Source organism: Malaya genurostris, chromosome 3, assembly GCF_030247185.1.
Source record: "Malaya genurostris strain Urasoe2022 chromosome 3, Malgen_1.1, whole genome shotgun sequence".
Taxonomy (NCBI): Eukaryota; Metazoa; Arthropoda; class Insecta; order Diptera; family Culicidae; genus Malaya; species Malaya genurostris.
The window spans coordinates 106,028,752-106,137,197 of record NC_080572.1 but is presented as its reverse complement, the minus strand read 5'-3'; the positions used below and the strand labels follow the sequence as shown (position 1 = coordinate 106,137,197).

At 35.8% G+C, this 108,446-nt stretch overlaps 5 protein-coding genes and 1 long non-coding RNA gene across 9 annotated transcripts; 2 read left to right on the top strand and 4 right to left on the bottom strand.

The window, feature by feature from the left end:
* The first annotated feature begins 7,381 nt into the window (after nucleotides 1-7,381).
* LOC131436074 (uncharacterized) lies at nucleotides 7,382-7,971 on the top strand. The gene is made up of 2 exons (XM_058604540.1): nucleotides 7,382-7,594; nucleotides 7,661-7,971. Exons 1-2 carry the CDS (start codon nucleotides 7,475-7,477, stop codon nucleotides 7,871-7,873), a joined length of 333 nt encoding a protein of 110 aa, XP_058460523.1. The 5' UTR covers nucleotides 7,382-7,474; the 3' UTR covers nucleotides 7,874-7,971.
* Nucleotides 7,949-9,463, bottom strand: LOC131436073 (trafficking protein particle complex subunit 5). Its single transcript, XM_058604539.1, has 4 exons — nucleotides 9,199-9,463; nucleotides 9,008-9,134; nucleotides 8,547-8,729; nucleotides 7,949-8,067 (listed from the first exon to the last, which is right to left on the bottom strand). The coding sequence occupies exons 1-4, from the start codon at nucleotides 9,366-9,368 to the stop codon at nucleotides 7,969-7,971; spliced, it is 579 nt and encodes a 192-aa protein (XP_058460522.1). The 5' UTR covers nucleotides 9,369-9,463; the 3' UTR covers nucleotides 7,949-7,968.
* LOC131436075 (uncharacterized) lies at nucleotides 9,437-10,117 on the top strand. Its single transcript, XR_009230575.1, has 3 exons — nucleotides 9,437-9,518; nucleotides 9,579-9,779; nucleotides 9,862-10,117. It is a non-coding gene; the product is annotated as an uncharacterized LOC131436075 (long non-coding RNA).
* Nucleotides 10,118-34,884: 24,767 nt separating this feature from the next.
* LOC131434785 (sprouty-related, EVH1 domain-containing protein 2) lies at nucleotides 34,885-61,303 on the bottom strand. Of its 4 annotated transcripts, none has more exons than XM_058601929.1 (10): nucleotides 61,111-61,303; nucleotides 50,370-50,547; nucleotides 50,139-50,307; nucleotides 43,325-43,395; nucleotides 43,199-43,262; nucleotides 42,987-43,132; nucleotides 42,602-42,753; nucleotides 42,042-42,242; nucleotides 41,810-41,983; nucleotides 34,885-37,281 (listed from the first exon to the last, which is right to left on the bottom strand). In XM_058601929.1, the coding sequence occupies exons 1-9, from the start codon at nucleotides 61,128-61,130 to the stop codon at nucleotides 41,857-41,859; spliced, it is 1,128 nt and encodes a 375-aa protein (XP_058457912.1). In that variant the 5' UTR covers nucleotides 61,131-61,303; the 3' UTR covers nucleotides 34,885-37,281; nucleotides 41,810-41,856. The 4 variants fall into 4 exon arrangements, with proteins under 4 accessions (XP_058457912.1, XP_058457911.1, XP_058457913.1 ...); XM_058601928.1 differs by having other exon boundaries at nucleotides 42,602-42,795; nucleotides 61,111-61,302; XM_058601930.1 differs by having other exon boundaries at nucleotides 42,602-42,795; nucleotides 43,325-43,347; nucleotides 61,111-61,302.
* Nucleotides 61,304-75,033: 13,730 nt separating this feature from the next.
* Nucleotides 75,034-87,551, bottom strand: LOC131436335 (7SK snRNA methylphosphate capping enzyme bin3). Its single transcript, XM_058605002.1, has 5 exons — nucleotides 87,159-87,551; nucleotides 76,596-78,748; nucleotides 76,312-76,530; nucleotides 76,100-76,246; nucleotides 75,034-76,043 (listed from the first exon to the last, which is right to left on the bottom strand). Exons 2-5 carry the CDS (start codon nucleotides 78,558-78,560, stop codon nucleotides 75,429-75,431), a joined length of 2,946 nt encoding a protein of 981 aa, XP_058460985.1. The 5' UTR covers nucleotides 78,561-78,748; nucleotides 87,159-87,551; the 3' UTR covers nucleotides 75,034-75,428.
* Nucleotides 87,552-105,005: 17,454 nt separating this feature from the next.
* Nucleotides 105,006-107,822, bottom strand: LOC131436230 (H/ACA ribonucleoprotein complex subunit 4). The gene is made up of 4 exons (XM_058604850.1): nucleotides 107,602-107,822; nucleotides 106,211-107,523; nucleotides 105,585-105,752; nucleotides 105,006-105,528 (listed from the first exon to the last, which is right to left on the bottom strand). Exons 1-4 carry the CDS (start codon nucleotides 107,612-107,614, stop codon nucleotides 105,460-105,462), a joined length of 1,563 nt encoding a protein of 520 aa, XP_058460833.1. The 5' UTR covers nucleotides 107,615-107,822; the 3' UTR covers nucleotides 105,006-105,459.
* Between the last annotated feature and the right edge of the window lie 624 nt (nucleotides 107,823-108,446).

Here is a 108,446-nt window from a genome sequence, read left to right as displayed (position 1 = left end):
ATGTACATGTCATCGCTTTAATTTTCGAGTTATATACAAACATGTGAAAAAAAATGAAAAATTCATATATATTTATAAATTCATCGATTGTTTAATGTTTTCTTTTGATTGTGCAGGAATGGTAGTTGAGCAAAAATTGTACCTGGTATCACTAGCAATCGAATGATGTATAAAAATATGTAGGTCACCGCTTTGAATTTCGAGATATTTACGATCATTGTAAAAAGTCTCATCTTTTCTTAGGACATCTATCTACAGTTTTCATTATAACTTTGGGTAGACAACCATATTTTTAGTTTTTTTCAGTGCATTTTATTTTTGGAAGTAGTACCTTTCCAATGGTGAACCAATTTTGAAGATCGGTTGACTAACAACAAAGTTATGACTCGGTAAAGTTGAAGTATTCAATATGTTCTATGCGACGTTTTAGCCAAAGGAACGAAAATTGTGAAGCAGATAGGGCATATTGGGCGCGTGAAAAAAACTTGGAACGGGAAAAATCAAATTTTCATTGGTTTTCCTTTACCAATCGTCTGCTACAAAGTTTTGGAATCAATCTACGAACTTCACAAAATTCGAGGGTGTAAAATTTATTGAGATTCGTTGAAAAACAGCTGAGCTATAACAGCTCAAAGTTACCGTTCCAACTTTTTTTGAGGCTTGGTATTTGGAGTGTTAAATAGACCAGGCAAACGAATGGATTACAGGATTGTGTGCGGGGGCCACCGCTTCCGACGACGGTTCGATGGCCGACTCAGCCAGCGTCGCCTCGGTAGCTTAGTGCTACCGAGCCTCCCTCTAGCTTGTGAGGAATTCTGGCAACCGTCAGAAGGCTGGCTGCATTCCGGCTGCTGTCAAAATTGTCCAGGTGAAATTGCGTCATTATCTCGCCGTACGTGTCTTATTTATTTCCCTTCTCTTTCTTTTTCTTTTTTTTATTCGACTTCATTTGAGATTCGTCAATCCCGCATGTAGGTACAAAAAACGAATCTTGAGACGAGGTAAATGAGATTGAAATATTGGTATGTTTGGTAGTGAGAAAGAAATGTTATTGGCAATAACATTTTCCATGATTAGTATATATGAAGGACAATAACTTATTGTCTGGGGGACGGGTATAGCGTGATGGGTAAGTCGATGCCTTTCATGCAGCCCGCCTGGGTTCGATTCCCAACCCCGCACATAGGGTCAGAAAGTTTTTCTGGCCCGAAGAGGCGAATGACATTAATGTTAAAGCCTCTATAATCGAAACAAAAAAAAAAAAAAAAAAAACTTATTGTCTTTCATATGTATCTTTCATTGAAAAAATAAAACTTAGACGCTTAAAATGTAGAACCGATTCAAAACGGTTCTGCCAATCTTGTATGGCAAGAATCCGACAGAAAAGAACCGTTAATAACCGCTAGGTGAAATTCTCTGCCGGAAACGGTTGTTGCATTGTTGCCAGACTTTAGACGATTACGAACCGATCCGTGTCGGAATCGGTTGCACTTTCGTTGGGGCTCTGAACGTGTAAGCACGTTGATTCGCGGATTCAGAAATTCAAGTAATTCGCGAGGAGGTAAGAATGTTTTTTCGTGCTGATGTGACTCGGTGGTGCAACGCCGCGAGATACTATCGGTAGTCAAAAACAGTAAAGTCCATGTGACTATAAACGAAACCGCTAGATGTATGGTCATTGTAATCTTTCCAACCAAACAAAGAAATAAGAAGAGGAATCTGTTGTTGCATCTGATTTGGAAATCATACTCGTTTAAAAATAAATATCAAGTTACAGTATGAACGATATTAAGTAATTTTGCTTTATATCCAGTTATTCTTACAATAAGAAAGTTAAAACTACTTAGAACCATTGCGTAGAATTTATTTAGTTTGTTATTGCCTTATCCCATGAATTTAATGCTTCAGTTGTGGCAAGACAAATCATTATCATTATGTGCTGAATGTAAACATACATTTGCATCCTTTCTAACTTGTATTGTTTCCATGGCATTTTGTCGGAACTAGTCGACGCTTATTAACGGAGGATCAATAAAATTACATTATTAGTGAACCAACTGGTTCACGATTACTGACCCTACATATTTCAATGGATCGTACGGGACATTGTAATCTTGAGTTTATCTTTGGTACTAGCAAATACAAATAATAATACTCCTCCCAAGTAACAATTCGAATGCCTTATGGTTTTGATTATAATTTATAGGAGTTTTGTAATTGATTTTTCAATCACTACCTGTTTTATGACAACTATAATAAGTGTCTCTTTTAACCAGTAATATCATAGTTTTCAAAGCTTCTATAAAACCCTTTACCTACACTAAAAATAAAATTAAAATAAAACAATTTGCACTAGAATAAAACCATGCAAACACTCTTAATATTGATTTCAAATATTTTCTTTAAGACATTATTGCCAGTTAAATTCTTTCATAAATCTAGTTTTGTGTGTGTGCGTATTCATTCTATGACAATTTCACTCAGAGTAAATTTGAGGGTTCTAAAGTACATTTATGACAACTAATGTGTAGGCTATTTGATTTATTGCTTCTTAGGTTAAGTGTAATTTGCATTAAAAGAAATTTCATGGCCGCCATTATGATGTTCTATACCGTAGCATTTATTGACATCAAATAAACTTCGAAATGCAAAAACGAGGAAATATGTTGGACTTTCATGATCCGTTTTCAGATCGTATGCACAAGTTTCATCGCCACAGAATAGTTTTATACAAAAATGACGATGAATCACAAAAAATAATTTTCATTAATCATGGAGACTTTCGCAAAAACCGCATTTATTTCAAGGCGATTAGTTATAATTCTTATTTTTATCCTTACATTCACGATAAAAATAAAAGCGCATAAAGTTTTTACATTCGGAAAAGGTCTCAAACTCGTAATTAAAATATAATATATTCTTACTGATTGCATTCAAAGTAGACATGACACTCATAGTCAAGAAAAATATCAACAAAACGACAGTTCATTCATAGCGGAATTCATTCCATCCAAAGAAATTTAATGTTGATCGTAAAGCTGGTTTCAAAATTTTCTTGAATTTGGAGTTTTAAAGCAGGTTTATGCTGATTCTTCATTTTGATTTATAAACCTTATGAAGAATGGTCCACTTTGCAGGAACATGCTCTTATAGATGTTTTCGGTAGGCTTTCGTGGAGTTTAAAGTTTTATTGCAAGATTTATTATGTAGCATTGAAGACAGCTACAAGTATTTATTAATATTAAAATTGTTACTTGGGCTAGGCCCCATATTAACCGATCAAAGACCATTCCATAGTTTCGAGCTGACAGATTAGAATGGTAGAAAACAAACATATCTGGCAACGCAGCATCGAAGTTTCTACGATATCCAGCGCTGTCAACTAAGCCGAATTTTGTACTCGATACAGGAATACCGATAAGTGGCCCTTACACGAGCATTATTTTTGTCATTTTTAATGATGGCTAAGGAATTATGTATTTCAAATTTGATAGAAATCTCGTCATTACTGCACCATTACACGTTCATTAAAATGATATTATTTTTTAGTAATGACATTTTTAATGACTCGTGTAAGGGCCGCTATTGCTTAGTAATCATTTAAAATGGCATTGTTAATTCTCGTATAAGGCCACTGTTTGTTTGTTGCTTTTCTTGTGGCAGTGGGAACTCAGGAAGCGCGTATACCCACACAGCAAGCGATCATATTTTGTAGGTCGTTGAGCGTTTGTTGAACGGCCTACTGCACGAAATAATCGTTCAGTTTGCTGGAACGGTTTATTGTTGTTTTTTCCCTGCAAATATAGTATGAAATCTAGGCACAGACTAACAGACATGACAGTATGAGTAAATTCTTATAAAAATAATTTTTCGTGATGCACTAGTTCCACCTATATTGTACTGCGCGAACTATTTACTATCTGTACACCCCTTGTGTTACGTAAAAGTTTTTTTTACTAGTTGGTTTCCCCTCGTTTGTCAACACCGATCAGCTGCTTGCAGGGATGCCTGATTTCATCAAAATATTTGAAAATGAATCGTCACAATAAATTATTGGATTACGTTGATAATATATTTAACTTTTTCGCGATGTTAGAAGGTAACCATTTATTTTTCTCAACGTTGCTCATCTAGATTATTTTTTATTGTGTTGGTAATTTTCACCCGAAATTAAGTGGCGGCAGACAAGAAGCAAGTAAATATTGTAACAAAACGGGTTCGATTTTGTATTGCGTTGGAGGATGAGAAGTAGGCATAGTTTTGGCAATATGTATTAAATCTGTATCCTGCATGAAATTCGCATGGACGTATACAAATCAATACATTACTGGTAATTCTGTATGAATGGCAACTCTGTTGATAAATGAAAAAAATAAACACAGTCTAGATGACAGATAGGATGTTTTTGATAGGGTAACGTGGCGCCATCATGACACATGTGAGTACTGTCCCAAATAAAGGAATATTCGAAATGACCGTTAAAAAGATTGAAGAATCTAATTTGAGTGTCCTGTCTGTTAGTCTGTGATCTAGGTACAGGTATGTAGCGTTAATTTTAAAAAATAAGTGGGAAAAACTTCGGAAATTCTCCAGTAAAACTAATCCAACGGGGCTCCAACTCCTCATCTTAAAAAAATATACATATAACCTCATGTTAGTCATTCATAATTACTCATGATTCATAGCTCTAGTGTAAGAGTAACAATAACGATTTAATTAGCATATTTTCAAAGTGTGAAGGATTCAAAAATCCATTACGTCCAGTCTTTTTTACAAGCCAACATAACGAGAGGTAAGTCAACTGCGCTCAATCACTGAAAAAAGTTCTGGTTTGTATGTGTCGGTTTTTCTTGTTATTGAGCAGTTTGACGTCTCTTTGATGTTCCCAAATCAGTTAATGTAAATATCAATGTCATTTCAAACAATACTGCCATAGGAATTTGTTATATATGCAGCCGAGAAATTAAGATAAAAATTAGAATGTTTAACAAGCATATATGGTAGGGAAATATGTCAGTCATATTGAAATACATTCATCACAGCATTTGACAGCGAACTAGATCCAAAGAACCAAAATTTTCGACTTCAAGCCAATTCTCGGTTAATTTTTCAAAAGGGCGTATAAGCAAGTGACAGTTTCTCTTCAATCACTCTCTCTTTCGATTATTGAGGTTTCTATGCCCGGTGAAAAATGAACGGTGGCCCTACTGAAAAATGGGTGGCCAACACGTTTCCTGATGAAAACAAAACAATATGTAAAAGCGATTCACACGCAGCATCAAGCGGCTATCACCTTAATGGAACGATTACGGAGCAACAACATTAATTGTAAGCAATTCATATGAAAGGACACTACGTCAAGTTCACGGAACTTTTTAACGTCGGATACGTGAGCAATATTCGGCTAAATAAAATTAATAAACCAATCTGGACGTCGACCGAAGTTGATTGATCGTCTGAACTGTGTTTAATGCATTCGTTTCCTGATGAAAACAAACCAATCTCATTTGCATTTGTGGTTGTAAGTGAGCTGTCAGAGAGCCTAATTGTGACGTGATTAAAAAGATTTTCTTTGATATCACTATTCTGTTTGAAAGTCGAAAGTTTCGGGTATCATTTCATGCAAAGAGTTGAGTGATAAACGTGGAAACCGCTTGGTAATTAATAGAAGAGAAAGTAAACAAAGAGAAACTGTCACTTGCTTATACGCCCTTTTGAAAAATTAACCGAGAATTGTATGCAGATGACAATCGTGCCACCGGGGTGGAGAATATACGATAGTTTCTAAATAGGATTTGAAACCAAAGTCGAAACATTCAATAACATTCACATCGACGTTTTTCTTCATTTGCTGTCAATGTTACCCGCTTGTGAGGAATTCTGGCAACCGTCAGAAGGCTGGCTGCATTCCGGCTGCTGTCAAAATTGTCCAGGCGAAATTGCGTCATTATCTCGCCGTACGTGTCTTGTTTATTTCCCTCCTCTTTTTTTATTCGACTTCATTTGATATTCGTCAAACCCGCATGTACGTACAAAAAACTAATCTTGAGACGAGGTAAATGAGATTGAAATATGAGTATGTTTTTCGGGGACGGGTATAGCGTGATGGGATAGTCGATGCCTTTCACGCAGCCCGCCTGGGTTCGATTCCCAACCCCGCACATAGGGTCAGAAAGAATTTCTGGTCCGAAGAGGCGAATGACCTAAGATGTTAAAGCCTCTATAATTGAAACTAAAAAAAAAATGGGTATGTTTGGTAGTGAGAAAGCAATGTTATTGGCAATAACATTTTCCATGATTAGTATATATGAAGGACAATAACTTATTGTCTTTCATATGTATCTTCCATTGAAAAAATAAAACTTAGACGCTTAAAATGTAGAACCGATTCAAAACGGTTCTGCCAATCTTGTATGGCAAGAATCCGACAGAAAAGAACCGTTAATAACCGCTAGGCGAAATTCTCTGCCGGAAACGGTTGTTGCATTGTTGCCAGACTTTTGCCGGAACTCTGGCAGAATTCCGGCAAAAATGGCTGGCAGACATAGCCAGCCGTCTGGGGGGAAATCTGCCCGCCGCGTACAAGTGGGTAGATTCGCCCTTCTTTGAAAAAAGCTAATATTTAATGAGCGTGTACAGCAGAGATGCCATTTATACAGATTTATCTGTATTACACAGATTTTTACATACGCATACAGATTTAATACAGAGTACAGATTTTATACAGATTTTCTAAATTTTATACAGATTTATACAGATGTCACAAAAAGTAAGAAAGAACAAATTTAACTTTTCTGTCTGAGTTATCTTTTAGTATTTGATTCCAGTGACGATATAAAAGTCTATCAATCAACGGACAAATCACAAATTAATATGAAAATCTGTGAAATCCATTTATATTATAATTTGAAACCAATTTGAACTTATATTCAATTTTTTTCAATGACTGAGTGAAAACATATATTGTAGAAGCCAAATGAATGAAAAACTAACAGAAAAGATGATTTTTTGGATACGCTCAGAGGCAGTACTTTATTTAAGGTAGTAATTGCATCATGAAACTTTACTGTCGAACTGAGAGTTGTATGAACCGACTTGACGTTGCATATTGGGCGTTAAAATTCCATGTCAAATTATAAAGTCATCAATTTCAAACTAGAAAAATGGAATTGCAATTCAATCGTGGTTAAAAAAAACTATGAAACTTCGTCGTTGAATTGACTGATTGAATCTACCATCCTACAACCACAATCTATTGGAATAACATCTTTTATCATCATTTTGTTGTAAGAATTTCATTTTATTCCAGAATACAGATTAATACAGATTTTTTATACATTGAATACAGATTTTCTATGAAAATATCTGGCATCTCTGGTGTACAGTTTCAGCAACTGTCACTTTTTGTTTCATTCGTTGATTTTGTGCTATTCCTATTTATAACAAAATTTTATCTTAAATCGTCGATACTTTCATGGCCTCTCCGGGTCAAATAGAACAGGAAAAGGCAGCCCGCCGGGCAGCAATTCGAAATGAGTATTGGAGGACTGCTACCAACCCTCATCTACATCTTCGGGGTGAAAGTGTAGGAGCGGTTCGTATTCCATGCAAAGCTGTTATGTCATCGAGATATAATTTCATTTCGGAATTTCTATTTTAGTTCGATACCGGACTGGCACGCTTCCAGGCCATGACGGTCAATCACTATGAACATTTCAAACCAACCGGACGCACCTTCCGAATCGGCATGTTCACTGTGGTGATTCCAATTGTTGGTTACGCATGGCTGCTGAAGAAAGAGCGCGATGAACGGGAACATCAATATCGTACTGGTCAAGTAGCCTACAAAGACCGTAACTTCAAGTTTATCTAATTATTAATACAATAATAGTGATCATTGTCAGAATCATTGAAGACAGATTCGGATAATAGATTATGCAAATGGCAATAAAGATATATCAATTACTTTTATTTTTCTTCTAGCTGTTTATCGCGGTTGATTACGTGTTCTTCGAATTTAACCATATAAGTCGTTCCTTTATGCCAGTGGGCTGATACTTGGCATACCTGTTTGAAGAAAGGAGAATATGATTAGAATAACATTTTCCCACGTAATGAAGTCTTAAATGTCCCTAAACCGGAGACCCTATTTTTGCCGTGCATTGTGCAACTTCTTGTCAATGAAGTGGGCTACATATGAGGCAAACGAAATTAAATCGGTTATAGAGCCCAAAATTACCTTGAATCTACAAAACTACTTTTAAGATGAAACTAGTTTATGCTATGTAAACATGTTTAATTCGTACCTTGACAATCACCCCGATTCTGCATTTCGTTCGAGTTGAATTGTTTCGATCCAACACGAAATTTTGCATTCTGTATCTCGATCGAGCTCGAGTTTTTCATACAAAAGCAACACTCGATCGAATTACAGAATGCAAATTTTTCGTTTGTTCGAAAAAAAATCCGATTCGATCGAAATACAAAATAGGGGTGAATATTTAGACTTGTTCTACCAAATGTTGCTAAATAAAAATCAAACTTACGAAACCGCAGTTCGATAGTACCGCTTGGATGATACCGGCCACAAACACGGCGCAATTTAAAGAACCCTTATCCTTCGGTACGCTGATAAATTTATTGACCAATGGCTCCTTCTCTATGATATAGTATGTGCACTCATCATCGGTTGCATGTTCCAGTTTGTCTGCCTCTTTACCGAACAGTGTCTAAAAATCGTCAATGAAACATGTTACTAGGAAGTGGAAAAACAAACTGTATCTAAAATCAGCTTGTACATCTGTTTGTGAAAATAATAAATTGAAAACAGTTTAACAATTCATAGAGCTCTGGTCAAATCGAATTCTCAAGTAATGTTTTAATAAAATGTGGATTTATGAAAAATTTCGATCACTATCACGATCACGATCACTATCATTCTAATTTTAGGTATTCATACTTTTGTTTTGAAAGGTAAAGAATTCATAATGTGCTGACATATTCTTACCTTCCAAAGAGTAGTTTTTATGAATAATAGCATATTGATCAGTTTAGTTTCGCGCTTAGAGTTCCGTTCTCTTACGAAATAGAGATCAATGATTCTACATCCCACATCTTTCCCTAGATCATGAAGCCTATAATAGAAGAAATACAAGATTATAAAAAAATAGTTGCTAAATGAATTGCGAATCGAGTTACTTATTTTGCAAATCAGGGATGGTATTGACACGACTCTGAGAATATTGAATCACTTCCGAAAAAAGCAACGCATAGCAACTAAGTGAAACTTCGCCCTTTCCACGACTTAATGGTTTGTCCAAAATGTTTAATTTCGGTCGATTTGAAAGATTCAAATTTATTTTTTCCATTGATAATAAATTAATAAATTACTAATGCAATGAAATATTTTTTTTTTTTTTCCTTTGTGTTGTCTGAAGTAATCAGACTGGCTAAGATCATGGTTGATCCATCTCGCCTCTGTCGTCTTTTGTTCGGTTTTGTACCGTTATTATTTGTTTGTATGTCAAATTATCATTTGTTTTTATACTTGTAGTTTGATGTCCTTTATGAAATTGCAGATTTGTTTCATGCTCTCTTCGCAATTTTCTAGAAAGACTGTTTCTAGTGGTTTCATGTGCTCTAATACTGTGTATTTGGCTCTAGTGTTGTTGTATTTTGGGCAGATGTAGAGTGCATGTTTTAGGTCTTCTCGTTCTAAGCAGATTTCGCAGCAATCATCATCCTCGAGGCGCCACAACGCCCTTCTTTCTTTCGTGAAGGTATGTCCAGAGCGAATTCTGTTTAAAATTTTTATTTGATTTTTCCTTAGTGTCAGATCCTTGAACCATATTTTCCTTTCAGGTGTTTTGAGTATTTCGTAGTGCCATCGTCCTTTAGAATTGGATAGTGCCTTGTACACTTCCGACCAATCATACCAGATCTCCTTCTGGCTTAGAGCGAGTGCATCACCGAGTGTTATACCAATATGTTCCGTTTGTTTGTCATACGTTTTAGAGACTGCCGCTTGATCAGCTATTTCGTTTCCTTGAATGCCGGTGTGGCTGGGGATCCATTGGATTTTTAACGCCCCTCTTCGCATATCTTTTATATCCTTGTAAATTTTTTTTTTTTTCATAAATACGTTTATTTCATAGGCAATATACATAAGTTTTTCTTCGCCGTGGCATCCACAATACATAGTAGTTTAAACCTAATACATTTCGAATATCATATTAGTATGTTGGTACTCATTAGTTAATCTAAACACTGTTTTTATCAAGCGAGTTGCTATTTTAAATTACATTAAATAAAATACATTTATTTTGTACATGATCTTATAACTATTTCAGGATTGTTTGTATCAGTTCACCACTTATATTCAATATCCTATAGTTGGCTATTGGTTGAACTCATGGAAGAGAAAACAGTTTAACATAAAATAAAATTTAAATTGGAACTCCAATGGATTTAATGAAATGATAAAGAAGTTTCATGTATGGAAGGTCACGACAAGCAAGAATGTCGCGAACTGGGACATTGGATAGTCTACCTTGGGTACGCAAGGAATTTATTAGTTGAGATCTGACATCACGAAACTCCACGCATGTCCAAACAACATGGTCAATATCGCGGTAACCTTCGCCGCAAGCACAATGATTAGTCTCGGAAAGTCCAATTCGAAGGAGATGTGCATCTAACGTGTAGTGATTGGACATGAGTCTGGACATCACACGAATGAAATCTCTACTCACATCCAGTCCCCTGAACCATGCCTTTGTCGATATTTTAGGAATAATTGAGTGCATCCACCGACCCAGATCATCTTTATCCCAAGAAGCTTGCCAGCTGGCAAGTGTTCTTTGGCGAGACGCGCTATAGAATTCGTTGAAAGCAATCGGTCTCTCATAAATTTCACCCTCAATAGCACCACGTTTGGCTAAAATATCGGCTCTTTCATTGCCTGGAATGGAGCAATGAGCCGGAACCCAAACTATTGTGATTAGATAATTATTATTCAATATGTCGTTCAGACACTGTTTTATTTTACCCAAGAAAAACGGTTCATTTTTGCCAGCAGCGTTTGAGCGAATGGCTTCAATTGCACTCAGACTATCTGTGAAGAGGAAATAATGGTTTGGAGATAATGTGACGATTACATTCAAGCTATAATGAACTGCTGCTAACTCTGCTATATAAACAGATGCAGGTTCTTGAAGCTTGAATGAGGCCGAAACATTATTGTTGAACATACCAAACCCTGTCGCTTCTTCCATTCGCGATCCGTCCGTGTAAAACATTTTCTCAGAGTTAATATGCCTGAACTTACTTGAAAATATTTTTGGGATTTCCATAGAGCGTAGGTGGTCCGGGATTCCACGCACTTCGCGCTGCATGGATGTGTCGAAAAATAAAGTTGAGTCAGGTACATTTAGGAGGCTGACACGGATAGGAATATATCTTGAAGGGTTGATTTCCTGTGACATATGGTTAAAATATACTGTCATGAATTTTGTTTGAGATCGAAGCTCGACTAGTCGTTCGAAATTATTAATTACCATGGGATTCAGCACATCACATCTTATTAGCAGGCGTGATGAAAGCTCCCAAAATCGATCTTTTAATGGAAGAACTCCCGCCAGAACTTCAAGACTCATTGTATGTGTCGAATGCATGCAGCCTAAAGCAATTCGCAAACAACGGTACTGAATTCGCTCAAGTTTGATAATATGAGAATTTGCAGCGGAACGAAAACAAACGCATCCATATTCCATCACTGAAAGTATCGTTGTCTGATACAATTTTATTAGATCTTGCGGATGAGCACCCCACCAAGACCCTGTTATTGTTCGAAGAAAATTTACTCTTTGTTGGCATTTCGTTATCAGATACCTAATGTGTCCTCCCCACGTGCATTTGGAATCAAACCACACCCCGAGGTATTTGAAAGTCAAAACCTGTTCGATTATTCTTCCCATCATATGAAGCTGAAGTTGCGCGGGATCATGCTTTTTTGAAAAGACGACCAGCTCTGTTTTCTCCGCAGAGAATTCGATACCAAGATGAACAGCCCAAACGGACAATTTATCTAAGGTATCTTGCAATGGTTTTTGCAGATCAATAGCTTTGGATCCAGTAACTGAAACCACGCCATCATCTGCCAATTGTCTTAGTGTACATGGGGTTACTAGACAGCTGTCAATGTCATTCACGTAAAAATTATAGAGGAGCGGACTGAGGCATGAGCCTTGCGGGAGACCCATGTAGCTAATTCTGATTGTTGCCAAATCGCCATGTGAAAAATGCATGCGTTTCTCTGACAAAAGGTTGTGCAAATAATTATTTATAACCGCTGGGAGTCCATGTTGGTGGAGCTTGTCTGAAAGAACATCAATGGAAACTGAATCAAATGCTCCTTTAATGTCTAAAAATACAGATGCCATTTGTTGCTTTTGAGCGAAGGCAATTTGGATGTCAGACGAAAGTAATGCAAGGCAATCATTCGTCCCTTTATTTCTACGGAAGCCAAACTGAGTATCTGACAACAAACCGTTCGTCTCGACCCAAGTGTCGAGACGTCGTAGAATAATTTTTTCGAACAATTTTCTGATGCAGGACAACATCGCAATGGGTCTATATGAGTTGTGATTGGAAGCTGGTTTCCCCGGCTTTTGAATGGCGATAACTTTCACTTGTCTCCAGTCAGGTGGAACAATATTTTGCTCAAGAAACTTGTTGAACAATTCCAACAAACGTCTTTTTGCGAGGTCGGGCAGATTCTTCACCAAGTTGAATTTAATTCTGTCCAATCCAGGAGCGTTATTGTTACAAGACATGAGTGCTATGGAAAATTCCATCATTGAAAAGGGGCTATCAATGGAATCATCATTTGAAGAAGACTCCCTAACAATGCTATGCGTAGGAACGGAATCTGGACAAACTTTCCTCGCAAAATCAAATATCCATCGATTCGAGTACTCCTCACTCTCATTTCCTACGTTACGATTCCTCATTCGTCTGGCCGTATTCCAAAGAGTGCTCATTGAGGTTTCTCTTGACAAACCTTCCACAAAATGTCTCCAATAGCTGCATTTCTTAACCCGAAGTATGTTCTTGTACTTGGTTTCTAAAACCAAGAATTTTTCAAAATTCTGAGGAGTTCCTCCTCCTCGTTTTAAAAACGTCTTGAAAGCATTTTGTTTCGCGTGTTTAGCATCTGAGCACTCTTTGTCCCACCAAGGATTTGGAGGTCTTCTGTTAGACGATGGACCAAGAAATCGTTTGGTTTGGGCTTGTTCTGCGGCCTCCAGAATCGAACAAACGAGGAAGTCATATTCTTCAAGTGGGGGAAGCTCTTCCATTGAAGTTAAGACACTTGAAATATTACTTTGGTATTTAATCCAGTCAATATTTTTTGTCAAATCATATGGAATATTAACTGAATTAGCAATGCCTTTGTTACTGCTAATTGAGATGATGATTGGTAAATGATCGCTACCATGTAAATCAGGAAATACTTTCCAGGTGCAATCTAGTCGAATTGAAGTCGAACAAAGAGATAAATCTAATGCACTTGGACGTGCAGGAGGTCTTGGGATCCGTGTCATGCTACCCATATTTAGTACCGTCATGCTAAAATTGTCGCAAATATTATATATTAGAGATGATCTGCTATCATTGTAAACGGAACCCCACATCATTCCGTGCGAATTGAAATCTCCTAAAATCAAACGTGGAGCAGGAAGGGCTTCGACAATTTCATTAAGCTGTCGTTGTCCAACTTGAGCTCTTGGAGGAATATATACCGAAGCAATGCAAATGTCCTTTCCTTTAATGTTTATTTGACAAGCAACAACTTCTATACTAGAAGTCGAAGGAATGTTTAATCTATAAAAGGAATAACATTTCTTAATTCCTAAAAGCACTCCACCATACGGGGAGTCTCTGTCGAGACGTATAATGTTAAAGTCATTAAAATTTAAGGCTATGTTTGATGTAAGCCATGTTTCGCACAAAGCAAATACATCACATTTTTGACTATGCAACAAAACTTTAAATGAATCAAGTTTTGGCATGATGCTTCGACAATTCCACTGCAGGACAGTGATTGAATCATTTGCGGCGGATGATAAATTATCCATCAAATGATACAAAACCTGTAAGAGCTGGCCATTGAGCTGATAACTGTTTCAAAAAAGTTCTAGCTATTGGAAGGAATGCTGTTATGATGGTCTTTAGAGGTTCAGAAATATTGAATGCAGCGAAAATCCATTCTACAATTTCCGAAAATTTCAGTAATCCTGTTGGTGAATGTGAAATGGAGCCCACTGGATTATTGTCTTTTCTTGAGCTAGTTCCTGGATTGGTTTGTGAATTTGACAAACCAGGAGGCACAGTTTTTGGTTTTAAATTTGGCTTTTTAGCTTTAACACGGGGATCTTTTTTTGAAGGTATAATTTTAGGTGTCTTTTTTGGTATTTTGTGGTTTGTTAATCTCCTCTTAACAGACCCTTGAGGAGTGACAAACGAGGTATCTTCACTATTTCCGTCAGAGTCAGATTCCTCTGGCTCCGCAAGATTTGAAAAACCGTTTTCGGTTTCCAAAGGGGAGACATGTATGACCGTTTTGAGCATTTCTGCATATGTGCGCTTAGACCGTGCTTTTAAAGAAAGCTTCATTTTGTCTTTACGCAGCTTAAATGCAGCGCACACTGAAAGATCATCATGAGGGCTTTCCCCACAATAAACACATTTTTCAACATCTTTATCGCAAAGATTATCCTTATGAGGCCCTTGACATTTGATACATTTGGACTTATTACTACAGTAAGTAGCTGTATGTCCGAATTTTTTACAGTTCGTGCAATTCATAACATGCGGTACGAAAAGCCGAACAGGAAGACGAATTTTATCGATATAGACATGGCTAGGCAATGCAGATCCGGCAAATGTTACGCGAAACGAATCTGAGGGACGATAAGACTTTTTTCCATCGACAATAGATGCTGAGTACAATTGTTTGCACTCGAGTATCTTAACTCCCTCAAGCATGGAGTTTTTAAAACGGCCAACTCCATTTTTAAGTAAATCATCTGCTGTCAGACTTGCTTCAGTCACAACACCGTCAATTTCTACCTCCTTCGATGGAATGTAAACTCGATATTCAATAGCAAATAATTTACAGGTTACAATATCGTTTGCCTGTTTCAAGTCGTTAACTACAACTCGAATTTTATCTCTATTAACCTTACAGATTTCTTTAACTTCAGAGAAATGTGATGTCAAATCCTTTGTAATTTGCATCAAGTTTAAAATCTTTTCTTTTTTTCGAAGATAGACTATCCATGGCCCAGTGGTACCCTGTGGATAATGTTTAGCCCTCGGAGTATTTAAACTTTTACTAGTATCCGGAATCGGATTCGGATGATCTTCCATGAGATCATCCATTACATTAAATTTTTTTTGTAAATTAATAATACCAAAATAAAAACTTATGTTTAGTAAAATTTCAGATATAAGAAATAAAAAATAAATTAAATTAAATCTACCTTGTAGCTGATGTCTCTGTTCCTTTATCGTGAAGAACGACGTGAAGCTCTTCCAACGATTTCCAATTGGCAGTCTTTTGCTGTTTCCAATTGGCAGTCTTCTGTCGTTTACTGCTATCTCAGTTGCTCTGCCGTCGTTGTGAACACCACTGCACTTGCTGTACCTGACCCCAGGTACAGTGCTTTTGCTCTTGGTGGCGATCAAATGCGATGCTTGCAGTGTAGCACCTCGCGATATATGCCGTCTCTTTTGATCCTACGCAGCGTACAAATTCTGGTACCTGGTAGATCAGCACTGGGTTGCTTTAGCACCTCTGTGCCTTTGCACCCCTTCGTCTTCGCACCTTTATGCGATGGCACCTCTGTGACTCGTCACTTCTATGCTCTCGCACCTCTGTGTCTCAAAAATAACTCGTATATCCTTGTAAATGTTATATACAATAAAATTCTCAAAGAGTGACGTGTTGTTCATTAGCGATTTACATGCACTTCTTGAATCAGTGAAAACGACTGTCTTTCCATAGTTTTTCATTTTTGCGTGTTCAATTGCTTTGGCTATAGCTTGCAATTCTGCATTCATAATAGAATAGTTGTTGTTGATGTTCTCCGCGATTACTGAACGATCTCCTTCGTCATATATGGCCCATGCAGTTCCTCTGGGCGTCTTCGAGGCATCTGTATATATACGTTTGTGGTCCTTATACTTGGTTCCATTTACTTCCTCAAAAAGTTTTTGCCATACTAGTCTACTATGTTCAGTTTTTTTGTAATCGTTTTCACTAATGGTAGGTTGCACGATATCCTTCAGGTCGAAGTTGTGGAAGAATTTCATTCGCGTTTCCCACGCTACACTTTTGTCTGAAGGATGTACTTGGTAGAGAACGTCCATGTGTTTGATTGCCAATTCAGAGAAGAAAGATCCATTTGGCATTTCCATCGATAATGTTTTGCTGATGAAACGTATCAGTGGTGTTTTGTGGTACATGCTTCTTATCATCTCCTTTTTGGTTAGAGCTTCAATTCTATGCTTTATTGGTAACTGTCCCGATTCCGCTAGAAGCACATGGACAGGGGTGCTTCGAAGGTATTTCATTGCTATACGGATGTAATTGTTTTGGAGAACTTGGAGTTTGTTCAAAATGGTGTCCGCTGCGTTGCCATAGGAAGAGGCTCCATATTCGATTCTACTACGGATTATAGCGTTCCCGACTTTTATCAATGTTTCTGGATTTGCTCCTTCGGTGCCTTTTGCTAGCAGTTTTAGCAGGTTTAGCTTTTCGCTTGCTTTTCGTATGACGGCCTCGATGTGTTTCCGGTGTCGCAGTGTGCGGTCCATTTTGTATCCAAGGTAGAGGTGTGTATTTACTATTTCGACCGTTTGTCCTCCAATTTTTATTCTCAAATGGTCAACACGTTTGCTTGTGAAGGGTACCACTGCGGATTTTTGCGGACTTATATGTAGGTCAAGTTCCTTTAGTCGGTCAGCCAATTTATTGAGGAATCTGTTTAGATTTTGTTCAGCTAGTTCGAGTGTGTCCCCTTTCGCGATCACAGCGAAGTCGTCTGCGAATTGTACTAGCTCGCATGAGTCATCGCTTAGCTCATGCAAGGCTGCAGTGTAGAAATTGTATAGAATTGGTGATACAGGACAACCTTGTGGGAGCCCTTCTGAAACTACTCTTTCTATTTCACCGTTTTCAGTTTCCAGACGCATGACTCGATGTCGGAGATATTCGTAGAGCCATGAAATGATTTTCCTGGGTATTTGTAGGTTCGTCAAGATGTTCAAAAGTTTTGTCGTGTTGACAGAGTCATATGCCATTTTGACATCCAGAAAGGCTACTATGGCTTCGTTGCCCTGTGTTTTGGTTTCGCAGATGGAGTTTATTAAATATGTCACACATGTGGTTGCTGACCTATGTTTCCGGAAGCCAAAGGAGAGCTCTGGTATCAACTTACCGATATCAGCTATTTCAGTTAATCTGTCCTTTATGACAGCGTTGATAAGTTTGATTTCGACATTCATTAAGGCGACTGGCCTTCTTGCGTTTGGGAGGGCTATATCAACGTTTTTCTTGGGAATTGGCTTTACTTCAGTTATCCTCCAACTAGGTGGTATGACTTCAGAGACGAAAACTCTGCTAATCATTTCTGATATCTTCAGTTGCATTGTGTACGGGAGTTGTTTCAAGATGTCATAAGAAATTTGATTTTTGCCAGGAGCAGAAAAGGTTTTTGTTCTTGCGAGTGCTTTTAAAATCTCTTCATCTTTGAGGGCCATTTCATATCCTTCAAGGGTGTCTTGCGTAGAGGCCCTAGGCATCTTTACATTCTTGTTCTTTCCCTGGAAATAATGATTCATGAAATCCAATCCTTTTTCATAAGAAATCAGACCAGTCTTTTTGGTTATCCCTGACAGCGAGGTATCGATGCCCTTCACTATGTTCCATAGCTGTTTGGTTGGGGTATTTTCGTCCACTTTAGAGATGAGATCTGCGACGTAGCGACGTTTTTCCTTGCGCACCATTTTTTTGAAGGTGGCTCTCGTTTTTTGCACTTCTATAAAATTGGTTCGTGTTTTGTTCGCGTTATAGTCCCTTAAGGCTTTTCTTTTTGTTTCATAGAGTGCTCCTATATCTGAGTTCCACCAACTTTTTAAATAGTTGGCTTTTTTGTTTGAAATTATGTAAGACGATTTTTCCACTGCGTCGTTGAAGATTTCGACCATTTCATTCGGGGAGTAAAGAAATTGGGGTCGAATTGAACTGAGGAAATCGACTACCTTTGATTTGTTAATCTTTTGTCGTGAATACGACTTACTTTACTATGGGGCGCCTTTTCAAAATTAGCCATATGGAAGAATGGGCAGAACTTAATCGCGAATATCTCGACTTGTATTAATGGTAGCAACATAATTCTTTCACCATTTCATCAAAAATATGATCAGGAATTCAGGATAATATTTTGAACAGTGTGCGATAACCACAAACAACTCAAAAATTAAGTTTTCTTAAAATTTGAAAACAACGCGGAAAACTTTTTACTTTCGCTTGGGTTTTTCGCGCAAGGACGACGATTTTGAGATAGTCAGGCACATATCTTCAACTGAATGCGTATAAAAGGGGAACCGTGGTCGAAAATCGATCATTTCTTTTCGTGCGTTCGATGGAAGCAGACGTCGTGGGAGTGGAATCATCAACCAGCAGCGACAGAGAACGCACCTTCTGCGTGGTTAATAAAAACCTCAAACGCTCAGGTCGCATCTCTCATTCGCTTGCTGGCCATCGAGGCGCGAGGACCAGCCAGCAGCAGCAGCGGGAGTTCAACTTTCCACCAGCAGCGAGAGAGAATGCACCTTCTGCGTGGTTAATAAAAACCTCAAACGCTCAGGTCGCATCTCTCATTCGCTTGCTGGCCATCGAGGCGAGAGGACCAGCCAGCAGCAGCAGCGGGAGTTAAACTTTCCACCAGCAGCGAGAGAGAATGCACCTTCTGTGTGGTTAATAAAAACCTCAAACGCTCAGGTCGCATCTCTCATTCGCTTGCTGGCCATCGAGGCGAGAGGACCAGCCAGCAGCAGCAGCGGGAGTTAAACTTTCCACCAGCAGCGAGAGAGAATGCACCTTCTGCGTGGTTAAAAACCTCAAACGCTCAGGTCGCATCTCTCATTCGCTTGCGGACCATCGAGGCGCGAGGACCAGCCAGCAGCAGCAGCGAGAGTTAACCAGCAGCGACGGAGAATGCACCTTCTGCGTGGTTAAAAACCTCAAACGCTCAGGTCGCATCTCTCATTCGCTTGCTCGCCATCAAGGCGAGAACCAGCAGCGACTGAAACTGGATTCTGAGTCTGTTATTGGATCTAAATTTAGGTCTTGAACTCAGGGTCCAGTTCTCTATTCCAGACTTCTATTCGGTTCTTCTTAAAACCATAATAATACTCCTAAAGAATTATGCGGAATTTACTTTACTGTACCTCTATACAACCCATTTTTGTCGTGAATACGACTTACTTTACTATGGGGTGCCTTTTCAAAATTTACCCTCTGAGAGAGTGATAAGTTTCTGATCGTGAATATCTATCGTTGTATCTAATGAATCAACATAATACTTGCGACATGCCGACATGGAAATATGATCACAATTTTATGATAAAATTTTCAGTTTTGAGACATAGTCTCAAATAATTCAAAATTAAACTTTTCTGAAATGTTTGGTATAAACGAGTATCAAAGAGGATAATTCATAAGGCGCGTTTGCCTTTCTCGTATTTTTAAAGCTCATAGCTCAGTGATCTGTGAAAGGATTTATATAATCTAACTACCAATAGAATCGAAATTTTTCAATTTAAACGTGTATAGCAAAAGCAATGAAGTATTTCAATAGTACACTATTGAAAAACCTGTCTCATTTGCTCCATGTCAACACCAGCCAATCAGAACGCGGTCTAAGGAAGAGAACAAAATATCTGCTGCTGTACAACAAATCGTCCGGGAAAAATGTTCCGAAAAGTGGTGAATATCACAGTTAGTTCCTCAATTTGGTCCTTGTGAATGCTAGAAACGATTCAATAAATTATGCAAATCCGAAATGAAATAATCGACAATAAAATTCTGTATGCGGCTATTTTTATAGCCGTTAGGACCGCCCATTAGTGAAAAAGCTACAAACGAAATCACATAAAAGGAAATCTCTTAACAAAAATTCAATCAGTTTGGATTCAATCGCCACTGCGAGCAGATGTGTTTTGTGTCGTCTGCACGCTTTCGACAAGAGCGATTACGTCACAGCTGCCAGTCATTAGCATTGGGAAAAAACAACGGTGGAGAGCATTGCACAATATCAGCTGTTCTAATGGCTCTAAAAGTTTTCTAAAGAACTATTAGGATTTGTTGTTTGCAAATCGTAGGGAAATATCCTCAGTTTACTGCAAATCAAGAACAGTTTGCTTAGATTTGTGCACTTTTCGCTGTGTGAAATTCACAGTAATCGAGATCAAGTGAAGCGTTCTTTGTTTTTGCGAAAAATGTGAAAAAGGGGAATGCGTACATAATTCATACAATTGATATTCGGAAGTGTTAAGGAACATGTCAGTTGTTTTCGTATTCACGACATCCAGTTATGTCTCTGACATTACCCACCCGCCTTTTTTATATGTGTTTTTGCCACTGGAATGTTACTGTCAACTTTCAACCAAATGGAGCAGTGGATACTGCCAAACTCTTCTTGCCGTACTTCCCAGGATGTTTTCCTTGCAATATTTGCCGAGACGAGAGTGATATCCACAGCTGATTCTCTGGCATCGGGTGCTTGTATGATAGTGGCTGTGCCATCGTTGAGTAAGACATATTCCGATAAATCGATCAAATCTTTTAAATATTTGCCTCTGGCACACGAGGGGAAATGTGGACTCCAAGACTCGTGATGGGCATTAAAGTCCGCGCCTATTATTTTTTCTCCTGGAATTCTAGAGATGCAGTCAAAGAATGCTGTTAGAGCTCTCTTCGTTTCAGTGTTGAAACTATTCGTCGGTGGAAGATAGGCAGATATCAGGGTTACCGAGTCGAAACCACTTCTTATTTTGACTCCAACAACTTCCAAAGGATCCATATCGGGCAGGATGAGCTCCTCATAGTCAAATTCCGTGTGTACGAGTATGCCGACTCCGCCATATCCTTGCTCTCTCCGTTTCGAAATCAGGTTATAGTTCTTCATTTTAAAAAACTCTTTTTCTTTTAGCCATATCTCTTGAAGTATGGCTGCGTTTACTGCGTTTTTCATGAGGGTTGTGTAAAGCTCTTCTCTTGTTTCAACAGGTCTTAAACTTTGTATATTATTTTGTACAATATTCAAGGTTTTATTCACCATTGTTGCTTTCGTTTGATATTCTCGATTCGGCGGTATTGTTGTTGTCGTTGTTTATTATTTTATCGAGCTCCGTGCATATTTTGATCAATAATTCGTCTATTTCTATAGCTGACATCTCACTCTTCAGTCTGTTCATTATAGTTTCTCGCAGTTTGACTAAAGGTGCTTGAAAAAGTTTTTGTTGCAGTTGTTGTAGGAATATCTTTCTGAGCTGTTCTATGAAGGACTCAAATTCCGTGGTCTTGTGAACATTTTCTGTGATGTGAGAATTGTACTCTCCTCTTTTTTCTCTAGTCAGGCTTCCTGAGGGTGTTTCAGTATTTGCTTCTTCCTGATGCCTTCTAGACGTGCGTCTTGGCGAACGTCTGTTTATGCCTGGTTTATTTGTATTATCTTCGGTTTCTGCATTAAACAGAGCAGGAAAATTTTCCTCCGCGAGAGCTTCGAAACGATTTGTAGATCGAGGGAGGGTTTTCTCCGCCTCTGCAAAGGAGATACGTTTTTTCGCCATTTCCTTTACTATTTTCTTTCGTCTAATTCTTTCTGGGCACTCTTTGTCGGCAGCTCCGTGATTTTTGCTGCAATTTTTACATCTTGTCGTATTTTGACATTGCTCGGGATGGTGTGCCTCTCCGCAGTTTTGGCAAGACGGTTTACCTAGGCAAAATTTTTGTGTGTGTCCGTACTTCCAACACTTGAAGCATTGTTTGACAGGGTATATATAGAGTTCGGTTCTAAAAGCGCATCCGTAGATTTTTATACGTTCTGGAAGCTCTCTTCCCTGAACTGTAACTTTTATATTTGTAGTGTCAACAATCGTATCGTGTTTTCCCCTTTTTTTAATGCGCTCGACTTTTACAACATTGTAATCGCATTCAATGTGGTTTATTAAATCATCTTCCTCGAAATCCGTTGGCACATTAGGTACAAAGCAAATTGTTTGCTTATGGTTTATGGGTAAAAATATTCTGAGGTTCTTCTGGCTGATCTCGAGTTTTTGTAGCTCTGCAAAATCATTTTCGCTCATTAGGTCTAATTTGTACCTGAATCTTCCCACTTTTGTTATTTCTTCGCAGCGGTTAAAACCGGTATCATACAATAATTTGCCCACTGCCACTGGATGATTTGGAATACCGATTGCATAATCAATCGGCTCCAGATATGCCACCTTCGTAAGGACTACAGAGTCCAGTATACTATTTGTTTGTTCTTGCTGGCTTCCTTCTAGGTTCATATTGAGCGGATAATCGTGTTTTTTTGACTTTTACCTTTATTGCTTTGTGTTCTTAGCCTTCCTCCTACAAACTTTTTTTCCTTTGCTTTCGCATTTAGAGGACGTTTAGGGATTGCTCCTGTTATGTTTTGAGACTGCGTTCCACCAGCAGCGGTTTTGATTTTTGGCAACATTTGCGATCTTGTAAGTCTTCCCGCGGTATTATGCTGTTGTAGCATTTCTTTTGTTTTTTCTCTTCGTATTATTCTTTTTTCTACACTAATGCTTTTAACGCTTTGCTGCTTTCAATAATATTCAGTAGCTTCCTGTATTTATTTTTCTCCTTTCGATCACTGCTTTTTAATTTTTTTTTGCACTTATATTTTTAGCACTTCTTTTGACGATATTTATTAGCTTTGGGTATTTTTGTCTTCTTCTCGCGATCACTGTTTTTTTTAAGCCTATACAATGGCGACGCTGCCACTATCAAACACTACGTAAAGCACATGGCTTCCTAAATGCACTTTTCCATTTAAACAGCACCGCGCAAAACCTTTCGCGATTTTTATTCTACAAGGAATTGAATCAAGCGTGTATATGGACACAACAGATTATTTGAACTTCAATTTATTGGTTAAATATCAAAAAGGAGGGGAGAGCGAAAAAACGTCGTCCTTTCTCCACAAACTTTCAACCGGAAGCTAATGTGAAATATTTTCCACTCACGAATAATAATTTCTATATGACCAGAAAGTAAACAAATTATTCCTCTCTAATTTTGCTCAGTTCTCTTCTTTTTAAATTCTCTCTCCTATCACATAAGTGTCAAATAACCCCACACGAAACCAGAAAACTATACCTGAATTTAAAGACTTTCCATCCAATCCAGAGATGCCATTTATACAGATTTATCTGCATTATACAGATTTTTACATACGCATACAGAATACAGATTTTCTAAATTTAATACGGATTTCCCAAGAAGCAAAAAAACTTTTTCGTATTAGCAATCTTAGTATTTGATTGCAGTGACGAGAAGCAAAGTCTTGGCATTACATTCCTTATGTGGAGTTTAACCTTTCTGTTTCAACAGACAGATGAAAAAAATCTTTGACACATTGAATCTACCATTCTACAGTCATAATGTGTTGAAATAACATCTTTTAACATCATTTTATTGTTGAAATTTAAATTAAATAGTTAATACAAATAAATACAGATATTTTATACAGAGTAATACAGATATCCTATGAAAATATCTGGCATCTCTGCAGGTGATAAATGGAGTGAAGTTGGCTCAATCACCGCTGATGGTGATAGTAAACGTGATCACCTTCGGTGATTCCAAACATTCTGGTGATCACCTCTTTATCACCAGGAGGTGATAGTCACTTACATGATTCCACCCCTGGCTATTTCGTAATATCAGCTGTTTTTCAAAGATGGGCGAATCTTATAAAAGTAAACAAATCGAGTTTCAATCACCCACCAATTAAAGCTTCAAAATCCTGATTTTGTCCTAAAAATTCGGATTCTACAAAAATTTCAACCTTTGTAATACAAAGAACTATAAAGGGCGAAACTGTCATTCCATTTGTTCACGTAAGTTTCGCCCTCCGTGTTCCATGACAACAAACGGGGCGATACTTCAATTGCTAGTAAGCAAGGGCGAAACTTTTTTTCTTTATTAGATGGTTTCCGAGCCTTTTACCACTGGAAATAGTAAATGAGACGATTAAATTACTCGCAGATTTGTCTTAGTCGCGAAAACCAGCCAATTTCATGAAAAATGCGCAAGGGCGTATCTTTATATTTCACACGGGAAGCATAAAAGTAAACAAATCGAAAAAGGGCGAAACTCTTTATGTTGATTTATTCAGTGGATATAGATAGAAAGTGGTACAACTTGCATCCCTTTTGGAGATAAACTAACAATTCATCGACTAGTCATAAATTGATCTGAGAATATACGATAATTTCTAAATACGATTTGAAAACAAAATCGAAACATTCATCGATGTTTTTCTCCATTTACTGTCAATGTTAGATTCGCCGTTCTTTGAAAAACAGCTGATATATAATTTTATGTTTAATGTAACTAATCTGTACTTTAATTTAGGTGCATTGTTTTAAATTCTACACGCAAAAATCAGCGATTGCAAAACAATTAAAATGTTAGTTGTTATTTCTGAATTTGATTGGTTAAAATTTGGTACAACTAATCGTCTGTTGTTTTAACTAAGCTACCTGAATGCATGAAAGCAAAAAATATCGCAGTTGTCAGAGTGACTCGCTAAAAGAGCTTTTTTGATTCCGTTTTCAAGAATGTTGCTGATGAGCCTAATGCTACAGATGCACTTTCAAGAAAATACAAATACTATCACTTGACTTTAGCAGTAATTTTTAAGCATTAAGCGTTTTTATTTACATTGACATAAACTCACAGACTAACAGACAGGACACTCAAATTAGATTCTTTAACCATATTAAACGGTCATTTCGAATATTCCTTTATTTGGGACAGTACTCACATGTGGTTTATTCATTTATTTATTTATTTATTTATTTATTTACAATCAACAGACACAATTTGGTCCTAATGATAATTCCTAATAATATTCAGAAAATTTGTACGTATTCTGCTTCGTGAAACATTAAAATCATACCCAGATGAAACGCGGTTGAACGATCTCTGTAAACCAATAATAGAACCATTTGCGCCATAGTTTGTATAGGAAGTCGAAGAAAAGCACTGTTGCGGAGAGCTCTGGGTCGCACATTAATATTAATTTCGTTGAGCAAAACGGGACAGTCGATCCTACCGTTGAATATATCTGCTATTATCAAAGCGCGTGATAATTCTCGTCGCACTTGTAATGTGTCGAGACCCATTAATAACCCGCGACTTTCATAACTAGGTAGTTGATGAGGATCGGTCCACGGCAATCGGCGAAGAGCGAAGCGAACAAATCTGCGCTGTATTCCCTCAATTCTATGAGCACCGTTCAGGTAGCATGGGTTCCAAACTGCCGAGCAATATTCGAGAGTTGAACGAACAAGCGAACAGTAAAGCGATTTTAGACAGTGTATGTCTGTAAAGTGCTTAGTTATTCTCATTAAGAACCCTAAGCTACGGGAAGCTTTGGCTACAATGTAACTGATGTGATGCTTGAATGTAAGTTGTTCATCGAGATGGACGCCAAGATCCTTAACGCTAGTCGATCTTCCAATTAAGGATCCATCCAGAAAGTATTCGACATGCAATGGCATTTTTCTCCTCGTGAACGTAATGGCCGAACACTTGTCTGGATTTACAATCATACGGTTAACTTTACACCAATCTGCGAAGATTAACAATTGCCGCTGGAGAAAAGCTGCGTCTTCTAAGTTGCGGATGATGTGATAGATCTTGACATCATCAGCAAACGATAAGCGAGGACCTTCCAAGGCAAAATTGACATCATTGAAGTACAGTAAAAATATTAACGATCCTAGATGACTTCCCTGTGGTATTCCGGATGATGCGAGGAACTCTCCGGAAGTATGATCGTCAATTTTAACTGCTAAACGACGATTCCTAAGATACGACTGCAATCAACGAAGAATGTTCGAACTGAATCCAAGTCTGTCCAACTTAGCAACCGTGATGTCGTGGTTGATTATATCGAAAGCGGAGGAAAGATCTGTGTAGATAACGTCCGCTTGTAAACCGTTAGAAATTGCATCAAACACATAAGACAAAAACGATAGTAAGTTTGTGGTTGTTGAGCGGTTAGGCATGAAACCGTGTTGAGTATCGACGATATATTGCAGTGATTGAAAATTGGTGTCAGTATAACCTTTTCGTACAGATTTGGTATATCGCTGAGGGAAGTGATACCGCGGTAGTTGTTTATATCCTTTTTAATCCCTTTCTTGTGGACTGGGAACATAAAGGAAGCTTTCCATAAATTGGGGAAAACTTCTGTAGCGAGAGATATTCGAAACAATTTGCAGAGGGGAGCGATTACTCCACGCGAGCACTTTTTAAGAATAAATGCCGGTATTCCATCAGGGCCTGGAGAATTCAGTTTCAGTTTCAGTTTTCGTTGTACGTTGTTCAAGTAGTTGGCATGGCAGCGCTTAACGGTTTTCTTGTACAACTGATTTATCTGCACGTAGTGATTACGCAGGGAAAATCCTCCATGTTTAGAATACCTCTTTAGAGCAGCTCTTTTGGTCGTTTTCAGATGTCTCATTTTCGCAGTCAGCCATGGTGGATGCCGGGTCTGCCGTCTTCCACCATGGCTGTGTCATGATAGCGCCACGTTACCCTATCAAAAACATCCTGTCTGTCATCTAGACTGTGTTTATTTTTTTCATTTACCAACAGAGTTGCCATTTATACAGAATTACCTGTAATGTATTGATTCGTATACGTCCCTGCGAATTTCATGCAGGATACAGATTTAATACATATTGCCAAAACTATATACAGAATTGTGCCTATTTCTCATCCTCCAACGCAATACAAAATCGAACACGTTTTGTTACAATATTTACTTGCTTCTGGTCTGCCGCCACTTAATTTCGGGTGAAAATTACCAACACAATCAAAAATAGTCTAGATGAACAACGTTGAGAAAAATAAATGGTTACCTTCCAACATCGCTAAAAATGTTAACAATATTATTAACGTAATTCAATAATTTATTGTGACGATTCATTTTCAAATGTTATGATAAAATCAGGCATCCCTGCAAGCAGCTGATCGGTGTTAACAAACGAGGGGAAACCAACTAGTAAAAAAACTTTCACATAACACAAGGGGTGTACGGATAGTAAATAGTTCGCGCAGTACAATATAGGTGGAACTAGTGCATCACGAAAAATTATTTTTATAAGAATTTACTCATACTGTCATGTCTGTTAGTCTGTGATAAACTGTCCAAAAATGCATTACTCGCAGATGAAATTTAAACATTTAAATTGTAGAAATATCACAGACTAACAGACAGGACACTCAAATTAGATTCTTCAATCTTTTTAACGGTCATTTCGAATATTCCTTTATTTGGGACAGTACTCACATGTGTCATGATGGCGCCACGTTACCCTATCAAAAACATCCTATCTGTCATCTAGACTGTGTTTATTTTTTTCATTTATCAACAGAGTTGCCATTCATACAGAATTACCAGTAATGTATTGATTTGTATACGTCCATGCGAATTTCATGCAGGATACAGATTTAATACATATTGCCAAAACTATGCCTACTTCTCATCCTCCAACGCAATACAAAATCGAACCCGTTTTGTTACAATATTTACTTGCTTCTTGTCTGCCGCCACTTAATTTCGGGTGAAAATTACCAACACAATAAAAAATAATCTAGATGAGCAACGTTGAGAAAAATAAATGGTTACCTTCTAACATCGCGAAAAAGTTAAATATATTATCAACGTAATCCAATAATTTATTGTGACGATTCATTTTCAAATATTTTGATGAAATCAGGCATCCCTGCAAGCAGCTGATCGGTGTTGACAAATGAGGGGAAACCAACTAGTAAAAAAAACTTTTACGTAACACAAGGGGTGTACAGATAGTAAATAGTTCGCGCAGTACAATATAGGTGGAACTAGTGCATCACGAAAAATTATTTTTATAAGAATTTACTCATACTGTCATGTCTGTTAGTCTGTGGAAATATCTATTCAAGTACATGGAAAACTTGTTTTACAATTAAACTCTTATGTTTTTCTGCATACTTCCACTTAACTGAAACGGCCACTACGTAACTGACATAAATGACGTCCATTTGCCTTTTCAAATTTTCAATGGTGAAATGAAGATATTTGTTTTACGTTTTGCTGTCCTCGTTTTCAACCAAGTGACAGCATTCTAATACAGATATTTACCTGTTTACCCGAAGAGTTGTGACAAAATCAACAGATATGTTAGTTGAATCAACGACATTTTAGTTGAACAACCAGGACTTTTGAAACAAAAATTGCCATTGAAATTGTAATAAATTGTAGTGGTGAAAAAGGGGAATGCTTGCAAAATTCTCAAAATCGATCCACGAATTGATATTCGGAAGTATAAAGAAAGAGTGTCAGTTTTATTCGTATTCACGACATCCAGTCATGTCTCTGGCATTACACACCCGTACTTTTTCTTCAAGGGCTTGCAAGGTAACGTCGAAATATAGAAAATTGTACACACATCCGATTCTGTTCATTTTGTTAGAGGATTGTGCTGCAGCTGGCATTTCAGATGCTGGTGATGCTCTAGATAATTCCGATTTGGATGAGAAAAACACTTATTGAAAATTTTAACTGATAAACAATGGAGACCACACGTTGAATGTTGTATAACCGATAATGAATACATCTTTGTTTTACAGTTCCTAATCGATAAAACAATGTCTGGCTGTAGCTCTTCTGTCTCTTAAGTATTGTTTTATTTGACTTATTATATTTTTTCTAACAAAATGTATTGTCATCGGTTCTGCGTTCTCACTAAAAAAGTATTAGGCGAAAATGATGTTTCGTCAACACCACAAGGAGACATCAATCTATCGTGAAACACAGAAGATGACCAAATGAAATCATTCTAGATTTACGATGTTCTAATGGATGTCGAGCGAATCGATCCATTTGTTCGCTCAAATTACACTGAAATCCATCGGTGGAGAATGTTACCAGCCGAAGTTTGAGATTCCGTATGTTTACTGACTGGGTATATCCGTTCGAGGTTAACTACGAGTGAGTTGGTCATACGCTGCTCTTCTGTACGATACATGCTACAGTACACCCGTTAACTCACACACAGTACGAACGGTTCATTTCAAGCTCCTACCCGTAGTACGTAAGCGCTTTTTCAATTATGGTCGACGTGTTTCTGTTAGTGTTGTTAGTTTTTTTTACAGAAGGAAGGTGCTGTGGTCACTGAGTCTGGCTAGATCGATGCCAATTTGTTCTACCAAATCCGTTTCGGGAAATTTGTCTTTACCGGTACTATCAAATGGAATGAAATCGAACTCCGACGTGGATTTACAGCGAATCGAAGGTTAAGCTAAAATCAGTGTCCTCATGGGCATGGCTATGGCTGAAAATAAAGCGTAAGGATAATAATAGTAAAGTGATAATAAAAATAGTAGTGCATTTACCTTTCTCTTCCACCATATCGCAACTTACCAAAAGTCAAGTTATTACATAAAACACCTCTTCCTCGTCATTTTCCTAGGACACCCTAGGGTCCTTCTTCCTCAAACCTCCTTGGTCTCAAGCCTTCGATAACAATCCTTTATTTCGACATTATCACTTCATTGAGCTTCTCGTCATGAAAATAAAATAAGACAAAATAGTCAGGTGTTAATGAGTTTGTTGAATTATATAATGTAAGGTAAGAATGCGCATTCAACACGAAACTGTGCAGGGAGGTCACAGTATGTACAGAATGGCACGATTGCTTAAAAAGTATTCACACCTGGCCGAATCGGTTCCGCCGTCAATGCAATTTGTATAACATCAGTACCTGTTCAGGACGAATGTGATATATCACCCCTATTCTGCATTCCGACCGAATCGGACCCCGTCGACCGAATTCAAAAAATCGCATTCTGTAACTCGATTGAATGATACTTTTGAATGGAAAACTCGAACTCGGTCGAGTCACAGAACGCAAAATTCCACCTACTCATCCCAATTTGATCCAGATAATTCAAACTGGTGAACAACTTCAGGCATAAGAAACCACCTAATGGCCTATTGTCAATTTCAAGCAGTATTAGTCATGTCCACTCTGTGATCAATCCAGATGACATAATAATTCCATTTTTACAGTTTTTAGCGAACGATCGATCTCGGTATGGTCCGATCTTGTCAATACGAAGTGTAAATTGACTCCCACCCCCATCCGCCAAGCTGAGGTACGCGCCTGTAGTTCATCATCCAAAGCTTTCGGGCAATAGGATAGATACTAGTAATAATATAAGAAATTTATAAATTTATAATACAAGTTTATGTGTTGCACGCTTCCCATGTTAAGAATATTAGCACGATTCACAAAGTGGGTTGATAATCGAGGCATCTGTAGTGAGAGGTTAGTTCCTTATATGATCAGTATGCCAAATAACTATTATGGCAAATAAAATAAAAATAAAAAATAAAACAGTTGCACTCTGTCCCACCACTTGCTAATACTCCGCACCTCCTCATTCTGCTAAAACAGCAGGGGTGGAATCATGTAAGGTGATAAGTGACTATCACCTCCTGGTGATAAAGAGGTGATCACCAGAATGTTGGTAATCACCTTTTACTATCACCACAGACTAACAGACATGACAGTATGAGTAATTTCTTATAAAAATAATTTTTCGTGATGCACTAGTTCCACCTATATTGTACTGCGCGAACTATTTACTATCTGTACACCCCTTGTGTAATGTAAAGGTTTTTTTTACTAGTATGTTTCCCCTCGTTTGTCAACACCGATCAGCTGCTTGCAGGGTTGCTTGATTTCATCAAAATTTTTGAAAATAAATCGTCACAATAAATTATTGGATTATTTTGATAATATATTTAACTTTTTCGCTATGTTAGAAGGTAACCATTTATTTGACTCAACGTTGTTCATCTAGACTATTTTTTATTGTGTTGGTAGTTTTCACCCGAAATTAAGTGGCGGCAGACCAGAAGCAAGTAAATATTGCAACAAAGCGGGTTCGATTTAGTATTGCGTTTGAGGATGAGAAGTAGACAAAATTATGTATATAGTTTTGGCAATATGTATTAAATCTATATCCTGCATGAAATTCACATGGACGTATACAAATCAAAACATTACAGGTAATTCTGTATGAATGGCAACTCTGTTGGTAAATGAAAAAAATAAACAGTCTAGATGACAGACGGGATGTTTTTGATAGGGTTACGTGGCGCCATCATGACACATGTGAGTACTGTCCCAAATAAAGGAATATTCAAAATGACCGTTAAAATGATTGAAGAATCTAATTTGAGTGTCCTGTCTGTTAGTCTGTGCTATCACCATCAGCAGTGATTGAGCCAACTTCACTCCATTTATCACCTGTCAAGAAACGTCAATTTTTCAGGAGTAAAATATGAATGTGGCGTATACCGTTGATATTAGGAGGAGTAACATATGAAAGTGGCGTATACCCATATAGGGGTAGATGGGGGTAAAATGCACCCCCTAAGGAAATGTAGCTATCACCCTCATTCTTGTTTACGTCCGTATCCGCAATACGACGAACGGGTACTTTCGAACGAATACGAATAAGCCATTCTTGTTTTCACTCGAATGAATTCGAACGCGACTCGTTTGCCACAAAATATTCAAAAATCAGTAAACTTCTTAAAATAAATACTAAGCCTTGATGTAATCAGTCCAATTCATGTGATTAACCATATGCGAAACGCTAGAATGCATGCCATTTTAGTTTCAAACGAAACGTGTATTCGAACATCATTCGTACGAACGAAATGTCCCATTCCCGTTTACGGACGAATAGACGAAATGCCGTGGTTTCGATTCGTCAGTTTAATGTTGCGAATCAACCGTTCGAACACATTGAAAAAAGTTTAACCGATCTCTAACAAAATTATTTTCGAATCTAAAGGTGATTTGTAATCAAATCATAAATTTGTGTTTTGCATAAATCATTTAAAAAGCATAGCAGTATAGTAAAATGCTGTTTTTTCTGAGGAGCCTTTGAATATATGCGAGGTTCAAAGTTTTTACGCATCAATTTTGCATCTATTAAGTACTTTATGGAAAATACGCCATGGGTAAACATGCTTTATTTTATATTAAATGCATGATTTTACCAATGAAATAAATATGTAGGCTATCGAAAACATGACAAAATTGCAAGAAAAATGCAACATATTTTTCGCAGATACTACTGATCGGACTGCTATTTCAAATGCTTTTTTTCACTTTGCACGAAGTTTAATTTGAAAATTTCATTTACCGACTTAATTAAAATTGGTCCTGAGTACGATATTTATTTATTATGTAGCATTCGTCACTTCCTTGATGCTTGGAATCTTCCTAAAAAAACTACCTGCGCTGCCGATCCTTCTTTTGCACAGGAGTCGCGTACGTACATGTTCGAGTGAAAACAAGAATGGCTTGTTCGCATTCGTTCGAAATCATGTGTTCGTCGTATGGTCGATACGGACGTAAGCAAACATTATGATACAAAATCAGTGAAAAAAAAAGTCAAATAACAAATGATATCAAAGATTTTTATTTACAACTCAAACTGTACCAGAACTGATAGTTTAAAGTTGGATGGGCGTTGTTTTTATGCATGTACGATGTTTAAAAGTGTGTTTGATTCGAACGTAAACGGGAATACGAATTTGCTATACTTTCGAACGTATCGCATACGGCCGTAAACAAGAATGAGGGTGTATATCTTAACTATAGAGAATAACACGGAAGAGTTTCATGCATGACTATCTTCCGTAATCATTATTTCTCAAAATTACGTACAAATGCTCGCTGAATACATTGAAAAATACATGAAATATCTTATTTTCTAAAACCTTTAAAATTGTCTATTGAAATATATGCGGGGCATGACGCCCGATCGTGGAAAACATGAAAAATATACATTTTAAATTACACGAAGTGACGATTATCTGAACATAGAGGTAGGATGATCTTAAACAACGGATAAACATCCATCAAAACAACGAATTAAAGCTCATGACAACCACTGGGCAATATGCACCCTCATAAAGCTTCTTCTTCGTAGTTCCACCGGTACTACGAATATCCACTATGATTAGCAGCAACTAATTGTCCAAAAATATTGCCTTATTTAGTTCAACTCACAAGAAGAAAATTAAGAACGCAGTTTAATCTTTTTTATTCGTTCAGTTGAACGAGACTGATATGTCGTTCACTAAGTCATGGCCATCTAATTCTACTGAAATGATATTCCTTCAAATAATAATTACAACATAAGGGCATATTCAGGAGTGTTCTAGTTCTAGATGCATAATTTATGTCAGTTTTAAAATTTAAAATTAGAAATTATAACAAAATAAACTGGCAGCCCCAGCAGCGTTTTATCTGTGTTTCAAATATAGAAAAAATAGAACGGCAGTGTATACCAGTTTTAAATTTGACAGTAGAACTGATCGAATAAATAAAACTAAAACGGATTGCTGGGGATACGTTTGTTTCAGTTTCATTTACATTATAGACCACCCATATGAATCTTGCAGCTGCTGAATTTGCTCTAAATGAATTGATTCGATTGATAAATACTACCGTTCATTCTATGAATTCTTTGAACTATATAAACTAAGTATATAGTTTATAACTGGTAATTAATTTTGAAACAATATCAGTACGAATTTTATTAAAAAAAATTATCCTCTCCGACCAATATTTGTAGGTTATGTTTATATCAGTGGCTTAAAATTCACCTAACAGACAATAATTTATAAAGCCACTTCTCAAAAAATCAAATCACTACTGAAAGTGATAACTAAATTGCTATCACCTCTATTTTGACATAAAGGTGATTAAACCGTGGTGACTATCACCTTACGTAATGCCAACGTTTGATAGTGATGTTAGCCTTTCAGCAGTGGTGACAGAACTTGGTGATTATCACCTTACATGATTCCAAATTTTCAAAAGTGATCATCACTTGGTGATAATCACCTTACATGATTCCACCCCAGGAGTCACCAGTCATCATTTGACACCGGGTAGGTATGAGGTCGGGGCTTGCGACTACCAGAGCTAAGTCAATCAAACTGCCGATACAAACAGTATGATATGATATTTGTCGCTCTTTCCAGGATGTCGTGCACCTGTGGCCCCCACTTTGTACTGATATGAGATGTGTGTTTCGCACAAGGTCGTTTCATCATGTAAAATAATTCGGAATTTTTTCGCGATTAGGTGGTTTCAATGATATTAGTAAGGCTTTTTAGAATTGTGATATGACGTTATAAAAAACTCAATGAAAGAATTTGAATTTCTTTCATTTTCTATAAGAAATGAACATGCATTCAGGTATAAATGATTAATTTCTCTTTTTTCTTTTAGTTTTATTAGATTTATAAATATTTGCTTTTTACAAATATCATTTCTTTGATCTCTTTTACTTTGCCTTGCATTTTTACTAATATTCATTCGGATCATAATTCATTTTTTAAATATATATTGAAACATAAAAACTATGAATTTCTTCCACTTGTGTATTTTTTGTCATGTATCAAATTATTTTTCGAAAATCGTTCTATTTATTTAGTACTGACCTCCACAGATATTAGTTGAAACACAATACAAAGAAATAAAAAGCTCACGATGCCCTCCGATATAATATTTCCAACATTTTCAGATTCATTTCGCGTTGAAAACTTAATGCACTAATTATTAAAAATATGTATGCTGCCTGACACTGGTTCTGTTGATTCATGTATTCCACTCTTTCTTCGTTATTTTAACTCATTTAAATTTCGCATGAAATTTGCCTTTTTCTACTGTTCTTGCTATGCTATTATTGATTTATGTTTAGTATTTTCATCCTATAGTTCCATTAATCGAACATGACAAACTAATGTGTTAATATTCAAGTAATAACAGTAATGTGAATGAAAGAAACTAAAATCTTGCATTCCTGGTTTCGTCATGTATATGGTAGAAATAAAACTAACAGAAGAAAGTTTCAGTACGTGTAACTGGTTGCATATTTATGACAAATGAGATCCATACCGACAGAATCAAATCAAAGTCTTCTGATAAAATATTATGTTAGACTATTTTCGGTCGTTTACCCATTTACACATAAATATTCCCTGGTGGTAATAGATTTTTATTAATTTTCAAATGTCCTCGTACTGATTTATCTCCATATAATATAGTTTTATTTCATAATTTATTCAATAATATTTTAATAGTCCTAATTAGACTCTTCATTATACTAAAACATACATGTTTGATGCAGAATGCATTACCGTAATAGTTAAACATTTTCCATTATTGATTTCGTGTGTTGTTCGACAATAAAAGGTCATGTTTGGCAATCGCAGAGCCCATTGCGAATGCCACGCTGACCTTTCAGATATTGTGTACCCCTTCGAACATAAATAAGCAAGGATGCCCTGGCTAGATGACAATGTAGATAAATCTTCAGCGCGATACTTATTTCTCTGCTATAAACAATGACTTCGCCTTCCCTATTTTCTACAACTGCAGGTGATGCCCTGCCTTTATCACATATCCATTTTGTAGGAACCAGTCACATGAGTAGGCATCCATATGGCACAGAACTGTTAAGGAGAATAGAAGATAAACTCCCTTCAGTGGGAGAATGTTTTTGGGTGAAAATATTTTCGTTTCCGCAGGATGCATAGTCTTGATGATAGGTTTCTCTGCAAATGGAGGTCGATTCGTTTAGCTAGGATCATCCCACGAATAAATGAATTTTTTTGAGCACAGCTCGGCTTTTTCAGCAAAAAGACAATTGGCTTTACACGTTCTGTTGCAATGATTAAGTTAATGTACTGTTGAACCTTAAAGTATGTTTCGTCACCTTAGATAGCTCTGCAATATGTGTTTTAATGGTATTGTAATTTACATAGTTATATATCTATACCGTACACATCCCTCTTATAAATACGTTGACATTCTCTCCCTTTTCATTTGTGATAGCTCACCAAACAAATAAGGACAATGTAAACTAGTAAATATATAACAAATCTATAAAACTTACGAACTTATGATTAATATTATGTCCGAAACAATGTCACAGTCACATAGAAATGAACGACATATTAATTCGTTCATCGTTTCGCAGACGTCCAACGAAGAATCTTTGTAAAAAAATCTGATGGTTAGCTATTTGCTTTGTATTTCGCGGAATAATATCCAATTGTACCAATTACGTTTATCTACTTGAATTTGAACTGAACAGTAATACCTTGCAGTGTTAGGAAATATTAGAATATTTTTTGCAGCATACTTATTTGTTTTATACAACAACAGAATATGATTTTTTACTTCTAAAATTTTTGTATCTTTTCAATCATAAATTTTATGACTGGTGAAATTTGATTCCTTTTAGTGTAACCCTTCAATATACAGTTGTTGAGTCCAGTTCGACAGTTATCAATGAAATTGTTGATGTTCTATTGTTGTTTTCGTTTCACCTCTATAGGACAATGCCATGCTGTAATCCTTCATTCTTCTTGTATACTCATTGCCGTATTATTACGCTTTTTTCTGCGCCCTTAGATTTTGATTTCGCTAGTTTTGATGTGTCTGCTTGTTTTATATTTCTGTTCCTAGAGTTAGACATCAACGAATGTTTTTTTACTTATGACTTCCTCTACATGTAGCGATATTCTTATTTCTTCTTTAATTTTTATTTATTGTTCAGTTGTAGCAGAACTTCCATAATTCTTTGTATTTTTGTTGCTAATTTTCAACTTTCAACTGTATTCTGTTTGTGTTCTTATCACTTTGGTAGGTTTCTGTGTTACTTGTGGGTCTAAGATAAACTCTTCATTTTTTCACTTTTTCATTTGCACAATACGGCACAAGTCGTACTATGTTCCTTAAACGTCAGTATTAGTAGCTATTCAGTAAGAGCATTGAGAGCTGCACATCGGCTATCTGAAAGAGAAAAAAGATCGTATTATTCCATCTGTTAGAATACCGAGATCTTACTCATGTATATTTCACAACTTTTTTTTTATAATAAAACGCAGAATAATATTTAATAATTACATGGATGGCGTTGCCTCTAGAAGACACCAGTCAAAATTTCATGAAATTCTGATGTTGCGGTGATTTGAGTGACGCTAGTCTTGATATTTTATTTGGCAAGAACATTTGTCTATGAGGAAGCTGTTGTCGAAGTGGGCGCCGCGTTTGATAACGTTGGATCACAAACGACAACGAGCTGTTTCGCCGAAACAAACAGAAAGGACGAAACCTAGATCCATCACCATGCTCCGGAGTCAAAGCGGTCGTCATTCGAATGGGTTGCAACGCAGATATAAGAATGGGGTCAATGCAGATATAAGCCGGTAAGGTTATGGCCTCAGCAGTTTGGGATGCTCATTCAATTTTATTCATCAACTATCATGAAAAGGTAAGACTATCAATAGCAAACGTTACGTTGGCCAATTGATTTTGATGGTCTGTAGACTATAAAAAATTGAAATAATTTTCACCCTGTAACATCACGATAACACAAACAGAAAAAAAACAACTTCCGTTTTCTTTGTGTGTTAAAACAGCTATCAGTTTTTAGTATTCTAATGCATTTTGATACTTGTGTAGTCTAATACTTCCTGGTATTTTTATTCTAATTTATTTGCTTATACTTAACACATCACTCAATAAGTCTGGCGAACCCCCAAAATTCACGAGGAATATAAGAAATTCAAACACTTTCACGCAATAAGTCGTGTGACTGACACAAAGATGGCGTTATCATTCTCAAATCCATATGAAGCTTGTGAAGTACCAGCTTTGAAAAGACTATTTGTGAAATTTCACGACATTATGATTAGCCAGAAAAAATGACAGCCATTTAAGGAAAACTAATTTTGTCTCTTAAAAAAATGGATTCAGAACAAACTTGTGCATAAATTTATCATTGCTTCTTGATGAAACAAGCGGTACAAGCTCAGAAATGACTTCAGAAGTGTTATCCGGAATCTGCTTAATCGAAAAGATCCATTTGTTATTGGTTTGCTGAATTTAAACGTGGTCGTTGAGATTACTACTCCAGAAAACATAAAATAAGTCCACAAATCGGTTAAATCTAATCGTCAAAAGGCGATGTATTTACAATTATGCATGGATATTTAACCATGAGAAAGCTCTTTTCAAAGTCAAACTCTTCTCACAATTGAACAAAAACAACAACAATTTAGAACAGTGCTTGGTAATGTTTACAAGTAATAAATATAGTTTTGTGCGTCGATATGTGACAAGGGATGAAACATGGATCGAATATTTCACTTCACACGATGGTTATATTGAACGAATTACACTTCGAATTGCTACCTCGTACACCGCATAGTCCACAAACTACTGGCTATTCACTGATCTTAAAAATATGTTCGTCGATAAGAAATTCAACTCAAATGAAGAAGCAATTGCTGAATATGAAGCCTATTTGGAGGCAAAAGACAAATTATTCTACAAATTGAAACATTGAGAAGTAAGAGATGCGTTAGAATAATTTTATTGCTCTTGAGGGAGATTATATTGATAAAGATTTTTTTTAGTAAGTCACACGACTTAAAGTTATATCTTTAATAATATAAATTGTTTTATAGGAAAAGTCTACTACCCAATAAACCCTATTAGCTATACAATTTGTTGATGGTTTTAGATAACGAATCTTTGGAATTCTCATCTTCAGAAATTTGATAATTGATTTTTGTATTGTGTCTCGGAATAGTGGAATAAAGAGTTATGGGGATGCAGAAAATAGTTATACAGAGAAGGTTCCTTGAAGATTTAGTGGACATATGAAAGCAGCGACCCCAAAACAGAAGTAAGACGCTATAAGGTAAACATCATGAAAAACCTAAATTGGCTTACAGTACAAACGAGGCCGTTGTCTTCAATAAATATGGACTTATACTGAGTAATTCTTACTATTACTAGTATAAATGGTTCAACATAGATTTTCTAGGATTTATTACCTCAGAAACGAATAACTACACATTGCAAAGAGCGGGATTCACGATTGTACGTATTTGTATCCGAAATGTACAAATTTTTAGGAATTTTGCTCGTTTCAGGACACGTTAAGGTTCAACGAAACCGTAACTATTGAGAACCAAACGAAGACACGTACAACACGCAACATGGATATCATTAGAGATGTTTGCGAAGGACTACCAACTGACATTATTTCAAACAGAATTGAGCGTGTGTGTGTGTGTGTGTGTGTGTGTGTGTGTGTGTGTGTGTGTGTGTGTGTGTGTGTGTGTGTGTGTGTGTGTGTGTGTGTGTGTGTGTGTGTGTGTGTGTGTGTGCGTTTGTATTGAGAATTTTCGTCAATAAATAGTTTATTTTGTATCATTCATGTTCATTCTTCAAGTGTGTAAGTTGTATGTATGCCTTGAAAATTCACTTGAATTTTAAAATTCGCGATGAATAAAGAAGTTCAAAGCACCTAATTGAATAAAACGCTTCGGGGCGGAGTACAGAAGTTGATGTTATATCACTAAAAGTACTGTTGTTGGTGAAATTCTGAGAAGAACGATTGATATTATGATTAGTGACAATATTCTACTAACAGCTCCAACGAAAAACTAGTTCATGTTACATATTTATGTGTTTACATTTTTAATATTTAATATTGCCTAATAGGATACATAAGAGTACACACCTAAATCCAATTCTCGAGTACGGTAAAGTGAAATGCCGAGACAGATAGTTAACACACAATGTTCTGATTGCTTAGCAATCAATATTTTATTTTCCAGGATTCGTTCAGTAGATTTACTGATTTTTCGGCAAAGTGCATATTTTTGTCGAGATTTGGCAAAGTCTTGTGCTGAACTCAATTATTCCGAGATCAGCAAATGCGTTTGCCGAAGTTTCGAAATATGTGTTAGCTTTTGCCTTGATTTGGCTAGAACACTGTCATTTACGTTTTACATTTTCGCTTGGGACTACGCTGTTATTTTCGGACTAAATATTTCGGAGAAAATTTTCGATGATCATTAGAAAAAATAGTATATTTAACAATTGTACGTCCTCTAAACATAATGTATATATTTTGTATGTTCATCCGAGAATAAAATAAAATCTTGATCCACAGTTGAATGTTTACAATTTAAGAAAGACTTTCTTTATTTACTTTCAATTGCTAAAGGCTCAGTAATTCGTGAATTTCGTTGCATTGCTTTTGCTGTACATTCAGTAAAGGTTATGCCGAACAGATAGTAAACTTTTTCCTGGCCATTTCGGCATCAACTGACGTTTGTCAAATTTGAGATTGCCGAGACTCCGCAATTTTACCTTTTTCCAAAATGATTACCGAGTACTCGGTGGTGCAAATCTCGGCAAACATTTTGCCGAGATTCAGCTAAATTAAATAAATGTGTAGATTAGAATGTCCCCTGGTGAACATTAAGATTCAACCGGAGTGAAAAAAAAATTAAAATAATTATAATCAGAAAATAAGTGTAATTTAGACAAACCAATTAGTTAATTCTAAAACTTTTAAACAAAAGTCATTTGAACCACCTCAAACACGGAAGACGAAATAGAAAAACAAGGCCAAGCCGGAACGGATACAATACCAAATTTTCAGAATTTTTACGATGAAGTAATTTGGTAGGTTGACATGACTCCAATTCAATCAACAACACTGAAGAACGTTCAGACGATGCATTTAATAATCGACTGGTGACCGAGCTAAGCACAATGTTTCTTAAAGGTTGTTTTGTGGATTTACAACAAAAGGAACTCGCGTCTTTCGTTAAAAATTGGTTATTGCGAAAAAATTTGGGTTTCATCAGACCCCGTCAGCTTGGAGCGAAATCAATCTTCAGTTCAGCAACGCTATCGCCCGGCATCACATTTAACATATCATACCATATTGCTCGATGAACATTAGAAAAGGTCCCAAGTGCAAATGACAGTTTCTCTTGGTTTACTTTCTCTTTCAATTATTCCGGTAAATTCCAGTAATTTCCAGCAAATTCTACAGTTTCTATCGAAAGTTGATGGTTTTTGCTATTGTCCTATGTGAAGTGTTAGATGGAAGGATTGCTGATTGAGCCGTAATACTCGAAAGAGAAAGTAAACAAAGAGAAACTCTCTTTTGCACTTTGGACCTTTTCTCGTGTTTGTCTTCATTGTATGGGTGCGCAGTGCTGCTATTTTCGCGTGCACGAATTTGACATTTCTCTCAAATACTTGTTTGTATAAGATTCGATGCGGACTGCTTGGAATGTGTAGAACCTTGATACACCCATTCTCGGTTTGGGTAGTCTAGTCCATTAAGAACGAAAAACAAACCACTGAACTAATGTTTCCACATCTATCACTTCGAAATATGTTGTACATAAAACTCAATTTTACTGTAAAATTATGATTGAGCTAGGTCAAATCCGATTCATTTTATTCCAAAAATTTGTTTTTGTTTTATAAACGGGAAACTTACCAGTCTAGCCGATTAATACTTGTTAGGTTGATGATCTTGATCGGATGTCAAATTTGCGGTTTATGTTTCCCACCGCACAACCGACACGAGACTCCGATCCAATGACACGCGCGTAACGGTGGATAGCACCATAAACAGGGCACTATCAGCGACAGAAGAGCCAATCCAATCCATCTAAAAGTCAAGTAAATTATACGAAAAAGTAAAGTTATAAATACTGCTTCACTATTACCGTTTTGTGCAACCGGATTCCGATGAACACGAGCAGGGATGAGAAGCCGTTTCTCCCTCAGAATCTTTCATACAATGATAGAGCATGCAACGTGCACACAGCATACCGGACATATTCTCAATCGCGGTCTTGAAACAATCTGGTGCATAATCACACGAGCCTTTGTGGTTCCATTCATCGTTGTAGAACTCTTGGCAATACCTAAATCAAGGGAAAGTTTATTAAACTCTTTCAATAATATAGGCTTCTAGTTGAAATAAGATTAACAATTCGAATAACGTTCCGAAAAAGCCTTTCAAAATGAATGTGGGATATTAATACTCATAATTTTTATAAGGCAATATCGAACATCTCTTAACTTATACCATTTCAAGTCATGTTCTAAACATATTTTCTTTCTCGGAAAAAAATGTCTATTCTTCATATCAATGTTTAATGACATGTCTTTTCGACTTCGCATAGTGCAAGTTATTTTCACCGGAATGTCTATTATTTATATTACTATTCATTAGCTTGTCTTGTCTTGTTAGATAATTTACCAAGTGCTCATAGTCATTTACCTGCAGCGTAATCGGGTCTTGATGAGTGTTGCCTCCTTCATCGGTGGTGCATCGAGCGCGTTACGTTTCTTCAGACTTGACGTTGAATCCCGGCGTCCGCTGAGTATCGATCCGACTGGTTCGTCAACGACCGGGTAGTTGAACTCATGCACCTTCAAGTTATAAAAGTTATATTTTAACTTGATGTCGCATGGCTGCATTCGATCGATCAAGTGGTACAGATTTAATTAGTACGGTTGTTAGTTGATTGATGATCGGTAGTAGGATAAACAGTTGGATTTCATTGGCATGCCAAAATTACAAATATTAGGAAAAAAGAGGTTAAAAAACAATACAGTTATAGTAGTTCATGGACAGACAGAAATAAATCAATTAAAATACTCACATCAGTGATCTGAACGTACGAATAGTTGTCACCAGGTACTATTGGAGTAACTTTGTCATCACCAGGCTTTAACAGAGGTGATGGTTTATCGCCCGATATGTATTGAATACTAGATTGCTGCTGCTGTGATTGTTTATCGACGCTTTCTGTAATTTATAAAAAGTGAATATATTTCATATACTACCGAAAAAAACTACCACATCTCTACTCACGATGGCTTCCACTACCCTCGGAATTAGATCGCGATTCAGAGGGTTCAACTGGTAGATCCAAAGTCTGTCGAAAGAAGAAAAGATGAATAAATCAAATCTAACTTATGTGTGAGTAACAAGCCTCACCATAAATACATCATCTTCGCCAACTTTATCAAAATCGTTGTATTTGTTGTGTGAGGTATAATCATCCATGCCTGTCCAAAACGAATGAAATGAAAATAGATTATTAAAATGATTTCTTCTGTGTTGTAGTTAATATCTATTCCCATGAAACATACTTAAAAATAGCCAAAAAATAAACACGATGAATATTTGACATGACACACCAGAAATAGATGAAATACTTTGGAATTTGATTGCATGGAATTCATTATTTAAAAAAAGTGGAATATTTTTCATTGATGGAAGAATATCGATAATGGCAAAATATAATTTGAAGTCGATTGATGAGCGAATGTTTTATTCTAGAATTCCGCTGTAGTTACAATTCACATGACTGCAAACGCTCATATTGTTTAGAACTTCAAAGTAATCCCTACACATATTTACTAAGTCAAAGTTCTTGACAAAATTGACTTATGGCCGTGCTTCGCAGATCGTTAAGGAATTTGCAACTAAAATTTCCTCATGGTTCAATTTTTTTTTTTTTTGCAAGTATATTTATATATCTTCGGTCTACCTTCGTTAGTGCTAAACTAATCCATGATTTGTGTACTTTTATAAAATTTATTTTAAAAAATCATTAATTCAGAGCCCGGCTAATAAAACTTTACAATACCATTCAACGGAATTCTCATTAATTCGAAAAAAGGTATTGTGTCTCGTAAACTTTCCCATGCTTTTGTATGAAGTATGGAAATAGAACACAAATAGACGATCGTTTTACTAATCACTATTGTCTATGGCTGTTTTAACAACTTCATACACTGAAATTTCTTCATTGCACATTAGTATACAGTTTGAGTGCTGCATTGCCCCCTTTAAACTAATCGCTTATAGCTCTGAAAAAAGGGAACGAGCTAAACTATATCAGTGGCAGACTGTTTTCTCTTCTACAATCCAGAAGGTTTGAAAAAATAATGTGATTTCCATACTGCAGCTATATTATAAAGCAACGACGCAAGAAATGTGGAACAATTGAATTAAAATAACACATATTTAAGTGGCAAACTAAAAGTTGCACTGCCAATTATTAAATATTTTTGGAAATATATTTTTTCCACTACTACCTATAAGAATTTCGCATACGGTCATTGGGCATACGGTCGATTGGCATAAACATTATTTTGCATAATGTTATTGTACATAATGATATTTGGCGTAAACACCATTTGGCATAAAGTTTATGTAAGATCAATTGTCATAGAATATAGAAAATAATTCACATTCACATTGCAATAGAATAAATAAATTTAGAATCACAATTATTCACTTAACTAATATTTTCCGAAAATTCCTATAAATTAACATAAATAATTGAGTTTAGCTATTTAAACAAAAACCTTTTTATACGACGGAGCCTATACAGCCTTCATTTAATTCAATAATTTTTTTCCGGGCCCATCAAATTAAAACTTGTTTTGAGCGACTAAAATCGGAGTTTCCTAAAATCCTCAAAACTTTTTCGAGATACAGAGAAAAAACATGTGTATTAGGGAAGAAACCGTATTTAAAATTTATCGAAATGTTTTCATTTTGCTCATATTTTAGGCCATGTAGGACGTATGATAAATTATGGACGAGTGGTGGGAATTGATCCACTATATCCTACTGAAGTGTGGTCGATATATGAAAATTATAGATGGCATGTTCCGAATAACAAATCAAATAAAAGGGTGGCACACTCGCTGGAACAACATTGTTGGGCGGCATATAAGGGTTTATAGGCTATTTAGAGAAATGCAACGCGAGAAAAATATACCCATGGGCTAGTACTGGCGTATGAGTCGTGCTCTTCTAGTGAAAAGCTTAGAACTTTGAACCAGAATAATGACGCCAATATAATGAAAATAGTGCAAAATATTAACACGTACACCTAAGAAAATTACTTAAAGGCAATAACAGACTTGTTGGGGTCGAGATCAGAATAACTTTGACGATTTTGTGATTTGGCATTTTGGGGGATACGTACCGCATAGAAAAAATCGTATTACTTGGTAATTTGAAAAAAAAACATTTTTTAATCCTCTTAGTGGTTTAATGATGCCTTTCTCCAATTACTTATATTTTCAAAAACATCACTAAAAGATTCTGTCAAGCTTCTTCTTTCAAATTTGAAAAAATCAAAAACTTTCTTCAGTATAAACTACCATCACCTTTTCAATTTGTAAACAGTTATGTCAAGTTAATATAGATTTAAATGTGGCAACCCTGTACGCCATACAAAATTGAACAAAGCACTATGTTTGCTAGGCGGATGCGTTTTCTTCTTCTTACGTACAAGCACGTACCGAATTTGCATCATTTTGTATGACAGTTTGAAAATTTTGATACTCATCGCCCTATAATTACCGGAAGTCAGATCTGGATGAAAATGTACAATATCTTTTAAGACAATGAGAGCTTAAATTTGAATTATGATTTGTGAAAATCGGATTAACCGTTCCTGAGTAACCGAAGTGAGTTCCGTTTTTGGAGATTTTCTTCACTATTACCGGTGCGTTCGAAAGCGGAAACCGGGAACTAGTAGTCCCAAAGTAGATTTATATATCCACCAACTAACAAGGTCTGCCAACTAGATGAACTTACCAGTAAGTTTTATAAAAATGTGCACCTCGTTTCGCCATCGCTTGTGAAAAAATACTCATGAAATTGAAAATTTGTACTAATGCCGCTGTAATTCCGGAACCGGAAGTCGGATTTGGATAAACTTTTCAGGTACTTTTTGAAGAATTTCAAGACCTTTTATTATCTTAGTTTGTAAAAATCGATTGAGAAATTTACAAGAAAATTGAATGCGCATTTTCTTATAGATTTGCACATATTACCTTGTAATTCCGGAGCCGGAAGTCTGATAAAAATAAACTTCAATAGCGATCTATGGGACCATAAGACCTTTCGTTTTAATCTAAGTTTGTGAAAATCGGTCACGCCATCTCTGAGAAAAGTAAGTGACATTTTTTTATTCATATCACCCTGTAATTTCGGAACCGGAATCGTTATCATGAAGTTGAATAAAAGAATAAAAAATTTACATTTTTTCCACCTTAAAAATATAATTTTTAATGTGGCAAGCCTGCACGCTAAACGAAATTAAACAAAGCACGCTGCAAACGGAGCAAAGCCGCACATACCGACGCGTATCAGTTTTGCATCGTCAATTTGTCATTTTGAGTGACGATTTGAATGTTTTGACACTCATCGCCCTATAATTGCACAGTATATTTAAAGACAATGAGAGCTTTAATTTGAATCATGATTCGTGAAAATCGGCTTAACCGTTGCTGACAAATCGAAGTGAGTTCCGTCTTTGGAGATTTTCTTTACTATTATCGGTTCTTTCGGAAGTGGAAACCGGGGACTAGTAGTCCAAAAGTAGTTTTATATATTTACTAACTAACAAGATCTGATAACTAGCAGTAAATTTTTTAAAAATGTGCACCTCGTTTCGCCATCGCTTGTGAAAAAATACTCATTAAATTGAAAATTTTTACTAATCGCACTGTAATGGTGCCCTTAGGCGAGTCCGCATCGAATCTCGTACATAGAAGCAGGGGAGAGAAATGTCAAATTCGTGCGCGCCAAAATAGCAGCACTGCGCACCCATACAATTGACGTGATATGTTGAATGTGATGCCGTGCGATGGCGTTGTTCAACTGAATATTGATTTCGCTCCAAGCTGACAGGGTCTGATAAAAGTGTGGTCGTGATCAATCAGACACAGAAAAAAAACCGAAATCGAAATATTTGATGCCATATGTTTCAGAAATGCGGTAATCGTCGAGCTATGAAAACAATAAAAAAATCAACTCAATTGATCAATTTTCCATGTACCAGAATCGATTATTTAAATGTTTTAGCTGAATACGTCCTACCTTACTATGGAACGCTTTTTCCAATTTTACTATCTGGAAGAGTGGGAAGTTTTACCATTTTGCCATGCCATCGGAAATATGATCAGTAATTTATGATACAATTGTCAGTTGTATAGCATAAACACAAATAATTCAAAGAATATCAAAGAGCACAACTCATGACGCGTGTTAACCTTTCTCGTACGTACTGATGAGGTATAAAAGGCTAACACTTGACACTCGTTCGTTCTAGCCTGCGCAGTTGACTGATCAGAAAGTAAAGCAAATGCATCAACCTCATTTCGGTTGGTTCAGGTCCAGAGCTCAGTTCTAGTATCAAGAATTCAATTCCTGAATATAGTTACAGGTTAGAATCCAGTTCTGTTGTTCCTGCGTTGTATATTTTCTAGTAATGACATCAATATTGTGAAGCATTGAAGTGATTTCATCAATCGTTTCTTTTCAGGGCTTCCACCATTTTGCGCAACGAATTACTACGTTTTTTTCCTTTGTACGATTTCGTACGATAGGCCCTTTTGAAAGTTACAAAAAATAGTGCCATTACTCGATTTTCAATCATAGAATTTAAGCATATTGTACGAAATTTTGTCGATTGGGCTTCCGTCTACAATAAATATCGATTATTGTGTACATGAAAGCTATAAAGCCGAGCAATGAGTATTATATTTTGTAATCTTTGCAAAAGCCTATCGCACGATATGCCCGGGTCACATGTTGTTGTCGATATTGGCTTTGTGCGCCGTTTGCAGTTCACACACAGTGGTCACTCTGGTGTGGGTTTACGGTGGAATTCGTGCTGTGCACCATTCGCAGTGTGAGTTTCGCTTCAAACAAGCATTGGAGCAAAAGACACCGAAAAGTGAACAACGACGAAGAAAATTCTGCAGCACTTTTAAGGTCTATACATGTTTACAAAAGAGCTATAAGAAATATTCAACTATAGAAATATGTAAATCGAAAGTGAAAATAATTAGTTTGGTGAACCGTTCGTAGTGCGATTTTCGCACCAAATGAGCACAAATAAAACATGCATTGAATGAGTTTTAATGACTTCAGTATATGCAAGTGATGTGGGATATTTTAATATTCGTTACATCTGCATTAAATTAGAGAAAATTATTAGAATTCTCGTCAATCCGGTTATGTCTCTGACATTATCCAGACACGCCGCCTAGCTTTAAAAATAGAGGGCAGCTGACTATTGCTTTCAATTCGATCTCAGCATTTTTTCCATAATGACAATGAAACGAAACATTGAGCCAAGATCTGTCACTTGTGTACACACTAAAATGGTGTCGTGACTTTGATTTGGCCATCCGGCCGCCCGATACTAATCCAATTGAAAACGTTTGGGCTCAAATAAATATAAACTTTAGGAAAAAACTGACCTTTCAACATGAAGCAGTTTGATTGCCGAATTCACATAATTTTGAGATCATTTTCTGAAGAATATTTGCAAAATTACGTTTCAAATGTTCCTCGAAGGTGCCAAGCCATTATAGACGCTTTTTATACATATGATTCATTTTACTCCGGCTTTAACCATTTTAGTCGTTCACCGGGATATTATAGACGCTGAAGGAAATTAGACCTGCTATTTATGTATACCAATATTTGAAAAAAAAATTCGTGCTGAGTTTTTTTCATTTCTCACAGTTGCGACTTTGCACTTATGTAACAGACTATGTAACTTATGTAATCCTAAACGCAAAGTTTAGGATTTATCAATTTACTTTAAGTACTTTTTAGAATCCGCGCATATTAGTCACCTTCATTCCAAATGATTTACAACCAAATGACATAAAGGTGTCATTACCAACAAGCAGTTAAATTTTTATTGATAGTGTAAGAGTAGTAATCATAAATTCATATAGGGTGGTATTTGCTCACCCTAGTAATGACTTTCCCGGATTCATATCTCCATCATTCATCGCGTATATCAAAACCAGTAGTTAGATACATTATCTACTATGTATACTATTTCTGATCGACGCATTGTGTCAGTTAAAATTTTTAGATGTCTAACTTAAAAAAATTAACAATTATTATGGCATTTTTGAAAGTTGCATCATATCACTTAATTATGTATTAATTTTGGTATGATTATAGCAGTCCATATTTAGTATAGCTGTTATCAAGATTTGCTGAGTATATCGTTTAGAACGAAAGGATATCATATATCTAAACCCTGGTGTAGAAGATTTCTTAGCATAGTCATGATTTCGTTAACAAGAGCAAATTTTATCGACTTCTACTGAGGAATTGAACAAGACAACTTATCTCGCTGGAGATCTTAATTCATTGAGGTTCAAAAAACATATATTATTATGCTTATTTAAAAAAAAACAGCATTCTTCAGACAATACGTCATTTGCATTTTTCTAGTCTTTCAAATATTGATCTCACTTCAATGTATTAAAAATAATGATGTATAATTCCTAGTAATAACTTTTTAGACAATTTTCCATAGATCCCATTATGAATAACATTGTGTCTATGTACAAAATAATAATCGTCACAACAACGCAAATCAAAAGAAACCAAACCCGTTTATTTCAAACAGAAAGCCAACTTACCATAAGATCAGAGATTGTAGCGAGTAAAGTTCAGTTTTGATTTTGGTTTCGGTCAAATATATTGTTTTGGAACGAATGTGTTTTTATCCGATTACGTTAGAGCATTGGATTTTAGAAGATATTCAATGTTCGTTTAAATCGGACAACCAGAAGCGGTATGAAAATGAAAGAGAAAAGGAAAGAAAAACAAACAGTAGCAAATCGCGTATCTAATGGGGTAATAGTAGTTTGATTCAGAATCTAGTGCGAAAAAAATGTCTATACTCGATTGAATAAATTGCTACTTTGCATGAACCGGTAATCATCGATCAAACGTCATTACTCACCATCGATTAAATCGTCGTAGGCACGGATGATTCCTTTGTCGAAAGCTCTTGCATCGGCCGCCGTCTGGAAGGTAAGCCCATTTCGCTGCTTACCAGCGCGCCAGTGGTGAAACGTAGGCATCACTTTGAAGTACTGCAAATCTCTATTAATAACACAACTTAGGATAACCTAAAAAACAAAACATTACATCAGTACAGTCTCTGAATTAAATAGTGTATAGTTAACTTTACTGTTTGGTCAGATATTCTTTGTCCGTATATGATGTACTCGTGACCACCACCATCCGGTGGCAGCCGTGCGCGTTTGCGTATGGAGACATTCGCCAGGCCACCGCCTTGCAGTGGTAACCAACCCTCAGTACTTTCATCTCTGGCCATAACTTGTGCACGAACTCTAACTAAGAAATCACTGCGAAAAACGATTCGAATTAGTGAAAATCATTAGCTAAAACTAAGGCTCTGGTAATAGTAATTGTAATTATTGTGCTTGGTTGGAAAAATGCATCTAAGATTGAACATTTCCCACAAAATTCTGGACGATCTTATGTACTAAAATATTCTCAAATATTTCCCCGAAAACAAATTCTGAGAAGGTTGCATCAGTAGGAACAATGTCGGGCCCCAACGAAATGTCTACCCCAAACGTAGAATGTGCGCAGAACATGCGCAAGCCTCGCTGGTGCATGTTCGGTATCATTCCCGGAACCGGAAGTATCAGTAATAATTCATAAGAACTTGCTCTTTGGTCACTTTGGTCACAGAGAATCGTGGGGATAGGAGAAATGGCCTAATAGTAACTTTCAAACAAGCTCTTTAATGTCGAAGTTGATTCAACCTAAAAAAATGACGGATAGATAAAAGTGCAACATTGACACTCGAACAGGAATATACTTATGTCAATGTTATGACTTTCAGTGAGTACTAAATCATTCTGAATTCTGCTTCAAAGTGAATGTCGACAGATTGGCATATTGGTGGTATAAAATTTAAATAATAACAATGTAATTTTTTTCTTGTTTTTCATGCCACTACTAATGCCTTGGCCTATATTACCGGTATCTTTACACGATGAAAACCTTGTGAAATGTCATTCAGGGGTTAGCCTAATGTTGTGCTAGGACACCAAACCGTTTTAATTAGGTTTACGTTTCGTCTTAGACTCTTCAATGCATAATGATGAACCAAAGACGAAACGTAAATACAATTGAAATAACATTAAGTCGAAACCACGTTTTCGTTCGGCACGTCAATATAGACACTGCACTTCGATGCAACACAAAAAAGTGTTCTGCAAATAGCAGAAATTTTACGTCTGCTTAACGGTTCATATTGAACTGCTAGGTTTCTCTAAATGATGTTTAAAATTTTAAACATACTTTACCCTGCATGGAACTGGCATTAGGATCCGAGTAAAATTCAACAGCAGCTTCGGAGCTGTCCATAAAAGACGTCACGCCGCCAGGGCGAGGGGGGTGTTTCATAAAACGTGACCTTTTTTTTTCGCCTCGAACAGTCATCGGGCGCGGTTCGCTTTTTCGAGCGCTCCGCAAGTAATTTATATTTATTTATTTTTTGACGCGTAGTCTACGTCGCGCGCGGGCTTTTTTTTTTATAGCCTTTCGGACTATAAAAAACGAAAGGCTTGTAAACGAAAAACTTTTTCATCAACTTAAAAATGTAATAACAAACAAACAACATGGCTTTTTTAAAGGCCGCTCAACTACAACAAATCTCTTAGAATTTATGACATTCACACTGAATGCAATGGACGCTGGCAACTACGTAGAAACTCTTTACACTGACTTTAGCAAAGCCTTCGACCGTATTGACATACCTTTACTTCTACACAAACTACAAAAATATGGCATAAAACATACTCTTCTTGAATGGCTCAAATCATACTTAACGAATCGTGTACAGGTAGTCCGCTTCCAAAACATACTGTCTGAACCAATTAATGTAACTTCTGGCGTACCTCAGGGTTCTCACTTAGGGCCTCTCCTTTTCATTTTACATATAAACGACATTTCCTTCATACTAAAAAATCTGAAAGTGCTTATACAGGGTGATTTTTTAAGAGCTTGAGAACTTTTTTAAACAATAAAACGCATAAAATTTGCAAAATCTCATCGGTTCTTTATTTTAAACGTTAGATTGGTACATGACATTTACTTTTTGAAGATAATTTCATTTAAATGTTGACCGCGGCTGCGTCTCAGGTGGTCCATTCGGAAAGTCCAATTTTGGGCAACTTTTTCGAGCATTTCGGCCGGAATAGCCCGAATTTCTTCGGAAATGTTGTCTTCCAAAGCTGGAATAGTTACTGGCTTATTTCTGTAGACTTTAGACTTGACGTAGCCCCACAAAAAATAGTCTAAAGGCGTCAAATCGCATGATCTTGGTGGCCAACTTACCGGTCCATTTCTTGAGATGAATTGTTCTCCGAAGTTTTCCCTCAAAATGGCCATAGAATCGCGAGCTGTGTGGCATGTACCGCCATCTTGTTGAAATCACATGTCAACCAAGTTCAGTTCTTCCATTTTTGGCAACAAAAAGTTTGTTAGCATCGAACGATAGCGATCGCCATTCACTGTAACGTTGCGTCCAACAGCATCTTTGAAAAAATACGGTCCAATGATTCCACCAGCGTACAAACCACACCAAACAGTGCATTTTTCGGGATGCATGGGCAGTTCTTGAACGGCTTCTGGTTGCTCTTCATTCCAAATGCGGCAATTTTGCTTATTTACGTAGCCATTCAACCAGAAATGAGCCTCATCGCTGAACAAAATTTGTCGATAAAAAAGCGGATTTTCCGAATGGACCACCTAAGACGCAGCCGCGGTCAACATTTAAATGAAATTATCTTCAAAAAGTAAATGTCATGTACCAATCTAACGTTTAAAATAAAGAACCGATGAGATTTTGCAAATTTTATGCGTTTTATTGTTTAAAAAAGTTCTCAAGCTCTTAAAAAATCACCCTATATATGCAGACGACATGAAACTCTTCATGGAAATTAAAAATATCAACGACGCTGTAATATTCCAGAACGAAATCAATCTATTCCACATTTGGTGCTGCAAAAGTCTACTCCAACTCAATGTAAAAAAATGTAACTCAATAACTTTCAGTAGGAAAAATGAAACTATACCTATAAACATACATCTAGGAAATCAACTTGTAGAAAAATGTAAAATTGTAAGAGATTTAGGCGTAATCTTAGACTCCAAGCTCACTTTTGTGGAACACTACAATACCATAATCAATAAAGCTAATAGCATGCTGGGCTTTATTAAACGCTTCAGTCATAACTTTCAGGATCCATACACAATTAAATTATTATACACTACATATGTCAGACCTATTTTGGAATATTGCAGCCTAGTATGGAATCCATACAATATTATTCACGAAGAACGCATCGAATCTATTCAAAAACAATTTCTTTTATATGCACTTCGTAAATTAAACTGGACAGCATTTCCTCTACCATCATATGAAGCACGCTGCATGCTTATCAATATACAAACACTTAAAGAACGCCGCGACTTTGCAATGCTTTATTTTATCAGCGACATTATTTCTCAACGCATTCAATCAGCTCCATTATTATCGCAATTAAATTTTTATATACCTAGCCGCCAACTACGTTCCAGGAAATTATTTTTAGAAAAACAAGCTAGAACAAATTATGCAAAATACAGTCCAGTCAATCGAATAATGCGCCATTACAATCAATACTGCGAACATCTTGACCTTACTATGTCAAAAAATCAAATCAAATCTAAGCTTTGTCGTAGAAATAATGTGTAGTATGTAAGTGAACATTGTAAACAATTTATATGTAGTCTACATTTGCTTGACGAAATAAATAAACAAATAAACATATTTTGTGACAGGGGGAAGGGGGGGAGGTTTTTGGAATGTGACGTCCACTATTTTCAATAAGCGCATTTTTAAATACCTAATTATATTACTGCTTTCCCCTATTTCCTGAAAAAATCTCCACAATAAACGTTTACATTCTATAGGGAAACGTGTAAAAGCTTCTTGTAAATTCGGAAATGAATGATGCAAGAAATCATTTCTGTTGTGATCAGCAAAAGTGCACGGAGGAGCGAGTAAATTAGCGAAATTAATAAATTTTGCCTAATATGAGTAAAAAAGAAAAAGATGTTTAACTTGAGTTATGCACTGACATATTTTTCAGTAATTTCCAGCATTGATAATAGTATATTATAAGTACCCCATAGAAGGATTGAAACAGATGATTTAAATGTTTCATCAATTCCAATCAAATACTTTTGTTAAATTATATAATTAACATTAATAAAATAATTCCGATGATTTTGAAGTTTTAGGGATATTTTTTAATCTAATGAGAGCATGTAATAAATCGATTTTTCCCTCATATTTGTATGGTTTGTCATACATATTGAGAATGTATTGAGATGAATTTTATTTATTTTGAATTCGTGACATGTGACATACGGGGTGGTCTATGCATCTGTGACAATTTGTGACATAGGGGGGATGGGGAGTCAAAAATCGTCAAAAAAGTGTGACGTCTTTTATGGACAGCCCCTTATTGGACTATAAGACTTTTTTAAACACACTTTAATTCCGGAACCGGATGAAAATTAACAGCAATCTCTGAAACCGCAAGACCGTTCATTTGAACCTAATTCGGTTTAGGCATCTCTGAGAAAATCAAGTGAGTTTCATTGAAATGTTTTTGGGCATTATTTCGTGAAAATTATTTTTTTACTTATCACTCTATAATTTCTGAACCGGGAATCGCATCAAGCTAAAATACAATTGCGTTCTATGAGAAAGTAAGATCCTTCATATAAAGTTGGTTTAAATCGGTTCAACCATCTCCAAGAAAATCGATATACACACACAGATATTTTGCGATCACGACAAACCGATTTGTATGGTATATGACACTCGATCCTCGACCTGCCACCTGGGTTAGGGTCGTAAGAAAGCTACTACTGATCAAGTTTTTAGTGGATTATCTTATGGCTAAATTATTCAATTCAAACAAAGATGTTTCTTAATAGTTCTTTGGGAATTGGTTGTAGATTCTTAACAGATTCGGTTCACTAATTTGTTCCAATGTCTTACACAGTTAATTGTATTTTCCTCAAACGTAGAAACGGGATTCCGATGATGTCCACAGCAACTTTCTCTATGGTATTGATGAGCTGCATAGATCGCAAATCAGTTTTTTTCATGGAAATACATGTTGATTGTATGTAATAGGCTCTAGATACTTTATTCAAGGTAGTTTCCTGGTAGTAGGTAGTTGGTAAGCTGAACAGCATCTCCGCAACTGCAACTGACTTGGACGAGCAAAAAAAAAGGTCCCACGGATTGCTTTGCCCCCTAAAACCGTTGCGCCCGGAGCAACTATCTCATTGTTTTTCGCTTTTCATGTTCTCTATTATTCAACCCATGAGGAATCCATTTTCTCACGTTCGGAATCCTTCTCATGACGTGTAGACGATCAGACAATCAGCGACTAACGTTTAACCTCTCACCCTGTAATGAATCAACATCCCCGAATACTCATTATTTGGCAAGAATGCAGACATGTTCATTTCACTAACTGTATATGACACTAACTAATTCCAGTTTGCAGAGACGTCTGGAATTATTATTTGGCACACCTGATAACAAATCGCAAGGGTAAACATCATGTTTTGACCTTTATTTCTATTATAAACACCAAAAACAGATTGTTACTCCATGCCTGACCGTATCTATATCCCGAAGACCCACAAAATAGCTCTACACCCGAATGTGTTTCTGATGATGTTTCCGATGATGGCAGTAGCAGTTTCCCACACTATGTAAAGCTACGTTCATAGCATTTTGATCCGCAAAGTATACCATTGAAATGAATTTTTATTTGATACTGAAAATCATGAGTTTTTCAATCCGGAACAGAATTTCGAATTCGATTTTTTATATTATTTAAAAAATGTAAACACAATCAAAGTCCAGTAGAATTTATCTGTATTCAATATAAATATAAGTCTAGCTCGATGTTCTCCATGCAACCGGTAATTAGATTTTTCTTCGACTACGAAGTGAAATTTTTATTATTGCAGTTTGATTATATTCTTATGAAACAGTTCACTTATGAGGATAAAGAAAGATATGAACACTGCTTGAACACAGCCTGACAGCGAAATCGAACCAAAAATTTCGGTTTCAAGCCAATTGTATACAGATGACAATCGTGCCACCGGAGTGGTTTTATAACGCTGTTGGCAAATACACGCAGAAAAATCCTGGTTGTTTTCAACAACAAAACGATTAGTTGCTCATCAAACCGATAAAATTGTTGTTTCAAATTGAGTTCTCGCAGATTCAATCAATATATGCTTGATTTGAACTAGAATATGGTTGTTCCAAACATATGTTGGTTGTTAAACAAAAATGTTGGTTGAATTTGGCTCAATCGAACAGCAAACCGTTTAACCTTTGCACTTAGACCTTAGAATTAGAGCTCGAAATAATGATATGGTTTTTATGAATATTATTGACGTGAATGAATCTTACTTTTAAGAATTTGTCATATAGAAAGGTGATAAGTTTTTGATCGCTTATATCTTGATATGTACTAAACGTAACAAGATCATTCTTTCACTTTACCATAGGAAATAAGATCAGGAACTTATGACTAAATTTTCCATATTGCGAGACAACCATTAATACCTCAAAAATTAAGTTCTCTAAGACTATTAAAATCATCAAGAATAACAGAGGAAACACAGCACGCTTGCTTGGCTTTCTCGTGCTCGGAAAACGATTTTAAAGTAATCAGCTACATATCCGGAACTACCCGGAATTCAATCTGAAGAGTATATAAGAATATGAAATCTTAAAACAAATCGTTTTGGTTTTGTATTGAAATGAAAAAGCATATCAAATTGAAGTGCTGTTTACATATTCATCGATCCTGCAAATTTTTATCTATGACGTACGTACCAAATAAAATTGACGTAATACACAAATTACCAACACAAGTTAACTTGGTTTACTCTTGATCCTTAAGTAGGATACGGATAAAATTCAGGAATTACGTATGAAATCATTGGACCTTCCATTCGAATTTGAGTTTTTGAGAACCGGTCTAACAATCCCTGAGAAATCGATGAGTTCCATCCTGGAGTTTTTGGCTTCTACTTCCGGAACAGTCAGAGTGAGTTCGTTCGGTCATCAACTTACAAGACGTGTGTACTAGAACAATTCACTAACTAGTTTACTTCACACCTGTACAGGTCGTCAAATGGTGAGATAACTAAGTCCTCACAAGTTCCTATCTCATGCCTCCCCGAGCGTCTATGATGACATTTGGTCAATAGAACAGTGTCGACTGGGTTTCTGCGTTAGTAGCAGAATGAGAGGGTGTGAAATGGCTTGTAGGTTGAAGCCCATCCTAAAGTGCAATATTTATCTTAGTATATTGCAACATATGGTTCTGTTGTTTGTTGCATTATTTGTTATATATTGAATTGAATTATATTACATTGTATTATATATTGTTATTTTCATTATTATTATTATTTATATTTATATTATTATTGTTATTATTAACAAACAAATATTATATTTCCAGCAGTACTGCGAAGAGAGAAGAGCGTGTAAGAGTGTAAGTTATCACTGTGACGTCAACTCTTATATATTGTATCATAACATATAACTTCATATATTATCGTCTTATATCATATTTTGTTGTTATATTGAGTTGTACGGTATTATACTGCATTATATTATATTATATAATATTATAAATATATGATTTGTGTTATATAGAATATATTGCATTATATTACATTATGTTATATTATATTATATTACATTATATTATTTTATAATATGTTATATTACAGAGAACAGATATCCAACAGACATTCATGCGTGCAAAGTCGCGTGCAACGGTGATTTGTAACGAATATTCACATGTATGCTTTACACAGCTTTTTAAAAAGGTTGTACTAGCTTGGATGCCTCTGTAGTTATATTGTATTTTATCGTGTTATATTGAATTATATTATGTTATATTATATTATTTTTTTCGAGTACAGAGGTTTTAACCTTAAGGTCATTCGCCTCTTCGGATCAGAAAAACTTTCTGACCCTATGTGCGGGGTTGGAAATCGAACCCAGGCGGGCTGCGTGAAAGGCATGGACTTACCCATCACACTATACCCGTCCCCCTTATATTATTTTATATTATATTATATTGTATTATGCTCAATTATATCAACAACTGGGAAGGGCAGGGCGAGCATCAGGGTATCTTACAAGTGAATGACTGGATGATGGAGTAGATTGCCAACCCGAGTCAAGTGGCGGAAGCTTTCTGTTTTTCCCTGAAGGTCTGAAATGAGTGAGACGCACCCTTCTAACAAACAAACCATCAGGCGGGTTTAAGCTGGTATAGCGAAATTCTTTATTATATGGTTGGATGATTTTGCTGAAGGCGCCGGCTCCTCAAAACCCATTTTGGCTTTCTTAACAGCACTTATATGAAAGCTATCTGATAATCAAATTCGGATCTACTGTAAGTCTACCCGCATACAGTGGTAATGCCTTGAACTAATGGTGGCTTCACACATACATACATACATACATACGTTTACATCACACCGCCCTCCCTCCGAGCTTCGGTTCAAAAGACGGTTTTCACAGTGATTACATATCTTTTTTATCAGGCAAAAAGATAAAGAAAATCGGAAACAGTCCACCATTGTTTTATGTTGATTATTATTTTTATATTTCAAGAAGCTATGATCTGTTATCTGAATCATTATGTGACACCATGTGTGAAACTGAAGTTGAAAACATGTGAGTTGCGTAAAAGGTAAACGTCTTAGACCTGTCAATGAAACTTTCATTTCCTAATTTTCCATTTGTTACGTAGAAAAATTCATACATCATGATTATCTTGCAAGAGAGTATAAATTAACGAACGCTCCCTAACACTTAAAATCTTGTGAAAAAGGCTAAACTACAAAGGTTAACCTGCGTTTGATCTCGACAAAAATTGTAATTAACCACACAAAACTGTTGGTTGTACGTATTTCTATATCATGTCAATATACAATATGTATACTCCTACGTGAGCACGCGAGGTTTTAATGATGAGCAGTGAGTAGCAGAGAGAGCACGCGACGAAATGTTCGACGCTTCTGCTACTGCGTTGTCTGGTCGACAGCAACTGAGGCTGTGTTCCTCTCTGAAGGTCTTCCTCTTTCATTCATAAAAATTTGCAGATCATTAATATTTTTAGTATGTGGCCTTGCTCATGAATAACGGATATGAATATGGCGATATGTACATTCCAATACAGTACTACATGTTGTTTGTTTCGGATTAGTATGATTTATTCGATCGCTTATCATTTCTAATCATTCTGATTCTAATACAATTTCAATCAGTCAAATATAAGAATACGTTCTCTCTCAATAGTTGTACTCTTGAGAACAGACATGCGAGTGCATGAGAGTTAGCTAACATTCGTTTGTGATTAAGAGTGCCCTGCTACTGCTAGATATGAAGGCAATTTGACGGAAACTATAATGTCGTTAGCAACTAGGTCATTCAGCTTGGGAAAGTTCATAACATTTAGTAAACGATCAAAATATCGAATTTAAAAATAAATTTCATGTTTACGGTGCTACCTATCCGTGCTATAAAACAACAAATATAAACTTTTTCGAGGGTGGGAAGAACGCACACACGACATTCGTTTAAGTATGAGCAGGAGAACGTCATTATATCAGCCAGTGAGAGCTGCAGAGAAGACGAGAAGGAGAATCATAAAAAGTGCTACTAAAGACTGTAGCTCTAATTTTCTCAATGAAATCACATAGTTCTTATTTTTCATTCATAAAAAAAACTCAGATGTCACCACTAACTTATAGACCGAGCATGAGCTAATACTCATTCGCTCACTGGTGAATTTGTACTAGCACTAGGATAGGTTATACTTGGTGGCTGCTCGACTAGCATTTGCAATAGATGTTAGCTGCCATTCACAATTTTATCGACGTATGTGGGTGCAGCAGGAGCGTTAAAAATAGGCCATTCATCACTCTAAATAAGAAAATTGTCATGAATTACTGAATGTAACTATTATTCAATGGATATTAATAATAAATATTTTCAAAATATAGGATAATATAATCACATTTCTGTTGATTCTTTGATCTGATGAGTCGTTTTTATGTATAATGTATTGAATTTAGGATCGCAGTTCTTGAGAATCAATTTTATATTCATAGTTTTGCGGCGCTTTGCTTTTTTACGTTACTTCTTTTCAGTAAGTGATATCATTCATAATTAAAAACAGTTCCGTCAAATCGATTGTAGGTACATACGTTATTTGGGACATGAAATCTAAAGCCATCAATTCGTGTTTTGGAGCTCCATTCAAATAACTCAGCTCATCCAAACAGAAAACACCGAATGAGTAAGAGATCGAGAGCGCAAGCGAGCAACAAAAAAAAACTTCGATTCAATTTTCCCTAGGACCACAACCCGTTCAAGAAATAAAAATAACTAACTCATCCTTCGAACTTTCACTTGTATCACTGGCCCGAATGTTGCAGTCATCGTCGGAAATATACAGACTGGCCACTTTTTCTAACCCCTAGCCGTAGGACTAGCAATAGCATGCAACACTTTGGACTTAACAAATTTTCACTTTCCTTGGAAGTAAAGACACAAATTGATTTCCTTCCACTTTTGTTTCATCTCACGGTTCATCCTCGCAATGCTGTGCTCTACTCGCTTCTCCTCCGTTTCTCTACATTTACTTGCTGCACCCAAACCATTCCATCACATTCAACTCACAAAATCCCACAAGGAGGATCAAGAGAAAATTTTCCTCGACACTTTTCCAACCGAGCATTTAGGCTTTTTAGCACAGTTTTTGTGTAACACTTACTCTTCAAATGCCTCGGTCATGATTTGATATCTCGAATATACTAGTATTTTCCGGTAGTAACACTGCTTTCACCATTTTTGTATCTGTACATGAGCCAAAGCAAAAATTTTCGTGTTAGTCGATTAATGCTAAGATTTTTCTGTCTCTTCTTGCTGCTGCTCTTTCTGCTACTACACTGCGATGATGATGGCTCTTGTTCGTTTCGTTGATGCTTCACAATTCAAACTCTTCACACTTTTGCAGTTGATCCTTAGTGCCCTCTCTTTCGCTCAATTCTCTCTCAACACCTCCTAGCTCTGTAGCCAGCTTCTTTTCTACATGCGAAAACGGTAAAGAGATATACTTTATCATTCTTACACTATCCAGAGAACGGTTCGAAGCTTTTGTTGTGCAATTGTGTCAGAATCATCGGTTGTCATTTGACGTACACTGTAAAATATTACCTTATTAGCCCGCATACGCATGGCTGCCAGACGGCTGACTAAACGCTGCCAGCTGGAAAAATATGGCTGGCAGACATTCTGGTGACCGGCTGCCTCACCGCTGCTAGACATACAACTCCAACGATACAACCGTATCCACCAGGATTTTTCCACATTGAAATCTTTGACATTTTCAGCGAAGGTGAGAAGATGAAAACGCTCGGCTAACTTGGATACAGGCGACTTTGTTTTGTCAAATTGGATTTGACAACCGTAACTGAATCAATTTTGGTAGCCTTCTGGTGGCCATGGCTGTCCAGGTAGCCAAAACGCTATGCGGGAGTATCTTCACATTCCCGCTTGTGAGAAATTCTGGTAACCGCCAGAAGACTGACTGCATTCCGGCTGCTGTCAAAATTGGTCAGGCGAAATTGCGTCACTATCTCGCCGCATGTGTCTTGTTTATTTCTATCTTCCTTCTTTTTTCTTTTTTTTTGTCAATCCCGCATGTACATACAAAAAACGAATCTTGAGACGAGTTAAATGAGATTGAAATATGTGTAGGTTTGGTAGTGAGAAAGCACTGTTATTGGCAATAACATTTTCCATAATTAGTATGTATGAAGGGTAATAATTTATTGCCTTTCATATGCACTTTTTAATGAAAAAATGAAACCAAGACGCTTAAAATGTAGAACCGATTCAAAACGGTTCTGCCAATCTTGTATGGCAAGAATCTGACAAAAACAGAACCGGTAATAACCGCTAGGCGAAATTCTCTGCCGGAAACGGTTGTTGCATTGTTGCCAGACTTTGGCCGGAATTCTGGCAGAATTCCGGCAAAAACGGCTGGCAGATATAGCCAGCCGTCTGGGGGGAAATCTGCACGCCGAGTAAAAGTGGGTTAGCGCTGATATCACTTCAGCTGTTTTTCAAAGATGGGCGAATCCTACAAAAGTAAACAAATCCTACAATTTTGCCTGAAAGAACTATAAACAAAGAATTATAAATGGCGAAGCTGTCATTCCATTTGTTTACGTAAGTTTCGCCCTCCGTGTTCCATGCCAACAAACAGGGCGATACTCCATTCGCTAGTAAGCGAGAGCGAAAATATTTATTATCGTTATTTTAGATGGTTTCCGGACCTTTTACTACTGGAAATAGTAAATGAGACGATGAAATTACTCGAATATTTATCTTAGTCGCGAAAACCAACCAATTTTATGAAAAATACGCAAGGGCGTAACTTCATAATTCACACAGGAAGCATAAAAGTAAACAAATCGAAAAAGTACTCCATTTATGTTGATTCATTCAGTAGATATAGAAGGAAAGTGGTAAGATTTGCATTTGCAAGATGAACCAACAGTTCATCGTCTAATCAAAAATTGATCTGAGAATATACGAACATTTCTAAATAGGATTTGAAACCAAAGTCGAAACATTCATCGACGTTTTTCTCCATTTGCTGTCAATGTTACATTCGCTCTTCTTTGAAAATCAGATGACTTGATATACCGAGATGATATCACGCGTTTTCTTCATAACGACCAATAGGCCACCTGTCATCTTCCACGTTCGAAAGAAATTGCAGGCAAGCTATGAAAAATAGAGTATTAAATTTAACACCAGACGAAAGAGAAAACTTTTCTCTGCCGTTTACTATTATGACTTACTTTCAGCGAGTGCTGAGTCATTCAGAATCACTCTTCAAAGTGAATTTTGATGGATGGCTTATTGACCGTTATAAAAAACGCATGATATGCATATCACGTCGAAGTATTCACATATGAACGATATGATATCGTTTGACAATTCAGTTGTCATTTTGAATATCCTCATTAGAAATAAGGTCAGTAATATCACCCTTCTCTCTTAAAATTCAATCATACTGAACATACTATTACATTATCGAATCATTTATCACGCAAAGAAAAAAATGTAAAAATAATCAAATTTGTTACATTTTTTTTGTCTTAGTAATAAAATGATTTATATCCAACTAATTTACAAGGTAGTTTTTGTTGCTATGATTATTTAGATTTATATATTTTTTTTCTAATTTTTAAAAACAAGCTTTTGATTGATATTTCAAATTTTCATTTGCTATACAAGACATAGAATATTTAAAAAAAAAACAGGATTAAACCAACATTGCCGATAATATGAACTGAACTTTGGTTGACATATATGATAAATAGTTACTTCATTTCCACAACAAAGTTAGCCAAAGCAAATATTTTTGCCTTTCTCATATAGAAAGGCAATGCAATCACTGTTAAACCCGACTTTTAAAAGAAGGTCCGGAGGGCCGAATGTCATATACTGTGTCATATACTCAGTTCGTCGCGATAACAAAATGTCTGTGTGTGTATGCATGTATGTCTGTGTGTATTTAAAAAAAATGTCACTCAATTTTCTCTAAGATGACTGAACCGATTTCCACAAACTCAGATTGAAATAAAAAGTCTTACGGTCCAATAGATCGCTATTGTATTTTATCTCGATCCCACTTCCGGTTCCGGAATTTCAGGGAATTTTGGGAATTGCACCAAAAAAGTGAAAAAAAATTGTCACTCATTTTTCTCAGCGATGGCCGAACCGATTTTTACTAACTTAGATTCGAACGAAAGATCTTATGGTTCTATATGTTGCTATTGAATTTCATCTTTGTCCGACTTCCGGTTTCGGAATTACAAGGTTATATGTGAAAATCTATAAGAAATCGCGCACGAAATTTTCTCGCAACCGATTTTCACAAACTAAGATACAAATAAAAGGTCTTGTAATTATTTAAATAGCCCCCGAATAAGTCCCCAGATCCGAATGAATATATATGAAGTGGCCAAAATACCTGTGTTACCCTATATGAACCAACTTAGGGACTACTAGTCCTCGGTTTCCGATTCCGAAAGCACCGATGCTCCAAAAACGGAACTCTTGGATTTCTTATTAATGGTTAAATCGACTTTCACAAATCATGATTAAGGTTAAAGCTCTCATTGTCTCAAACAGTGTCCTATTTAGGGGAAGGGAGGGGGTTGGTTGGCGTGGGCGAAGGTGGCACTCGCCCCGGGAGCAACGTTTTTAGGGGGGCGGCAAACTAATCCCTGGGATCTTTTTTTTTTGCTCGCCCAAGTCATTTTTCTGGAGATGGAATTCAGCTTTGTTTTTTTTTGCTCAACCAACGATGGGGACGGCAAATCTCTTATTTTGCCCCGGGCGCCAAATTTCCTCGGTACGCCACTGGTTTCAACAGATACTGCGCAATTTCGTAAGATTAGTGTCCAAACTTTCAAACCGTCATACAAAATGATGATGCAAATCGAGGAGAAAAATCTGTGAATCTGTATCGGGAGATAAAAATTCTGCATTGAAAATCTGTATAGGAAAATGATAAGAAATTAAAGCGCAACGAAAGGAAAATATCATTAAACCGAATCTGAAAATGACTGCTGCTTTTTGTTTAGTGATAGCGTTCATTGTAATGTAATTGTCAATCATTTCTTTTTACTACCTTACATTATGACCAAGTCCATCAATCTTCCCACATTATCAGAAGAAATTTGAAAAAACATAAGATGCCAAGGGCTTTTTCTAATTTTAATTACGGATAACTTAAAACTAGGATAGTATCATTAGATAATGTCGTATTGGAGTCGCTGTGGTCGACTTTGGCAGACCCAGCCTTCAGCTGGCGATCGGCACCGGCCGGTGGATTGAATATATCAAGAGTCTTCCAGATGATGTTAGTATGTATCTAAATTTCATGATAATGATTCTATTCTATAAAAGTATACTTATTGTGTTTCTCATATATAAAGTTTACACAATCACTTTGGCTTGATCGAATTTCACAAACTTAGGCTCAAATGAAAAGTCTTAGAATCTCATAGGTTGCTGTTGAATTTCATCCGACTTCCGGTTCCGGAACGATCCGCTTGTACCCCACTTGTACGCAGCGGGCAGATTTCCCCCAGGCGGCTGGCTATGTCTACCAGAATTCCGGCAAAAGTCTGGCAACAATGCAACAACCGTTTCCGGCAGAGAATTTCGCCTAGCGGTTATTAACGGTTCTTTTCTGTCGGATTCTTGCCGTACAAGATTGGCAGAACCGTTTTGAATCGGTTCTACATTTTAAGCGTCTTGGTTTTATTTTTTCAATAAAAGATACATATGAAAGGCAATAAGTAATTTCCCTTCATATATACTAATCATGGAAAATGTTATTGCCAATAACATTGCTTCTTCTTTTTCTTCTTCTTCTTCCTTTCTGGATGGCGTCACCTCACTTGAGATGACGCCGAATTGATGGCACCGCAACTAAGGCTATATTGCCAGTTAATTTTCGTTTATAGTCCAGTGGACTTTCTTTTCACTTGACTACAAGCGAAAATCTCGCTGTGTGGCTGCGTCGAATCGTCAAAGTACGGCTGAAAATCCTTTCTTTCTTGCGAAATACTCGAATTTTCCCCGGACTAACACGATGCAACGTGCTCACCCGTTGAGAGTTTCACCGGAAGTGATAACATTGCTTCCTCACTACCAAACATACCCATATGGCAGACATAGCCAGCCTTCTGGGGGGAAATCTGCCCGCCGCGTACAAGTGGGTATAAGGGCATATTCAGTAGTGTTCTAGTTGAAGATGCATAATTTATGTCAGTTACAAAATTTATATCTGGATTTTATAACATGAAAAACTGGTAGCTCCAGCAGTGTTTTACTCTTGTTTCAAATATATAAAAAAATAGAACGGCATCGTAGACCAGTTTTAAATTTGACAGAAGAACTGGTCGAATAAACAAAACTAGAATGGTTTGCTGGGAATACGTTTGTTCCAGTTTCTGTTCTATTATAGATCTTCCATATAGCTGCTGAATTTGCTCTAAGGTGTTTAAAATTTCAAACCGTTAAGTGCGACTGCAAGATAAAGAATTCTTATTAACATGACATAACTGTTTACAAATTGAAAAGGTTATGTTAGTTCATACCCAGAGAAAGTCTCTAATTTTATTCAAGTTTGAAAACAATATTTCTTGACAGAATCTTCTATTTTTGAAAATATAAGTAATATGGAAAAGGCATCATTACACCACTAGGTGAATTAAATAATGTTCTTTGATTTGACGAAATTTTAAATCAAACAGAGAACATTGTTGATGTTGAAGGGAGAAATTAGTTCAAAACAATCGTATCCTAGCTAGAAATCATAACAAATTGAATTTAAAAATCGACTAACAGCTTTGTTGTTTTAAACATGCTCCATCTTAAAAAAAATTTTCGGCTGATTTCATTGTTAACATAAACTAACTATTTATTACATGTTAACCAAAGTTGAGTTGATGTTATCGGCAATATCTATGTTAATTTAATCCTGCTATATCTTTATACCAAGAAAAAATTTGTGAAATTTTTATATGATCTTATTTGTGTAATGATAATACAAAGCAATTTTTTCCCGCGTGAAGAAACCAGATAATTTTTTCTGCCGTGGATAAAGTTTGTGCGCATTTTATACGTTAAATTTTATCTGCTTCTTTCTTTCCATAGGTGGTTTCAAACAATCCGAAACAATATTCTTGGAAGTTTCATAGTATTACATTAGACATTTTCTTTACAAAAATATTTGATGCAGAGATCTTGACCGAGCTGACGAAGCACCAAAACATTGAATACTAATTAAAATAACAGGGCTTGATTGTGGGATGTGACGAATTCGATCATCTCGCGACAAAAGGGCTTAATATCTTGACAATTGGTAATCACCTCTACCGTGACAGCATCATTCAATCTGTCTCAAGGAAATCGAAACTAAATATGTACTTTTTGTACAAACTGTTAAAACTCCGGTACCATACCAAAACGAGGTAGACAAGAAAAGAAACTATTATAGTACACTGGATTTACTATAGCAGCTTAAATGAAACGTCTGTTCAAACTGGAGTACGAAATCTTAATCATCTACTCTTTCAGATCTCGCCCCATTCCTGGCAAACGATTATTTTCTCCTCTTATAAAATTCGTGCACTCTCATGAGTCCTGATTTCCCTAACGCTACCATAACATAAACCAAAAACCCCTAAATACTCAATAGTTGTAAACTGGGATAAAATCCACAAATCGGTTCTTTTTAGAACCATTAAAACATTTCCAATTAACTATGGAAAGTTTTCCTCCATTGAATATGTAAATATGTAAAATTCATAGGTAAGGTCTAAATTACGAAACAAACAAAATTTTTCGATTTTTTCAAAACTCGCGTTCTACAAAATAAATTTAAATGTTTCGCATAATACAAAGCATCATTCGAACAACATTTTGTAATTTTTTCGTGGAAAAATATTGAGAAATAAGTCGGTGAAGAAATATTTTTGAGAACGCTTCTTATGTCGTTTTCGCTTGAGAAAACTGAAACTGACCCAGGGCAGTTTCAACAAACAAACAATTCTCACGAAACTGTGTTAGTTTCGCACTTAGCAACGAGGGTTTGAACAAACCTGATATAAAAACCAGCTTCGAAACTTACTCGATTTTCAGTTCAACAACGTTAAAACTAGGTTCGAAACTAGCTTCAAACAAACGGTTTGCCAGCAGTTAGGGTGGAAACTGGGTTAGGTTTGGCATCAAGCGAAAACGATATTAAAAATCATGATTTGCGGTGTCCACTGTATCTCAGCGCAAACTAATCAGAAGTGAACAAATCAAAGCAGCATAGATAGAGTAGATGTTTTTCTAAACCTCAACATTTCTATTTGATTTTTTTAAAATTTTTTTAATGTTGGTGATAGTTTAACACTCCAAATACCAAGCCTCAAAAAAAGTTGGAACGGTAACTTTAAGCTGTCATAGCTCAGCTGTTTTTCAACGAATCTCAAAACTTTGTAGCAGACGATTGGTAAAGGAAAACCAATGAAAATTTGATTTTTCCCGTTCCAAGTTTTTTTAACGCGCCCAATATGCCCTATCTGCTTTCCAATTTTCTTTCTTTTGGCATAATCGTCGCATAGAAAATATTGAATACTTTAACTTTATCGAGTTATAACTTTGTTGTTAGTCAACCGATCTTCAAAATTTGTTCACCATTGAAAAGGTACTCCTTCACAATAAAATGCACTGAAAAAAACTACAAATAGGGTTGTCTACCCAAAGTTATAATGAAAACTGAAGATAGATGACCTAAGAAAAGATGAGACTTTTTACCATGATCGTAAATATCTCAAAATTCAAAGCGATGACCTATATATTTTTACACATCATTCGATTGCTAGTGATACCAGCTACAATTTTCGCTCAACTACCATACCTGCACAATCAAAAGAAAACATTAAACAATCTATGAATTTATAAATATATATGAATTTTTAATTTTTTTCACATGTTTGTATATAACTCAAAAATTAAAGCGATGACATGTACATTTTTTTTATTCAAAATATTGGAATCATTACCAGAAACAATGTATTGATGATAAAAATTATATATCCGTTCAAAGAATCTCAAGAAATTTGGTACAAATACAGGGAATTTCTATTATTGGGAAAATTTTGCAAAAAATAAACAAATCGAAACTATTTTTTTATTATTTTAGTTGGAAATTTATTATGAACAAAATTTACAAAAAAAACTAAAACTTGGATTTCACTGAATATCTTAAAAATTTTGGTAAATATACCTAAAGTCTAAAAATAATTATGTTTTTGTATTGGACAAAAGATCTAAACAATTTTTATGCACAACCCAAGCGGAATTGATAAGTACTAAAATTAGTTTTTTTTATGTTTTAGGTTTTCCGTAAAATCTCAAAAAATCGGTAGAAGATCGGAAATTTCAAAATTTCTGATATATATTGCGTTCCAACGTTTCTGCAAATCAAAATGAAAATATTGGAATCCGTTTTGATTTCATCTGTTTCAAAGAGACGTAGAATTTGTTTCTATTAATAAAATAAATTTTGTGGCATAACGATAATTTTAAATTATTTCAATGGCTTTGTACAATAAGAAATAGAACCTAAAATTATATGAATTTCATATACTAACCCATGGCAAAAGAAACCAACTACAATATAAAAAATATTGCTTGATTTTTGTTTTACAAGCAATTAAGAACAAAAACATATATCTTAAATTTTCCGCTATCCTAAACAACATCAATTATAATCGATAGAATATTAAAATTTAAATATCACAAACTTAGAAGTATTTCGGAATGCATAGAATTCAGAAAAAGTAGAATTCTGAATTTAGCACAAAAAATCACACGAAATTAAGTAAAACTTGTTTTTATCCACCTAGTTGTGTAATGATGCCATTCTCATATCTCTCTTATTCTCATATAAAAAATGTATTCTTCAAACAGTTTTGTTTGATTTTTGAAAAACATGAAAGCTAGTGCATGAACTAGTGTAACCTACAAAATGAAACAGTTCTCAAATCGGTTAGGCCATCTTTCTCAGTGAAGTGAGTTCCACTATTTCAGGTACTTATTATCGCCCCGAATATTGGCTTTGCAGCAGCCTTTGCGATTAGCACCAACCAACCAATCTATTTGCAGCTTACAGTTGTCTTCATCTCGAAAAACAACCTCTTCGTTTGAATGCTTTTTACTGAATGAAACTCTGCACCTATGTTCTATCAGAACTAATTGGCTCAAATGACATGTTCCCCTAGTTATTTGGAGATTCGTGCCTTGCCGTAGCTTTTCATCAACTTCCTGATGGGAAGGGAAGGGTAAAAGGAACATGGAAGGGAATTGGGAATTGGGTGAGGTGGGAAAACAGAACAAAACATAAAGAAATAAATCGTCCTGCATCCCCGAAAGGATGCTGAATTTTAGTAGTTATCATTTGCGTTTGGGTTGTGCATAAAAATTGTTTAGATCGTTTGTCTAATACAAAAATATAACTATTTTTAGAGTTTTAGGTTATTTACTAAAATTTTTAAAATTTTCAGTGAAATCCAAGTTTCAGTTTTTTTTTGTAAATTTTGTTTATAATAAATTTCTAACAAAAATAATAAAAAAATATATGTCATAAAATTGAAGTGTTTTGATTTCATGTTGTTTGGCAAAATTTTTCCAACAATGCAAATTCCCTGTATTTGTACCAGATTTCTTGAAATTCTTTGAACGGATATATAATTTTGGTCGTCAATACATAGTTTCTGGTAATGATTCTAATATTCTGAATCAAAAAAATGTACATGTCATCGCTTTAATTTTTGAGTTATATACAAACATGTGAAAAAAAAAAATTCATATATATTTATAAATTCATCGATTGTTTAATGTTTTCTTTTGATTGTGCAGGAATGGTAGTTGAGCGAAAATTGTAGCTGGTATCACTAGCAATCGAATGATGTATAAAAATATATAGGTCATCGCTTTGAATTTCTAGATATTAACGATCATGGTAAAAAGTCTCACCTTTTCTTAGGTCATCTATCTACAGTTTTCATTATAACTTTGGGTAGACAACCCTATTTTTAGTTTTTTTCAGTGCATTTTATTTGTGGAAGTAGTACCTTTTCAATGGTGAAGTTTTGAAGATCGGTTGACTAACAACAAAGTTATGACTTGGTAAAGTTGAAGTTCTCAATATCCGATTCACGATGCAGGTGCCGCATGAATGCAGATAGTGCACGTTTTGAGCTTGAAAAAAAAACTTGGAACGGGAAAAATCTGATTTTCATTAGTTTTTTCTAAAAGATCGTCAACAATGATGTACTTAAAATAATCTACAAACTTCACAAAATTCGAGGGTGAAAAATTTATAGAAATTGGTCAAGTAACAACTATGATAACTCAAAGTTACCGTTCCAACTTTTTTTGAGACTTGGTGCTTTGCGTAACTTTTTAAGGCTTAGTGTTTCGCGTAACTTTTTAAGGCTTGGTATTAGGAGTGTTAAAGTCAAAACTATGATTTTGTACGAACAATCCTCCATTTTGTAAAACCTCCCCACGTTGAGGTCTGGCATTTTACAAGTAGAAAGTATGTGAAAAATTTAATATAAATGGTGCAGTAGTTTTTGAATGGCGATGGACACGTACTTTCAAAACCTGCTTTCGAGAAAAACACGTTTAACGTTTTTTGTCTATAAAATCGAAGAAAACAATTTATTACTCTAGGGAGCTCGTAGGGTCTAACATTTTTCAAAAGTGCTGAACTGATTAAATTTTAGTCCCTAGCTATAAGGCACAACTATTTTTTGGGATTGCAGCCCAGGAAGGTTTATTTTTACTGCATATAATGAGCTCTAGTTCATAGCAACCGCATTCTGGTACAAATCTTTTATCTTGATATAAAACAATCACATTCCGTTTTAAATTTTCTATAGATTGATTTGAAATGGGTCAACCCGTTTGCTTTTAACATTAGTATAATGGTATTTCGGCATAATAGGACCCCAAAAACAATAAAAGTAGGTTTACAATTTTCCCTACACAAAAATCACAGAATTGCGGAAGCAAATGATGTCTTAATGGTAATAACCAAATCATGTATAAGACTGAAAAGTCACCACTTGGGGCTGAACACCCAATTTTAATCTTGATAATTTACCAAATTAACGGTATTTTGCACATTGACTTTATGCTTAATAGGTATTGAGTATAAAGCCAATAAACATGCGATGGTATGTTTAGATATCAAACTATTTATGTTGTTCGAATTTTTTTTTGGATTCAACAGTATGTAACCGGATAGTTTTTTTTTTGTTTCTCATTTGTGATTGATTTTTAATAATACAAGTAATAACGTTACACCCATTCATGTCATATACTAAAACCATTAGTTAGAGAGAGATCTGCTATCTGCTATTGACTCAAAGGGTAAGATGAATTGCGTAGTTATAACCATCAGTATTGCACATTCGTAGACCAAATTTTCGATGATATTAGCGCAGATGCATAGATATTCACCCCGATTCTGAAATCTGACGGATTTGTGATACGAACGAATCTACACTTTCGTTCGAGTTCGAATTTTGCATTCTTTATTCCGTTCGACTTGTATGATTCGATCGACTCTCGTTCGGGAACACTTGAAATTTCGAACACTAACCATCAAAGCTGTCAACACTACTTACACGTTCTATATTATTTATATTATTCATTTCTCAGTAAACGAAACCGTCACACTTGTATAAACAAATTAGAACGATTCTTCGAACAGAAGTAATACATACGCAAGTCGATTGAATAATGTTCGAAAATTGAACAACTCGAACGAATGATATTCGCGTTCATACCCAACTCGAACTAATGATTCAACTGGTTCTATAACATTTCCCCGAAAACCATTCTCCAGAACATAAAAAACCGAAGCTTTTTCCCCAGAAATTTATTGGCCAGAAAGTACTAATCTCCAGAAATACAAACTCTAGAAAGTAAGAAAATCCAGAAAAAAAATCCCAGAATGTACCAAAGTCCAGAAAACCATACACTCGAAGGCATTACCCAAGCAACCAGAAGTTCCACAATTACTTAAAAAATCCACTTTCTTGCTGCTTAAAAGTACATGCTGAATTTTTGAGAACTTGAAAGTACAGATCAAGTTCCGCGTGAACTTCCTCGCTGCATAGAAGCTGAACAATGTATTTTTTAAGCAGTTTAGAAGTTCGTTCGGTTGCGTCGCGCGAACTTTCAAGTGTGGATAATTACTTAAAAAATAGGCTGCTTAGAATGTTATTGATGAACTTTGTGAGCTGCTTAAGCCAAATCAGTCCCTTTTAACCGAACTTTTGGTTTGGTTAGTTGGGTAGTCGCTAAAATAGTATTATTGGTATAATATCTTTTGGCATGATGGTTATTTGGCATAACAGATCAACTTATGCTGCTTAATAGAATTTGTTCTAATTTACTGCGATTTTTAAAGGTCTAATGCGGCTACGCCTCATCGTTTTAAATGACCTGCTGTCCGACCTCGCTGCCGCTCGTTCGGACTTAACTGAGGGATAGCCCCTAGCTTTGGGTAATCCGGGCAAACGCACGCAACTAGACAGAGGTGATTTCTGCGGGGGCGCTGCCCCCCCGCAGTGGCCGGCGCTTCCGACGGCGGGTCGCCGGCGCACTCGCGGCCTTCGGCCGTCTCGACCTGAATCATCTATGACGAACACAATATTGTGTAAGCATTAAATAAAATAATTATATAAAATGGTAGTGTGCTATTTACTACCCTTTATTACTAGACCGAATTAACGACGAAAGGTTAGCAATTTAAAGAAGCTATGTTTGAATTTAAATAAATATAGCTAAATAATTTCATACCCGTTATATAATTCGATTATTTTTTATCAAACTCGTTATTTTCATTACTCTCTTTTTCAGACTAACAAAGCTTGAAATAAGCATAGTTGCCTTGGAAATTACAGTTAATGAGTATTCACGAAATTTTCGCGAAAATTATTTTTGTTGGACTGGTTCATTCTAGTCAGGCGCGTACCCTGAAAAAAATTGCGGGGTGTGTTTTCATAATATTGGGGAGACCGGAGCTAAATCGGACACTTTTAAGAAATTGAAAAAAACATATATTAAAACTGGGTTTTTATCGAAATCATTTCTACCACGTCATCTCCAAGCGCGTTTACAAAGTCAATCTATGAATTGAAATATTAGCAGGTTGATAAGATATTTATGCTGTCCAGTTTAACAACGTGTCCGGTCTAGCCCCTGTATCTCCTAGTAATTTCTTAAGTTTCGGAGGAGGGGTTTAATCTCTCCCTCCATGTATACGCGCCGGATTTTAGTAGATGCTTTTCTGGTAAAAGATCTGTTCCTATGTTGTTTCTGTATTATTTTCCATTATGGGGAAACAGTTTCTAGGTATTTGCCTCCTCTGGGAGATGGTATTCTGGGGAATGGTACATTCTGTTGTATCTCTTTCTACTATTTGATATCTTCGTGACTACTGTTTTCTGGAGAATGGTACATTCTGGGAAAAATACTTCGTTGCTTTCTTTTCTGGAAAATGGTTTTCGAGAGATTGTCGCACAACCATTCAACTAATTAAAAAAAAGTATTGATACATCTACTCTACTAGAAATCAGTAACCAAAACGAAATTGTTTTATTGAAATAGGTTGACATTAAACTATAATTAATCATAAGGTTGAAATCAGACTTTCAAACTAATCAGAAAGAAAGTAGATTTTTTGTTTAAATTATTCCCAACAATCAGATACAACATGCTGATCGATATTTAATAAGCACATAGAAGGGATTCAAATGAGTTTATATGATTAAATCTCGTAAAGGCATTTCAAGCATTACCTGAATAATAAAATAACTCATTTTGTCGAGTTGAAATCATTCGGAATTCATCTATAAATTAGGATGTTAAAATAGAAAGTTAAATGTAGCTAATTAAACAATTATAAAAGCATGAAATATATTATGTGAAGTACCTAAATATTAATATCAACAGTTGAAAATTTTTAGCAATAGTATAAAACTAAGATATGAAGGGCATTTCGAAGAGTTCTACATTTGAAAGTCATCACAAATTGGCACAAGTAACAAACTGCATAGAAGTGCAAAGATTTCCATTCCACATAGATTGTCTACGGTAATAACGGTTCTATTGTACTTTTATGGGCAGTTTACTCTATATTCTTATTAGTCGACAAGATTTGCAATCCTCTTACAGACTATTTACAAATGTGCCTTATAATAGACTAAAGCAGTTACCTGAGATACAAAATAAAATCTTATATAGACAAGGCAAATTTCCTTGCCTTTACAATTACTTATTCTGTGCAACTTCAGAAACTGCATTCTACAAAGCAAACGGACTAGTATCGCATGAATGAATAGTTAAAGATTTGGGACAATGTGCCAAAATGAATATTTAATCACAGAATAAAATACATTGCGAAGAAAATCAAACCTGCACTTTGCTCTACTTGTCCGGCTGGGAGTTCGTCGTACTGGGTGAGTTTGACGATTGGTCCATATCAAATTGTGGTCTAGTTGGTGTTTGTGAAGCCGAGTTCGAAGACGGTTCAGAATCGGAGTCCGTCTGTCGAACGCTACCAGATGCTACTGAACGTCCCGAAGTTTCCAACGGGAATACTTCCATGGGTGGATAAACGTGTGGCCGGTTTTGTTGTGCGTTGAAATTTTCATCGTTTTCCGCGCTCCTAATACTGGCCGAATTGGGGGTGTTGGATGCGGACCGCCTGTGACACAAGTCTGATGGTGGCGACCAGGTTGTCGAGTAAAGTGGTGAAGCAAAACAGTAACTACCACGGCGAGTTCCAGCACCGTAGCTCGGTTGATAACTGTCCGTTTGCCGGGGATTGTAATAGGGTGATGTAGCCATGAATTCGTGTGAAGGTGTACAACGGGTACTGTAACTCGGTTGGTATGGCGTTGTTGACCCCCATATGCAATTGTTCCTTGTTGGGGTCGCAATGTCCGAATAGATATTTCGATGATTTACGTATGGTGTTTGAGGATTGTACGTATCACTCCATTGTGCCTGGCTCGGTGTGAAATCGCCTTTGATGTAAAGCTGGAAAAAAATTCGAATAAAATATCTAAATTGCTAGTTAACTGGTTCTGTACTACCTGAATTGGTCGCCGGAATCCTTTGCTCAAATGTCGAGGTATACCGAGCGGATAACTGTGACTGAAACCCACTTCAGGACTTAGCAGAAAATCATGAAATCTATTAGGGAAAAACTCAATGTTTCTGTAGTTTTCAAAGATAGTATCCTGAAAAAATTAAGAAAAAGATTTTTTGATCGAATTGAATTTACGTTCTATGACGAAATATTTACAGTAAGTTTTTTCTTCTTTTTGTAGCTAGCCCAATTCTGAGCTTCCAGAATTAGTTTCCCACCTGGTCGCAAATGGTTGAACATTCGTTTGAACGCAGTTTTTAACCCACTGTCACCGAAATTAAGATGGATCCATTTGGTGACAGATAAACACAATATTAAATCGTACTGTTGGGTGTCGTAGGTAATTAGCGATTCGTCCTTCAAGACGTAATTCATCTGGAAGTATACACCATTCTAAATGAACAACTTACTTATTTAAAAGAAAAACGAAATAATCTTACCGTTCTGAATGTAACGTTGTTTGGGAAAAATCGGTCCGGTGAAACTAAATCCAATCGACACTTCCTCGCTCCAAGGTTGCTCAATGAAAGCGGAAACGAAATCGGAAAATATTCCGCTTTTCCTTTCCTATGATCCTTCTTCTGCTGCTGGTTATGATGGTGTTTCCCATGTCCGTGTCCATACCGATTTCCAATGAACTTGCGTCGATGACTTTGTTTGACTTTCTGTCTCAACTTTTTGGAAGATTCTGCGACAGATTGCTGGGTTTGTACATTTTTGTCTGGGATTATTTGTTCTTCATCTGTCGGAGGAGGCTTAGAGTCTTTATGAGCTTTGTGACTTTCTTTCTTGATTTTAATATGTTCTTGAGGGACTCTAACGTGTGTTGTCAAATTTCGACGAGCTTTGCCAATTAATTTGCTGTCGATGTCAATACCCGTAATACTTTTCGTATGCAGCATTTTTGCTACGGCAATTGTCATCAAACCGACATTGCATCCAATATCAAGAACATCCTTGTCGCGAAAAAGGTACGGATTTCGCAGGAACACCTTTAATCGAACATCAATGAACTCGTTTAAATTTCGGTACCCATAGTACCGATCGTAGTTACCATAATGATACTTTGTGTCTTCTTGAGATTTGGTTTTGCCACTTGGTTCCGGAGCAGGATCTTTAGAGTGCTCTTCATTTGTTTGTAGATGGGAAATCTCAGACGAATGAATTAATTCCGTACTCACGTCTAAGTCTGTAACACCTTGTTTGGTTGGTGGATCATCACTATTAGAAGTGCAGGATTGTGTTCTTGTGCGATTACGTCCACCGACAGGTAGTGTTGGCCAATGACCACGTTTCCAAGCACCAGGCTGTGGTACAACCGGACTAACAATTTTATCCATAGAATCCATACGTCGCACTTTATTCTTACTTGTACATGTACTTTCGCTTACTTTACGCTTTCTGCAAATTTCCAAGTCCAGTTTTAAGTTCCGGCTGGTTCGATCGCGATCGCCAGTATTACCACTCTCCAATGTGTGGTCAATGTCTTTACTGCTAGTCCCAGTTGGTGCTTCCACTTGAGCCTCCTCCGCAGTAGTAGCCTCCGTTTCTGAAAGACTTGTACCCAACGGCCCACTGATGTTACCTGTGCTGCTATCCCAGCTTTGATTATTTTTGTCGGATTTAGATTTTCGTTTACGTTTGTTTCTGGCCCTCTGTTTTTTCTTCATCGGAGAGCAGAGTTGCATTTCGTATTCTACAGAATCTACTGGATCCAACAGGTGGAGAGGATCGTTGATATTTGGCGGTATTATGACTTCGATTTTATTCTTGTAGTGTGGGGGTGTCGGAATTGGAGATGACTTCGGTGTAACAGCATTTTCTGATTCGTTTTGCAAGCTGTTCAAATTCAACGGATCGGAAATATTTCCTCCTAACAGAAACTTCGTCGGAGGAATAATGCAATCCTTCCGAGGCCGTTTTTCTGGCAAGAAAAATTTAGATACAGCCTGTAACCGTTTTGTCCTAACCTGCATCAAACTGTTGGGATTTTTGTTAGAATGTTTACTCTTCCCGCCACTCTGTTGAATTTTTATGTCCACATTACCACTGGATTGGTTTTGTTTGTCGTCCCCTTTGCCACTACCTAAAGGACAATCGGAGCTCTTCTGGATGTCTTTTTTCTTTCCACTGCAGTCCTTTTGATTCCTTCTGAACTTGTTTAACTTCCATTTCTTATTTTTATTTTGATGCCGCGAAAAATGCTTGTTCTGCTTTTTATTGCCATGTGACCGCGATTGCTGCTGATTTTGGCTCGCACCATCCACCTTTCTTACATTATTCCCTTCGCCGCGAACGGCTGCAAAAGCATGATGTTCTACTACACATATCTTTGCTGCTCCACCACCTTCTCCTGTCGCTGTTTCGTCCGTACCTTGCGACACTACCACCCCAAGTCCCTCCATTCACCAATTTTGGACAACGATGATGATGAAGTGAAGCGTTTAGATATGTGGTCGTTATTAGGCGCTCTCTTGTCGGTGATGCGCGTAAACACCGCTTGTGACAATACCGATTACCGCCAGAACACTCAGTGATGATGAATATATGCGCGGCTAGCCGTTGCTCGATGGCACCAATGCTGTGATCCAATCTAAAATCAGGAGAAATGAAAAAAAAACACAAATTGAATATCGTGCATTGTGATTCATAAATCATGTACTTTAAAGAGTGTGGGGTAGGTTTTTTCCGTAAGGTACTTCAGTTTTTTTTTTGCCAAAACTTTAGCTTCGCTCAAGTCAACCATATGCTATTAAGAGGTTAGGTACAAAGTTGCGGATAAGGAAAGGCCAATGTATTCTCATTTTTTTTGAATTTAAATTCAGAAAACCCAGTAAGAATAATTTTTCAATTTTTTGATATGACGTGACACTATTATCAGTGTAACTTTACTCGACGAAAAACGGATTCGGAAAAGATAAATGATTGAAATATAGAAAGTAAAAATTGACGAAAAATACATCATTGAGGTTAAACTCGAACATGCTAACTACCGGCTTGTTCATTAATACTATTCTTCGAAAAAGCCATACTGTAAACATCTAATGTATTGTGTTTCTAGACACGTAATTTTGCTGGAAAACAAAGTTTTAGAAACCAGTTTTTCAAGCAGCTTTGCATTAAACCCTTAAAAAATAGCAAACTTAGATTTCTCTTCTGAACTTTGCACATAACCCCTTAAAGTTATTCCTAAGACTAACACCACTTACTTAAGCTTAACATCATAGAATGTTCGAAAAACGATATCTGTAGAGATTGTTTTACGTTTGCATCGTTGTACATTGTTCATCGAGCTTACGCAAAAAAGGTGAGTGAGCAATGTTCGAGTCATAACTGGAGGGCGAGAATACGAACAAAACTGACATACTTATTTCTCACTCGCGAGAATACAAACATAACTGCAATGCTTTTTTCTCGATTGCGTGAATTTTGCAAATTTCGCTTCCAGAATTGTACGGGGCATGAACTAGAAATTTCGCAACTGGAACTGATGCAAAATTAAGGTTCCAGATCATGAGTACAATTCATGAATTTAGTTCTGGAATTCCATAACTGAAATCATTTTCAGAATCCTGATTCCAAATTTAATTATTGAACTGAATACTGATAATTCTAGAAACCAAGTTTCGAATTCAATTTCAACATGCTTAACCTGAATTCTGAAAATGAACACAGAAATTTAATTCAGGAACTAAATTCTGAAATTGGATTCGGGAGATACATTCTGAAACTGTATTTTGGAATTAAATTCAGGTTCAGAAATCGGTTTCAATTTCTAATTCGGAGTTCAGATCTAAAGTTTTGTTCCAGGATCCAGATCTATGATTCATATTTTGAATTCTGTTCTTAGCACTGTTTGTAATGGTATGTATGGAATGTAATGGTAATAATTGTAATAGTAATGTAATAGTGGTAATAGTAAAAACAATAATAATAAAATAGTAATATCAATAATAATAATAAATGGGTTTACCTGCTGAGTACTTGAAACGCATAAAATCTCAACCGGGCGTTTTCTGATTTTTGGATGTTTTTTTTACATACTTATCTTATTTGTATTATTCATTCGTTTCTTTTCTTTAACCTTTCTGGCATTCTGCATTGAAGCAATAACGCAGAAAAAGTAGTTCAAAAATACTGTTGTTATAGCGACGCGAAAACTCGAAGCGAATGCTTCTTATTTCATCTTACTTTTGAATTCAATCTATCGAGCAGAGACAACAGATCTCACTGTAACTAATGGTTTCCGTATATGAGATGACTAAAGGAGCTGAGATAACTAACTCCGGATGTTGGAGCGTAATGCAATCGACATCTTATTCATTCGCTTTCACATCTCATCCAAGTCAGTCGATAAAACAAAACCGCTTACGTTCGGGACGGAAGAAACCAAGTACAGTATTGTGTAGTGAACAATAGAACGATCTCGAAATGAGTGAACCAAACGAACAAACGCTACCACCACTACGAAAGAATACAATTTTTGTTGACTGCAGGCTGTGCAAAATCCGACCTTCGATACGATAACTTGAAGGCTTGCTTAGGGAGCAAATGCATCTTGAAAATCAGCGTGTGCATTTACTTCAATGCAAGTATAATGTTGTTTACATCCAGTTTTATAATGAGTTGGATGAAATTCAATTCGCTAAAAACAATAACAATGCGCACATGTGGAGCATGAAAACATCAAGTACAACATATATGGAAGATGGTGCTATAGAAGTGCATGTGCATTATCTACCATCAAGCGTCTGCGATCCTTATATTCGCAAAACTATGTCCCAGTACGGAGATTCTTTCCATCGAAAAGAAAAGTGGAAGAACTTTTGTTACGCATGCGTTTGAAGAAGGCTATACCTTCTTAGGTGAATTTCGACCAAGATACAAGAATTCCGTGCAAATCACTTGTTACCTATGACAATCAGATGGCCACGTGTCACTATTGCCAAAAAGGCGGTCACTATAGTAAGCCATGTGAAAAACTGAACAAGAAGACATCTGCACCAAAGGACATCAGCGCTCACTCCACATCATCCCCAAAAACTCCAGTACATCGGAGGCAGCCATCAACAACAATGAAACTTGCTCCTCAACGAAACCAGTTTTGCCCCATGTGCACCTACTGCTGGTTGAAGGTGACTGCACACCTCGCCTGTGACTACGTCAAAACCGTCATCCGGGTGCGAAAAACGCAAGCACGCGTGATAAGTTTTCCTCATTGTTTCCAAAAGTTTGTAAAAAGTTAGATACGTTTAGCAGTCAACTGACTAGTTTTGGAAAAAAATCCTGTGATTTGTATCACTGCTATATATCTGTTTGAAATGTTCGACACTCTTATTCCTGTAATCCCGGAACCGGAATGCTTAAGATGAAATTCAGAAGCTTCCTTTGAGATCTTAGCATCTCTTATTTGAATCTTATTCTGTGAAAATCGGTTTAGCCATCTCCGAGAAAAGTTAGTGCACTTATTTCCATATTTTTGGACATTTTACCCCATAATTTCGGAATCGGAAGTCGGATCCAAACAAAATTCAGGAATTTTCTATGGGACCACACAACTGGTTCCAAAAATGAGTGATCGGAGGCGAATGGATGCTTTTCTAATTCAATTGTTCATGAAAAAAAATGATAGAAATGATGTAACAGTATATAATTATTTTCCGTTGATATCTAGAGAAATAATGTGAAATCTGGAGATTGCTGTAAAAATAATGCTAAATCCGTACATTTCACCCGGTTTATCCGTGAATCCGTGGAAAAGACAGATATCCGTAGATCTTCGGATGAATTCGTAGGGTTGGCATCGCTGCTTCTGATTCCTTACAGAACAATTCTATTTAATTTAGTGTGTAACACTAAATAAATAACATCAAAAGGATAAATTCATATGTCACATAAAATATTAGGTATATGTCTGTGCATGAACTTCAAACCAACCAGACGGGATTTTATCAAGTGAACAATCTGAAAATCTATTATTATTTATTGGAATTAACAAAACAGGATTAAATGCTATTCCGTATCGTAGGTCTAACAAATGCCTAACCGAACTTGTTTCCATAAAACCTGTTTTAATCCACCTAGTGGTGTAATGATGCCTTTCTCATATCAATCATACTATCTTATATAATACTGTGGTATTCTTCAAAATTTCGATTCTCAAAATCGATTATTAAAAGAATAACCGAAATCGGTTTGTTTGACTGTTGTCTACTGATAAAAACTATCAATTGGAGAAGATTCGAGGTCGATTTAGCAAAATTTTTCCGTTTTTTCACCCTTTTCAGTGATGGTATTAAATTTTTAACACACTTTACTCTATATTTCCGGATCCGGAAGTCGGATTCGGATGAAATTCAGAAATTACGTATGGGACCACAGGAGACGTTCATTTATTTTTTGCACATTTTTAACCTCGGAACCGGAAGTCGGATCCAAAAAATATTTAGGAATTTTGTATGGAATTACAAGACCTTTCATTTAAATCTAAGTTTGTGAAAATTGGTTCAGCCATCTCCGAAAAAAGTTGGTGCACTTTTTTTCACATTTTTTTGCACTTTTTACCCCATAATTCCGGAACCGGAAATCGGATCCAAATAATATTCAGGTGTTTTGTATGGGACCACAAGACCTTTCTTTTGAATCTCCGAGAAAAGTTAGTGTAAAAAAACGTTACATACACACATACGCACCTACACACACACTCAACCCTCCGGGCCTCGGTTCAAAAGTCGGTTTTCACAGTGATTGCATAACCTTTCTATATGGGAAAGGCAAAAAAGTGAATCATACATTATTTGAATAATCCCACATTGACGTATACAATAAACCACACCAGTTATTGAAACAGTTTTTTTTTATTGTTTCAGTACAACTGTCACGACTAATCATTTTCACCACATTAATAGCTGCAAACTGGTATTTGGTAGTGCGTTTTTGAATGACTGAATTTTAATCGCGACAAATATATGCTTTTTTATGCACCAGTCATATCTAAACTAAATTATCTAGGTTTTGTCACAGTAGTTTTACCATATAAGCCTTGAAAGCCGAGATATTCGATGAACAAATAGAGGTATGCCATTAGAAACGTTGCAGTTCTTCAATCCGAAAAAATACAATTCGAGCGGTAAACTCAATGAATCATTCTGAAAATTTCACAGAATATTGTAAACTAAATTTCAAAGACATTGTCAGGTGGATTTTTCGATATTCAGAATAGTTTCAAAAAAAGTTTCTTTGAAGCGAAAAAATATCCTCTAGTGATGTGGACCACCTATTCTTTTATATCTGCTCCTGTAGATCGGTGTAATTGCAGAAAATATCTTGTTTACACAAGATATTTATAAAATGTCCTAAGCTTATTTATTCTATAAAAAGATATGAAATAGGGTAACGGCTCCAGTAGTCATCTCAGCTCCATATACGAAAACCATTAGTTAGAGTGAGATCTGTTGTCTCTGTTCGGTAGGCAAATTGGTACACTAACATATATTTTCGCAAACCAAAACCACAAAATTAGGCAAATCGGTTCAGTATCAACGAAGATACAGCCATATGAAAATACTGTTCCGACTGTTTTTGAGGCTTGGTGTTTGGTGTAAGTAAAATAATCATGGTTGGACGAGTGTTAATAAAGATAATGAGAAACGAGGAAATTAGAGCTTAAAGAAAAATCCTGTACTTACCAAAAATATTTTTAAACCTATCTTTCACAAAATATTCGAATATATAATCTATATATAATAATATCTACAGAAAAAGAACTACTACTGTCAATGTATTTCATCATTGAGACACTTTTCCATATTTTTTTAAACTCAAAAGATTGTGTAGGAGAGCTGCAGACCCGATTTTCAATTTTGTCCATTTTGTCCCACAATTGGGCAAAATGGTTAAAAATTACACTTTGAGACAAAGGTCGTAACATGATATTATTAACAATCATAGAGAAGAGAATATATTCATATGAATGTGTGTGACAATTTCACACCGGAAAAAATGCTCAATATTTACCTTTTAGCCCGTCTCCATCCCGCCTTTTTTATTTTCTATTAAGGTCACACCATTTTCATGTTAAAACGGATAAAAAAAATTTTCTTTAAAATAGACTTTATTTTTAATATAACTTCATCACTTGACCGAATTCGCTAATTTTTTAAATGTTATTTAGAAATGTCTATAGTTTCTAGGAAAAATGCGTGTGCATGATAAAGTAAAAGTTTTGTGCTTGAAAACGATAATTGTATGAGTTTTTATCGGTTTTCATGGTTCGCAGATAGAGGGTGCTTTATTCTTTCTGGAGAATGGAACTATAAAGCGCGAAACTGTCATTCCACTTGTTTACTTAAGTTTCTCGCTCCGTGTTCCATGCCAACAAACAGGACGATACTTCAATTGCTAGCAAAGAAGTGCGAAACTATTTATTTTCTTTATTTTAGATGGTTTCCGAACCTTTTACTATTGGAAATAGTAAATGAAACGATAAAATTACCCGCAGATTTGGGTTAGTCGCGGAAATTTTACGAAAAATGCGCAAGGGCGTAACTTCATAATTCACACAGGAAGCATAAAAGTAAACGAATCAAAAAAGGGCAAAACTCTTATGTTGATTTATTCTGTGGATATAGAAGGAAAGTGGTGAAATTTGCATGCCTTTTGAAGATAATTGCTGTCAATGTTGGGTTCGCCCTTCTATGAAAAACAGCTGATATAGAAAACAGGTACAGTATTCGCTCGAACTTTGGAAAACTTCTCTGAGGCCGCGAAGCCGAGTATCATATACCAATCGATTCAACTCGACGAACTGAACAAATGTGTGTATACCAGCGCCGCTATTAATGGGCCCGGGGGCAAGATTTTTTTTTGTGCTTCTAGCTAACTGAACGTCTTTTCTTTGCTTATTGCTGTAAATAGTTTAAATCAATATAATTATGGAATTGCTTTCAACTTGAAAATTCTGCCATCATCTGGTTTTCATATGTCATATTCGATCGATTATGTTGCCAAAAACGAACCGTGCTAAAATCGGTCCGAGGCAAAATATCATGCTGTACACAGTCTTTTGAGTAGTTAGAAACAAATGTATGTAACAGTATAAAAAATCTTGTTTTATGTTGCTCCCAAGCATTTCTTTGCCAGACATCGCTCAAAACCTTTTAAATAAAGACAGAAAATAGACTTTGAATCAAATGACATTGGCTTCGGTTGACATCGGTAGTACTGATTTTTAGTATAAGTAGGAGGAAAGTAACTGTACTGTAATTTTCAGTGAATTTTCATGAAAACTGTAAAAAATTTTCCACATTGATAAAATCATTTTTTCGGCTGATGTAATACTATCGGCGGCACGATTAAAATGTGATAACCGGCGCGCTGATCATCGTTTTCTTAAATTGGCGGCGTGTCGAAATTATCGGCGGCGGCGGCGTGGCGCGGCGGCGGCGGCGTGGCGCGGCGGCGCACAGCTCTAGTGTGTACGCAATTAAGAAGCGTGTTTCTCAATGATGACTGGGCCGATTTGAATCAAACTGGTTGCAAATGAAAGGTGTTCCAATTTTCCGAGTTACACAAACTTTTATTTCAATATTTACAGTATTTTGATAATATCTGTCGCAAAAAAAATTGTTCCAAATTTAGAAACCAATCAAATGAGTTGTCTATTGTAAGAATCTGTCAGCTATCCAAATAGTTGGGGTTCTGAACGAAGCACGATGAAATGTCGCTTGGAAACCAAATTTGACACAATCTTCAATACAATTATTTCTGAGTGGTCGAAACATTGAGTACAGTACTCTTCAGCATAGTATTTTGGCTCGATTTGTTTATAATACGGTTCCACAGAATATAACGATTATTGAAGGAAAAAAACATGTGGATAGATGAAAAAGGTATCATCCTACTGCAAGGAGGATTGAACGCGTTTTCTGGACAACATAGTAAAAAATTAGCAGTCAAAGTTTTCTTTTTTGAGGTATAATTTTTTGAACATTAAATTTTAAAATTTTCCGGTCTTGCATTCATTGACCAAATCTCAAATTGAAATTTTCAAAAGATCATATCTCAAAAACGGGAAATTTCACAACGCGAATTTTTTTATGTTATGTAAAAAATATAAATTTCCAAAAAACGCCCTCTATCCACAAACCATGAAATCCCTATAAACTTATACAATTAGCGTTTTCAACCACAGAACTCTTTCTTTATTAGCGAATTCGGCCTAATAATTCAAAAGTTATAAGTATTGAAAAATAGTCTTTTTTGAAGAAAATCAAATTTAATATATATTCTTTCTTAATTATTTTAACAAAAGACAAATGAAATCATAGATTAGTACCCAAAATCACCTCACTTCTTCCATTCATCATTTATATTAGGTTCATTTTGTTTTTTTTTTATGTGAGGATCTGCTATCACTTTGCCATGCATTGTATTGGTTGAAAGCATAAGATGAGTATACGGAGTTTTAGCGCATTTTGCGAATCTAGAAAAGCGCATTTTTAAAACTATTTTTGTTATATTACTTTCTAATGCCGAATGGCTCCGATTACATCACAAAGCGTTTACTTAAATCCGAACATTTAGAATAATGCAGTGGATCGACTAATGAGATGACTACTGCTTCAATTCCACTAACATTTGTCTTCCAAGCAACGCGTGGTTGATCTCTCTGCTAGCGTTTATTTTTTGCATTGTATGTTTCCAGACGACTGAGAGAAGCTTCTACTACCGTTATATACAAGATATTGACAACTTTTTTAAATTTTTTATTTTGATTACGATTCGAAATGTCAGAAGTGATAAGCAAATTAAGCTAGAATAAAATACTAAACTATGTAATTAAACACCTATAGTGTTATTTTTTAAAAATATCAGCATATATTATAAATATCTGTTGTGTACGTATTTAGTAATTTTGCTCTAGCGAAGTATGATCCATCAGGAGAATAGGAAGCCGTCGCATCGAATCCCAAAATATATAAACAAACAAAAACAACACAAACCTGTTTCTCTCCGCTCACTAGTAGTGTTGATTAGCAAAACGCACGAAAATGAATCGCTCTCTTCAATCGTACAATTCGCTCTTTTTCTCACACGATGTACCGTGCTGTTATTGCATGTATAAAATATTCGCTCCCCCAGCATGAATAAAAAAAACAGCAAACCTTTTTTTGCTGACTGTTTCCACTCACTGTGCACTATACTGTAAGTCACTGTTAAGCGATAGTTGAAATTTTTTTCCTAAAACTGAAAAACTTAATAAAATATTGTCATTCTCTTCGAGAGAAAACCTGTTTATATCTATTCGGGGTTTATCTTTTAATTTAAAGCAGAATAACACTGAAAGCTAACAATTCTCGGACAAATGCCTGACGTGAACCAACTGCACGCTTCGAACTCTTGGCACGAACTGACGACTGGTACAAACGAGAGCGAATTTTACCGTCTACTGTGTAGCAAACTATGAAGTTTTCGTATGAAATGTACTTATTCCGGCTCATTATGACAGCGATCGAACCACTGGGCAGTATAGAAAATATAGAAAAATGGCTGCTTTGTCATCATATGGCAAGATTATGTACAATAAAATGTGTCAATACTTTCGACAGTATATTCGTTACACTGGTATTTAGTTACACAAAAGGATAGCATTAAGGAAAATTATAAATGTGAGTTGAAACTATGTTGCAAAGGTATGTTTTTCGACATTGCTAATCGTGAGAAAATCATCTTTAGGGAGGTCCCAAGATTTTTTCCCAGTGAATATGCATACTTATGGTTATATGTGGTATTAGTCTTTTGAAAAAGTCGCATTTGTTTAAATTACTAGGAGCTCATAATTTTAACCAGCACACTCAAATAAATACTGATCGCCTCATTAAAAAATTAAACTGCTCTATTATTAAACACATCAACCCGAAACAAGTTGAGCTAGAGTGACTATAGTGGTTATAGGCACTCTAAGTTGAGATATCTCTAATGCAGAGTTTCTATTATAAATTTTTTGTTTCAAAAAGAAAATCTGTTGCGTATTTTCGATCATAATCTGTGAAAAACATTTTGAAAATCTGCCATTTCTATGGAATATTCATAAAAATCTGTACACTGAGCTAAATTTTCTTTTTCACATTATATGACATTCTAATGATTTTGCACTATTAGCATTTCCAATAATAGTTAGAAGATGTGTTCAACATCATGTCAAATATATGAGATAATCTTATGAAACATAAAACTGTTCTTAACGTTATTTTTACAGGATTTCCATATAACGAATGAAATTTCCAGTCTGAGTCAAATTTATTGGCGCGTCTTATAACCATTACTAGATATCCGCACATTCATTGGAACAATTTATGAAGCGCATATTATATTCACTTCGAATTTATTTAGATAGATTCATATATACCATATGACTAGTTTTATAAAATTTATATGTATATATATATATATATATATATATATATATATATATATATATATATATATATATATATATATATATATATATATATATATATATATATATATATATATATATATATATATATATAACTTTCAATGGAGGTTATACGAATAGCAGATAATTGCCAACTACTTTTCTTTGAGGATTCAAACTTTACTAGTATTACATTCGGTAAGGGAGCACATCATGATATTTGCGAAAGAGAAGTGAGATCCCGAGACTGAAAATAAAAAAATTAGTCTTACTAGACAGATAGAGTAATGAAATGTACCGGATATATATTTCATGGTCCGTTAACGCATATCCTTGAACGAAGTTGGATGAGCTGTCTTGTCAGCGATTTAAAATTACATTGAGATGCGGAACTTCCTGAAAAAAATGGTCTGGAGCAGTTAATGAATGTCGAGGACACAACTATTCACGACTTTCATCGGATTTCCATATAAATTATATGGGATATTTTTATAACTTTCATTATGATAACGTCCATTCAGATTTGACGTACACATTAAATAAAGATTATAAGTTTCTATATAATTTTTATGAATTATATTCGGCATATGATTCATATGACAAATCTAAAGAATATAAATAAGATTTTCATTTCAGTGTAGCCATAACATCACACAAAAAATGTTTTGAAATAGCACTACACACTTAATTTCTTTTACCGAACTCAGCTATATTTTTACCGACTTTCACTGAGCTGAATGTACCGCAATCAATTCAATAATTTATTCATTTGACGAAGGTTCCGTAAAACTGAAGTTTGTTCGAGCTATCATTTTTCACTACATTGATCAGTAATTTGTGATGAGAATTCGGTAATATAATGTTTAGTCAGCATGGGAAGGTAACCGGACGTATCCTCAAAAACAACCGATGGTTCAGTTATTCATACAGTTCAGTAGGGGTGACCGGGACTAGTTGGCCGAAGGGACAGGTTGGTCGAGTGGCTTTTATGAAAAGGCTATTAGGCGCAAATGCGACATCTATTGTGATTTTGGTGGAGTATTGGGCCACCCATGTACCGACGTAATTTCAGGTGTTTTTGTGTCGTCGTTTGTGCAGGAACCCGTTTATTCTTTTTTCGGCACTTTTGAATAATATTAGGTTTTTGCACAGTAATATGTGTAACGTGAATCAATTATCATCCGAACTCCAAAACCATTGCACCGCTGGAAAGGGCATTCAAAACCCTAAAAAATGGTATGATGGATTTCCAGTGTTCTCTTATTTCTGTTAGTGTAAATCGTTGTTGTTCTCCATTGGAGTAGGTTGGCCGAGTTTTGTGCGGGGTTGGTTGGCCAAGGTGTAAATTTGGTGTATTCGTGAAATGCAAACTTTTTTCTGAGTGAACTTAAATGTTACGCTAATGCTGATGATTATAAATGTTGTATTCATAGTTAATTAACACTCCGAATACCAAGGAGGTAAAAAGTTACGCGGACTACCAAGGGTACCATGTAAAGAGGGGACGCTAATTTTGACTAACTATATCTTAACCATTTTTGGACCGATCTCAAAACTTTTTTTACCATTAGAAAGATAATTCATTCGTAATAAAATCTATTTGAAACGATAGAACACCAAATATTCTATTCATAATTATAAAAAGTTCCGACTAAAGTGGGAACGCTTACTTTGGCTGGCCATATCTCAGCTGTTAGAAGTCCGATTTTGAAAATTTGTTTATCATTCGACAAATACGTCTATCACAACATAAATGGACCAGAAAATTTGTTAATTACACTTTGGTAATGAAAGTTATGATCAAAATCGTAACTAAAAGTCTATGCTTGGAATTATCGAAAACTTCGTATGTTTGACATATCTTTAAATTCAAAGCGACGACATATGCATTGTTATATACAAATAGATTGCATTTGATATCAGCCATATGTTTCAGAAGAAATCAATATTTTCACAGAAATTTTAGAATATTAGAAGTATTAGAATAATGCGAAATACAGCTAAGCATTTTGATACACCAATCGATTGAACTTGATACCAGCTATAATGTACGGGAAAAAATCGTTCAAATTCACTAAAAAAAATTAGTTATTTCACAGAAATTTTAATATTAAAATAAAATTAAACCTGTTTGACACTTAGCATGAAATTCATATCGAACATTTAGGCATTGCTGATCACCAATCGATTAAACATTGCTTCAATTGAAATTTTCAACAGGAAATTCTATCACATTTACTAAAAATCTCAAGAAATTTTGTATTTTTACAGAAATTTTTGAATCTTGAAGTTTTTTTGTGACTTACCTAATCACGCATTCAAGAATGTTCGTGTATCAACCGACTAAATTTACTTTCAACTAAAATTTCAAAAATTTTATATTTTATATTTACCAAAAATCTAAAAAAAATCGATATTTTCACAGAAGTTTATAAAATTGAAAAAATTGTAGGCACTTACGTGGATTTGGCGTAAATGCACGTCTAAGAAATTTTTCTTACAAACTCCATGAACTTAGAAACGTGCACAATTTTAGGAGTAAAATCTTACATTTACATCAAAGTCTCAAAAAATCTACATTTTCGTGGAAGTTTTCTAATTTTATATAGTGGAAAATGTAAAACAAACATCTATGATCTTTTATGTAGATTGAATTTTGTATTAGCTGAAATTTGCAGAAAAAAATAATTCTATATATACTAAAAATCTAATAAAAACTCCATATTTTTACTTACATTTTCAAATCTTAACAGAGTACCAGAGAGCTCATAAGCTACTGATAGAAGACAGATTATGATATATCTCTGGAACATGATGATTTAGAACGAGTCGATTTTTAAATACTTTTCGGGAGCCGAAAACTGATCATATAATGGAAGCATTTGTTAATAGTTATCTCACTTGGTAGTGCTAAAATTCGATCAAATATTCTAAATTTCTGTGAAATCGCTTTTTTCTGGAATGTGTATAAAAATGCTAAGAGCTCCTTGATGATTGATAAAATATTTCTCATAGTATCCCTCAGTCCGCACATGTGAACATATGGAATTCTGAAATTTTATAACTAGGAATGAGAATTGTTTTGGAGAGTGATGTCTTCGACATATTTTGTGAATTGTGGTAGCACCAATAAGCCACTAAAGTATTATTATGAATTAGCTATAGGTTCTGAAATTTAAGGCAATGTAGTAACAGCAAATAAAAATTATAATACGGAATGCTCCGAAATTTTTCGAGGACACATTTTTCGATATGCAGTCGACCCGTGGACAACTTGACTGCTCCCATACATCGAGAATATAAGAAAAAGTTTTGGTTCTCTGGTTCCACAATGGCGTCGTAAATATAATAACATTTGGAAATAACGTACCTGTTTTTTGACAATCGGCGGTTCAAATTTTTATATTTAAATAAGTAAAATAATTTTGCTAGCCTTTTTTGACATTTATAAAATAATTATGATGATTAGTTACTATGTTTTAGTATAAGTATATTTTTTCTCTTTTCATCAATAGAGGGTTTAAAAGTAGTTCATCACATCACAATGAACGTGAAATAAGGTATTCTACTGAATCTTGAAGAACAATACTACTAATTTGCAAATCAAGATTAAATCTATAATTCTCTTATCATTATCCGAGCCGTTAAAAGATCATCCAATGATACCAAACACTCCTACAAATGCTACTAATTCCTTGCGTTTTCATTGATACGACTAAGTACGTTAGGTACTCTTTAGTCACAAACCACATTTAAAAAAACACTTCATTTCTAATTCTACCAGTTACTACCAATAATTATCTTTTTAGACACAAAGAGAAGACGTTGGGCAGATTCAATTAAAAGATAGAAAGATTACAAAATAGGCATGTTTGGAGATTTATGACGTGTATTATTAATAAGTTTGTTGCTATGCAGCACTGTTAGAAAAATTCGCAATATTTTGATTTTATACAGGAGTTCTTGCGTGAGTCACAATATGAAAATTACGCTCCTCTCAAATATATTGATGGACGCATACACAGTGACCGTAAATAACGTAATGAAGTACTGGTTTCTCTTGTAATCTTTTTGTTTCGTGATTCATTGCACCCGTATTGTTTAGGTACACTAGCGCCGTCCTGATTTCAGCAGGGCTTGTATTGTGAATCCTCAAACGAACGAAGCAACAAAAAATATCTGCTGTGAACACTTTGCTTGACATCGCTGAATGAGAGACCTACATTAGAGAGAAACTGGATGCGTGAGAGTATATGCTACTGAGCAGACCAATTCCCCTTGCCAAGTAAATTGTCTGTGCTCTCATTCTCAGTTAACACATGAACTAAGCAATCCATGACAATGTAATGAAATGAAGGGTTCACTCTCGTTAGTATTGTACGAGAAAGAAGACCATGCCTCACGGTGTGCTACAAGACGCGAAGCAACGTCATATAGGCAATGTTTACGGTTTATTTTTAAAAAGTAGGTTTACAGAAATCATTTTTAACATAATGTTCGCATTCCAAGACCAAATTTGATCACATTTCAAACAGACTTTAAACATTTTATAGCAGAAATTTTGCATTTGAGCCCATTTCAAAACGATCCATTTGTTTCTTGGCAGTTTACACTGTGTACATATCCTAGAAACACTAAAAGCAATGTTCTTTAAATTAATATTCATCGGAACTAAAAGTTATGAAACTAGTTTCCTCATAGGCATCTACAATATGAGAACCATTCATCAAATGCTAACCGCATGAAGCATAGGTCTCAGCAAGCAGGCATATTCATGAACTAATGAACGAACGAAGCAGCTCTCCTGGCTTGGGTTGCGCTGTGAATTCTACCTGACATACGAATGTGTGTGAATAGCACAGATAGTGAAACCCTTTCGTTCATATTCGTTGCTTCAATATGCAAGCCCTGGATTTCAGTGGAACACATATGAAACAGGCTCATTTCAGTCAGGTTGTGTATGGGTTGTATGCAGTACACTGTCCAGATACACTGTCAGAGTTTAGATATTTGTTTTTTTTTTGCATTTTCGGTCCCCCCTCTGGGTACGTGACTGTCCATAGACACTGTTTATTATTTCAGAATTGTATAAAACAGGTTTCACTCTAGGTATACAACTCTCTATTTATTTTATATTTTCGTATATGAATCTATTTCCAGGTACAAAGGTGAAATCCAAACCGTCATTGTCTATATTGGACGATAAATACAGCTGACAATATGGTGTCCACGTACTTAACTTGGTACCGTTGGCAGTGTTGCGAAAATATCAAATAATCAAATCTCACCGCTGCAGAAAATCATGCGCGATTTTCGACAGCGATTATCACTATCTACAATATCAATGATAATTGTGATCACTCGAAGTGAGTATGGAAAATATCACACCCCGTCCAATATCACCATAGTGATGTTTCGTAAACTCACACATGATTATAAATTATCATCATTGAAAATCATTCTCACAATTATCAGCCATGCAAAGATTTTCACTATCACATGGTGATATTCAATGAGGTGAGTGAGGTTTTGAAAATCAATTTCAACCAAATCTTATCATGCAGTATGATTATTTTTGGAATGGGTGGTGTTGAATCTCGATATCTGAAGTCAGTTGAAATTGTTGATAGTGAAATTCGGTTCGTAAAAATTCATCTAAACCCATGGCAATATGGATATTTTTGAAACGGGTATGATGAGTAGATGTTAAATATCGATGTCTGGAGTCATTTTGAAATCCAAGATGGCGGCTCTCGGATCATGAAAATTCATCTGAACCCATGCAATATGGGTATTTTTGGAACGGGTATGATGAGTAGATGTTGAATATCGATGTCTGGAGTCATTTTGAAATCCAAGATGGCGGCTCTCGGTTCATGAAAATTCAACTAAACCCATGCAATATGGGTATTTTTGGAACGGGTGTGATGAGTAGGTGTTGAATATTGGTGTCTGGAGTCATTTTGAAATCCAAGATGGCGGCTCTCGGTTCATGAAAATTCAACTAAACCCATGCAATATGGGTGTTTTTAGAACGGGTATGATGAGTAGATGTTGAACATCAATGTCTGGAGTCATTTTGAAATCCAACATGGCGGCTCTCGGTTCATGAAAATTCAACTAAACCCATGCAATATGGGTATTTTTGGAACGGGTATGATGAGTAGGTGTTGAATATTGATGTCTGGAGTCATTTTGAAATCCAAGATGGCGGCTCTCGGTTCATGAAAATTCAACTAAACCCATGCAATATGGGTATTTTTGGAAAGGGTATGATGAGTAGATGTTGAATATTGATGTCTGGAGTCATTTTGAAATTCAACATGGCGGCTTTCGGTTCATGAAAATTCATCTAAACTCATGCAATATGGGTATTTTTGGAACTTGTATGATAAGTAGGTGTTGAATATTGATGTCTGGAGTCATTTTGAAATCCAAGATGGCGGCTTTCGGTTCATGAAAATTCATCTAAACTCATGCAATATGGGTATTTTTGGAACGGGTATGATAGGTAGGTGTTGAATATTGATGTCTGGAGTCATTTTGAAATCCAAGATGGCGGCTCTCGGTTCATGAAAATTCAACTAAACCCATGCAATATGGGTATTTTTGGAAAGGGTATGATGAGTAGATGTTGAATATCGATGTCTGGAGCCTTTAAAATTCAAGATGGCGGCTCTCGGTTCATGAAAATTCATCTAAACCCATGCAATACGGGTATTTTTGGATCGGGTATGATGAGTAGGTGTCGATTATCGATGTCTGGAGTCATTTTGATATCCAAAATGTGAACTTCTAGTTTATGAAAATTTTTCGAAAAATTTGAACTTAGTTTGTGTAGAACGCTCGTCGCGTGCGATTGTATTTCTTTGTTGCTCTGCGTTGTTTCGCTGTGTTTCGGTCGGATTTTTCTGCAGGTTCCAGTGTTGCATTCAATATTTTTGTTGTTAAAAACGGAGAAATGATGAATTTGAAAGAGGAAAGAAACTACAACTGATGCCAGAAGGGTGGACAGTGCATGGAAGTTCTTTTTTGGTGTTGGTATTTTATTCTCGTGAATGCAATCTATCACCGTGTTTTACCCACCAAAATTGAAGTGAAAACCACGGAGTTTTAACTTTTTCGGGAGTTGAGTGTCATCTAGCGGCAAGTAACACTCATCAATTAACCATTTACTATATATTAAAAGGCAATAAGTGTGAATTGAAAATATTAAACGTCACCGTGATTGGTAGTATCTGCTACACAACCTTGTAATTTTGTCGCTATAATCTGCATCTCTAAATTCTAATTTCATAAGCTTGTAGGTCTACTAGAAGACAACTGTGCAGGCTATTGCGCATCAACGTCGATTTTGCAGTAATGTTTCCGACATTACTTACCGTTTGTTTATAGAGGTAATTTTTTTCAAATTTCGGATAAAAACGGACAATTTTCTTTGAAAAATTATTGCAACACTTCGAGACGGTGTTGTAGATTTGAATTCATTGTGCGAAAGCAGACATTTATTTAAGAATCACTATCAAAAAATTATCATCGACAGTTCTGCAAATATTGCACTTAAACCAATACTACTGTTCTATAGCTTGGGAAAAGTAAGGAACTCGTTTGTTGAGCATTCTGGTAGTCGAATTGTTGACATCAAATTGGTTGCTGTCAACCAAATGTTTGGCGATTGAAAACTAACACAATCCAATTATACATATTTTCGAAGATTTGCTATGTTTAATCTATCACTTCAAACAATTTTCTTACTTTCGTAGTATATTTTTATTGCTGATATATATATATATATATATATATATATATATATATATATATATATATATATATATATATATATATATATATATATATATATATATATATATATATATATATATATATATATATATATATATATATATATTTGCTTTATAAATTAACTGAAAAAAAACAATGCAAATCACAACTGCAGACATGAAAAATTACAGAAGGATCATCGTTTTCATAAGTGTTACAGCTGGTAATCAAATTTGTGGTAAAATGCCAATAAGCCAAGTAAAATATTCACCCATGAAAGATGCTCTTTAATTCAATTGATAGGCATATATCTGAATTCAAGGCATCGAATGACAGATTGTGCGTTCTAATTTAAAGTGGATCGAATGTACTATTCATTCAGTGCGTGAACGAGAGATGCGTGTATGATGACTGAGAAACTTTTAACTGCTGGCTGTTTGGCTGTATCGATTCAAATTCATTTGAAATGAAATGTTACTAAACTGCTGCCACCCGGCCTCCTGGCGGAAGGCCATGTTACTGTGGTCTGCATCTTTCGGCAAAAATCAAAACAATAAAGAAGAGTGGCTTACACAAAACTTTTATATGACTAAGTAAACTGAGCAATTATTTATTCAGTCCTGTTAATGAGACTCCTTCACAAATTACCTTTCCGAATTTATTCGCCATGATACCGAAATTCAGATTGTTGCTCATCTTTTCGTGCTCGATTGTTTGTTTACTATATTTTGAGCGCTCTGATTGACCACCGATCGCCCGAGATGTTGGGTACAAAAAACTTGCTGGAGTTGCCATCGGGCTTATTGAGAGACAGTGATGCTAAAAGTTAAAAATATTAAGCTTTTAGTGAAAGAATAATTCTGAAAATCTCTCATGTATTAATAATGAAAGTTCCATTTTCGACCTGCATTAGGAGTTCGAATTGATGTGTTAAAGTAGCATATCTGTGCATCTTAAAGTGCAACATAGACTTAAAGTTTAACACTAATTGAGTGGTATTTATAAAGTAGCGACGTTACACACTGTAATCACTGACATCTCAAACGGAAATTGAAAATATTCCCTGTATTCTTTGTTATTTTAAGTTGGTAAATCAACGACTCTAAAAGCGATTTATTGAACATTAAATTGATAAAACAAGCCCGGCAACGCTGCTGATCGGCTATGTATATTCGTGTGCTTTTCCATTTGATCTCGGCAAATTTCGCTTTCATCATTTCTACGTAGTTCTATATTGTAGTTGTGTGAAACAAGCGCAAACAATTTGTTATGATTGTTTTTACCATTAGGAAGTTTTCGAACTAGACAGTTATTGTTGGATTGTTAAATAAAAATGAGTAAATTACAAGATAAAATCATGAAGGCAATTGAATCGACCACGGATGGTAAATTTAAATGTATCGCGAGCCGAGAATGTCTTTATTCACAAGAAAAACTAGTCCATGGCAATTTTATTCGGCATGTAAGAACTCTACATGCGGATAAGTTAGAGCTTTTAGGCATACCTCCAGCAGCTAAAAAGAATAAAGTGGAACTATCATCATCCAATACTGATGCGACTCCCACGAAAAAGGCGAAGCGTGGCAATATTGTTTCCGTTGATATCAGTAGGAGTACTGTTATAGAAGGAACCCTTCAGTTAGCAACAGTGAATTCATTACCCTTGTATTATCCTGAGTGGATCGGATTTCGAACCTTAATCCATCCTCTGTGGAATTCCGTCGGTCTGACCATGAACCGCAAAAACCTTGGGGAGTTAATTGAACAAGGCGCGTCCATTGCTAGGCAAATGATAACTGAAGAACTGAAAAATAAAATGATTAGTTTGAAAGTGGACAGTGCGTCGCGACGAAATCATCATTCATTCGGAGTAAATGCACAATTCAACATTGATGGACAAATTGTGTGTCGGAACTTGAGTAAAAATGATTCTGACAGCTAATGTTTATAATTTAAATCGTTTTCATATTTCAGCCATAAAAGAAATGGTGACTAGTCAGACAGCCAAAAATTTGCAAGAGACTATTACCAGTGAAGCACTAGAAGCGTATGGATTGCAAGCGGAGCAAATATACACAATTGCTCACGATAACGGAAGCAATATGGTTGCATCGGTATCTCGATTGCGTGATGCATTATCCCATATGTCGAACGAAAATGCAATCTTAAGGGTTGAAAAACATGCCGTCGATAAAATTTTTGATACTGTTCCCAATCATCGGATGGTTGATTTGGTCTCAACCGATGAAGCCTTAGAAGAAGACGATGAGAACCAATCCGAATCACTCAGCGATGCCAATTCAGATTCATCGGATAATGATTCAACAGAAACAGAAAACACATCATTTGACGACAATGATGATTATCAACTTCTATCAATCAGCGGTACGCGTTGCGCTGCTCATACGTGTCAGCTAGCTGTATGGGATGCAATTCGTCAATATACTGGTAAAATTAATAAAATTAAAACGTTGGTCAAGACGTCACGACAAGGGAAGTATAAACAACTATACATAGAAAATAAAGCTCATTATTCGCCTCTGTCGAATGCTACCAGATGGAATGCAGTTTATATGATGCACAAATCATTAATGGACCAGAAGGCGTTCTATCTAGTCTTAGAAAACAAATTCAAGGAAATGAGTACGTTTTGTTATACTAATTATACACCATTTCGAAATTTTATCAACAGCCAATGGAAACATAATTTTTATGCTGTAAGATAATGTCATGTAACCAAGTTCTCTATTTTAGCCTTTTCGAAACATTGGACTTTTGTTGAAAAGTTTTGTGACGCCTTGAAGCCAGTATTTCTTTTAACATTAAGTCTTCAACAAGAACATGTTCCGTTATCAGAGTTCTACACGGAATGGCTAATTTGTCAAGCGCAGCTGAGCACGCTGAAAATAAATACGCTAGCAGTCAAACTAATAAAATCTATGGATAAGCGTTTACAAAATTTGACAAATACCATGCAATTCGAGGCTTCTTTGTACATGGATCCTAGATACAATTATATCGGATCGAATCGAATCACGGCAGCAGATAAAGCTGGCATTCAGGTATTATTTTTTTACAAATAAAGTGTAAAAAATTTTAATTTGCATATTATACATTTATAGTGCTACCTACTCGAACTGTGGAAACGGCTCGAACAATTGAACAATCATACAGAGATAAAATATGAGCAAGAATATCCACTTCCTAAGACAAGTTTTATTGATGAGTATTTAAACGAATACTTTCAAAAAGATTCAACAAATTTTGAAGTTCCGGAGCTTAAGTCAGAAAATGACAAAATATTCCAACTAATCAAAGAATTGGAATTCCGTCCAAAGGTTCCGATTGCAATTCCGAGTATTTACCATCATCAGTGCACTAATGAACCTTCGTCCTCGTCAACAATCCAGTGTTATGATGCGCTTCAACATAAAGAAATTTTCAATGTATTGCACTTTTGGGTCGGTGAAAAGCTCAGAAGACCAGAGATGTATCTTTTGGCGATGGTGGTTCTCTCCGCCCCATCTACTCAGGTAACAGTAGAACGCGCGTTCAGTGCATTAAAACTTGTACTTACCGATCATCGCCAACGCTTGGGAGACAAAAAAATACAAGATTTGATGGTGTTGAAGTTGAACTCAGATCTTATACCAAAAATAGCTTTAGAACTGAAAGATTTTAATATGTAAATGCATACATATTTATTGTGAAATGTGTCATAAAAGTTAAAATATTTTCTACTACATTTACTAAAACTATAATTTTTTTCGTGAGCCTGACCGTAGTGTTGTTTAATTAAAACGTTAATAAAAAGTTTTTTCATATGCCTTTTGTACTAAATATCTCATTGGCGATTTTCTAAATTAAATTTCCGATTATTTCCCATATTTTCTAATGCATTTAAACAGCAACATCTACCATCTTGAACTCTAGACATCGATATTCAACACCTACTCATCATACCCGTTCCAAAAATACCCATATTGCATGGGTTTAGATGAATTTTCATGAACCGAAAGCCGCCATCTTGGATTTCAAAATCACTTCAGACACCAATATTCAACATCTACTCATCATACCCGTTCCAAAAATACCCATATTGCATGGGTTTAGTTGAATTTTCATGAACCGAGAGCCGCCATCTTGGATTTCAAAATGACTCCAGACATCAATATTCAACACCTACTCATCATACCCGTTCCAAAAATACCCATATTGCATGGGTTTAGTTGAATTTTCATGAACCGAGAGCCGCCATGTTGGATTTCAAAATGACTCCAGACATTGATATCCAACATCTACTCATCATACCCGTTCTAAAAACACCCATATTGCATGGGTTTAGTTGAATTTTCATGAACCGAGAGCCGCCATCTTGGATTTCAAAATGACTCCAGACACCAATATTCAACACCTACATCATACCCGTTCCAAAAATACCCATATTGCATGGGTTTAGTTGAATTTTCATGAACCGAGAGCCGCCATGTTGGATTTCAAAATGACTCCAGACATCAATATTCAACACCTACTCATTATACCCACCCATTCCAAAAATACCCATATTGCATGGGTTTTGATAAAATTTTACGAACCGAAATTCACTATCATCAATTTCAAATAACTTCAGACAACGATTTTCGACACCACCCGTTCCAAAAATAATCATACTGCATGTTAAGATTTGGTTGAAATTGATTTTCAATACCACACTCACCTCACGGAATATCACCATGTGGTAGTGAAAATCGCGCATGGGTAATAATCGTGATAATGCTTTTGAATGATAATCATGTGTAAGTTTACGAAACATCGCTAAAGTGAGATTGAACGGGTGATGATTTCCCCCATACTCAGCGGTGATATTTGATGTTTTGAAAATTTCGCACACCGATATTAAGTGATAATCGTTTTCTAATATCATTCTCAGAATATCAAATGATTTTCTTCATGATGTTCGGCGATGGTTTTGTAAATGATAATCACCAACAATTATTATCGGCGATAATAACTGATTTTTGATATTTTGAGAATGATAATGCCAACACTGACCGTTGGTTTTGTGATATCAGTCAAATCGCTGTTGCTGAAATTATTCGAAACAACCAAATGAATTCAACTAATAACTATCAGTAATATAATTTACTCAATAGCTGCTCTGCTCTACCTATATGTTTGACATTGTAAAAGTTTATAAGCACATTTCCGATCCGTCGCAGTGCTTGGTATAGTTCACGGATATTCACAATTTTTCGGCACCGTTTCGTGTTGATACTGAACCGGGCTATGCATTGTGAATGTATGAAAGAATATTAGCATCCGTGCACTGAACCGGTATAAGAAATGCTGGATTTTGGTAGAAGGTACAACATATGTTAATAAATGCGCGATGATGAATTCTGAACCGGTTGAATATGCAAAAAAAAAACAAAAATACGGCATTGACAAAAAAGCATATTTATTCCAGTAAATACTCACATAATTACAGAGCATGTTTAATGTGCTCATGTATTATTAAAAATATCGGGAGTTTCAAACTTATGCAAGGATGCAATAATGCAAAAGTGAAATTGATGTCTGTCGTTTTCTCTTGATACCATACATAACCCAGTTTCCACCCTAACCAGAGATGCCAGGTAAAAATTTCAAATATCTGCAGACAGGGTCTGTAAATCTGAAAAAAAATCTGCAGTCAGAAGTATTTCTCTATAAAGTATGACACGCAAAACTGACTTGGCGAGCAAAAATAAAAAAAAGGTCCCGGAAATTTCAAAAGTCTGTAAATATAGACGAAAGTCTGTGAGAATTTCAAAAATCTGCAAAAGTCTGCGAGAATTTCAAAAGTCTGTAAAAGTCTGCACAACAAAAAATGTCTGCAGCACTATACCCCAAATCTGCAGATTTACAGACAAATCTGCAGACCTGGCATCTCTGACCCTAACTGCTGTCAAACCGATTGTTTGAAGCTAGTTTCGAATTTAGTTTTAACGTCGTTGAACTGAAAATCAATATATTCCGAACTGCAAAAGTTTTTTTTTACTCAAATGATTGAAAACTCAACGCTTACTCTAATGTGTGAATATATACGAGAGAACCCATGACCTGGGTAAATTTTACACAAATTTTGACATATTGTTCCATTTTACGAATTTGTAATCGCAACCCAAACCATGAGTTATGTTCAAAGAGCGTACATAGACTTTGCCTGTCTGCCGTTCTTTGTTACTCTAAAGTGAGTACAATTTCGCTCACTTTCCCTAAAAGTGGAACTGCTATATCTCGAATAATTTTTCAAAAGGGCGTATAAGCAAGTGACAGTTTCTCTTTAATCACTCTCTCTCTTTCGATTATTGTGATGTGATTAAAAAGATTTTCTTTGATATCACTATTCTGTTTGAAAATCGAAAGTTTCGGGTATCATTCCATGCAAAGAGTTGAGTGACAAACGTGGAAACCGCATGGTAATTAATAGAAGTGAAAGTAAACAAAGAGAAACTGTCACTTGCTTATACGCCCTTGTGAAAAATTAACCGAGATATAGTTGGTAAAGCTAGATTTTCTCACATTCGAGTAAAGACAGTATTTCTAAGTAACATTCACTCAGTGCTAGAAAGCAAAAGCTTAACCCATTATAACCCAGGGCAGTGGCGTACCGAGAAAATTTGGCACCCGGGGCAAAATAAGAGATTTGCCCCCATGGTTGGTTTAGTGGGTTGAGTGAGCAAAAAAAAGCTGAACTCCATTTCCGGAAAGGTGACTTGGACAATAAAAAATCAGTAGTTTGCCCCTAAAAACGTTGCGCCCGGGGCGAGTGCACCTTAGACCACATATTAAGTATTTCTAGTTAGTTAAAATTTGACAGTCGAGCAGTTACCAGTTTGTCGTTTTAAAAAGCATGGTTATTTTTGGCAGTTTGATAGCTATTTTCCAACATTGAAAAAAAAATCTTTCAATTATAATTTATAATCTTGAGTAAAAATTACTTCTGTGTTATATCTTATATACTTACAGTAAAAGAAAATAGTCCAATAAGAAGTTTCAATACATTGTCAAACGATGAAGGTTTTTCTTACATTCTCTGTATTGCAATCAATACAGTGCAAAATAAATCCAAATAAATTTCCATCCGTTAAACTTTGAATTGGGCCGTAGTTTTAGTTAAACTTGACTAATCGATAAAAAATAATTCGATAGTTATGTAAAATTTTTAGCAAAAGTTAAAATCATTCGTGAAATGGTTGTCTAAGTGCTCGTGCTCGTAAATTGTCTCTCATCTTTGATTGTCTCGCCAGGTATAAAGATGAACGGGTAAAACACATTCCATTTAAACAACGTGGACAGACAGTGCTAAAAAAGGGTAAATAACATGTTGTTTCAGACCGATTATGTTTATTAGTAACACAAACTCGAGTTGTTCTCGTTCTGGGTTAAAATTTGGTTAAACTGGAAAGTTTTTTTTTCGATCGTGTTACTGCTGTATTATCCCACCGTGTTAAAAATATTTTATTGTTTAACATATATATTAGGAATTTCGCTACAGAAATAACTAATTTGAATCTTTGGCAATGGTTTGTAAAAAGATGAAAGTATTACCTATAGTTTCGAACATAAGATTTACACGAATGTGTTACTTACTTTTCTTTGTTCATTTGCGTGGTCTTTGCAAGGTTATAATACAAATAAAACGTTGACACTTGAGAACAATTTTAATATACTAAGAAGTGTGAACTATCAACTAGTGCTCTAGTAAAGCTGTTAGATATTAAACTTCTTAAGTAAACATGTATTAAAATATAGGAAGTTTTGCTTATGATATATTATACGCTAGGACTTGATGGGTTAAATGAGCAACTTAAATCAATGTTTATCAAATTATTTATGTATCAACAGACACAATATGATAATTCCTAACAACATTAAAACTTATTTACAATTTTTATCGAACAACGTCAAACTTACCTTCGACGGAACAGAACAACTTCAAACTTACCTTTGATGGAACGAGATCTGCCCTCACAATGACAATGAGAAAACGGTAGGCGTGGTCCGACAAGACAAGAAGTTCTTTAAATATTCGCCCTTAGGGCATATTCAGGAGTGTTCTAGTTCTAGATGCATAATTTATGTCAGTTTTAAAATTTAAATCTGGAAATTATAACAAAATAAACTGGCAGCCCCAGCAGCGTTTTATCTGTGTTTCAAATATCGAAAAAATAGAACGGCAGTTTTGAATTTGACAGTAGAACTGGTCGAATAAATAAAACTAAAACGGATTGCTGGGGATACGTTTGTTTCAGTTTTATTTACATTATAGACCACCCATATGAATCTTGAAGCTGCTGAATTTGCTCTAAGAGACTCTAGACATCTCACTTAGCATAACTGAAACCACAAAATTTCAATTGAAAATAACTATGATTGATGATTCTTGTTTTAAAAACCCGGACTTCTGGACGACGTATTCTTGCATTTCTGAATTCGATTAGAATAATCCGATAATGAAAACGCACTGAACTACAAGAAGCACTTTTTTTTATTAAAGTCCAATTTCTAACTCGGTTAGGAACCGTTTTTTATTGAATATGTCAGATGAGAACTCTTAACGAACAGTAAATAAATAATAGTGCACTTGTGGTTTTACAAATAATGAATATATATTTCTTCATTCATTTAAAAAAAATCTAACTGAAACAATAGTTTGACTTGTACCTATATCCAGTTAGGTACAACATAGTGTACTGTTGAATAGTTTATGATTCGCCAAAACATAATTTGGCATTGCTTTGCATCTATTTTATTACACCATCTAACCATGATGTGATTGAAAGTGTGCTGGGGTTACCAAGCATTTGGTCTTTACATGTTCTTTTACTGTAAAATCGAATGTTTGTGACCAATTCAAGGCGTAAAATCAATAAAATTCAATTGAAGCACTTAGGGATAACAAACACAAAGTTCATTTTAATAGCGTAGTTGGATCATCGAAATTAGCAAATGCACTCTGTTTATGGCTAATGAGGACGAGGCAGCAACTACAGCTAGACAATCGACTTTTGGAAAGCGTAAGCTTGTTAGTGAAGAATTTACTCTACCGCTTCTAGTTGTTTTTTATCCTTTTTCTTTTTCTTCTTTTCCTTCCTGGATTCGGCGGACTACGATAGAAAGGTGTAATGATTTCACCTGATACTATGAAAATATTTTTGTTTACCTCTGTGGTAGCTTCAGCTTCAACTTCTATGGAGGGTTCGATGTTTTCGGGTGCCTCATCGTCCTTTTTGTGTTTTTTCTTCTTCTTCTTTTTCTTCTCGCCAACGTCAGCCTCAATAGCAGAGGTCTCCATTGAATTGTCAGCCGCACTACCGATGCTTAGTTTGCGCTGAAAGTTGATTAGCCGAAAATATTGGAGTGTATTCGATTAAGTATAATAATACGATGTATAAGTATAATAATACGATGAATTCCACATAAAAGTTTTTTTTTTGTTTCAATTATAGAGGTTTTAACACCTTAAGGTCATTCACCTCTTCGGACCAGAAAATCTTTCTGATCCTATGTGCGGGGTTGGGAATCGAACCCAGGTGGGCTGCGTGATAGGCATCGACTATCTCATCACGCTATACCCGTCCCCCACATAAAAGTTAATTTTTACAATTATTAAACAAGAAATAATGAATTTAGTCTCAAAGCTTTTATAGTGTGAATAAAGCTTTCAGTTTTATACTGAATTCAAATGTTCTGAAAACTCGTTGAAGTGTAACCAAACAGACATATACAAGGTGTTTCAAAGTACAACTTTTAACAGTTCAAATCAAGTATGACACAAAAATAACTTACCTTCCCACCTGCCAGTTCATCACCTTCTGTTCCATTTGATTCCTTGGAAGGAGCCGAAACAGGAATATCTTTAAAACCTGTCAACCATTCTTTGGGAGTCTTATCGTTGGGTTTGCCATATTTATCGAGTTTTCCACTGGCAATGAGTTGCTTTTTCATGGAAGCCTTCGGTCCAAGACCCCACTTGCGTGGATAGGTATCACGTTCCATGATAACGCGTTTGATTTTGGCGCATACGCCATGATCGCAGCTAGCCATTGTGGCAGTTGTCATCAACGCAATGGCCAGCGCTACGGCTTCGCCCTTAGTTGTTACAATCACTATCTCTTGATCCATCTCGATACCATCTTCGTAACGGAGTACTCCAGGAATCATGATTTTGGCTCCATAACATACGGCGTTCACCGAGCTGTCCTTCATGATAATACGCTTGTGACCAACCAGCAAACCTTCTAAAGGTTTAATAACTCTTCGAAGCATAGATTCGTCTTTGTGATTTTCGTAAAGATACTGAGCATCTAGCACGTCATGTAACGTTACCATTCCTTCCATTTCAGATTGAATTCCAGAGCGTACACGACGAAGTTCCAACATTTGACCACCGACCCCAGTGATGAGACCCAAATGGACACACATCGTGCGGATATAAGACCCAGCTTCACAGCTAACCCAAAACACTCCCATGTTTCGTTGTTCATCATAATCAAGAAGTTTAGATTCGTACACGGTACGCACTCGCAATTGACGCTTAACTGCAGAAATTAGAGGAGGACGCTGAAACAGTGCACCCCGTAGTTTTTCTAATCCTTGATAGACTTTCGCAATGCTCTCCACTGCTGAATGTAATTTGAAAACCGCTACGTACTCTTTACCGGCACTCTGCTGACTTTTGACCAATCTAGTTGCTCTATCAATACAAACAATAAGACAACCCGATGTTTTGGGGTCTAACGTTCCAGAATGGCCAGTCTTTTCTACTTTCAATATTCTCTTAATCCATGCGACCACTTCGTGGGAACTTGGGTTTGATGGTTTGTCTAAATTTATGAATCCTGATGTCACATAATCTTTTATTTTGCGATTTAATGGTGATGATCCGAATGGCAAAGGAGTATAATGATTAGTTCTGACATTTAGTCTATCAAAATTTTTCAACAGCAAAGGCCATTGAGAAGTGTCCAATTTTGGAATAGCTGTTGAAGCTTGAATCTGAAAATCACCAGACTTCTGAATTTCGCCTAAATTTTCAATTTGTGCTCCTGGTTCTTGTTTAATTTTCTTCTTCTTATCCTTCCTCGCAGGAGATAACATTTCTGTAACAATTAATTTATTGTACTTAGATTCAATATATTACCTCGTGATAGAGTTCCATTCAAAAAGCAAAAACTTACCAATGTCTGCCATGTTGCGACAATCTTAATAAAATCACTGCGATTTTAAATGAATATTTTCTCAAACTGTTAAAAACAAATAGTTCAGTGGCTCCGGTAATGTTGAAACCAATATGCCATTGAAAATCTAACGAATGTAAGCCCTTAAATATATCACCAAAATATTATGCAGCAACACGCGTGCTGCTTCAATGTGAGAACGCCGATGTTTTAAGGTTAGGTATCTTTGAATTTGACGTTTCAGACAAAATAAATTCACAGAGCTGTACTTAGCATAATCAATAGGTGGGTAGGCGTTTCTTTTCACGTATATACACGGAACCAGATATGCTAGATGATTTAATGGGAAATCTGTATTACTCAAGAGCAACGGGCAAATAACTTTAAACTTCGTTTGAACACACACAAAATTTAGCGTGGTTTAGGCACAGAAAACAGATGTATAGGCTCACATATATATATATATATATATATATATATATATATATATATATATATATATATATATATATATATATATATATATATATATATATATATATATATATATATATATATATATATATATATATATATATATATATATATATATATATATATATATATATATATATATATATATATTTGAGTTTTATAAACGAAACTGTAAATATATTTCAAATGCATTGCACTGTATTTTCAATTGACTAGATACTTACAAATTAATAATTAGACAGATACCTATAATCTAAGGCTGTGAACCATTTCGCGGTTAATTTTAACTTTTGGTTAAAATCTGACACTCGAGTGGTTAATTTGATGTTGTCAAAAACAACCCTGCTCGAGAGCATGGTTATTTTTGACAG

What these genes read in the sequence shown, in the direction of transcription:
- LOC131436074 (XM_058604540.1), top strand. Translation starts at nt 7,475, where the DNA reads ATGGCCTCTCCGGGTCAAATAGAACAGGAAAAGGCAGCCCGCCGGGCA. An exon ending in GGGGTGAAAGTGTAGGAGCG is followed by an intron (nt 7,595 to 7,660) that starts GTTCGTATTCCA and finishes TTTCTATTTTAG; the next exon opens with TTCGATACCGGACTGGCACG.
- LOC131436073 (XM_058604539.1), bottom strand. Translation starts at nt 9,368, where the DNA reads ATGGAAAAAATAAATTTGAATCTTTCAAATCGACCGAAATTAAACATT. An exon ending in TAAAAACTACTCTTTGGAAG is followed by an intron (nt 8,730 to 9,007) that starts GTAAGAATATGT and finishes GACGATTTTTAG; the next exon opens with ACACTGTTCGGTAAAGAGGC. An exon ending in TACTATCGAACTGCGGTTTC is followed by an intron (nt 8,068 to 8,546) that starts GTAAGTTTGATT and finishes TTCTTCAAACAG; the next exon opens with GTATGCCAAGTATCAGCCCA.
- LOC131434785 (XM_058601928.1), bottom strand. Translation starts at nt 61,130, where the DNA reads ATGACCGAGGCATTTGAAGA. An exon ending in CTACGACGATTTAATCGATG is followed by an intron (nt 43,396 to 50,138) that starts GTGAGTAATGAC and finishes CGTTTTGGACAG; the next exon opens with GCATGGATGATTATACCTCA. An exon ending in CGAGGGTAGTGGAAGCCATC is followed by an intron (nt 43,133 to 43,198) that starts GTGAGTAGAGAT and finishes TATAAATTACAG; the next exon opens with AAAGCGTCGATAAACAATCA.
- LOC131436335 (XM_058605002.1), bottom strand. Translation starts at nt 78,560, where the DNA reads ATGGAGGGACTTGGGGTGGTAGTGTCGCAAGGTACGGACGAAACAGCG. An exon ending in ACAACGTTACATTCAGAACG is followed by an intron (nt 76,531 to 76,595) that starts GTAAGATTATTT and finishes GTATACTTCCAG; the next exon opens with ATGAATTACGTCTTGAAGGA. An exon ending in GATTCCGGCGACCAATTCAG is followed by an intron (nt 76,044 to 76,099) that starts GTAGTACAGAAC and finishes ATTTTTTTCCAG; the next exon opens with CTTTACATCAAAGGCGATTT.
- LOC131436230 (XM_058604850.1), bottom strand. An exon ending in ATGAACTGGCAGGTGGGAAG is followed by an intron (nt 105,753 to 106,210) that starts GTAAGTTATTTT and finishes ATCAACTTTCAG; the next exon opens with CGCAAACTAAGCATCGGTAG. An exon ending in AAGCTGAAGCTACCACAGAG is followed by an intron (nt 105,529 to 105,584) that starts GTAAACAAAAAT and finishes TTTCTATCGTAG; the next exon opens with TCCGCCGAATCCAGGAAGGA.